The 138,841-nt window shown below is 44.2% G+C and overlaps 5 protein-coding genes across 16 annotated transcripts in view; 2 read left to right on the plus strand and 3 right to left on the minus strand.

Annotated features, from left to right (window-relative positions):
- Positions 1 to 504: 504 nt before the first annotated feature.
- NPHS2 (NPHS2 stomatin family member, podocin) lies at positions 505 to 10,754 on the minus strand. Its single transcript, XM_075616501.1, has 8 exons — positions 10,508 to 10,754; positions 8,706 to 8,809; positions 7,724 to 7,796; positions 7,270 to 7,352; positions 6,862 to 7,065; positions 3,247 to 3,302; positions 1,150 to 1,228; positions 505 to 1,066 (listed from the first exon to the last, which is right to left on the minus strand). Exons 1-8 carry the CDS (start codon positions 10,752 to 10,754, stop codon positions 785 to 787), a joined length of 1,128 nt encoding a protein of 375 aa, XP_075472616.1. The 3' UTR covers positions 505 to 784.
- Positions 10,755 to 15,018: 4,264 nt separating this feature from the next.
- On the plus strand, positions 15,019 to 41,328 carry TDRD5 (tudor domain containing 5). 7 transcript variants are annotated; one of them, XM_075616506.1, is made up of 17 exons: positions 15,019 to 15,268; positions 17,454 to 17,527; positions 18,310 to 18,627; positions 19,697 to 20,077; positions 21,574 to 22,091; positions 33,238 to 33,321; positions 33,708 to 33,764; positions 33,956 to 34,109; positions 34,694 to 34,812; positions 35,315 to 35,523; positions 37,052 to 37,264; positions 37,538 to 37,604; positions 37,707 to 37,907; positions 38,204 to 38,347; positions 38,864 to 39,034; positions 39,181 to 39,364; positions 39,448 to 41,328. In XM_075616506.1, the coding sequence occupies exons 3-17, from the start codon at positions 18,399 to 18,401 to the stop codon at positions 39,669 to 39,671; spliced, it is 2,955 nt and encodes a 984-aa protein (XP_075472621.1). In that variant the 5' UTR covers positions 15,019 to 15,268; positions 17,454 to 17,527; positions 18,310 to 18,398; the 3' UTR covers positions 39,672 to 41,328. The 7 variants fall into 7 exon arrangements, with proteins under 7 accessions (XP_075472621.1, XP_075472617.1, XP_075472623.1 ...); XM_075616502.1 differs by lacking the exon at positions 17,454 to 17,527 and having other exon boundaries at positions 15,019 to 15,539; XM_075616508.1 differs by lacking the exon at positions 17,454 to 17,527 and having other exon boundaries at positions 15,019 to 15,539; positions 39,460 to 41,328.
- An 11,332-nt stretch (positions 41,329 to 52,660) lies between these two features.
- LOC142503797 (protein FAM163A-like) lies at positions 52,661 to 66,209 on the plus strand. Of its 2 annotated transcripts, none has more exons than XM_075616511.1 (4): positions 52,661 to 52,845; positions 59,542 to 59,617; positions 59,997 to 60,111; positions 62,414 to 66,209. In XM_075616511.1, exons 3-4 carry the CDS (start codon positions 60,019 to 60,021, stop codon positions 62,720 to 62,722), a joined length of 402 nt encoding a protein of 133 aa, XP_075472626.1. In that variant the 5' UTR covers positions 52,661 to 52,845; positions 59,542 to 59,617; positions 59,997 to 60,018; the 3' UTR covers positions 62,723 to 66,209. The 2 variants fall into 2 exon arrangements, with proteins under 2 accessions (XP_075472626.1, XP_075472625.1); XM_075616510.1 differs by lacking the exon at positions 52,661 to 52,845 and adding an exon at positions 53,006 to 53,330.
- A 2,041-nt stretch (positions 66,210 to 68,250) lies between these two features.
- Positions 68,251 to 104,520, minus strand: LOC142503798 (ADAMTS-like protein 2). The gene is given in 19 exon segments (XM_075616512.1): positions 68,251 to 69,953; positions 80,211 to 80,355; positions 82,730 to 82,862; positions 82,864 to 82,904; positions 83,362 to 83,532; positions 84,566 to 84,721; positions 85,057 to 85,270; positions 85,377 to 85,503; positions 85,587 to 85,678; positions 85,879 to 86,137; positions 88,071 to 88,362; positions 89,646 to 89,821; positions 90,472 to 90,552; positions 91,264 to 91,381; positions 91,905 to 92,050; positions 93,689 to 93,791; positions 97,798 to 97,873; positions 99,287 to 99,411; positions 104,334 to 104,520. Coding segments are annotated over 19 exon segments (2,661 nt in total). The 5' UTR covers positions 104,421 to 104,520; the 3' UTR covers positions 68,251 to 69,834.
- A 27,168-nt stretch (positions 104,521 to 131,688) lies between these two features.
- The window catches only part of LOC142503799 (uncharacterized), a 15,520-nt gene continuing 8,367 nt past the window's right edge, over positions 131,689 to 138,841 (minus strand). For all 5 annotated transcript variants that reach the window (XM_075616518.1, XM_075616514.1, XM_075616515.1 and 2 more), the window contains 2 exons: positions 137,353 to 138,841; positions 131,689 to 133,704 (listed from right to left, as the gene is read on the minus strand). The exon at positions 137,353 to 138,841 is cut by the window's right edge and continues 413 nt beyond it. In XM_075616518.1, the coding sequence (XP_075472633.1) occupies positions 132,965 to 133,704; positions 137,353 to 138,841 (2,229 nt within the window). In that variant the 3' untranslated portion in view covers positions 131,689 to 132,964. The remainder of the gene's footprint in view (positions 133,705 to 137,352) is intronic.

Genomic DNA, 138,841 nt, shown 5'->3' on the forward strand with positions numbered 1-138,841 from the left:
ATAGCATCATTCGTTTTGAAATATAGAAGACACATTGATTTCCAATGATGCCTGCCCATTTTCTGTGATTTAGTAAAGAGTTTTTACTGAAAAATGTGGCGCTGTTAACTTCATGTTTCTTTGAACGAAAAATGATTTGCCAACAAATTATGTACTAATCAGTGTTAATTCATGATACCTCTTCCATGCCAGAAGAAATATTGCAGCCCTTTCATAAGAATGGGCCATTTTTACTAAGTCATGCTGGAAGTCAAGAGTTCGAACACAACCCATGAAAATACTAATACTTGCCCTTGCACAACTGGTAGCCAAGCAGTGCCCTTTTCCCATATGTGGTGTCACATTTGTATCTCCTTTACGTCCAGGATGTGCAATAATTGTGTGACAGTGGCGATTAGTATGAGGTTACTAATCAAATTATAATCTTGTGCCTAGAAAAAGGATCACTTTTTATTGGATCAATATGAAAATCCTTAATACATGATGATACACTTTATTTAAAAAAAACAAAACAAAAAAACCCAAAGATCCTTCAGGAGGGACAATATTTAAATCTTTACATAAAGTGACACACTGCGTGCCCATTTGGGTGTCATTACCCAGAATCCCTGGCTGCAGTTAATACATTGTATGCTAAGAGATAATGGGGGAAGGCAGGGCTTACAGACCTGTCAGAGACATGCCAATGTACCGACTAGTACTTGCTGTATAAATCTTTACAGTAATCCAATAGACACCTCTCCGCATTAAAATGTATTGTTATTATTAACAGCTAGTATTAGTTTTAAAGCATAGGGGAGTCCTTCTTTTTGCCTTGCTCTGTTTCGGTGTCTGGTTTAGGGGAGTCGGAAGTTGGGCTGCTCTTGATAATTTTGGGATGGGGAGGGGCATTTAAATTCATCAGATCAAACGGTAGCGGTAAGATGAAGGTGGCTGGTCTGTCAGCAGTCAGGCTCTGCAAAGCGTGGAGATATCGCAGTTGAATTGCTGTAGGGGAACCAGATAAAGTCTCAGCTGCCAATTTAAGGGATTCCGACACCGTTCTCTCACCTTCTGCAGCGATTACCTGGAGCAAAAGCAGATTGAGAGATTTAGCCAGGGATGGGGACATACTTTAGCTTGGATACAGAAGCTTCATATTGACCGTACCCTGACTTTAGCATGTCTTTGTGCTTCTGCTTCTACTGCCATGGACTGTTTTACTTCATCTGGAAGCTTCACATCTTTACTGCAGAGAAAGCAAAGGAATAGGTCACTCATTTATATTAGCATGTCATTTCCCAGAATCCCTGGCTGCAGTGGAAGCACTGTATACTAAGAGATAATGGTGAAAAGCAGGGTGGTAGACTTGCCTAAGACGTGTGAATGTGCTAACGAGTGATATTTTTATTTAATGTACACTATGGTGGAGGTTTTTTGTCACTTTTTCCTACCCACCATAACTTATATGATGTGTGGTTGAAACCTATTCCAGCTTCACATTTCAGCTAGTATAACCAACCTCACACTGATAAGACCCAAAAGGTTGAAACAGCTGTGAGTAGGTTTACTGGCTATGCACTTTATTAACCCAGCCTGTGCTGGAAAGCTATGTAATATGGCATACTTATAGGGGGTCCATGTTAAAATGAACATTAAGCAAAAAGTGACACTGTGCTCATTTGCATGTCATTACCCAAAATCCCTGGCTGCAGTGTAGCATTGAATGCTAAGACCGCGATTATAGTGGCGGTGGCACGCGCAACGCGGACTTCGCGTCTAAAACAAATTATTTTGTCATCTCTGGATACAGTCACGCCTCCACGCAGTCGCGCCCACTATGCACAGCGTCATTGGACACCAGGTATTTCATTTGGCGACGCACGTTCACGCACGCACGTGACCTATCATTGAATGCACAACCAAAATCTGTGCTCTAATTGGCTGCCAGCCCCCTCAATGATTTAGATATGGAGCAAGCCCTATATAAGGGAGTGCAGTGTAGCAGCTCTCTTTTTTTGTTGGAGATTTGAAGAGACAAGCAGCTGCTGGCGGGCTTCTCAAAGGTGCTTCTGGGTGAAAGAGCTATAACACCAACAGAGAAGCATGGAGAGGCCCAGCCAGCAGGCTGGAACCAACCAGAGCAGACAGGGTAACGCCTTTTGCTGAAGCAGGCACCCTGCAACTAGGAAAGGGCTAGATCTCAACCCCCAGACCCCAGTAAGTGTGTATATTCTCTGTATTTTGTATTTCTGTGTGTTCCGAGGTCTTATCCCCCCTGGACATACTTGAAAACGAGAGGTAACTCAATGTATTACTTTCTGGTAAAACATTTTATAAATAAATTATCCAAATAAACCTCATTATATTTCACGGCCTTGTTTTACCTTGTGACTGATCCCTTAAATATAAATGTGTTAAATGACCTGGTCTACCATGACAGCCCATTATTCAATAACGGCCTCATGAAGAAAGCTTAGACCCCCCCTCAATGACCCAACTAACCAACAAAATTAATGAGGTAGGAACCGCCACTCTTAACCAAACCATCCCAAAATTCCATAAGGTTTGTGACCCCAGGATTAACAAACCATAACAACAAGCCTCAGTTCGAGGGTATAACCTAGGAGAAACATCCCTGTATCAGATGAGAATGCCCCTTCCATCATGGTGAAGGGCTTCCAGATACCCACTGGGCAAGAACGGGTTACATGGATGAAAAACTCTAAACGCCCAAATCGAAGGTTGATATGCATAGATGTGTCCAATTACTGTATTGTATTTTCCCCCTCCTTTCCCTACCCGCCTCGTCCCCCTGGATAAATCAATAAAAAACAAAAAAAGGTACCTTTCAAAAGAAAAAAAATAATATTAATGAGAAACTCGGCTAGAAGTTCTGAGACACTCATTGGTAATTAGGGGAGTCATTTTAAGTAATTTTGTCATATTAAAATCGATGCCAGTCATCAAACCTGATGCTTCAATTCAGCAGCCATACTCCTTAGAGGTTACCTCCCTGGTCGGTTAAAAAAAAACTGCTTACGTATTACCAAGTAGCGGAACACTTGACTCTCTCTGGATACAGCGCACCATAGGTTGTACAGAGAGATTGGCAGATGCTAAGAACCACACACTTAAGCAGCGACATAAACATTGTTTTAAGCCCCCCAACATGGGGGCAGGTAATGGTGAAATGCGTGGACAAGTAGCTAAGTGTGTGGTTGTTTTTCACCCATTGAAGTTTTCCTCATTACTTTTCATACCTACATTTCTGTTCTTTCCACTTTGATCCCCCAGTGACAAGTGACTGCATCCAACGCCACCTGCAACAATAAACCCAGCAGAACATGTTATAGGTACTGTATGTGTGTACAGTGCTACACTGCCTGCAGACACATGCATATTATGTGATAAAGAGGGCTTTACACGTAGCGTTCCTCAAAGTGAATACAGACACTCTGGGGCACATTCATCAAGAGCATTGACTTGAATGGGAGTTAATGCTGGATCGGGTGTGCAGTAACCCGTACCGGCACTTAATGATTGTGCCTCTCTGACCCTCAGAAATACATTACTCAAAAAGCCCCCTTATTATATCATCTGGATCTAACTCATGATCTTCTATTCACTAGATTGTAAGCTCACGCCCGGGGCCCTTATTACCGCTTTGCATTTGTTTGTCATTATTTGGTACGTAACTCTGTTTATGTCATTGACATCACGCTGTACCCCCATTGTACCGCGCTGCGGAATATGGTGGCGCTTTCTTAATAAACATTTCCAAAAATAACCCTTTCACTGCTATAGGGACCTGCAACAAAGTGCGCTGGCCTGTCTGGCAGCACAAAGATTAAATATAGGAAGGATAATGGCCTGCGTTCGCCTAACGGCCCATTTACGTGAACGGCCATAGCCGCTCGAATAGAAATACACCATTTAGTGAACACGGGCCTAAAGGTGAACTTGATATTAAAATGTGAAGTGCAACTTTTCTGGAAACTTGTGGCTAAAAAGCACATTCTTACAAATGATGTGAACAGGCGAGTTTTTTCTTTGCACAGACACCTCATTGTGCATCATCCCAAACTCTGAGCCGGCGATTGGATCAGACTGAAATTCCTGACAGCTAACGTGTGGCTCCATTTCACCTTGTAAACAGGTATTTTTAATTCAACTTAATTTGATAAAACAGTCCACTTTAGTAGAAGTGTAGCTAAGAGATACACAGGGAGAGAAATCCTATATACGGGGCACATTGCAGATTAGTAAATGTTTGACTTGAGATAAATTAGTAGTAAGTAAAATAAAAATGTTATGTCAGAGTACAAAAATAAATGTGTACCATACCATGTGGTTTACATGTGGAATTAGTACAGTAAAGGGTTAATACAACAGTGACAATAAATGATAAAAACCTTATCCCCTGGGGGCAAGTGTAGCCGCTGGTCTAAATTAATCAGCGGGACATTGAATGTCAGTTGTAGTAACCAAGAAGCATACAGTATTAACCACCTTTGTTGGCTGTTTCGAAAAACATGAAGTATAATCATGTCTTATCAAACGAGTGTACATGCTTTGGCACACAGCCAAAATAAACACTATGTTGAAAACAATGACATTGGCTCAATAAGCTGTAAGCCCATCAATCACTTGCTTTATATACCAAAGTGCTGGCTGTGAAACCCAGCAGGGATACACACTGTCGTATAAACTACTGAACAGGCTCAGTGAGCAATGTCTCAATTTGAACAAAAGACAGTAGGATGTGTTGCTTTGGTACTTTTTGTTCATTAAGTGCTGGGAAATATATATATCACTGCGAATTAGAAATTGTTTGATTTTAGAGATTATTAGGTGGCAGCTATAGTTTGGGGGGTGGGGTCTTGAGGACTGGTGTTGGCCCCCCCTGGCTTAGAGGGTACGTTGTATTAATTAATAGATAAAATAGTTTATTAATAATATATAATTAATAAAATAGTTTATTAATGAATAAACTATTTTATCAAATTGTACTGTGTATTACTTCTGTGAAGCGCTACAGTATGTACATTAATAGTGCTATGTAAATAAAGATATACATACTTAAAGAGGAATACAGAGATGATCGCAGGTCTAAAAAATATATATATACAGAGGTAATTCTATCTATATTTATATATCCAAAAGATCACCCAAAGACTGAATACCCGCTAGTCAGAATGTGACTGTATAACTCTGAAAAAAACATTATTTGACCCAATGGGGTGGTCACCCAGGCAGTGATTCTATTATAAGTGAAAATAGCCCTGATACTAGGTCCCTGCAATCAGGGAGGGTAGCGGGAAGAATAGGATTTAGTTATTCAATTAATGTAAACCGTTTAAGCAAAACCTAATTTGCCTGGATACAGGTTAGATGTCACCTCCAAGAGTGTCAGGAGGTGAAGTGGAGGGTATTGAGATGCCAGGGGAGTGGAGCGGAAGGACAAAACAGGCTCTGCTATTGAGAAACTGGTGGGTCTCACAGCTGGCTAGGATGAACGACACGTATGTGATGCACTGGACACCCTACAACTGCTACTCACCCTAATCCTGAAACCCTAGAGCAAGGAAGGGTGCACGTGGAGCGCAAACGGGCTCCGATCTGCAATATAACAGGGGATTACCCCTAGCAGAAGGCTGCCAGGGATGAAAGATGCCGAGCTGTGACGTCGGAGCCCATTTGCGCTTCATATGCACCCATTGTTACTTTTATTAACAACCACCATTGCACCCACTGTTTACCTAGGGACTTTTTGCTTACTACTAATTTATCTCAAGTCAAACATTTACTAATCTGTGGTGTGCACCATATATAGGATTTCTCTCCCTGTGTATCTCTTTAGTACACTTCTACTGTTCTCAGTTACCTCACAGGTAGCCCCCACCTCAACCATTATAAATATTTAGGTTGAACGAGGTTCCTCTCTACCATTTCACAACATTCAACTTTAGTTTTACTTTTTTTACACCGACACATTGTAATATTTAAAGTGAGTGGCAAATACGTCTTATCTGATCCTAATGTGCCTCTTAGGATTTCTCATGATGCACAGTTATACCGGCACACTTTTTTTCTTCTCTTTTATACACACACTTCTTCTCTGTGCTGGGTCCTAGGGGTGTCCTGCCAACACTCCAATATATGTAGAACTAAAAATACTCACGGATAGCAAAAACACAATGGGATCATGGTGCAATATGCATAGGTACTTTTCTTTTTTCAAATCATAGTGCAGGTATCACACAGTGCGGTTCTTGCACTATGATTTGAATAAAGAAAAACATCTATGCTTGTTGCATCATGGTCCCTTTGTGCCGTTGCTATTCACACTTATGTTTGGTTCTCCATGATCAGAAAAGCTCAATTTAGCTTTGCCATCGTCACATCCAGGGTACGACATATCCACTTATCATAATAGTGGTAGATTATATTTACCCTGTTAATATGTAATGTTGTTTGAAAGGCAATGTGACTGGCATTACAGGTATATCTTAATCTCCTGGACCAGTGCAGCTACTCAAAGTCATCACTGTATGGCTGAATGCCAGAACGCTGCTACTACTGTAAATCAAAACCTTAAAATGTCAAGCTCAATCTATGGCAGATCTATATCTGGTCTATGGTTGATTCACCGGAAAAATTGAAACCCGTAGAGTATGTTGGACATTACCATTGACAGGGTGTCAAGTGTATTTCCAATGTGTTGTTTTAAGTCCTATGGCTGTATTATATGATGAGCTCCTGGATTCTGCGGATTGTAGTATTGTGGACTCCATGTTTGTCTGTCACCCAGCTGACATGCTATATTCCCCCTTACAGTCTAATAGATACTCCCCTGAGGATGCCCAGCCATACGCTGACCTTAACTTCCCCTCCAATGCTCTTCCTCTCCAGCAGGAGATCTGAGAATGTTCTGTGTGCCAGGAGACGCTTCATGGTGGTCTGGACAAGCAACTGGAGAGCACTCGAGATGCTGCTTACAGTGGTCACAAAAAGAGAAGCATTTTCCAGGCGGTAGTAACAGACTGCATCGATCTCCAAGGTGACCAGGTCTTTGGTTACTATCTAAAAAGAGAAAGGGGCGATCATTGATAGTCCAATTTTCAGCGTTTCTACTTTTTCAGTGGCCACATCATAAAAATAGTCTAATATTGCACCAGTATTGTGTAGATCTGTTAATTTAACAATATTGTCAACAATCCTTGTTATAGTAATGTGTGTGGTGTGGGTGCTATGATTCCTGTAAACATATCGACAGCGAGGATTTACCTGGTGGAAAGGGACCTCAAAGGTCTTGAGACGAAAGTCTACTTTGTGGCACTTGTCCAGGCAAGGCAGGTAGAAGAAGAGACCTGTGGATAGACAATGTTCTAATCATCTCTTCCCTATCACAGGCCGAGCGCTAATTTCCCTGACACCAAGAAAGTTGTACATACACTCAGGATATTAGTGCAACTACATGAAGTGCATAGGTGTCTATTTTGCCTCCAGTGGTTACTCTAAGAGGCTTTTAGCTGTAAAGGGCCAACTGCACCACAGTCATTGTAAAGCTCCTTCAGTTTTATACTGTATTACAGTCACCTAGCAGAAGTTAAATAAATAAATATCCCTCTCTCCCTCCTTTAACAAATCAATTCGGTAACCAAGAGATTAAGAGCTCATCATTGTATTTAAGAACATAAGTGGTCCCGATTTCCCAAGAGGAGTAAACTGAGGTTATTACCAGGTCCTCTAGCCCTTCCTGGCAGCAGACGTCCCAGGCGGAATATAACGGCCCGTTCATATTCGCGCACAATCTGTAATAGCAGATGACGGAAATCACAGCTATGTAGTGAGAGAACAGTAACAAAGTCCCCTATTCAACATGCAGAGAAGTCCCCGTCCCCGTGCGCTGGAACAGTTACACACATTCATTTGAATGCTGCTGAAATCTTACAGCGCAAGGAGAAGGCGACATTACAGCATATTGAATAAGGGCCAAGGAGAGACATGGACAAGTAACTGTGATTGTGGGACTTAGGTTGCAGCAGAGTAGGATGGAGTGTGTGAGCCTGGGATAGGTTAAGGTCATCCCCAGCACAGTGGTGGAGCTATGGCATTAGCAAACTAATTGCTAATTGCTTAGCAGGCTCCTTGTTTATCTTAATGAACCGAGACAATATTTTTTCCATTAAAATGCAACTGGTTTTTGGTTCAGAAGTCGCACATCTCCTTCATTTGGGACCTTTGACCTTGATATGACAGGGAAGGTGAACTTGAACTTTTCACAATCCAACAACAAAAAGAACTTTAAAAAAAAAAAAAAAAACAGCCCTTTTTACGTTATTGGGGCTCCCTGAATATTGTCTCATTTGTGCCCTGAAAAAGCTGGCAGTCCCCATGCTAGACCCTGGGAAGAAAGAAGACGGCACTCCGGTTGTCTTGGGGAAAAAAAAAAAAAGTTTTAGTAGTGCAAAAGTACAAGGATCAACGCTGTGGTCCAAGTCTGGACCTTTGTCACTAGGACCGAAATGTTGATCCTTGTACTCTTGCACTACTAAAACATTTTTTTTGCCAAGACCACTGCACTGCTGTCTTCTTTCTTCCCAGGATCTGCTATACCCCAACACACTGGGACTTTGAGCTTCCATGGCAGCTCTTCACCGTTTTAGCCCCCCCTCCCCTGCTAGGACAGAATTAGAATTGGTTAGGAGAGAAAGTCTCACCTTCACACAGAACCAAATAGAGAGAGGGAAGGTGAGGATGACCAGTAGCAGACAGCAGGCAATGAGCAGCACCTCACATATTTGGAGGCCAGAAGACTTTACACCTGGAGATAAAACAGCATCATGGCACAATAGCTTCGTATTACAAAATGGCATCATATAAGATGCAACGCAATGTACAAGAGACTGCTGCGTTACTCAAAAGACAGATCCAGTACATAAGACAAGAGTTTAACTGCATGAGACAGGGGTTCTCAACGCCAGTCCACAAGACCCCCCCCCCCCCCCCCCCCAACAGGTCAGGTTTTCAGGATATTCCTGCTTCAACACAAGTAGCTTAATTAGTGACTCAGTCTTTGACTGAGCCACCTGTGCTGAAGCAGGGATATCCTGAAAACCTGACCTGTTGGTGGCCCTTGAGGACTGGAGTTGGCCACTCCTGCCCTAGGGATATAACAAATTCAGCAAAATATAGTATGGTACACGAGACAGTTAAATTGCAAGACAGCTGCATTACACAATGAGTTGTCTGCAGTAACCCGTCACAATGCTATGGCTGCTAATCACACCTCCCACAAAGTCATTTGTCAAAGTAGCTTGATGCCTGTAGTTAATTGCAATGGTTATTATAGTTCACCTAAAGATGCAATCCTTAATAAAATGTGTTACCCTTCTAGGCTATCTACAGTGACTCTTACCTTTCACGTTTATGTAACAGCCAACCAAAGATTTCTGCATGTATTTTACAGATCGGTTTTAATGCCAAAAAATCACTGTTTCGTGTCTTCCTCAAAAAAAACTTTTGAAAAGGTTTGCACATTAAAATATGAAATAAAGTGGGCTTAACAAAGAGCCTCAAAGTGCAGGTAAATACAGTGTTACTCTAGGGTTATTAATTAAAATGCATTTGAACTCCGTACACCGTGTACCATCACACATTGACCACTTTATGTACTATAGTATTGTCTCCTCCTCTGTAGACACACACACTTCAGAAAAAACAGGACCCCTTTCATTCTTTTATCATATTTTGCAGAAAAATCCCAGTATTTTCATGAAAATTTGAGCAATTATAGGTCGGTCACAGTAGATTATCACATTTAAGTATTATTTGATAATCTAATAAATATTCTTTGGAATTGGTGACAGCGAAGAAGATGAGCACGGTGTAAAGTGCTTGAGACACAGCAAGAATGACGGTCCAAAACGCTTTACATAAAATGTTTCCTGATAAACAAACGATGGACGCTCGGAAGACTGAAAAAACGAATTTGTATCGATCAGGAGTGGGAGCAGCTGGATCAACGCGTTATCGATTATGCAATCAGACAGTGGCGTTCTTGTCTTCGGGCGTGCATTTCAGCAGAAATGGAGGACATTTCGGACACACACATTGAACCATACTTTATAGTAATCTTATTGTTTCAGATTAGATTACAACAGTTTAACACATTTACAAACCAGAAAGGAAAAATTCCTATTCCGTTTAATGAACATGAAATTTGGCATAGGTTTTACTTGAAGGACATATGTCTTTTTTCAACCTCATCTAATATGCAACTATGTAACCTACCGCTGTGTATCGGCTACGTGTTGACATTAGTGACATCAATCTAGTTAACATCAGTTGATTGTCTACATTGTGCTTCTTTTATAGTGTTAATCTACATAGCAGACCTACAATTGGGCATGGGGATTGAGCGAGAAAGATATAAGATCTGATGAAAAATGAAAGTGGTCCCTTTGGTCCTGAACACGGTGTATATAATAATAGTTTGGTGCCAATGTGCTCTGCGCCTCACCCTCATCTCTCTGCCCGCTCTCCAGCAGCGCCATTACTTCCGTCTCTTCATCTGAAGCCACCACATCATCCACATCCACCACCGCGGAGACCTTTGCATTGTTTCCGTCTGACCCCCTTACCTGGCCGCTCCTGGACCTGCCCGAGCCTGGGCTCCCCTTCTTGTCTCTCTTGGACCCTTGAGCTGAGGAGTCCCTCTGTTTCTGAGGGGGCACCCGAGGGGCGCTACGGGATCTCTTCTCAGGCATAACTGTGCTGAGCAGTGAGGGGGCTGGGCAGTCTATTTATCTGATGTCTACAGGTGGGAGATCTCCAGGGAGGAGGGAGAGCGCGGGCTGCACCAAATTACAAACAAATAGTACCAGGACAGCCGTAACCCCTTCCCTGCCATATGGGCCAAAAACACATTGTTAAAAAAAAAAAAAAGGATTGTAAGCCTGGATAGTAAATAAAAAAAGCGGTGGCACTCCCTACCTCAGGGTGCTTAACTCCAGTCCTCAAGCCCCCCCAACAGGTCAGGTTTTCAGGATATCCCAATTTCAGCACAGGTGGCTCAATCAGAGGCTCAGTCGAAGCAGGGACTGTTTAAGCCACCTGTGCTTTTGAAGAGCGCACTTCTCTCACTTGAAATAAAAATTTTGATTGAAAAACCCCAATGGTTTTGGATCCTTGAAAGTTTACACCTGTGACACATTGGCAGCCAGTAAACCCTCGCTCACCTTAACATAGCACAAGTTTATGGGTAGCTCCGGGTAAAGTTAGTCTTCAGATGTTACTTTATTATATTGAAGTTGCAAACAGACCAGCCATTGGGAATACACTTTTGATACCGGTAACTTAAAATAAGTAGTCAGTTAAATTAAAAGAGCAGTGCCCTCTATAGCAGTGGATTCCCAAATCCAGCCCCCCTGGACTGCTAACAGCCCAGGTTTTACGACTACCCCCAGCTGGAGCAGAGGTGGCTCAGTCAAAATTATTGGGCCACCTATGCTAATGAGAGGATAGCCTTAAAACCTTCACTATTAGGCCCGGGCCATAGAGGTGTGGGGAGAGCGGAGGCGCGCTAACGCTGAGGCTCGCCTGCTTCAGTCAGCGCGATTGCACGGACTTGCAGGCGAGCCAGCGTGCGCGAAGGGAGCCGGGGGGAGGTGGTTGGAGGCGGGGCAGTGACGTCGCTGGGCCAATCGCCCGCGACGCACTGACGTCAATGTCACGGCGCCGACGTCACGGCGCCGTGACGTTGACGCTGCTGTGCAGTGATTGGAGGTTTTCAGCCGACAGCGCGCTGAAAAACAGCTTGGCGCTCGGCTGAAACCTCCAACTCCTCAGCACGCCTGCGGATGCTCACGTGAGCCCCCTCTCAAGGCATCCTCATTGAGGATGCAGGGGCTCAGCGCGGAGCGTCCGCACGCCTCAGCACGGCTGGTCCATCTATGGACGCAGCCTTAGTGGTCTTTGAGGGCTGAGTTGGGAACCTCTTCTGGCCTACACTGGTTTTGTTTTACCTCTTTTATTTTTTACATAGATAGGAACCAGGGGGTTGCCAGAGCTGAAAGGCATTAATTTCAGCGCTGAGGACGCCCTGCTTCTCTAGATACTTACTGGGGAAGGTGCTGCCGGTACATAGTGTTGCCAGGTGGCGTCTCCAAAAATACCGGACACAGTGGTGAAAGGTGTGATGCGCTCAAGATACACAATACGCACCCCTCTCATTTCTCTCCAGTCCATGCTGTTTCCTCCACTCCTTGCCGCTCCTGCCACCTCCTCCTGATTGGCGGCATTACCCAGCAGCAGCCAATCAGGATGGAGGAAGCTGACCAGTCCCCTGGCAACAGCCCTGATCTCTCACTGCTCTGGGAAATCTCGCGGCCCCCCAAGCCGGTCAGGTCACTATGTCCAGAGAGGTAATACCGGTATACACATACATGTCCAGTATTACCTCTAATTTTTTACTGGACTGTGTCCTAATACAGGTCAGTCCGGTTCAATACTGGACACCCGGCAACCATACCGGTACAGTACCTCCCGATGGGAAACAAAATGGAGTTTTAAATCTCCCACATCACGCGGCCCAATCCGAGGCTCCAACGTCGTCTATCACAGCTGCCCATTGGCCGTGTCATGGAGGGGTTTTAAACCTCCATGAATTACCGTTAGCATCTTCTCCGGTAAGAATTTTGGGAAGCCTCACTCAATTTAATAAAGATGAAGAAATGCTCCTTTGTGTCTTAAAGGCCCTGAACACCTGACGATGTGGCTGTGCCCCCGAAATGTTGTGTGGTGATGGGTCCCTATAAATAAAAACACTGAGAGAAAGATCACAAAAGATCTATAATACCAGGGTATGTGTCCCTATTATAGATCTTTCATGATCTTATTTGACTATCCCCTTTCTCCTTTACCGTGCACCCTGACTGCCTCTCGTAAAGACTCTTTACCCCCTGTGTGTGCGGCCATCTTGTGGCTATATATATTGAGAAATGTGTGTGCCTGTATCTTTAGACATGGTCAGCTGAGTCATCAATAGCTAATCCTGCTGATGAAGCACGCAGCCCTGCAGTGGTTATTAGCAGGGCATGAAGGATAGATGTTTGTCTGTGTAGGGAGATCACACTGGAGGAGTGCTCTGTTTTCCAACAAATTCCTTTCAAATTGGAAAGCTGCCCCCCCCCCCCTCTAAACTCACCAGAGATGTCAAAGGTAATATCTATAACTCATTAAACTCTCAAATGCTGAATATGCCTGCACTTGTGGTCTAACTTTTGACTGGGGTGGGGCTAAGGGGGCAACAGCTTCTTTTTTGGAATAACATAACACCAGTGCTAACTGTATCTTGGGAATCAGGTGGGCCGTGGAGCTGATATGCATATGTTAGAATGAGTTTAATATCTTTTCAAAGTGCTGCCTAAAAGTCAAACTAAAGAAAGCCTGATGCCTGACGGGTATAAAATACGTTATGTTTGCTTTCGTGTTTTACAAGGGGAATATATGATATATATGTTTTATTATCTTAATTTGAGATATACTGTAGTGCATCCTGTTTCAACAAGAGACGTGGGATATTCACTAAGGTTCTACATGGTACATTGGACCACTGTCCTCAGTAACTTCCAACCAGGTCAATATAACCCGTATGAATCCCGGCGATGGATTTATCAAGCAGAGCAAACATTGTACTTGAGCAAACAGCGATTGGGCTAACACGCTCTTAGTGAATCTGGTCTAGTAGTTTGTTTTGCATGGTAACATCCTAGCGCTCATTTAAATAAGCTTTGCAATGCGATGCAAGTCCACCTAGCAGTGATTAGGTTAAGGCAGGGGTGCTCAACTCCAGTCCTCAAGCCCCACCAACAGGTTGGGTTTTAAGGATATCCCAGCTTCAGCACAGGTGGCTTAATCAAAGATTGAGACGCTGATTAAGCCACCTGTGCTGAAGCAGGGACTGATTGAGCCACCTGTGCTGAAGCAGGGATATCCTTAAAACCTGACCTGCTGGGGGAGCTTTGGGGACTTGAGTTGAGCACCTCTTGGTGTTCAATTCAAGCATGCTGGTTTTTTTTTCCAGAGACAAACAAACGTGTTTGTTTCCCCGCTGCAATAAAACAGCACCAAATTCCTTAAAAGGTCCATTAGCAATGTAAATTATTTCTCAACTACTGTATAACAGTGGTCTCTTATAAACCCTAATAGAGAACAGTATCCTGTGGCACTCAAAAACTGTCTGACAAAAGTCAAACATACATTTACAGTAATTTTAGCGACGCAGGCATAATGCAAAATGTTTTGGGGAAATTCCTTCTTCAGGTGTAAACACGTACAGGTCCCCGAAACGTAGTGCATTATGTCTGCATCATTAAAAAGACTTTAAACCATGGTGATGGGCGCTGGCCAGCCATGCACGCGCAATGGGCGCTTGCTGTTTCCGCATGCGCTGTCGGTGCTCGCTGTTCTCGCACGCATGAAAATATGAGTGCCACAGGCTACTGTTCTCTTATTAAAGTTTATGAAGCAATTTGCGCCGGGATTCATGCTTCCCTGCTTGAGCAGCAAACACCATTTTGAAAGAAGTGGAGTGTGCCTGCCATCTTTGGACTCTTTTAACCCCTTTTCAGCAGGGAACCCCAACCCAAGCAGTCTGTTCCCCATTGAAATATAAACTAAGTGAATTTCCATGTTTATTCCATTTTTTCCATCCTTTTTATCCTCAGTGTTGGGTACAAACGTCCTGGTTGTAAATGCATTTTTTACTTTATTGTTACTTCGCCCTGTTTGTTTGTAACGGCCGTTTCCAATATGTTTATAACGAAAAATGTGCAGACCATCGCCATTACTAGTCAGCACAGAGCAGCAGGGACAGGGGAGATCACGTGAGGAACGCGCACTCTCCATGGCGCCAGCAACACTGGGCAGGCTGGTGACGTCAGACGGGAGCGGCTCCGCGCGCTGGGCAAGGAGCTCGAGTCGCATAGATGCTAGGGCACGTGGGGACTGCGCGCGCACAGGTGAGGTAAGCGGGGATGGGGCGTTGGTGCGCAGGCGGCCGGAGTCCCAGGGTACACACGCTCCGGACGTGGAGCACCTTGCTGGCTCCATGTTAAAAAATGGAGTCCTTGTTGTCCCCCCTCCCACCCTGTGATTCCTGCCGGTTGATCATCCAGACGATGGGCAGTTATATTCGGTGCGGAGGGCCCACAGTGCGGGCAGATTAATAACACGCCCTCTCCGTGTCCCTGCTGTTGGGTTGTCTGGTGGCTGCTTCTCGGTATGTCAGCCCCTATCCTGCGGCTTTCCCTGGACCGGTGTCCCTCACCCAGTCAGTGTTTTGGAAGTTTGCGAAGCTTTATTTGGGCATAGCGCCATTGACTGGTTTAGCTACTAAATAATTCTGTAAATAAAGAGGTGAAAATATCTTGTAAGCCAACGTTCATTTATTTATTTTTGGCTGCACTTTTGATGCCTACAAAAAGTTCAGGAGAGTCCTTGGCACTTTTAGAATATTTTATTGATCAATTATCTTGGAGCAGCAATGAACGGTAAAAAAAAAAATATATATATACCGGTATATATAATATTACTTGTGAGCACATTCACCCTTCTTTTCACCATTATCACCTAGTATATAGTGCTTCCACTGCAGCAAGGGAAAAGCAGGGTTGCAAACCTGTCTAAGGCCGCGCTTATAGTGCTGGCGACGTGACGTCGCCTGAAAAGAAATGCATTGTCGCCGCCACGTTCGCTTATAGTAAGTGCGACAGCGACGTTGCGACGCGATTTTTGGTAGCTGTAATTATTAGATTTTTCAGGGGCTGTTGCCTCATGTGACAGCCCCTGAACCAATCAGGAGCCTGGTCGCCCGCGCCGCTGCCGCAAAGCGAAATACAACTTTCGCTTGCACCCATCGCCGGCACTATAGGCGCGGCCTTAGGCCTTGTCCAGGGTGGAAAAGGTGCGCTCCAGCGCTGCGCCCTAATCGGCTAGGTGCGTGCACGTCTGGGCGTGGCCACGACATCACAGAGCTGGTTCGCCCTCATTGGGTGAACCGCTCACGTGACGTGCTTGCGAGCAGCAAAATCAATTTTGCTTGCTCGGCAAGCGGCTGAGCACCGAGCAGGCGCGCCCGCCCACTCACGCAGGCCACGTGCATTGACGCGCCCGCTCAGCATCACCCTGGACGAGGCCTAAGGCCTCGTTCAGGGTGCCAGAGGCAGGAGTTGGAGGGCGGGCGTTCGCGAGGGCGGGCGGCAGTCTGCTGGGCGATGTGTGTTCATCCCCAGCAGACTTTTTCAGGAGTTGAGGAGGTGGGGGGGCCTACAGACCTGAGGTTAGGGATCCAAGTTGCAGTCTTGAAATCATTCTCAAGAATGATTTCATTGGTTGCCGAGGTCCCAGTGACACTGCTGCAGCTTCAAAAAACGAATTGGTTTGTTTATTGAAACTGTAGCCAGCGTCAACTCCGTACTTCGGAGACAGGGCAGCTGCTACCCTGACAACCAGTATTCAATTTGAATACATTGTGTCCCACGGCAGCTCGCACGTCAGCATGCCCTCCCTCCGAAGCCTGCACCCTGAACGAGGCCTAAGGCCTCGTTCAGGGTGCTGGCTTCGGAGGGAGGGCGTGCTGACGTGCTTGCTGCAGTGAGAAACAAAGTATTCAATTTGAATACTTGTTGTCAGGGTAGCAACCGCCCTGCCTCCGAAGCCAGGCGTTGACGCTGACGACAGTTTCAGTAAACGAAAATTTCGTTTTTTGGAACTGCAGCAGCGTCACAGGGACCCAGGCAGCCAATGAAATCATTCTTCAGAATGATTTCAAGACTGCAACACTGATCCCTGCTCTCTGTCTGTGACCGGGAGGATTAGCATGTGACGTCAAAGACACGCCCACTGAACGACAGAACGCTGGGGCTGTCGGCAGGGGATGATCGGACGTCTCCTACAAAAGTAACGCGCGCTCTCTCGCGGACGCGCGCCCTCCATATCCCAAAGCAGGCACCCTGAACAAGCCCTAAGACCTGTGAATGTGCTCACAAGTAAAATTTTTATATGGTGGAGGGTTTTTAGTCACCTTTTCACCCACCATAACATATATATCACTTGCTTATTATATGATTAGCTTATATGGGCTCCATGTAACAATGATTTTTCAGGCAAAAGGTGACACGGTGTACTCATTTGCATGTCATTTCCCAGAATCCCTTGCTGCATTGCAAACACTATGCTGGGTGATAATGGTGAAAGACACGGTTGCAGACCTGACTAAGACGTGAATGTGCTCACAAGTGATCTTTTTCTTTCTTTTCTTTCTATATGCAATACAGTGGAGGTTTCTTGTTGCCTTTTTCACCCACCATAACTGAATTTATATATATCTATATACAGTGTATATATATATATCTATAGATATATAGATGTCTCAATATCACACATCCCCCCCCCCCCCCCATCAGCTGGCAGATCTCACAGGAAAAAACGCAGAATGCTCATCTCCAGGGACAATCCGGTTCTTTGGCTATTCTATGAGGTAGTGACATTATACAGGATGCCACACATTATTGTAGCCTTCACTGATTGGCTTGGTGGAAGTGACCTGTCTCTTGACTATTTTGATTTTCCACTTATTTTGCACAATGAAAGTACCAAATTTGCACCACTGGTTTTAAATTAGAGGTCCACCCCATTTCAGGTTTTTTTAAAAAAGGGGGGGGTGGGGGTGGGGAAATAAATTCGACTCACATGTTAGAAATTGCTGGTTTCAAACCCCTGCTATATCAAATTTGGAGTCCTGCTACCAGTTAGCAATAGATGCATATACTAATTATCTGAAGTAAATTAATAATACATGTTTCTATTAGTATTGAGGGCCTGCGTTGAAGCATGAAATTACACATACCTAGAGTAGAAGCAAAACAGGGAATTGGTGTTAGGTGATGTGTTTGCATTGAACACTTGGTAAAACAAACTAAGCACTGACTAAAAGGGAAGATTCATTCAGGTCAGGACTTTATAACTTGCCTTGAGTGGACGTCTCCGGTTGGTAAGGTAGCAACTTAACTCTAGTGCTAGAATTCATCCCTTTCAATGTTTTTCCTTGGTTAGGTGTGAAGTGGAATGTTCTGGCTGCATTATGAGTGGAATTAGTCTCAGAAGGATAGTGTGTTTCTTTAACTCTATGTACTTCAGATGTCTTAAAGGTTTCCAAATAGGCATGACGTGCTGGGAAAATGTGAGCATTTTGATGGTTTTACAGGTACGATCCAGGATCACTCCTCTTATTGATTGCTTATTTGCTCTATTTTCACCTAGATTTCCTTGCCCGAGAGGTGCTAAAACATCACTGTCCATTTACGGTTGGGAGTTAACTCTGCTCTGAAGTTCCCTCCCACCAAATAGAAATGGATGAAGAACAGCGTTTGCAGAGCGTGCGGAAAGCTGTGCGATCCTTGCTCATCGCTTCTAAGAAAGGAATGCGTGTCTCTGAACTGGAGAAAGATTACAGGATGATGATCGGCTCACAGCTTCCGCTGCGGGTCCTGGGCTACAGATCCACGATGGAGCTGCTTATGGATATGCCAGATGTGGTGAACATCAGCTCGAATGGGGATGGCACAGTGCTTCTGTCAGGTGTGTGCCTACCTTTTGGGTTCCATAAGAGGCAAAATAGTGACTGATCTGGTAATCGCAGTTGTCTGTTCTGGACTATCCTTGAACCTCAACCCCTTCAGTGCCAGAGGAAATGACAACACATTGCATCTGGCACTGAAAACAGGTTAACAAATAGCAAAGAGATGCAGTGACCAAAAAAAAGTGTTTGTAACGAGCATACGCATTTTAAGTGAAACTTCTTTGTCTTTTGTCACAGAATTTTTGTATTTGTGATGGCGATGTTTTTAATTAAAAATCAAAACACGTCAGTGACAAAACACAAAAGTTTGACTTTGAACGCGCCTGCTCGGCACACACCCTGTTTTAGCTATTTGCACTTTATATTTATACTCACTGAATTGTGTCTGTGTGACCTTTATTATTCAGAAGGAAGGGGGCCCCAGTGTGCAGCATAGCTCGGTGTGAGGCAGGCATACGAAGGGGTCCAGGTGGCTGAGCAGGGAAGTTGTGCCTGACATCTGTTTTTCTGCTCATGTGGACGGTCTGGCGCACGCATGCAGCGTCTGGGTGGTCCTGCGTACGGCGCCGGCCGTGCCATTAGTGTGCATGCACTGCCTAGCTGTTTGGCGCATGTGCAGAGGACGTCGGCCCTTCTGCGCATGCCTATGGGATGGCGGCCGTTCGGCGCATGCGCAGAAGATGGCGGATGTTCGGCACGTGCATGCAAAGGTGACAGGTGATATTGCGCCTGCATGGTGCGGCCTGCAACCTCTTCTGCGCATGCACTGCCTACAACCTCCATGCGGCCTGGAACTGGGAGGTATGTGCATGCGTATGTGCATGCGTATGTGCATGCGTATGTGCAGGCATAGTGTAACGTCACTTCCGTCATGCTTTTTCGTTACAACACAAGGGATTTTTCCTATCAAAACCCTGTAGGTGCCAGCAAAGAAGTTTCACTTCAAAAATGATTTTGGATCAAGGGAGGGGAGACATTGGTCAGGTTTGCAACTGATGTGTTATGATCGGAAGGTATTTGGGAGAATCCATCCATCAACTGTATTTGATACTTCTTTTTTTTCTCCAGCCGTTGTCGACGAGGCTACAAAAGGAATGGCAGACCTAATTTCCCGGCAGAACACCCCCAGAGTGAGAAAGAAACCCACAACACGCCATGTGATACCAAGATGTCACACGGACTTGGTGCGACGTGTCAGAGTAAGCCCTGTGCTTCCAGCAACGCTGAAGAGCGACCTGCGAGACCTGCTGTCCTACTCGCCAGTGCTGCTCTCTGATCTGGAAAAGGCCTTCTTCTCTCGGTTTGGACGCAGCTTTCAGTACAGTCGTTATGGTTTCTTCTCCATTCTTGAGGTTCTCAGATCCATTTCTGATATCGTGCTAGTAGAAGATACTAGGGCTGGCTCTATGCTGAAGCTGCGGAATTCTCAATCTGGTGGAACATTGTTAGGTGAAAGACTCTCCTGTATAAAGTCTTTGTTACTCTGTCTGCCTGCCTGTTTCTCTGTCATCTACATAGCACAAGCCTGTGCTGGTTACTAAGGCCTCGGTCCCGCTGCGCTCGTTGGCGCGGGCGGCCACACACGAGTTCCCCACCAGCAGGGGAATCCTCCCGAGCAGGTCCCGGTCCCCCCTGGCGGCACAGTGCACTACACGCTGTGGCGCGTCAGCCGCTATGGGACACAAGAAAATGGTGATCCCTAGCGTTGACGCGTCACGTGGTGTGGCTGTGAGCCAATGGGGAGGGGAGGCTTCGGGAGGAGGAGAGGCTTCGGGGAGCGGGGAGGAGTGTGGAGTGAAAGCAGGTGAGTGCCTGTCTGTGTGTGTGTCTGAGTGCGTGCGTGCCTGTCTGTGTGTGTATGTGTGTGCCCGAGTGCGTGAGTGCCTGCCTCTGTCTGTGTGTGTGTGTCTGAGTGCGTGCGTGCGTGCCTGTCTGTGTGTGTGTATGTGTGTGCCTGAGTGTGTGAGTGCCTGCCTCTGTCTGTCTGTCTGTGTGTGTGTGTGTGTGTGTGTGTGTGTGTATGAGTGCGTGAGTGCCTGCCTCTGTCTGTCTGTGTGTGTGTGTGTGTTGCTTACCATCAGCAGCTCCAGCCCGAGTTCGTGGAGGGAGGGGGGGAGAGTAGCGGGTCCCTCCGCTCAAGCCACGCCCCCCCTCCCTGTCAAACCTCCCCCTCCCGCTCCCTACAGACCGCATATCGCGGTCTGTGTATGTCAGCTCCCCGCCTGTCTGCAGTGCGGGCGCGCTGACTCTGGGAGCGGGGCCTTAGCCTAAAGCTGCAGTTCAAGCTGCCATTTAAAAACAAATCCCATTCAATATGTGCATCAATACAATCTGCACACTGACCAGTGATTAACTAAATTGCCGATTGGTTCATTCTCCTGTGATCGATTGCTTTGCTCGGGGTTATTTAATTCACTGTTATTGCTGCAAAACAGTACCCACAATGCAAAGTTCTGTGTAGAAGATCATGTGACCTGGCAGGCACTAGATACAATTGGTTCACTGCTAGAGAGAGGGCACGGCTCAAGAACCAGAGCCTGTTTCAGAAGAGGAAGGGGATGTGACTTTGTAAATGGTTTCTATAGAAACAAAAATGCTTGTTACATTACAATACATTAAAAATGTCTTTAAAAATTGTTTTAAAAAAAAATGCTACAAGTATTTTCTCATAGTACAGAACTGATTTATTGAAAGAACACATGTAGGTTATTGATTGAACGGCAGTTTAACGTTCCCTGTAATTTGCTGATCTGTTTCTTGTTTCCTGGATCGGGGTACCTGCTGCCATTGCCAAACTCCTTCCCTTTTACCCTCTGCCTCATATCGCATCTGTGAGTTTCTAAGCGTACAAGAACCCTGCTCTTCCAATCTTTTACCACACCTCAGTTCTGTTATTTCTTCTATATAAATAATAATGATTATTTTTTTTCTTATACTTGTTTCAGGTACATTTGTAAAACAGAATATTGCCTTTCATCCAGCAAATATTCATAAGCCACCTTCCAACGTTCCAAAGCAATCTTTAACTCAACCACAAAACCCTGATAAGAAACAGTCTATCCAGAACATTTCCTTGTCAGCTGAGCACCAACATTCTGGGATAGCCGCACCTTTGCAGATGTCCCCCATGTCAACTGAACCCCCAAACCTTGTAGTTAACCCTTCTTTGCAGAACCCACCGACGCAAACAGAGATCCAAAACATTGAACGTAATATATCTCTGCCGAACCCTCCTCTGGTATCACCAGAAAATCAAAATACAGGAAGGAGTTTGCCTCTGAAGAGAGACACTTTGCCAGCCGAACCCCCAAATCCTGTTAAGTATAATTCTCTGGTGAAACATATGCATCCTGCAGAAGCTGTCACTGCTGGAACACTCAAGTCAGCTGCAGATACAGAAGACGAGAATGTTGCTTCATCAGTGGCTGACATGGATCGCAGCTTACAGCTGATTGAAAAAAAGGTACGTTTAGACCATAAACCACATTTATTGCTAGCCTCCCTATTGGAGATTGCAGTGCAAAGCGGCACTGCGCAGAAAAAATGAGGGTTCAGCGCTTTGTACTTGACGTGCTTTTTAGCACCGTAGAACTGATTTCAATTTCTAATACATACTGGTTAGAGCAGGGGCGGCCAACTCCAGTCCTCAAGGGCCACCAATGGGTCAGGTTTTAAGGATATCCCTGCTTCTGCACAGGTGGCTTTTTTAGCGCCAAGTTCCTAGCTCTATTCTCAATTGCACCATATAGCTCAGTTTTCCTTTGTTTCTTGAAGCAATTGCTGCACCATTGAAGTCTGCTTGATCACTTCTGTGAACACTATGATTTTCTCATTCAAGCTCAATACATGTTAGCTTTTCTAGATACGTTATTTCCTCCTCGCACTGCTCTTTGCAAGTACATTGTAAACATGACAAAACCAAAGTAAGTTACGATGTAACATTGTATACATTGATACCATCACCTAGTGGAAATTACCGGGTGGTTGTTTTTATTTTGATAAAGTGTGTATGTAAGTATGTATGTGTGTGTATGTGTATGTGTATATATATATATATATATATATATATACATATACATACATACATACATACATACACTAGCTGAGAGACCCGGCGTTGCCCAGGATGTAATGTTCCTGCTCCTCTCTCCTCCCCCCCCTTCTCTCTCTTCCCCTGTCTCCCCCTCTCTCTTCCCCTGTCTCCCCCTCTCTCTTCCCCTGTCTCCCCCTCTCTCTCCCCCTGTCTCCCCCTCTCTCTCTCTTCCCCCTCTCTCTCTCCCCCCCTCTCTCTCTCTTCCCCCCCTCTCTCTCTCTTCCCCCCTCTCTCTTCCCCCCCCCCTCTCTCTCTCTCTTCCCCTGTCTCCCCCCTCTCTGTTTGTCCCCCGTTCCCATCAATCCAGCTCCCCCCCCCCTTTACAGGTCCGGTCCCTCCCCCCCCCCCCCCCATTACAGGTCCGGTCCCTCCCTCCCCCCCCATTTACAGGTCCGGTCCCTCCCCCCCATTTACAGGTCCGGTCCCTCCCCCCCATTTACAGGTCCGGTCCCCCGCCCCCCTTTCCAGCTCCGTTCCCCCCTCTCCCTTTCCAGCTCCGTTCCCCCCTCCTTTACAGCTTCATGCAGTGTGTGTCAGTCAGTGTGTGTGTGACACACACACACACACACACACACACACACATCGACTGACGCGGGCACACACACACACACACACTGACTGACGCACACACACAGACAGTGTGTGCGTCAGTCAGTCAGTCTGTGTGTGCGTCAGTCAGTCAGTCTGTGTGTGCGTGTGCGTCAGTCAGTCAGTCAGTCAGTCTGTGTCTGTGTTTGTGTGTGTGTGTGTGTGTGTGTGCGGCAGTCAGTGTGTGTGTGTGTTTCAGACAGGCAGTTCGTGTTGCAGTTCGTGTGTTAGTCAGTTTGTTGTTGTGTGCCTCCTCCCTCTGCTTTTTCCTCTGCCCTGCCGCGAAGGAGGGGTGGGGGGTGGTTGTTGATAGCTGCTCGCGCTCCCGGCTTTCCGGCCTGGCCGCTGGTCCGGGGGGAGAGGGGGGTCGATACCTGCTGGCGCCACTTTGGCCGCGGGGGGGGGGGGGGGGGGGTTGGGTGGTGTTGATAACTGCTGGCGCCACCTGGCCGCGGGGGGGAGGGGGAATGATGAGATACCTGGCTGCTGGCGCTAACGGCGGTAGTATGTGAGGTGGCGGCGTGTGAGAGGCAGCGTCTTTGGTTACTCGGTGGGAGGCGGCGTGAGTTTTGCGGGCGGGAGGCGGCGTGTCGAGAGGTGAGGTGGAGGAGGGGGGGGCGTTTGAGGTGAGGCTGTGGTGCCGAGGAGCGGGCGCCGCTGGCCGTGGGTAGCGGTGCAGAGGCTGGGGTTTGCTGTGGGTGTGGGTGGGGGGAAATGTGGGGAGAGTTGAGGCAGCGGCGGCACCGAGGAGCGGGCAGCGATGGTAGCTGTGTCGGCGGCGGGTGAGTGTGACCAATGAGGTGTGCGGGGTGGGGCTGGTCCACGGACCAATCTGATTGGCCAGAGGGTGAGTGACAGACCAACTGACCAATCAGATTGGCCTTTGGGACAGTACATACGTTTTAATATATATATGTGTGTGTGTGTGTGTGTGTGTGTGTGTGTTGTGTGTGTGTGTATATACCTGAACCCCGTTATAACACGGTCCTCGGGGGGGCACCCTATCCGACGGTGTTATAAACGGGGTGGTGCTAATTTTTTTTTTTAAATGGGTGCCGCGCGCACGATCGGAAGTAGGAGGGAGGAGGCAGGAAGGAGGCGCCGGCAGGTTCCTGCAAGTCCTACCATTGTATGCTGCTGCTGCCTGGATCTCCTTGGGATCTTTACTCATCTCCTGTGGATTCCGGAAGACTGGGACAGTCACTCAATTACTACTGAGAACAAAGAGAAAGGGAGAAGAAATACCCACTTTGGGAAAAACAAGCCCAACCACTACCCCGAAGAAAACGAGATTCAGGGGAGTCAGAGGAGGAGCAAAAAAGCAAGGACAGAAGAAAATGAAGTTGATGGAGGCTGCACCTACCAACTATGGGACCAATGTGATGGAGCACTGAAGGTGAAAGACCCCTCTTCCGGTTCCGGTTCACGAAGCTGATCCACGTGACGACGCCACTGATTGCGGACGGACGCTGGTGATTGAGCTGCAACGCACATGAGAGCCTATCTCATACACGCTTATATTTGCTGTATCCTTGTGAGTGGCCATTTGTTAGATTTTATGTTCATTCAATACATTTTTATTGTGGTAATGCACTAGGTGTGCGCCTGTTTCTTTCTTGTTCTTTTTTTTCCATATATATATGTGTGTGTGTGTGTGTGTGTGTGTGTGTGTGTGTGTGTGTGTGTGTGTGTGTGTATACCTGAACCCCGTTATAACACGGTCCTCGGGGGGGCACCCGATCCGACGGTGTTATAAACGGGGTGGTGCTAATTTTTTTTTTAAATGGGTGCCGCGCGCACGATCGGAAGTAGGAGGGAGGAGGCAGGAAGGAGGCGCCGGCAGCACCAGCACGTTCCCGCCCCAGCACTTCCCCCAGCAGCCCCAAAACGATCCCCAGCACCACCAGAGGGTGTGCTGTGTGTGTGTGTGTGTTAGTTATACGTTTGTTGGTGTAGTCATTTTTGGTCAAATAAAAATGGCTGCTGGCAATGTCACTGCCAGGACTTGCTCACGTTCCACAATCTTCCACTTATAACTTTCAGTTGTTTCAATAGCAAAATGGACCAAAGTTATTTGTCAAAAAAAAAGGGGAATTCTGGTGATAAGGCTGTGGCGGTCAGGCTCCATAATACAAACTGATTAAGATAAGTTAATTAAGAAAAATACTCTGGGAGTGACTGCTGCATTAACTATCAGTTACATGTTTAACAATACTAGCATGAGTCATGGTTTCACACTCATGCTACAGGTATATGTGTTTGTTGGACACTTTGAAATTGAATTAATGAACTTGAATTAATGAACTTGATTAATGAACTAAAGCAACTGATATGGTACATTTTTTTTGCTGCTAACTATACTAGATAAGATTTCAAGTAAACATAACCACTTAAATTCAATTATTTATCTATGTCACATGTAATTTGATGTAGTTGTCCTACGTGTCCAATATAGGATTCTAACAGTTGTTTTTTTTTTAACAACAATGCAACCCGCACAGTAAAGAGAACACACACATTCAACCACTGTTAATTGTTTCTTTGTGACAGAGGGGGGAAACATAGCTTGTTTAAAGTCACAGAGTGCTAACAGCAAAGGGAGAAAGTGTGTGTCAAGTTTGGCAAAAAAAAGCGGATCGCGTTATAACGGGGTTGAGCTGTATATGTATACATATATATGTATATGTATAACCAGTTTCCAAAAGTGTAGAAACGGATAAGTGAATCTTCATGGAGCACACTGCAGCTTCTTTAGTGGTACAGCCAACTACAAGGATACCTACAGAAAAAAAGACAAAAGGAAGCGCAGGCTCCATAGCATAATACTGTATTGAAAGAGTTTAATATTAGAACTAAAGAGAACCACGGTCCATAGGACCTGCGCTCACAAGAGAGTAGAAGTTAAAAGCATGTTAGAGACCATCTCTATAAGGTCTCTAAGGTGACGTCACCGGTGAACGTTGCGGTCCAAAACCGTACAGCTGTTCACTTGGGGAACCAATTTGTGACATCCATGGGTTCCTGCCTCAGATTGGTGCGTCTTCCAAGTGAACAATGTGGCTGTATAGACGGCTCTTCCCACTCCAGCAGCAGACAATGTGTGGGAAGCAGCTCGGTTTCCGCGATCAACTGCGATCAGCTGCTGGCATGCAGAGGAAGAAAAAGACTTCCACACTTTCCTCCACAACGCGATGACGTATAATATATATATATTTATTTATATATATTTATTTATTTTATGCAGTGGTCACCAATGGGTTAAGTCCCACCATCCAGCTGAGATAAGAGAGAAAACACTTTTTACCTGCAGGAGGTCCTACAAATGGGCTCACCCTCCTTTCCAGACTTTACCTGACTGCTTTTTTCAGTCGAATCCACGGGAGTTGTCAGTCTCTCCTGCTGAGGAACCGATTTCGCACACTGTGATTGCTGGTCGGGGGGAAGCTTGGAGCAAGCAATGGCATTTGAAGTGTACCAAAAGAGATGCACAGAAGAAAGAGATCCTTAAATAGGGTGCACTCCACTAAATATTAAATATCTAAATGATGAATGAGAGAATAGAAAACTTTATATTTTAATGTATCAACGTTTAACAAATATATGCACAAAATACAATCCCCTCACTGGGGTGCAGAACAAAAAGCAAAATGTTAATAAATAGGAACTACTTCAGAGTAAATAATCTGATAGTAGCAGGAAGTATAGTTAGACATTACCTGAGTAAAACTCCCTGTAAATACTCTGAGTTTTCTGCTTACGAATATACTCCAGCCTGCAGTAGAAAACGGGTGTATACAGTACACCGTATATAATGTCGTGGAGGCATCAAATTTACTATATAGAGCAGTGGTTTTCAACCGGAGTTCCGAGAGTACCCCTCGGGTTCCGCAGCCGCCAATAGAATTCTTGGGTTCCCTAACCAAAAGGTTGAAAACCACTGGCATAGAGGCTATCCAGGTCGGGGGGATTGTAAGAATTAGTAATCCGTCTTTCATAATCCTGCAAAGGTAATAGCCGTGGATAAGAACTGCTGCTAGATAATAGTAGAGAAGGATCCCGTGTGAGAGCTCTCTGGTGTTATTCATTTAGGTTCAATGTGTACATGGACACAAACATAGAGGTGAAGAGAGTGGGATCCCGGGATGCAAAGATGAAAAGTAGAATTTAAACTGCAAAGGCCACAGAGGCAGCAGTGAACCCCTCGCAGGAGCATTTTCCTTCGTTGTAAACAGGACAAGTGCGTTTTCCCTCTATGAATGGGAATTGATGCACAGCTGACGGACCGCTGTGATTCACCAGCACGGGCAGTTATGCACCACGTCTGCCTAAGCTTCTGAAGCACGCACTTGGAGACGCCAGCCTTGCGTGATGTCATGCAACCATGTGGCTGAAACAGGAAGTAAAAGAGCCAGGCAGCATGAAGAGTTCAGTGCTGCCCTGACTGAACAAGTTACAGGAAAGATCATAGGAGAAGAGGAAGTTTGATTCACCGAAGCTGGACTTAATAGCTGCAATGGAGTCTGCCTCTAAGACTGTTATTCCAAAAAGCCTAAGGTAGGCCCAAGGGATGTAGTTATATTGAACATTTTTGTTTTGTGATTTAAAAGCGAAAGACCAGTAGTTATGAATCTTGTATTGCGTACCGCAGAAGCCTCTGCATCTCAATCTAGAGGTCACAAACGACACAGATCTTGTACTAGTCTGGATAGACCAATGATGTCGTCGTCGTTATCAGAGGAAGATCGGTACAGGATGTTTGAGAGCAAACCCGATTTTGTCTAAAGAGAATGCAGGAATGCAAATCCCAAAGTGGTTGAGCTGCTGATGAAAGTGGTAAGAGAGATTCTGAAAATTGACGATCAAGATCAGCTACCTGATCCCAAATATCGTATGTTTAGAGGAAGTCAAGGAAGTTTTCGGTCCTCGATGTGATCGAGCAGATCATAAAGAAAGAGTGGGCCCTGCCTGATGAGGTATCAATCCGTAAGAAATGTACGCAGTTGTACCCTTTCGAAGCAACCGAGATGGATGTGTAGGATAACCCTCTGAAGGTGGATGCTGCTATTAGCAGGTTCGAAAGTTTGTAAGAAAGACGACATTGCCAGTAGACGATGCAGCATCTTTTCGCGACCCAATGGATAAACGCATGGAGAGTGCAGTAAGAAAGTTGTTTGTGGTGGCAGGAGATTCCTGCAGGCTGGCAATAACATGCACCGCTATTTCCAGATCAATTAAGTTGTGGATCAGCAACATTTGAAGAAGCTCTGGAGAAGTGCGTCAAGTGAGACTCTATCGTTAACACACTTTCTGAGATAAAGCTAGCCAGAGGTTTCATTGCAGAGGCATCGCTGGACTCTGTAAGACCGGTGGCCAGATCTTTGGTCTTATCGGTATTGGCTAGAAGAGCCTTGTGGCTATGACCCTAGTTAGCGGATGCATCTTCGCTGAATAATCTGTCTGATCCCTTTTGAAAGGTTCGGTCAGAAACTGGATACTGTAATCAAGAGAGCCTCTGGAGGCAAAAGTATATTTTTGCCTCCAATAGAGAAGCGTAAGAAGATTTGCAGAACCTTGAGGGCAAAATCAGAGAGAGTGGCCTTCAGAGACATGAGATCCTACAGACCAGGGTGAATTAATTACAGATCACCAGCATAGAAAGGACAGAGTAGTCTTTTTCATATTACAAAGTGACATGGATCCTCGGAAAGATGTGCAGAAAGAGATAAGGGGAGCCTATCTGGCAATCATGGGAGGAAGACTCCCAATATTTTGGGAAGATGGGCTCAATCCATCATAGATTCCTGGATCTTCGGTATAATATAGAGGTTACTTCGAATTCAGGTAAAATCCAGAGAAATGCAGTTTTCGTACATCAGATTCCTAAAAGCATAGAAGGAGCTCGAGTCCTCAAAAGTATGAGAGCTGTTAAACAACTGGTATACCGGTGCCATGGAATCGGACAGAACAAGGAATTGATTCGGTTCTTGGTCCAAAAAAACCCGGTACCTTCAGAGCGGTGTTGGACCTAAAGAGTCAAAACGTTTCTCAGAATACAGAGGTTCAGGATGGAATCACTGAATTTACGGATTGCTACAATAGACCCAGAAAATTGGATAGTGTCGGTAGATCTAAAGGACGCCTATCTCCACATACCTGCAGCAAGGACACACAAAAATACCTAAGATTCGTGATGAGTGAAAATCACTATCGGTTTGCAGCCTTACCTTTCGGTCTTGGAGAAGTTACAAGAGTTCATGAAGGTCCTGATAACCTTGACAGCAGAAATCAGAAAGGAAGGAATCTGAATTATCTGGACGACATTCTTATAAAAGCCAAAGTCCAGGACCTTTTTACTGCAGCACCTCCACAAGAGTGATGGAACTGCTAAAAGAACACAGTTGGTTAAGTGAATTAATACTTTCTCAAATGTTAATGTTTCTGGGAGTACAGTTCAATGCAGCTTGAGGCCTTGTTTCCGTTCCAAAGATCAAAAGAAAGGGCCAGAGTAATCAAAAGCAAAGGATGGCTTCAAACACATCAATGCATGACTATCATAGGAAAGCTGTCATCAGGTTGTAAAATGGGCAAGATGGCACATGATGATCCAAATCCATTTCATTGAGTAATGGGACAGTTAGCAAAGGGATTCTCTTCAGCTAATATGGATCCCAGAGAAGTTAAACGTTTCCTTAGGCCGAGGCTCCACTGCACGCGCCCGCACGGCCGCCTTGCTTCCCGGCGGTGCGTGCAAGTCACTTCACAACGATCTGCAATCAACTTTTTTCGGCGCGGGGGGCTAGGCCAAAACTGGTTGGGGGGGAGGTTGTGGGTCTGCAGGAGAGGGGGAGGGTGGGATGATACAAGGGGGTAGATCGGGTGCTGTAAAGTTTCCCCCCCCCCACCGTGTGTGTGTGTGTGGAGGAGATACACTGGGGCTGTGCGAAACACACACACATACATGCGCACACTCCCCCCCCACCTTTTGGAGGTGGGGGAAGCTCTGACAGCTCCAGGAAGGTACAGCCCCCCGGTGCTGATAGGCTCCCCAGTGCACCACGTGACGCGTCACCGCTCGGGATAACAATCCTCTTGCATCCCCTGCCGGCTGACGCGTCCTAGTGCGTAGTGAGCCTTGCAGTGAGGGACTGGGGCCGACTTGGGAGCAAATCATGGGCAGGTGAGTGATGCGCGCCGTCGGATGCAGCGGGACCGCAGCCTTACAATGGTGGGAACAAGACTACAATCTGAAACAAGATTGTGCACTACAAGATCATGTGGGTCACGGTCAAGACTGTTAAAAGTCTTTTACTCTTATCTTTCCATGATAAAATAATTCCGCCTCCGGTTTAGCACACACAAATCACGTTTATTGTAGGATGTTATTACTTACATATAGCAGATATATGGTAGTTCACATCAAATTTGTCCTATGCTTTTCAAAGATGTTGTATGTTATCTTGTTCTATTCTCTGCTTAAACATCTGTCACGTGAGACCAGGCAGTTTACACCTTTTTACTAGGATCATACATTGAGCAAAACAAGGTAAGTGAAATAAATTGTAAATGTATTCACTGGAAAAGGCAAAAACACAATGTTACACAAACTACATAAGAAAAGGCACACTTACTTGGGACTGAGGTACACAACTAAACTCTCCAAGGTGCAGGGAAACCTACCTAAGTATTTTTCTCTGACTGAGATTTAGCCTGCAACGTCCTAGAACTGATATCAGCCTGCAGTTCGACGCCACCCCTCCCCTCTCTCCTGCAGTTCGGCGCCACCCCTCCCCTCTCTCCTGCAGTTCGACGCCACCCCTCCCCTCTCTCCAGAGGTCTGGAGTAACTTGCTTAGAAAAAACTTGCTAAGACTCTTAGAGAACTCCAAAATCTGATTGGCGCAGGGGTTTATAATTCTGAGTTTCATTCACAGAATATTACAGCCTATCATAAGCGTGAGAACATTCTCAGCAGCCAATCAGAGCAGGGCTCATCTGGCTGATGTTAGAGGCAAGGAGTGTGATGAGCCGGCTCAGGACGTCCCGTGGGCGGGACATGTTCTAGCCTATAGGAAAAGCGCCTAGGATCTCCATCTTTTCCCTAGCCAGCCCATTGCCTCCCGCTGGCCAGGCCCCACTAGCAGACCAGAGGATCCCCCCACCCACCAGGGGGTCTCTGTTCTCCTGACCCAGTACTCCGTCATGTCCCATCCATTTAGCACCCGACATCTCAAACATCCTCTGTGACTTTCATCTCCTGATGTCCTGCCAGACTCGCCGTCACCAAGTTTGGTAGTCTCTGGGACATCGGTTCTGAAAGCCCACTAACTTTACAGTGCATAACACTACACTTCATTACATGTTAATAAAATAAACCTTTAATACATCCCTAAGCCCTGGGGAATAGGAAAAAGTACACTTTTCTATTCTATCAGCCTATATTCCCCCATACACTATTGCATAGATTTAGAATGGAATCTAAGAATCCCCTTATAAGGTTGTAAGTACGGTTGGCACACCTCAGAACCGCTGTACAGGTTCTGGGTGACCTGGGCATTAAATGAGTATCCCCCTTTACCTAGGAACCACTTTACTGTTTCAGGGACACCATCTCCCTATGCCCCTTTTACTTTTCTGGTCTGTGCAGAAGCAGGGAACCAACCCATGAACCCCTACATAGGTTCTGGGTGACCTGGGCATTTACTGGGTATCCCCATTAACCTAGGGACCCCTTGACTGTTTCAGGGACACCTCACATCCCTATGCCCCTTTGACCTTTCTGGTCTGTGCTGAAGCAGGGAACCCCTAGTGGTGAAAAAGCTTTTGCGACTCAAGGGGAGCTATTGCCGGAACCTTGTGCCTACATGTATCCAGGAATCACTCATGATTCCCGGGTACATTTTTGGGGTATCCAGCAACTCTGGACCCTGGCTACCTAGGCACATCCTGACAACACTTTCTCCGCAAAACCCCCCTTGAGCCTCATACCACAGCAATCTCTGCTTGTTGGCACTCCTGGAAAGGTAAAAACACATAAAATACTTTATTACCGCATAATTATACATGATGCAAAAACAGTTACTGGGCTCCAGCTGACACTCTATAAACCCAACACATGGATAAGGGGTAACCAAACGGGCTTAAACCTTTTATTTGATAGCCTGGCTACCCTACTGTCACAACGTCCTGTTGGATTCTTCCCCTAGTCTTAACCTTCTCTCTCGGTATTAAACTGATTTGCAATTCTGCCCAGTTTTTATGCAGAGAAAATTACATACACAGGCGTTCTAATATCTCTGAATATGGCATCATCGTATCTTTTTCTAACTGGATCTATAACTAGCATCTTTCATATAAGGAACTTTGTCTTTCTGGCACAATAGTCTTAACAATATGGAAGTCAACTATGTCTAATATTGAAAATCTATGAGCGAATTCAGTCTTTAATAGCCCATGACAAGTGTTTGTAATAAATCCAAGTCACTTATTGATGTTTGATCATCTCTAGATATCTATCAAACAGCGGGTGCCACTTTACATAAGGTTATCTTTCTATACATGTGCATATCACTCATACCAGAGGATGGAAAAGATGGGCAATGGTTCCAAACGCCTGTGCCATTGCGTGGAAAGGTGCAGCACATTCAGATGTAATTTTTTGTAATGTACTTATACAATTGGTCTTAAAACAGACAACAGTACAAAGCGCCTACATGGCTATTTCAGCAATTGGATGCAAAATTGTTTTCAACTATTTAAACTGCATGTTTGTTGCAGGTGCAGTTAGATAGCGCTACCCTTATATGCATAAAATTGTGTGGGCAGCAGCATTTTGCAGCCAGTGTGTGAAATCTACATTTGTACAACAAAGGTTCAAGTGGGGTTGATAGCAACAGAATACAGAATGAGCAGAAAATGTTTTCTCTTTGCAGCTGGAAAAGGAGATGAGATTGTGTCTAGCACAGAAAGGAGCTGGGGGAAGTATCAGTCCTGATCTTAGACGAGAAATTATACATGTAAGTTACAAAGCTCCGTGAGGAAATAAATGACTCTTCATCCGAGCCTGTTTCACTGACTGCAACCATCCTGGTCCGTCCAACACAATTGCCCTCCATAGCTATTTTAGATTGTTGTTGATAGCCCATCGAGATTCACACACCAAAACTTGTGGTTTTGTTTGCAGCACAAGCTCTGGTTTTCAGAATTTTTATGAAAAAGGGAAGGATTCCTGGGCAGCTGGGTCAATTATACCATGTCTTTTTTATTATTTATTTATTTAAATATACACCTATTCCCTTTGTCCTCTAACTCTCCCTGGCAAACAGATCATGGCGCCTCAGCCCATTTTTCTTATTGCCCAAACCATGCGGTTCCAATATTAACGCTTATTCCCATCACACAGATTGTGAATCGGCATTCAGAGGGACCGTTGGTTTCTCAACTACCTGTTCTATTTAAGGTGGGCTTCTTTTCTCTTTAAGTGGCTTTGCTTGTAGCAGTGGTGAGTGTATATGTGTTCTTTGTGTAGAGGAGCAATTATTGTATGCATGTGCAGGAACTGCCAACAGTGTATATTGGAGTGTATATGGAGAACTTTTTAGTGGTGCATGCAAAGAGTATTGCACCAAAACGTTGCTGTCTATGTTTTAGGGCTATACGGGAAAGGACCTGCCATTCAAGGAACTAGGCTTCATGTCTGTAATGGAACTTGTTGGTTCCCTGGGTGACATTCTTTATCTGGAAAGCACAGCGGATGGACAGGACTGGCGACTGTTTGACGCTGAAACAAAATACAAGACGGAGGGTGAGGGATCCGCAACGGTGTTAACTGTCTACACTTTCTGCCCTTGTCTCTGTGTGTGTAAGAACATCACGAAAGCTGCATGATCAGGGCTGGAAAAATCCACTCCCAAAAATTCAGGGCAGATGAGTGAAAGATGCAGTCTCCTTTTCATTGGGCCGTGTGCTGAAAGGCGCTGAACTGCAGGCTGTGTGACTGCGGTGTGCCTGTCATCACTGCAAAATAATCAACATTTTTTTGCCCCACAATGCTTTGTGTCTGCCTCTGTAGTCTGGCTCCTCTTAAACGCAAGACATTGTGGGACAATAGTGTCAGGCTGTATCTTTCACTTCAGGTTGGTTTATTTTGACACTTGCTGCCCTATTGACAGGTAAGGTCAATGGTATGAATGATTGGGGGTGGTTGGGTATGAGAAGGGGGGACGAGTGACTTTTTCCCTTGCCTGGTCAATGTTAGTGATATTTTTCCAGCCCAACATATTAATCAAGACTTACCTTGTCTCTCCCTCCCACAAGAGGGACTTCAGAAAATAGACTATGAAGGGCCCTATCTTCACTGATTTGTATCCATATTGCGCTCTTTATTAGATGATGGGTTGCTGACTGTCGCTAATCGTCACTTCCTCAGTGGGAATTCGCCTCCGCAGAGCTCCAAGCATGTGAAGCCAGCCGGGATCCAAGTGTCTCAGGCATATATCAATCTTTGGGTATGGACCTGATTATGGTAACAAACAGCTTGGTATGGATCACCACGTATAGCTCAAGGGATCAGCAAGTGTAGTTCGAAGGACCTGTAGAGGGAAATCCTATCGGCTATCCCCTAGGTCAGGAGTGGCCACCAACAGGTCAAGTTCTAAACAAGCTTCAGCACAGGTGGCTCACTCAGTTGATCAGTCAGTGACGGACATTGATTGAGCCACCTGTGCTGAAGCACGGAAAACCATGAAAACCTAACCTGTTGTTGGCCCTTGAGAACAGGGTTTGGCCACCCCTGTCTCAGTTGATCTCCCAGTGGCTGGAGAAGAGTTCCGCTTCATTAAAATGAAGGGAGAAATAATCTTCTCTAGCACAGTAAAGCCGCTTCACACTTTATAGAGTAAATGTGACATTTTTGTTGCGCACCCTCCCACTCTTTTTGTAAATATTGAATATCCTTTTGCTAGGAGGGGCCCTCCATTTGTTAACTCGCTGACTTCTTTTTTACTAAAGTGGGGGCCTCTGAAGCTGTCTTCTTCCACGGAGAGAGAGATTCCTCCCGATGCAGTAAAGGAGCAGAGGCTACGCTGCTTACCTCATATGGAACAAGGCTCCCTGCTAGGGGTCATCATAGAGAATATCAGCACCCCCAGTCAGTTTTATGTCCGCCTCTGTAGCAAAGACACCTCTGAGAAGCTGGAGGACATGATGATCGAGATGAGGTAGGATGTCCTGTTAACAACACGGAACAATACGTGATAGGTTTCATTTTGGGATACAGAAAGAAGAGACAAGGGAACATAGTAATGGGAGTGGTTGCATACAGAATATCAATGCAGCCTGAAGAGGGGAAGGTTCTCGCAGAATCGGACATTTGGTCGTGGCCATATCGCCGCGACCAAGTCTCCGCCGCCGAGGGACACTTCGCTGCAGCGACTTCGCCGCCGGTCACTCGGCCGCTGGCCGTTTTGCCAATAAGGTAAATTGACTTAAGGGGTTTTAGCGGTTAGGTTTTTAGGGTAGGGGATTAGAGTAAGAGGTTTTAGGGTAGGGGGTTAAGGATAGTAGTTTTGGGGTAAGGTTTTTAGGGTAGGGAATTAGGTAAGGGGTTAACGTTTTTAGAGTAGGGGCGTAACGTTCGTATTGGGGTTGAGGTTAGGGGTTTTAGGGTAAGGGAAATGGCTGGCGGTGAGATGTCCCTGCAGTGAGGTGAGTGGCGGCTAAATGCCAGCGGTGACTTGGTCGCGGCAAAAAGAATGTCTTAAACGGAGGTTCTCACGCCCCACAGGGCACACTACTGATGGCGTCTATCTCGCTGCCTCACAAATTATCCCAGGAACCCCTGTGTGGCAGTTAGTATTTTGTTATTGTTACCACAGCAGGTCAGGTTTTAAGGATATCCCTGCTTCAGCACAGGTGACTCAATCTGATTGAGGCACCTGTGCTAAAGCAGGGACTGATTGAGCCACATGTGCTGAAGCTGAGATCCTGAAAACCTGACCTGTTGTGGAGGGGGGGCGGCTTGAGGACTGGTGTTGAGCCCCCCTGATCTAGGGTATAGAAAGAGAGCTAATGAATGACACATTTATTCTTCAATTACAGTGATTATCAGGGCTGGAAAAAATCACCTATCTCCTCATCCGAGACGAGTGGGAACTCGGAAGAGTAGTGGAAACGGTAGCTTCCTTTTTTTGCTGTACCATGCTCTTAAACTGCAGAGTTTTTGCAAGCAGCATGGCTGTCATTCACCGCCAAAGCTAGCGCCCCATATGCCTTGTGTAATGCCAAGGCATTGTGAGGAGCTAGATTTGAAGCTCTTGCAGCGAGTGATGGCCACACGCACCCTGAAGTTTAAGTGAGCAATCCAATAAATAGGAAGCTACATTTTTCACTTAAGGCTGGTTGACAGAGGTAAGGGCAAGGGTCTTGATTATTTGGGGGGGAGGCAAGGGGTCTGTAAATATGATGGTAATGAGGTATAAAGGGGTGGACGCGAGGCATTTTACCTTGACTGGTGAATGTTACTGGTATTTTTCCAGCCCTGGTGACTAGTATTGGCACATGGGTGTCAATTGGGTAACATATAATCCGTTGTTGGCAGCAAGGGGGTGATTCTTGGGTAATCAGAAAGGAATTATACATTGGCAGAGGATGGCTGTTACACAACATAGCATGTACTGTAGGGGTGCTCTATAGCTCCGTTTGAGTTGCTTGGCTCTCTGTAAATTTCCACCTGGTCTTGTTTTCCAGGCGCTGCTATTCCAATGCGTGTGTGTCTGAGCGTTATTGGGTTCCGGATCACTGTGTGTCCGTGGGTGGGGTCTTTGCTCTCCGGGTGTCTGGAGATGTGTGGTGGTATAGAGTTATTGTGCACGCTGTACTCAGTTCAGAGGAGCTTGATGTGTTTTACCCTGACTTTGGCAATGTGGCAACTGTCAAAAGGAGCTGGCTACGATTTCTCAAGTAAGAGTCTACAGCGGTTTTATCTTTTTAGACCTCTTTGTATGTGACAAAATGTTTTCCTGCCTGTTCTTGATTCCCCTCATGTCAATTGTGTCTTTTTGTCGTCCCCATCTCTTAACGCGCTGTCTGGCTGGTGCCTCCTCTTACCCACCATATCTTGCGTCCCGGTCTCTTTTCTTCTCCTATATGGTTTTCCTGTCTGGCCTTTTGTTTGTTCCTGCACGGTCTCGTCTGGCTCTGTTCCCATCTCTCTTGATATTTTTCCCACTTCAGGAACTGCTATATGAATCTTCCTGCCCAGGCAGTGCCTTCTTCGCTAGCTTGTGTGAGACCAGCGAAGGTAAGTAAGCAGAGCACAAATGAAGCTTAAACCTGTTACTACTGTTGATGAGGGCTAAACATGTTTTGATGTTTGGTATCGAGTATTCCTTTTTTCTTGTAGGATCAATGGTCAACTCCAGCTATAAAGCGTTTCCAGCAGCTGTGTGGCTGTGGTCCTTTGGTGGGGCTGGTGCTGCAATATGTGCAGGATGTACTGTGTCTTTTCCTTTGTGATACCTCATCCGATGCTGACATTTATCTGCACCAGCTACTGGTGACCGCGGGACATGCGGTCGGAACCAAGGAGTCAGAGCCTCACCGGGTGAGAAAATAGAGAGGGAAAGGAGAAAGAAGTGTAGGGATCCCACGGAGTGGGCAAACAGAGGAGAGTTACAATTTAGAGTAGTATGGACATGAACACAAAGTTTAGAGGCAGATGTGGAGATGGAATGCGTTGCAGGCCCCTCTGGCAGTTAATGGGTTACTCAATAGAAATGGAAGCCAGCAGACTTAGAAAAGAGTAGGTGAGTGCTGGTAGCCTGATGGGAGAGCAAATATGGTGTGGCAAGAAATTATTTTGCCTGTCAGCGTCATTCTGATCCTCTTGTCTGTCAATAGGTCTTGCATCAATTAAATCCCTTTGTGCTGTACCTGAAACGAGCTCAGGAGCTGTCACAGGACAAGTCAAGAAAGACTCAAAGTTCGGCTCAAAATGAAAACAGCCCTGCTGAACTTCCATATAACAGAGAACCTGTCCTGCAGGTAACATTGTTAAATGCTACAAAATGAAGGCTTACAGTGGGCGTCTCTCAAAGAGGGGGCTCTGACGGCTGCATTTTTATCACTACAGAATATACCACCTGTGGCAAAATATGTGTACAGTGCTAAAGTTAGCCACTAGAAGTAAATCTGAGAATTCCAGTTTGTGACGGTATTTAAAATTAGCTGTCACATAGTAATAGAGAACAGAATGAGGGGGGAGAGAGGGGGGAAAAGAGATGAGTTAATAGGGTGTGATATATGTACAAAAGGGAAATACTGTGAGGGAAGGTATTTCATATTTTACATTTTGGTACATATGTCATTGTGATAAGGAATTATATTATTATATTGTTTATATTATTGTATTATACAAAATAGCAGGTTCTAGTGTATATTGCACAAATCGGAGGGATGATCAACTTCTTTGAATCTCAGTAATCCAACTGTCCCATCCTTTGCTCAGGGCAGGGAAACACTGCTATTCCCATCCCGTAAATTATTTTCCTTCACCCAAAGGTTAAAGAGGAAGCTGCGCTTGGTATGCCATACCTGGAAGCGTTGCCTACGGGCACAGACTTGTGGGATGAGAACTGGCCTTTTACAGGCAATGTAGCGTCTCTCAGTGACACCTGTGAACCCTCCAATGTGAACAACGAGAAGCAGCAGCATGAGAAACTTAGCCAAGAGGTGTGTATACAATATCTGATTGGGGAGAATCAAAGACCTTGCAGATGGCATAAGTGTGGTGCTTTATTCACAAGACTGTGTTGGCGTGAGACAGGTGCTAGGGTCTGGAACAGCTGATGCAGCTTGCCTATTTGTTCTGTTTTCAGCCCTCCAAAGTTTGTGAGGAGTCTGATGATGCTGGTCTGCGAATGTGTCCCCTGGAGGAATTTTACATCTCTCTCATCAAGTCCAAGACTTCACCGGAGAGGAGTGACATGCAGCAATCTCTCCCAGCAAGGGACCAGCCCACCCTACAGAAATTACACTTGCCTGCCACAGAGCAGTGCCAAGGTAATATTTGTATTTATAACATCTGTATAAGTTGAAACATGTGGTTCTGTTAACTACATCTTTTTTTCCATGCTCACTACTAGTCTTTCCTGCAGGTGCGGAGAAACCATGTGTGGACAAGTCTGATTTTTGCTTGGACGGGGAACCAACATATTACCAGCAGTCGCACAACATGGTCAACCCATTTTTGGGATTCCAGAAGCTTCAGATCCCTCGAAGTGCAACAACGGTGACCCTAGGACCATCTGCTCGATTGACCACTGCTGGCAGCCTTGTACATTGGGTGCCTGACCTAGGCAAAGTATAGAGAGCTCACTTTAACCACAACTTGCTTATCTCAGGGAATCTATCTGCCATGGTTGTGAGATTAAGGTTGGCAATTGTGTTTTCGGATGACGATACATTGTGGCATGTGATACCTTTTTAATGGACCACCACATCAATTGTGTATGTTTGCAGAAATGTGGAGGTCTCTTCATAGGGTGTGATCTCTAAACTGGAAATTAGAGACTACAATACTGTATATAGCAGGAGGTTCATCACAGCAGGGGTCTTCCTTTGTGAATGTGTTTAGATAATTAGCATACTGTAGCTGAGGTTTTGTCCTCTGCATGCATCCATGAATGAGGTGTTGAGAGGATAAGTATCCTTAGGCAGTCGTATTAGCTTTCGGTATCTGTGAACAGATTGAGGTGAAACGTGTTGTGTTTGAGGTTTCCATTGTGCTTCATAAATCCACAGTCCTGATCCAAGCCGTTACGCCAGGACTGCAAAAAAGGATGTATTTCCGTTCCCATGTCCTTCTGTCCTGAGTGTTGTTGAAGTTACCCTTTAGAACCAATACAGATGAATCAGAAGTGGAATGTCCGGTTAGTGAGATGTGCTGACCAAGTATATTGTCCGGGTCAGATATGGTGAATCTGTGATATCATTTATATATCTGTGATCAGAGATGAACTATTTCTAACCATAACTCCAGTTGGTCAGCACCTTTCACTACCTGGACAGACATTCCATTTCTGATTTACCTGTATTCTTAAAGACAACTTCGAGAACACTCGGGACCGCACAATTTAGGACACAAGTGTCTCAGCCCTAATACACACCTGTATCTCTTCACACCAATAACCGAGGACACAACCCCTGCCTAAGTATACTTATCCTTTCAACACCTTGTTGATGGCTCTACAGTATATAGAGGACAATACCTTGGCTACAGTATGCTAATCATCTGTACACCTCATTCACAGAGAGAGACCCCTGCTGTGATGAGCCTTGTGCTATGTATTGAAGTCTCCCGTCTCCAGTTTCGAGATCATAGTGAAATAGGTTGCACCATTTTTTTAAATAAACCAACATCTTGGGTTTCTACAGATGTACTGTACAGCTTTAAAGATCTCAGAAGTCTTTTTTTTTTTTTTTTTAAGTATCCGGCTAAGAAGAGTTTTGTGGTCTTTTCAGGGTACATTATTGTATAGTGGTCCTTTAGAAAGTATTGCATTTTGCAGAAAACCTACACAGGTATAGTCAGAGGAAGATAGTTATATGGTGAGGAACATGAGGTGCATGGTCACCGCGTAATTTCAGTTGTGACATCACGTTTTGCTTTTGTTTATATTTGAGTTTAGTGCACAGAATTTGGGGGAGATGGTTGTAGAATACATTGTTACCATGTTATAGTTATTGAATTTTTTATTACTGGTGGTGAGAAAGCAGAGGAAAAAACTTAACCTGGAGGAGGATTGAACAATCCTGTTTATCGTTTTTTTGTATTGGTTTTTGGTTTATTCGTATTGTCACCACAAGATGGTGGTATATCACTTGTCCATATGAACAGGTTAATTTCCTATGTAAACTTTTGTGTGTATTTTTTTATTTATTTATTTTTTGATGGATATAGCACTATAAAAACTGGAGTGTTTTCAGTCCACCAATTTAAACAATAAAGGAAATAATTGAAACAATGAATGGATCAGTTCTTAAGCTAATTTTATTAAATATAAGACAGAAAACATGTATTTTAATCTTGACTGGTTTAACAAAAAATAATCTGTTGCATTCAGAGTACTGTATGTGAAAAGGATTATATGAATGGTTATTATGCACACACATGTTTATCTTTTCAAAGTAATTTATGGAGTACACTCATTAAAATGAGTTCTTTTGCTGTTTGAAGGATTTACTCCGCTAAGCATTATACACATCATCAGGGAAGAGGTCCTGTTTCACCCATGATGGTGTGTCAATATTTTCACATGCAACCTTTCTATAATTTATCAATGAAGTATTGAAGTCTCAATTCCTTGTTGTGTCACCTGATGATATGACCAAGATCTGCCCGGCTGCATTCTCTAGCATTCTAGTACTGTCGTTTTTCCTTTGCCACTTAGTAATCCCAATCCTGTTCCATATGTATTCTGAGTCTCATTTGTATGGTGCACATACCAATGTCGTTTTTATGACGAGGCTAAAGGATATGAAGATGAGGCCGGGCAGAATAACCTTATTTGCTTGTGACCTGGTAGCCGTGATTCATCGTTTTCTTTTTTAATCTTTGCTGCTCAGTGATCCAAGAAGACGGATGCACAGGACGACCTTCCTGCATGTGACCTCTCTTTGACCCTAAACTCGGCTGGAATCTATTAGAGTGAAGGAAAGCAGGATTGGCCCTGGGGTAGAGCAGCAGCTGCCTTCCGGAAAACACACCCGCTTCCTGCCTAACCTTTCTTATCAATGAAATGGTCTTTGCTAGGTTTATTCCATTGGGCAAGAGAACAGCCACTAGGCTAAATTTTAACACTAGAAATAAGAGCAGTTTGCACAAAGCGACAGATCATGTTCACATGTTCACATGTACACTAGTTGGCTGTACAGCTCTGGGCAAATAAAAAAATGTTCTGCACTATTCTAATGCACTCTTTGGGACCATGCTGCACCAATACTGTCCAAACTCAGGGTAGCCAACTCCAGTCAGCTACCAACAGGTCAGGTTTTCATGATATCCCTGCTTCATCACAGGACCGCCACTTGTGCTGAAGCAGAGATAACCTGTAAACCTAACCTGTTGGTAGCTCTTGAGGACTGGAGTTGGCTACCTCTGGTCTAAAGAGTTGGGCACCTTACATCCATATACCTGACCTCTCATTATTATTTTTTTACTGCAAAGGTATTCAGAGGTAATTTGCTCTTCTCTGAAGCATGATGCTGTTTATTATAGCTGATTAGGGGGCACAGGATGTAGAATGTGCGGAGACTCAGAATTTCTGTACTTACACTTGGGCATAATCCCCAAATCCAAGCACTTTTTAAAAAAATTTTTTTTTAACTTTCACCAGATATGTCATGTTATGTTCACACTTTGCGTATCTATATTGGCTTCCTATCCAATTCTGTGTTAAAATGATTTTCTATGGTGTACCGTTCTCCCTTTTGGACAAGCTATTTAATCTTTCCAATGTTTTTATTTCATATTTTTTTCAAATTGAGAGAATATATTTATTCTGGAACATTTCCTCCTTTCCTGCCCCCCCCCACACCCACACCCATACTCCATCCAGGATTTCAAAAATGTTCCAACCAATGCCCCCTACCCGTTTTAATGTAGATGTTTTATTTCAACCTTCCACTCTTACATTCTGTTCTGTTTTACAACTCGCATCTGTTTATCATCTCTTATCTAGCTACTCCATCATGGTTTTTTTTCCTTCTGTGGTACAGAGAATGACAAGTATCAGATGGCCCGCGTTACTTGCCGGAGACCAATGCCTCCAGCAAGAAAAAAGCCAAGGTTGCTTTGTATGATCAAGACTTACAGTAAATGGGCATTCCCCCTCCCAAGCCCCCTGAAGCATAGTGTGACTTGCTCAAGGTCACAAGAAACTGACACTGGGTATGAAACTGGCAGTGGTATTAGCACTGATTACTCCATCTCCCAAGCAGGGATTGGGAGTGCTGCAGCATGATGATAATTATCCAAATACAAAGTGTTAAAGATCTTTGCTTATCGGATTCAGTTTAGAAGACGTTTAATACCGAAGCGTACAGTATAAATGAATAATGATTTAAAGAGCCGTTACAGTCACCAAGTTAAGATAATCCTGTAATGTTAAGTATTTTTGTAAGTAAATATTCAATTTGCAATACAATTCGTTGCAGGAAATAAAGGGCCAGGTTTAAATTAATATATAAAAACAAGTTAAGATTTCCAAAACATATTATATACTGCAGATTCTTTTAATATTCTTAGATGTCTTATTCGGAGTTACCAAGAGTTAACTTATTTGAGCTCGGTATCCCACTAAATCTAAGTGTTGGGTATTGTTTCAGACACTCATTTTAACTTGAGAGGCTGGAGAGCTGGGCTGACTGCATCATTGCATATGGCACTTTAAATCCTAAATTATATTACACTCCATATTAAAGCGAAGCAGCAGGAACAGTAAGATCTTCATACGCACAAAGTGCTTGCTGTTCCATGACTCACCCCTCCCCCTACACAGATCTAAGTCACTGCCCTGAAGTGCTACCCTGCATAACCCTTAGCTATTTAGATATTGTCTCATCTTTCCTCAAAACAGTGCTGCAGAGCTGAATTGTAATCCCATGCTGCATGTTCATTGTTGCCATGCACATCAATCTACGGTGAACATGTAATCCTGACTGGCAGATGCAGGCTAAATCAGTTCTGGTTTGGCAGCAAATATTCTTCTGAGATCTCAGTCCACTTCCACTTGTGAGAAATCTATTGGAATAAAGGATACAAAAGCAGCAATAGCAAATCCTACCATTGGCAATCGGGATTGTAGGGTCCCCTTACTCAATTCCCAGGTGAGCACAAAAGCCCAATTGGTGCATAATTTCTTCTTGGTGGCCAAGTATTGTAATGTTAAAAAAATAAATAGGGCAGGGTCAGGGGCACCCTGCATTTGGCTGGCACTATGCTGATATTGTAGGTAATGCTGCTTTGCCAACTCAACCACACCACCATTTATAGGTTTGCCCCCTGTTTATACCCTCTATTGCAGGAAAGCATTATGTTGCAGGTTGTTTCTGCACCAAAAGGGTTAAGCCAGCTTCCTTGTCCTCCTTGGGTGTGGTGTTTCTGTGAGGGAGAGATGAGAAGAGTATTAGATGCTCAGTGGCTTTGATGCAGTGGTTTGTTATCGCTCTGTTTAAATCCATTTGTGTTGCTGTGGATCTGCACCAGGAGACGGCTGTAATTGTGAGCAGTGTGCTCTCTAGAACCAATTATGGCCTTTTTCGAAAGCAAAGAAAACAGCTCTGGTGAATCATGGGAGACATTCCTAGAAGCAAATGTGGTTAAATAATGACACTAAATGTGTATGCACATAACCACTCTGTGTGACTTATCTGGCTATATACTGTAGAGCCAATGTCGATTTGCTTTCAGATTGGAATCTGACAAAACGGCACAAATGCTCAGTCATCAAACGCTCAAAAAAAAAAAGTGAAAATTATATTTCTCTGTTTTCCCCTTGCATAAAAGGAAGGTTGTTCTCATAATTTGGTAAAGTGCAGACAGGCGGCGCGCTGACTGGCAATTGACCGCTACCTGCGGTCTGTAGGGAGCAGGAGCGACGGCCGGGGGGGGCGTTGTTTGAGCGGAGGGACCTGCTACTCTCCCCCTCCCTCCACATGCCCTCTGCTGCTCCTGTAAATTCCCCCCGCGGATGGCTGCAGCGGAGCTCAGATTCAGGGAGTGGGAGATACAAATTTTCTGCCTCTAGCTGGGCGCACCTCCCTCCTCCCGAGCCGGCCAAAAGTTAACCACAAAAAACCCAAGACACACACACACAGCTTCCCTCCCTGCTCCCCTCCACTCACACACACACACAGGCAAATACACACACGGGGGGAGGTGTGAATCGGAGCAGAGGGGGAAAATCGGAACGGTGGGGGGAGCGGGGGATCGGAGCAGAGGGGGGAAATCGGAATAGTGGGGGGAGCAAGGGATTGGAGCAGAGGGGGGAAATCGGAACAGTGGGGGGAGCGAGGGATCGGAGCAGAGGGGGAAATCGGAACGGTGGGGGGAGCGGGGGATCGGAGCAGAGGGGGGAAATCGGAACAGTGGGGGGAGCGAGGGATCGGAGCAGAGGGGGGAAATCGGAACGGTGGGGGGAGCGGGGGATCGGAGCAGAGGGGGGAAATCGGAACGGTGGGGGGAGCGGGGGATCGGAGCAGAGGGGGGAAATCGGAACGGTGGGGGGAGCGGGGATCGGAGCAGAGGGGGAACACGGATTGACTCCCTTGCATGTCACGTGACGTGACACTCTCCGAAACTACAAGCTCCTTGTAGCTCCGGCTGGCTGCTGCGTCACAGCACGCAGTCAGCCACGCCGGAAGGAGCCAGTGGGGAGCTCCAGAACGGAGGCAAGCAGGTGGTGGCCCGCGGCCGCGCGTGCTGCCGGCTGCAGCGGGACCAAGGCCTAATGCCTTAGACTAACTTGCTCTAAGATAAGTACTCCAGTATTTCTCCTTGCCTCTTGTGCATAATACAGGCAGTCCTCGGTTATCCAACAGAATCCGTTCTGGAAGTAGCGTTGGATGGTGAAACCGTTGTAAAGTGAGTCCCATGTTAATCAGCGGCGGTGAGCGTTTGATAACGCATTCAGGCGTCGATAAATGGCCCATAGGGTTGCGTTGGATATGCCAATAGTTGTAAAGTGAAACGTTGGGTAGCAAGAACTACTGTACCTGTATTCTTATCTAGCACAAGACTTGCATTTACGAGCAGTATTCACTACCCAGTGTGATGGCAGGTAGCAACAATGCAATTTAAACACGCACTCCGCCTTTAGTTATGCAGACATGTAACATTTAATTTACTCATTTTCAAATATCTTGCTATTGATTGAAATCCTCCACTGCAAAACATAATGCGCAACTTCGAGATGTAACAATGTGTTGCTATAAGCTGATATTGTTCCCTTAAACAACAAAAACCCTGTTAAAAGACAATATTTAAGAAAATGACGCATGTTATATTTTGTTTCAATATCGCTCCATTACATTTTGTGCCAAATCATGCTGGCGCAATATGTTGCTACATCGGTAAATTCTAATTATTGTATCAAAATGCACTTAAATAGAAACAATGATTTAGGCAGCTCACGGCTCCTTCCCCAAGGAAAACAACCTTTACAAACCAGCGCTGTCTGAGCCTGGTAATCTGGATCCAATTGGTTGTCCTATTTCCATATGAATATGCACATCTGCACACAGCTGCTAATGCCAACATTGAATTTCACAGATTGTCCAGGAAAAAAAAAGTATGTATATGAAGTGGGTGAGGGTCAACCAATACACATAACTGCTTTCATTTTGTGTGCCACAAGAGAATTGGTTGGTTTTCTTGTGGTTTATCCTAAGAAAAGACTCCCAGGAATATGTTCTAACGGCTGCTACATTCTCATCTGTTCTTCAAGATTACAGTCACAATGTTATGCAATAACTACCTAATTTCTAAGATTTCTTTTTTCAAGTTTATTTCTGTCGATTTTTGCTCACAGACCTGCATTATTTATGTGGATCGATACTCTCTAATACACCAGCTCAATCTAAATCTTAGGGCTTCATACAATATGAGGAGTGGGGTACAGCACAGTTAATGATTTTGTAAGTCCCATTAAAGTGAATGGAAGTTACTGAATGTTAATTTAGCTTCCGTTGTTCTCAGCATAATAGACGTGTGTATCTGACACTGAGGGGTATCTTGCGTAGTTTAAAGCAATGCTGCATGTTTTATACCTTTTCTAAATAAACATACATTGTTTGTATCAAAGAAGCAATCCGATCAATATCCTACATGTGTTTTTTTTTAATAAATCGGTTCTATTGTATTAGATATTTACTACTTTTTTTTATATATATATAAATGCAAAGCTTAAATTCCATTTTTAATGAATTTTAATATACTGATAATCCTTTGATTTCTATAAAAGGTTTTAAACACTTTCCCGGCAGTGCAAGATCTTTGTAACACTTTCCTGATTGTGATCATTTGTTGCCAATATTCCCAGTTGTGTTGTTTGAGCTGCAAACTGTAACAATAGATAATGCTGCGTTAGAAATATAAGGCCGCGATTATAGTTGTGGCGTGCGCGTGACATACACTAGGCTGGAGGTGATCGGGAGGCGTGGCTGTTCGCCCTCATTGGCTGAACTGCTCACGTGACGCGGCCGTCGCGCAAAAAAACCCAATTCAATTGTATTTTCAGAAATAGCGCGCGGTTGCGTTCTCTGTGGCCTGCCTCAGAGGTACGGCCTTTTGTTTGCGACGTGCGCGGCCACTATAATTGCGGCCTAAGAATACCTTGTAGTTGCTGAGTTACACTGACTGAAGGATTGATTTGAAACTGAAATGCAGCCATTTAGTGAACCCCAAGAAGCAGGATTTTGCTGATCGATCAGCAGTTTAGGTAATTAGTTTTTCATAAAGTGAATCAAATGCTGCATAGATTAAACAAAAAATATATATTTTAAGCTGCGTGGTTTGCCTCTTTAACCCCTTCACTTCCACAGAGGCAGCAATGTATGACAGTGCATTACATGCCCGTCATGCAACAAAGGCGTTAATCAGGATTATAACTGCACAGGACAATTTAATAGTCTAAACCTGTTTTGTACACGAGATCCAAAAAATATTACTGGAATCCTCAATAATTACAGCTGCTTGCCCCTGCGGACCTTCAGCCCCCACCAAACATTAACACAGAAGGAACTACTTACTACAAAGAAGAACTCTCCTCGTGGCTTTGTTTGAGAATTAGAGGCCATTGACTGGGCAATTTGCTAAATTCTAATTATGGGCTCTCTGCAGCTTTTGGCTACTTTAAAAAACTAGGAGTTAGGAAGATTAAAGAGATTCTAAGGGGATTATTGTATATGTCCGCTGAAGTGGCCGGTTGTGGCATTCTGTATGTAGAATAAGCCCCTAAGAGAAAATGCACTATATCAGGGGTGACCAACTCCAGTCCTCATGGACCACTAACAGGCCAGGTTTTAAGGATATCCCAGCTTCAGCACAGATGGCTCAGTCAGAGACATCCTTAAAACCTGACCTGTTAGTGGCCCTTGAGGACTGGAGTTGGCCACCCCTGCCCTGTATTGACGTGGTACATTATGAATGGTAAGTATTGCCTTAATTGATTTTGGAAAGAACAGGAGACACGGCCACATGTATGCAGCTGTACATGATGGAACAATGCAGGAACTATCCATTGCTTTCCCAATTTAATTTCAGTTACCTAAACAAAGAATGAAAGCAAATTATACAAGGTTACACACAGCTGGTGCTAGACTTCATCCATGGTCTGTCTAATTACAGCACAGGGCTTTAATTTAATCACCAGTTTATTTTTCCCTATTGTACAACACACTAGTCTAGTCCCTGCTTTAATAACTCTTTATTTCCCAATAGGTTTCTTATGTTTCTGTTGCCTTTACCACTTTCTATTGTACAATGTCCCGCGAGAATGATTTGCATGAATAATTTGTGTACTCTCTGCACAAGTATACACTTGTTAAGCAAGTTGCTATTCATTGTGATTACGATGCTCACAAAACTAACTTCAAATCCAAGAATAGAAACGTATAATTTAAGGTAGCACCAACAATGTATGCAGCCCTTTACAACATACAAATTACAATATAGGAATTTATCGTGAAACATACATGATAGGAAAATGAACTGCTGCCACAGAGCTTACAATCTAGGTTGTATTTTGGGAGACGTTTGTGTAAAATGTGTAAATGCAGTAAATGACAATGCATAGCCACCATGGTTAGTAAATGCCTATATGGGTGTGGGAAGAAGAGCAGTAGTTATGAGTCCAGACTATTGGCATTCTTTATTAACATGGGGCTAGTCCAGATTTTGATTGAAGATTGGTCTTTCATAAGGTGTATAGTGGAAAATTATATACCGTATATAAATATACGGAATGGGACAAATGGTTGCGACAGTTTCACCGTGACCAAATCACCATGGGCGTTCAGCCGCAGACAGACCCTCCGCCGCAGCCAATCTGCCGCTGGTATCTCTGCCACCGCCATTTCTAAGGTAAGTTTTAATACTGTTTAGGGTTAGAGGTTAATTTAAGGGGTTTTAGTGCTTAGGGTATGGGATTTAATTAAAGGGTTTTAGCGGTTAGTGTGGGGGGTTAATTTAAGAGGTTTCAGTGCTTAGTAGTGATGTACCGTGTACCCGGGGAAAAAATAAAAATTACTCGGCCGGGTAGGTTTGGAGGACAGCAGGCGGCGGCAGCGGAGGGAGGGAAGGACGGCATCCTGCAGAAAAGGACAACAGCGGGCGGCAGATGGAGAGAAGGATCCTCCTGTGGTGCTCCTGCTCCCCTCACATGGTCCTGTTCTCCCACTACCACCGGCTGTGTCCTCTCCCTCCACCACCGGCTGCTGTCCTCTCCCTCTGCTACTGGCTGCTGTCCTTCTCTGCAGGCTGCCATCTCCCTCTCTGCATGCTGCCATCGTCCTTCTCCCTCCACCACCGCCGGCTGCTGTCCTCTACAGGCTGCCACCCTCCTCTCCCTCCACCGCCGGCGGCTGCTGTCCGTCTCTGCAGACTGCCATCCTCTCACTCCACCGCCGCCGGCTGCTGTTCTCTACAGACTGCCATCCTCCTCTCCGTCCACCACCAACGGCTGCTGTCCCTCTCTTCAGGTTGCCGTCCTTTTCTCACTCCCACCGGCTGCTGACCACTGCCTGATGCCATCCTTCTCTCCCTCCGCTGCCGGCTGCAGGTCCTTCTCTTCTGCTGCCCTGCTCCTGCTGTTATCCGTCCTCTTCTTCCGCCACCCAGGAGGAAGGGGGGTGATTGAGGAGAACCACTGAGGGAGCAGAGCAGGACGTAAATACCCAGCACCGGGTTCCAGCGCCCTGGGCTGGGTCTGCCTAGATTAAATATAGCTGGGTATGTATGTTACCAGGTAACTTCAGGGTACCCAGTACATCACTGGTGCTAATTTAAGGGTTTCAGCAGTTATGGTAGGGGGTTAATATGAGGGTATTAGGGTTGGGGGTACATTTTAAGGGTTATAGTGGATGATATGTGGTTATAGAATGAAAGGACCTACTAACTTGGGAAGTGGGGAGGGCCCAAAAAGGGCTTGCTGGGGTTTTGTGTGTTTTGTTAACCTATTCTCAGCTGTCTCAGGTATTGGAGGTTAGTGGCTCCTCCTTCCCAGGTTTTAAGCCCGCCCCTCCCCACTTCCCAAGTTAGTAGGTCCTTTCATTCTACTGGATATAGACCCACTGTGGTCTTTCTCCCTTCTAATAGAGGTAAATGAGAATTTTAATCCTAATAGAGGTATATTAGTATTTTATCTGGTAGTGTTAGGACTTGCGAACAGGGTCTGCCTTGTCGTGGCTCGCAAGCTTACAATGCTTTGGCCAAAGGGTTAAACTAAATGACCATTTTTCAAGAGAATATATAAGTAATTTACTTTGTATTTTTGTCATGTTGGATGTAGCATTGGGCTTCTCTGTCATCTGTTGTATACATATGCCACGCTCAATAGCTCTCCTTTTTGACACTTATATACATATATATTTTGTGGGGGCTCAGGGGTTACCAAAAAGAGCTTGCTGGGGTTTTTTGTGTTTTGTTAACGTATACATAATATGTGTGTGTGTAATATATATATATATATATATACTGTAAATATTCCTGTATATTCATTTGAATGTCTTAGACAGGGTTGCAGACCTGTCTAAGACATGCAAATGAATATACAGGAATATTTACAGTTGCTTTATGCTTTACTGTGGAGGGTTTTAGTCACTTTTTTTACCCACCATAACCTTAATAAATGTGGTGATTATATATATATATATATATATATATATATATATATATATATATATATATATATATATATATATATATATATATATATAAAACAAAAGACATCCAATTGACAAAACATATATGGTAATAAATATAAAGTTTAAATACTTCAATAATAATAATAATAATTACTTGGTTATTTAGTTAAACGCTTTGGCCAAAGCGTCGTAAGCCTGCATACCAACGTCAAGATATAACCAAAAATGCAGGTCCTACACTACACTGTGAACCCTTCCTTTTACCTCTGTATGAGGGGAAAGAACTATAGTTGGTCCTGTTCTTGCAGCAAAGTGAAAAGACCGCCCAAGTTAAAAAGGTGAGGAGGAGTGCGCTCTGGGGGGAGGTGCCACCTAACTCCATACAACTGTTACCAGTCAGAAATTGATTAACACACATTCCCAGCTAGCTCAAACTCCTACACCCGCCACATCATGAATATATATTTATGTCAAAAAAGAGTGCTACTGCACCTGGCAAATGTATACAACAAAAGACAGGGATGCCCAATGCTACATCCAATTGGCAAAACATATATAGTAATAAGTATATATATATCTAGACTATATATATATCAAATGGAGTAAGAAACATGCAGTAGGTGGTTAGTGAGATACTATTAAAGTGGTTAGATAAATCACAGTGTGAAAGAGAAAATAAAGATGAATATGGTGTGGTTAATGGAAGTTTCCCTGGCAGAGGAAAGTAATAGAAATTGAAAGTACAATGAGAAGGAAAAGATAGAGAAAGAAAGTGATAAGATAAAAATGCTTTGGGATTTTCTGGGTATGGGTGGAGCATGGGCGATGGTGAGGTTTATTTTCCAAGTCAAAGAGAAAGGGCTTGGCTTTTGACACCATTGCTGGACTGACACTAATACATATACACAACCCTGAATGAATTAAGTAAGGGAATCTGGGCATTGTGCTTTTGCTGGAGGTAGGTAGGATGTGTGGCTTTCTGGAATGGTAATTGTGATTATGTTAAATCGCCATCCATAAGCGGAGTAAGGCGTGCTACAAAACAGTGCTGACACACCATGGTTCTTTACAACAAATACAGCTGATGTGAATTGTAAGATAATTTTTTGCAGGATAAATAATAAGACAATACAATAATAAAGGTAATAATTAACGATTTTCTCCAAGTTTCAGATATGACTGGTGGTTGTAGGTTTGCATATACTGTAATGCTCTTTACCAGCTTTGCCATTGAAAACTATGGACATTCTATAATGTTAATTACACTCATGGCCAATAGCACATTTCATAAGAATAAATATAAGGCATGACTCACAAAATGTATGCAAGGGGAACACATAAGCCTAGTCACACCTTTCTGTTGCTGACTTCGGTGTGTGAATCTCACCTACCTCATGCACTAAGTACGTGTAATGCACAGTTTTAGGAATTCATGTGACAAAAACAAAATATTCAGTCATCGTCAGTTTTTATGGAGGCTGAAAGGCGAAAGATAACCCCCAGGATGTACAGTAGCAGAGAGAGCTCTTGTGAGCACAAGTCTGGTTCAATTTAATATCAACAGGGGCATTTCAGCACCACGGACAGAGGCACAGCTGCTAGAAGAGGCAAGAATCCGGGTGAGTAGGGTTTGTAACCCTATTGATTGCGTTGGTGGCTCATGTGTTTTGTCACAATACAACAGCCAATTATTACTTGCTATTAAGAATCACAGCCTTAGTTAGTATTATGTGTATAGTGGTAGGATGGTGTCTGGTATCTGTACACGTGTAGGCATAATGCGGGCATCTGTCCATCTATGTATTTATTGATGATTAGCTTGTTTGTTTGTGTCTGTGATAGGGTGATTGAGCGTTTGCTCAGAGGAAAGGGCAGATCTGTGTTTCCTAGATTATTTCAGTTCATTGGACAACCTCCAATGCTGGGGGAGGGGTGGGAGCAGCAGTACCACTTACCCATGGTTTCATGGTTTCTGTCTTCTGTGGATGTGGAAGCAGCTTCATACAGCCGAGGAAGAGGCTCCACTCATAATGCTGCAGCAATTTTCCCTTGAGAACAGCTAGATATCCTTTCAATATCAGCACCAGGACAGGGAGACCCTGGGGTGAGTGCATGTCTAGCAGGACATATTCTGCTGGACTTCGAGATATTGGCTAAAAAATATTATTTTTGCTTATTATATCAATCCTCTCCATCTTCTTGTGGCTGATGTTTCTATGTGTGAGTTCATGTCTCTTCAGTAGTCTTGCCCATGCTGTGACTGCCTCCTCTCTCTTCCTGTGTTTCTTTCCATGACTTTTTATTTAATATGTTCCTATTCTTTTAGTTTTGCAATGTAAATGACATGGCCTATGTGGATAAATACTCGCATCTGGTTCATGTGATCTAGCTGTGTGCTGTGATACCCAACACTTTGCACTATAATTCCCCTTTTATTTGTATGCAATATTATGCAATGTAAACCTCTCCCTCCCAGCACTGATGTGATGCAGTTGGCTGTATGTGTAATTAAGAAAGGATATTGGCTCTAACATACCCCTCCATTAAGACATGTCAGCTTAGACATTAAAATATGGAATAGCCAGCCGAGCTTAAAGGGTTAAACTAATGAGACAGAGAACCCATCTTACGGAGGTGTACTTGAATTTTCTACCTGATCAGGTTGGACATAGGACTGAATTTGCTTTGTATATGTGTATGCTCCGCACATCAGCTAGGAGAGTCTGTGTAACATGGATGTGGTGGTTGCAGATCTAGCTATGTGTTGACATAGATTGGGGCGATTTAATTGAACAAGAAAACAGGTAAAGTGACCGAGAGAATCAAATGCATCACTGTTTTTTTCTCTCTTTTGTTTTTGCTCTGCTGTCTCCCTGCCTCACCCTGACCTGAACTCTGAATTATATTCCCCCAGCATTCAAACAGCACTATAGGGTAGATATATTCTTCTTCATTCACTGTCTTCCCATATACCACAACGTATAGGCTCTATACCCTGCCCTCATATTTAATATATGTCTCTCTGTGTGTGTCTCTCTCTATGTGTGTCTCTCTCTCTCTCTCTCTCTCTCTCTCTCTGTGTCTCTCTCTCTGCCCCCCTCTCTCTCTCTGTCTCTCTCTGTGTGTGTGTCTCTCTCTCTCTCTCTCTCTGTGTGTGTCTCTCTCTGCGTCTCTCTCTCTGTGTGTCTCATGTGTTCATATAGTTAGTGGGCAATATCAATAATCAGCAGAATATTTATGTATACATGCAGTAACCCCATCATTGTAATTGTCTTCATACTGAAGGAGGATGTATTGTAAACGGTTGTACAAATAATGGTGTGTGTGTGTGTGTGTGTGTGTGTGTGTGTGTGTGTAAAATGTGTGCTGATATAGCACCTTGTACAGTGCGTGTATATAGTGCTGCAGTTAGCCTTCCTGATTCTGCACACGTGTTAACACAGTGAGTAACTGCAAGGTTGGTGCCACTGAATTGATATATTCTATGCCATTGCACTTATTTGTATGGAAGAACACTAGAGTATGCATTTATTAATATGACTCTTGTGCCACATGCGGTATATTTTACATATATTGAATATGTTGTTAAGAAAATAATATACGCTTTACCATTAGTTTCAATTGAGCTGCATTACATTCGAAGGCAAATATCAAGCTGCAATGCATTGCATTAATGTGAGCATTAACATCTGCTACATCTGTATATTTATAAATGAGTGTGTATACATAGTCTACCTTTGCAGTAAGTGTGTCATCACAGTTTATATTTATACCAACTGCATCATGAAATGCTGGAACTACATTCTTAAATTCCAACATTTAAAGTACAAATGCCACATGTATCATAAAATCCCTATTAAATGTGCAAAACTAAAGCAAGAAAGAGCTTTCAGGCTCTTTGTGTCAATAGCAGTAGGACACAGACCACTTCCATCAGCTAATACGTTTCCCAACCAACCAATCATACATTACATCTGAAGCAGTATAAGGATATGATTAATAACAGCACAATAAACAATGTATAGATAAACATGGAAAAATCAATCTAATTGCAATTTTTAGAGTCTGTCTTGAATAAATTCTATAGTTTTCACTCATCCCTTGGGATCTCATGGCTGCCACAATGATTCCACTTCCACTCATGGTTACCTGAATTCACGAGTGACTTGGGAAAGTAAGTCATAAATCATTATTCAGTGGTCACCAATGGGGGGAACATATATATATATATATAAACAAACAAGAAATTATAAAGTAGCGCCAAAAAAGTGAAGAATTGGACAATTCAAATAATATATTAAAGCAATATTTAAATATTGATAATTCCTATAAAAATTATTATATAAATATGCTGTGATTATGTGCTTTATAAGTGACCTATAAAACTCAACAATACATCAAAAAACATACAATAAATGCGGAAAAAAAGTGTATGAAAAAACAGTCCTTTGAGTAAATGTCCTGAATGGTAAAACAGTAATTTCTGGTACGAGGGGAACTCTGGCAGCTCTCATATAGGATGAACCACATCCAAGGATTACCTATAGGAAAAAGAGAAGAGAGAGCGCACGCCCATAGCATTAGTGGCAAAAAATATACTCATTATTGGCAGGCTACAGGGTTATAGGATAATAGCAGACAAGAATCCATAAGTAATCCATGACACATCAGACAACATAGTAGCCCAGCATGGAACAGCAGACACAAGCACAAGGGTTCAAATCCCATAATCAAATCCAAGGTGAGATCCTAAAGGAAGCATCCTAAATTCATGTCCTCACTGAGGCCCTTTGGAGCCATCGTATTCAGTCTTTGTCATTCTTGCCTCAAGTTGAAGCAATAACATGTATCTGTTCCCGCCCCTGGGTGGGACATGCGCCTGTACAATTGGCTTGCACCGGAATGAGCCAGAGGCATTTAATAATGTAAACAAGGAATTTAGACTCACAGTTTAGGAAGTCCACTATTTTAATGAGATTGCCATTATGCGTATGTGTAAAAGAGTTGCCTAACATCAAGTATTGACAATTAACACAACCTTTGCACTTATGTACACCATGGCCCTTTGTAAGCCCATTAAAAGGGCTGCTGCTGCCAGGGAAAGGAGAGGAAGAAAGAGAGATATGTTGTCAGTGAACAGCGTGGTTTGACTCATTTTTTCTTATTACATATGTACTCTGGTGTACCCAGGACTTTGCCCATTTGAGCTTTCAAATTTCAGTTGTTGTGTTTATTGAGTGCTGACCTGGTGGCTGGGGTGTAAGGTTTAAGGGAAGTACCTTGTGGTCTTTATAGACCTGAGCGAACAGGCCTGAGGAAGGGGTCTCCCCCCGAAATGTTGCCCCCCTGATTACCCTCCCCCATTTGTGTTGTCCCCATTCGCCTTACCTAGTGTCTATCCCACTCCCTATCCCTGTGTATTGTCACCCCTACCACTGTGTTTGTTTATTCATTTGCGCAGAATTACTCCAAGTTCTGCTACATTATCTTTTGCATATATTAAATTATTTACGTTTTTGGCGTACACATAGTTTTTTGGACTTTCTATGAGTCAGAGAGTGCTAGAACTCTAGTTATTTTTTGACTATTGGTTGTGGGGGAATTTGGGTCCTCCTGGTTCCTTGAGCACCCTGCACATCTATATTTATACGGATTTAGTGAGTGCTGTCTATCCTATTTGTGTAGGCTCATTAGTGTATTAGGGTTCCATGTAAAAATGGATTTCGGGCAAAAGGTGACATGGTGTGCTCATTTGCATGTCATTTCCCAGAATCCCTTGTTGCAGTGGAAGCACTGTACGCTAGGTGATAATGGTAAAAGGCAGGGTTGCAGACCTGTCTAAGGCCTTGCCCCCGCTGCCTACTACAGCGTCCGCTGTGGCGGACGCTGTACAGACGAGAGCCCTCCCCTCAATGGCGCCGGGCCCGCTGCGAGGGGGGGCCGCAGCGCTCAGGCGAGAGCTGCTCCTGCTTTCAATAGAATTCAGAGCAGGACTCGCGTCGAGCGATTAGGCACGCCCCCCGGCGGTTCAGCCAATGAGGGCGAACCTGCCGGGTGATGTCATGGCCGCGCCCCCGTCACTCCCCCACCACGCCCCCCCCCCCGGTCTCTCCTCCTGCAGTGAGCTGCAGACCGGGGAATCGGCTGAACGTGCCGCCAATATCGCGGGCGCGCGTTACAGCGGCGTGACCGGGGCCTTAGCCTAAGAAATGTGAATGTGCTCACAAGTGATCTTTTGATTTGATTTGAGATATATATATATATATATATATATATATATTTATATATATAGTTTAAAAGAACTACAGTGTCTTCTTTGGATAAAGCACAGGTGGCCGAATTAAAAGCAACCAACAATGATAAGATAGTGTAGTCTATATAGAGGCCTCCATCATATATTAAATCCAAGTAATTGTATTTGGATTTATTTCTCAAATTGTTTTTAGTTTAAAAATGCACAGCCAATGGGAACATTGAGATTGGAGAGTCATTCTCTTTCTCTTACTGCCATTGGGGGGAAGGGGAGCCTTCAGCTAATTAAGGCAATATTTGGATTTTTGACATATACATGGACAGATACAATATGTATACATTAGTTGTATACCTACACTACTCTACATCTGATCTACAAAGTGTGTGTGTGTGTGTGTGTGTGTGTGTGTGTGTGTGTGTGTGTGTGTGTGTGTGTGTGTGTGTGTGTGTGTGTGTGTGTGTGTGTGTGTGTGTGTGTGTGTGTGTGTAATTTCTGTTTAGCTACAGTAGCTCTGTATTTTACATTGTAAAGTAATTTAAAGTCATGAAAATCACACTTCAGTGACACAGGTGAGTTGAATGAAAAGACTACCTAAAAACCATGCAGTTGATGGGATGTGCCTGCCCTGTGTACAGTATCTGCAGATATTCCAGAGTCTCCGCTCAGTAGTTGATACAAATCTCTGGGGTAGAAAAGATGTTCATGATTGATGTTGTAAGAATGTTAGCCATTTGTATCTTTCACTTTACATCTTGTGCTTCACTGCTTCCCTGCATCCCTCTAGTCAGCTTAAACCAGAGTAAAGCTCGTCAGGGGAAGAGAGAGAGAAAACTTAGCAACTCACTGTCCATCTTTCCCAAGCTGTAAATCAAATGGCCAATCTGCAGCCAACATCCAGCCTTTAAGAGTGGAATGTGGAGGTGATACATAGATTAGGATCTATATGCTGTCTTTAACTGGCAAACACTGCCTCCAGTTACATTATTTATGGTTCCAAAATGTGTGCTTGTCTGTTATTGGGAGTGAAAATGCATGTTTGTAAATGTTTATATCGCTGTTCCAATTTAACAGCAGAATTGTGTAACTGGTTAAAAATATGGAGGCGGAATTGCCCCTACAAACCATTACCTCCCAATCCCATCATTTATAAAGGAGAACCCCAATTGTTTTAATATGATTTTAGTGTGTTCTATTGCAAATAAATATTTCCATTTTGCTATATTGAGGGGCACAGTTATAGTTTGCTTCAAAGTCCCAAACTAATCGTAGCAGTAGTAGTAGTAGTAGGACTAGTAGTAAGACTATGGGCTGTAGTACTTGAGAGACCCTCTATGTTTCACCATCAAACACTGTTGCAGAAAAATCCCTCCTTCTCAGATCCAGACTTCCTTTTCTTATACTGTATCTCACTGAGAAATAGAGGGACTGAAGCAACAGTTCAACGGATGAAGCTGAGAGGCAGTCCTAGATTACTCAGAATAACTTTCTGATTGCCCAGTGACACTGAAGAAAGGCACTGCATAGTAGTTATGATATTACCATGCCCATCCCTTGCTTACATCTCTACAAATGGCAGGTGCTGTATTTGTAATCTCACAGACTGCACTTCCAACACCTTCATGGTGCTGGCCCAAAATCTGTTATCTACTTTACTTTCCAGTCCTGGAGATAACAGGTTCTGTGTTGTCATTCATGTCTGAAGTTATTCAGCCCTAGAGGTGACTGCTTGTTAACTCCCTAGTCTCCCCAGACTCAGTGCCCCTGCGTCCATTGCTGTCCTGACTCTGTATGTGTGTGCCCAGCTACTGTGCTGTTCTGCACTGTGTCAGACGTATGACTTCACCCATCCGCAATGCACTCATATCACGCCCATGCACATATCTTGAGGTAACAGTCTTTATTAATCTTGTGTTTTTAAGTCTTAATTGAACCAAGATTTGTATAGAGCAATCTGGCAGGTGGGAGGGCATGGCCTTTTATAAGAGAACTCATCAACAAAGCTGGCAATACAAAGATGTCCAGTTCTAAGTTGACCAGTTTTAACTCTTACTTTGTTCGGCAGATCCATCTGGATGTCTTGTTGTATTCAGAGGTGGCTCCGTTGGCTCGAGTCACATTGACAACTCAGGTCATACAGCGTAAGACTTCACAGCCATCTGCTATTCTTCAATTGATGACAACCCATTATACATCCCACTCGCTATTTATCCCTGTTCACCAGAAACAATAATATCATTGTGTGTGTGTGTGTGTGTGTGTGTGTGTGTGTGTGTGTGTGTATATATATATATATATATATATATATATATCGAAAGTGCTTTAGAATGCTTTGGAGACCCTTCATGCAGCCCCTTTTAATGTGGAATCCGTGGCTCTCATGGCTATCGCTTTTGTTTGCATGACCAGCTTCCAAACTAAAGAACAGTGCTGCTATTATCCACGACATTAGAATCCCCGATCATTTCAGTATGTGGATAGATGTGGTATGAATTCTGTAACCTGTTTTTCGGTGCTTAGGGTTTGATGGGGGATTGGTCGGATGACAGCTGGAACTGTAGTCATCACCGGAGGAATCCTAGCGACTGTTATACTTCTGTGCATTATTGGAGTGCTGTGCTACTGCAGACTACAGGTAAGGCTCAGATATGCAGCATACCACAGCCTTACTGGGGAACACATACTAGAGTTGCAGGCTCACAGGCCTATTACACTTATGTGACAAGCACATGCACACACTCATTGACGTGGTGATATGTGAAGATGTACACCCGCTAGTTACTGGATACACATAACAGAAGGAGCACATACCTGTACACATTATTAAGGGAGATAGGGATTCTAAAGAAGGACCCTGTGACACATTACTGGCCTCTGTGTCTTAGTGAGGGGGGTGCTGGTGCTCAGAGTCATTTTTAGCTGCTGCTGCTGAACTCTAATTTCAGCACCAGTCTGTTCAGACTGCAGAAATTCATTAAGAGACACTGATATACACACAGACCCACTGGTACACACATCATCACACTGATGCACACACCTACACACTGATACACCTATCATCACACTGATACACACACCTATACACTGGTACACATATCATCACACTAATACACATCATCACACTGATACAGACAAACTGATATACTGTACTGTACATATAATCACACTGATACACATAACTGTATCATCACACTGATACACACACTAACACATATCAACACGCTGATACACATATCATCATACTGATACACATACAGACAAACTGATACACATATCATCACACTGATACACATATCATCCTACTGATACTGTATCAGTATGATGATATGTGTATCAGTTTGTCTGTATGTGTATCAGTATGATGATATGTGTATCAGTTTGTCTGTATGTATCAGTATGATGATAGATGTATCAGTGTGATGATATGTGTTAGTGTGTGTATCAGTGTGATGATACAGTTATGTGTATCAGTGTGTCGGTATAAGTATCAGTGAGTTGGTATGTGTATCAGTGGGATGATATGTGTATCAGTTTGTCTGTGTGTGTATCAGTGTGATGATGTGTATCAGTGTGATGATATGTGTACCAGTGTATATTTGTGTGTATCAGTGTGATGATATGTATATGTTTGAGTCAGTATAAGTATCAGTGTGATGATATGTGTGTCAGTGTGTAAGTGTGAGTATCAGTGTGATGATATGTGTATCAGTGTGTAAGTGTGAGTATCAGTGTGATGATATGTGTACCAGTGTATAGGTGTGTGTATCAGTGTGTCGATATAAGTACCAGTGAGTTGGTATGCATATCAGTGTTTCTGTATGTGTATCAGTGGGATGATATGTGTATCAGTTTGTCTGTGTGTGTATCAGTGTGATGATGTGTATCAGTGTGATGATATGTGTACCAGTGTATAGGTGTGTGTATCAGTGTGTAGGTGTGTGTATCAGTGTGATGATGTGTATCAGTGTGATGATGTGTAGCAGTTTGTCTGTATGTGTATCAGTGATACACATACAGACAAACTGCTACACATCATCACACTGATACACATACAGACAAACTGATATACATATCATCACACTGATATACAGTACACACTTACACACATCATCACACTGATACACATAACTGTATCATCACACTGATACACATACAGAAACACTGATATGCATACCAACTCACTGATACTTATACCGGCACACTGATACACATATCGACACACTAGTGCAGATACCAAACACTGATATACACACACTGACACACATACCGACACAATAATACACATACCGACACAATAATACAGATACCGACTCACTGATATGCACACCAACTCACTGATATGCATACCTATGCACTGATACGCATACCGATGACTGATACGCATACTGACTCACTGATACGCACACCGACACACTGATGCGCACACCGACGCACTGATACGCACACCGATGCACTGATACGCACACCGACACACTGATGCGCACACCGACGCACTGATACGCACACCGACGCACTGATACGCACACCGACACACTGATGCGCACACCGACGCACTGATACGCACACCGACACACTGATACGCACACCGACGCACTGATACGCACACCGATGCACTGATACGCACACCGACACACTGATGCGCACACCGACGCACTGATGCGCACACCGACGCACTGATACGCACACCGACGCACTGATACGCACACCGACACACTGATGCGCACACCGACGCACTGATACGCACACCGATGCACTGATACGCACACCGACACACTGATGCGCACACCGACGCACTGATACGCACACCGACGCACTGATGCGCACACCGACGCACTGATATACACACCGACTCACTGATATTTGGTTTATATGGATGCTGCGCTCCACACATGCTTGGTGGACCATTATTAAACCTAATTTCCTTTTTCCTGTTGTAGTATTACTGCTGTAAGAAAGATGAGCTTAACGAGGAGGCAGAGGAAGATCCTGATCACCGGCCTCACTCACACTTCCCATGCCATGACTGCTCTCCCCTGCATCATTATGGGGCGCCCCATCCCTCTGTGGCACCAGCCTACTCCCCATATGGCTCCCCTTATTGCATACGAACTGCGGACACCATGTGCAATGGAAGAGAGAGAAACTCCTACACCCCCACCCACTACACAGAGCCAGGACCTCTCCCTGTTATGGGGGGCACACCGAGCTTTGCCAGAGGGCTGCACCCTCTCAGCACCCAGGTATGAGAGGCGTAGAGACCCTGTAATGCTGGAATACTTTGGTCTTCAAAGCTCCAGCACTGCCAAGGAAAGAGGAATGTAGCGCCCACTACTAAGTTCAATATGAGAAACCGAGTTCATGGGTTCAAAAAAACGGGACTAGAGGCGGATCCACATCACCAGTAGACACCCAATGAGGAGTCACCTAAATGACATCATCCCTATGTCAGTATTAAAATTTTCACTGCACCTGGAACGTCATGAAGGGGGCGATGTATCAAGCCCAATTTGGACACTTTGGAGTTGATGCTGAGAGTCATTTGAAACAAATCTGTCTCAGAGTCAAAGTCTAAAGCTGTCACCTATATTAGAAGGGGACCCATTTTTGCTTTTCCCTTTGTCATGTTTCTCCATTTTCTGGGCAACGGTGGGCCACTTCAGCTAGTAAGGGGTTAATACATTAAAACGTTGCGAAATGTTTATCTAATGTATTTAAAAAATAAATAAACACATTTATACCATGTTGGTTTAGGTTAACGTGCCCGTGCGTATAGTGGCCATTCAATGCATAGCCAAGGTAGCCCTAATGCCAGCCTGGGGTGGTGGTACAATTCTGTGATATTTTGGCGCTGTAACCCGATATCAGAAAGTACCAGAGGTTAGTGAATAGCATGCGAATAAGTGATATGGCATAAATGACTCGTTTATATATGCCACATTCACAATATCGCTGACACACTGGCATCGCTGCTTTACTGCTGGCGATATGGCCTTAGTGAATAGGTCAATCAATACAATTGGCGTTAAACAGTGAAAATGCCGACCTTTACTGAATCTAGGCCTTAGTACGGGCACGTAAACCTCTCATCTCAATTAAAAGGTGCAGGCTAAGCAGGGACTGTAATAACATTGTTTAGCTAGGTAATACCTTCCGAAGCGTTTCCAGACTCTCCAATATGCCTGGCAGCTTTGCATATTTTAGCCTGAAAGCCAAACTGTAAAAAGCATCAAACAACTGACCTTGGTTTTAGCATGTTCTAATCTTACATCTCAGAGAGGAAGAATACTGCAGGAGATGTGAAGCAGCGATTATAAAGTCCCAATGGTGGCCATTTAGTAAAATAAAAGAATAAAATGTATTGAATAACTATTTTTTAAATAAAGTTTGCATCATGCTGAAGGACATCAGACCCTGAAAATATGTGATCCAGGTGAAAAGTGTTCCTTTTCACCAACTGACCAGTGTGTGGCTGTGGATTATCATGGAATAAGATTTTACTGTATTTATAAAACACTATCCAATAGCTGCCACAGGGATCTGGCATTAGACACATCTCCTATCTTGGCTCTTTGGTGGTAAGAGTCCAATGGATGTCAGGTCATTAAAAAACTGCAGATTGGCCAGTCTGACTTCTTTCTAATTCTGGGATTATGGCTCTGTGTCCAGGACATACTTGAAAACGAGAGGTAACTCTCAATGTATTATTCCTGGTAAAACAGTTCATAAATAAATGTATAACCCCAAACCGAGGCGTTGGGGAAGATGCCTTAGAGTGAGAGAGCTGTGATTGTACGTTAACTGCCATTCAACTCAATGGTTATTAACGTGCAATTGTGATGTGATTGTGACCCTTGCACTGTAATGCATCTCTGCCCTTGAGCCTTTTGGTGGCGTTGTTTGGGGTTTACCTAATCATTGTCATGTACATGCAGTGCTCTGCAAAGCGGATCAGAACAAAATCAAGTTATGCTGGAAAACGCTGCCTTGCCGAAATAGCCTAAACATCGGTCTAAATGTCACCTCGCTCGTCCTTCAGTTCTAACAGCTTTGGGACGTATTCTGTATCCGCCAGTGCAGCTGATGGGGCCGCTTTGGGATGAAGTTGAAGTCTATATTCTCCGACGTGGGTGTTGGGGCCGTTTCTGATGAACATCCCAATAGATTAAAATGAGAATTACAGCTGAAAACACCTTGATCGGCCGCTTCAGTGGATATATTGTATAATAAGCCCCTGACGGGTAAATTCTATATACTTTGTAATTTCATTTATGGACAAAAATCCCCACTGAAAACGACCTAAACAGTGACTTGGAGTATACAGAATGACCCCTCAATGTGGGTTATGTTGCAGACCACATAATATGAAGTTTCTCATGAGAATCGGGTATTATTATTTTTTTCCGCACAATTAAGAAGAATGCAAAGCTGGCGCTGCTTTCTAAACAGCGGATGTGAACAAACGTAAGGCAACTACACAGGGTTTTTTTTTACTTTTAACCCCTTCACTACTAGGAGGGCGTTGCTGACCCCTCAGACAACAAAGGGGTCAATATGACATTATCATCCATGGCTTTAAGGCGGCTAGATTATGCATTTGGAATAACAAACAGCTGCTGCTCGAAAGCAGGGTGATCAACTCCAGTCCTCAAGACGTCCCAATAGGTCAGGTTTTTAAGATATCCCAGCTTCAGCACAGATTGCTCAATCAATCCCTGCTTCAGCACATCTGGCTCAATCAGTGGCTCAGTCTTTGACTGAGCCATTGATTGAGCCACCTCTGCTGAAGCTGGGATATCCTTGAAACCTGACCCGTTGGGGGTCTTGAGCATCCCTGCTGTAGAGTCTAGAGGACGTAGAAAAATGTAGAGGGGAAAAAACTCAGTTATTTCTTCGTGTAGTGACGAGAAAGGACAGTCCATGACATGTAATGACAGCTGCTGACACAACGTGCCTGTAGGTTCATAGTAATACTACATTAGTTCCACAAGAGAAAGTCTGACTCATCCGGATACCCCTGGGCTGCTTTCTTCCTATCCCACAAATCGTCATACAAAACAGGGAAAAAGGCATGGGGCATCAATGCCCAACTATACAGGAAGCCCTTTTATACAGAGTAACTAGCACCCAAACACAATGTACGTCTCAGTGAAAATAAACAAACACAGCGTGGTAACCCACATGTGGATGTGTGCTGATTGCTGAACCTTCATGCTGTATCATGCAACAGAAGTGAATCAGCACAACATGATATCCCATGTGTTCATGTGCTTCATTGTTCTGTATTAAAAAAAGTGCTTTATGTTTGGGTTTCAGTGCAAAAGGATTGCGTGTGATTCGTCAGAGGGAAAACTCCAACAGCTTTAAATATGGTTCATTTTCTTGGAGAAATATGGTGCTGGTTTTTGTGCCGTTTAATTCCCCGTTTATGCAGCCAGGAGATTTTGGTGAATCTCTCCTCTTTGCCCCGTGTCTGGCGCAGACTCAGTGATTGTATAATCAGTTTTATTAATGGGAGACTGGAAATACATGTTCACTGAATATATGAGAATTGTTTCCAGACATATTGTGAATTACTGGAGTGCTTATTTGTGCTGATAAAACTTTCCCCTTAAAATACTAGGAAGAGCGTGTATGAAATCATGTTTTATGTCTGATGCAGACCTCTTACACTTTTACAAATGCCCTTTAATCCTCATTCAAATAGTATTCAGTACTTTACTTTTTTGGGAGAAATATTGCTGTTGAATAAATAAATGGATATGGTGATCACTGAATATTACATGAAATGGTTTATATTTTCGGCCTGATCAATGCAACATGGGAGTTGTTGCCGCTAGATATAAACTCTCTATGGAAGCCGTTCATGTAATACAGGGGTGGCCAACTCTAGTCCCCAAGGGCCACCAACAGGTAAGTTTTTAACAATATCCCTGCTTCAGCACAGGAGGCTTAATGTGTTTAAGCAGGGATATCCTAAAAACCTGACAGCCTGATGGCCCGTGAGAACTGAAGTTGAATATAATATATAGCAAAGCAGCATTAGGTGAGCTGAAACCTACCCCTATAACAGAATGTATCAGGAACACTATAAAGTTCAATACCATGCTTTTGATGTTTTGCTGTTTAGAACAAACTATTTAACATCGTTATGAAAACCAGTTTTTACTGACAGATTCTAATCTATGCTGCTGCTGCTTTTCATGGTAATACAAACTTGCATACAGATCAACACAGGCTACAGTTATAAATCACAGTTGTGACATCAACCAATCACTCTTCCCCATTCCCCTTGGCATAGACACCTTATTTCACATTAACAGGATTCATGGCTTTCATATATGGAGTTCACTGATTGGCTTGGACTGTCATGTCAAACAACTCTTCAGAATGTTCCATCAATCCCCAACCCATAGGGAAATTCAACCAACATTTTGCTTACCCGTAGACATCTTTTCAGTGATGCTGATTAAGGCTGGGGCCATGGTACTGCAGACCGTGCTGAGGCGTCCGCACGCTGAGCGAACAGACTGCCTTAAGGCAGGGTTCGCGTCCATGCGGCATGCGGACACGCGTCCGCACGGAAGCAGGAGGGGGCGCGCGCTCCGTGAGAAATCAGTTAAACTGATTTCTCAGCACGACAGACAGGTCACGTGAACGGTTCGCCCAATGAGGGCGAACCAGCTCTGTGACATCACTGGCACGCCCCTAGACACGACCATGGACGGTGCGCGTACGGTGGCCAAAAAACGCGGGTGACGTCACGGCCGCGCACGCCTCTGCACAGGCGAAGGCACTATGGACCTGGCCTTGGAATAATGGAAGACGGTTAGCGCCATCTACCTTTCATTTGAATAGAGCAAGCCCAACATTACGGAGCCACTGAGCCAAATATACGTGGTAACCACTAACCACTTATCACTGCAAAAACAGGAGTTGTCACAAGGACCAAGGTATCTGGAAGTCTACGTATGAAACTCTCAGACTGGCCGGTTTCCAATGCGCCTCTTAACATGAATACATCAAGATGATTTCCTCCAATGAACATGTGACCGCTTCTGACAGGGAACAAAACAGAAAGTGGGTATATGGAGAAAGAAGAGGATGATGTTGTCAGGCACACGAAAATGAAATGCTACCGTTTTAGTCTCTTCACATGCTTTTCCCCCCCATTTTTCTTGTAGCAACAAAAGAGTCAGAAATGTGTCAAATGTTTAAATATTGGGGAGTACAACTGATATATATATATATAATCGGATAGTAGAGGGCATCCATATCAGTTCTTGCATTACAATAGTAGATAACTTATCTGTGTGGCTGCATGTAAGTCGCGCCATTGGCCACCTCGGATGACCAGTGACATATAGGATCAAATGAAGGTTGTCCACAGCAGGAGTGAGGAGTTTGAAAAAGAGCCTCCTTGGCTCAAAACATTGATCATTTCTTATATTATTTGTATCTTCATGGATTAAATAACTAACTACTCTTTTTAAACACAATTCGAGTTCTGTGGACATCCTTCATTGATCGTGTGTGGTGTGTTTGGTGTGTGGTGTGTGTGCCTTTTTCCCTGTAGAATAACAATGAAATAAGGAATAGTGGGTTGGGATAAATCACGTCATCTGTGTGTGCTCCCACAGGACATATTGGAGTCATAATAAAATGTATTTTTCATGTTAAAATTATTTATTTTTTATACTGGTTCCTGATGAAGGAACGAGTCTTCTCTTGAAAGCTCATGTGACATTATACATATTACAATAAGCTGACGCTTGTTTTAATAATTAGAATGTTGTTTCATTGGGTGGCATTATTGGTGTTTGTTAAACAATTGGGCTGAAGGAGTAACTATGCACGTAGAGGTAAGAAAACTGCCTTTGGAATCTTGTCTGAACTCCGTGTGACCTTGGACAAGTGACCTAATGACCTTGTGCTTCAGGCATCAACATGAGAGTGGAAGCTCTGTGAAGCAGAGTCTTATTATTCCGGCAAAAAAGTCATGAATGGTGCAGCGATGTAAGAGACAAAAATATATTATTAGGCGAGTCAGGGGCAGATAACATTCCCCAATGTAGTTCTTGTTTTATTTAGAATAATAAAAATACATCTTTTTCAGCCAATGTCACTGTAGCTGGAGCCAGATATGGCGGCCGTTGTCTCGCAGTTACAACCTTTAGGCTCCATTGTGGGCCTTTGTGATACAACAGGACGCTGCAGGACTGGGAGGCTTTCTCGGTCATTGTGGAGAGTAAGGAGCCTCCTCTCCCCAAAACACTGTCCTCGGGATCAAAAACTAGGCAGAGAAAGGGGCCATACAGAGCCCCACAGTCATTTTTGAAAGAGGTAGGGCTCCCACGATACCTGCTTAGCCTAAAAACTACTATCCATGTGTGGTGCAAAGTTGTCTACGTCTATCTTTTGCTGCCAGACTAGACTTCAAAGCCGTAACCTTGCAATGCGTTGTGGCAGGGAAGGGGTTAACACAGCAGTCCATTAAACCTACTATTTAATTGAAGGGGACAGGCTACGAAGAATCATATTTTTCACTCACTGTGAAAAGTTGGCCTTTATGTGAGGTAAAGGAAGGCTACTTAAATGAGGGTGTTTTCTATTTCCCCGATCCCACGCTACTGTGGAACTGGGGCAGTGTCCGGTGTATTCACATGACAGGCGTTCCCATAATGCAATAGGCATCATGCAGCCCGTCAGCGTAAGCGGTATTTGGATAAGCAGCGACTCCACTGAAGATCAAGTGACGAATAAAAACAGGTCCATACATTAATCCTCGGTGTCATTCAAAAAATAATAATCTAGGGCGGACTGCTCTGCAATTTACAGAGCTGCGTATACAGTCCGAGCAACAGGGTTTTATTAACAGTTTAAATGCCATGTCACTAGAACTGCAAAAGGAACCCATGCAGTTAGGTTATTAAATGTGGGGGAAAAAATGGAATAGCACCTTATTAACAACTTTGGGATAAGTTATGTCTGCTTTAGCACCTAATGCCCAAATCACTCGTAAAAACAATGCAGCATCTTAAAATAACCCGTGTGTTGACAGAGGGGAAAAATGAACAGATTGCAGAGTAGTGTGTTGCTGGACTCTTTGGCACTGTAGGGGTTAATCAACAGAGGCATACTGGGCAAATATGCCCATGAACAGACCAGCAGGTTGAGCACCATAAGGTTAAATTAGAATGAAAAGGTCAAAAATAACCGATGCCGATCCCTCCCTTCGACTACCATTTAAAATACCCCAATACTGGGACTGCAGGGTTATTAGTGGAAGAAACATTGGGCGTGTCCCAAAATGTACAGAATTCACAATAGTAAGGCTGGGATCTCTCTGAGCGGGTGACGGTCAGGGTGCTTTCCCCCCGCAAGCTCGGCAGCAGGCTCTGCGGTAATACCAGTGCGAGCACAGCTTCACTTTAAGCACCAGGGAACAGTTAGCTGTAGCTTTGTCTTCACAGTTTTCATCTGGGGAAACAGAAGAGCACAGAGATCAGAAGAAATGTAGCCCCTTCAAATCCAGACCTGGGTGTCAGTAATTATACCAGGAATAACATGCTTTAGGCTCCAAGGGCAAGAAGAAAGTAGGGCAGTCTAGTCCTTGCACCGGCCTTGATTACTAAACAGTTTTGTGTGTTGCCATGGGAGTATCTATATACTGATCCTTTAAGGGAATGGAAGTGAATTCTTCATTATCTTGAATAGAGGGTTGTATAAGAAGAACTCACAAGTCTGGGTGGAGGTAGCAGTAGTGACCTCTGACCTGTCCATCTGAGGTATGTCCATTAGGTTATCAAACTTGATAGGCTGTGTACCGATTTGTCTTGCATACCAAGCTATTTTATTCTGCGATTACCAACTAATATGAGAGCTGTGACAAATACAGTGTATGTGTGTTCCCCAGCACTCAAAGGGACGCCAGAGTTGGTTATTAATCAGTAGTAATCTTAAAAAGCAAAAAAGATGGTGTGTGCCGAGTACGCGCGTTAAAGTGAAACTTCTGGGTGTTTTGGTACCGTGACAGGTTTGGATATAAAAGTACTGGTACTGTGACAGGTTTGCTTATAAAAGTACTGGTACTGTGACAGGTTTGGATATAGAAGTACTGGTACTGTGACAGGTTTGGATATACAAGTACTGGTACTGTGGCAGGTTTGCTTATAAAAGTACTGGTACTGTGACAGGTTTGCTTACAAAAGTACTGGTACTGTGACAGGTTTGGATATAAAAGTACTGGTACTGTGACAGGTTTGCTTACAAAAGTACTGGTACTGTGGCAGGTTTGCTTATAAAAGTACTGGTACTGTGGCACGTTTGCTTACAAAAGTACTGGTACTGTGGCAGGTTTGCTTATAAAAGTACTGGTACTGTGGCAGGTTTGCTTACAAAAGTACTGGTACTGTGGCAGGTTTGCTTATAAAAGTACTGGTACTGTGGCAGGTTTGCTTATAAAAGTACTGGTACTGTGGCAGGTTTGCTTATAAAAGTACTGGTACTGTGGCAGGTTTGCTTATAAAAGTACTGGTACTGTGGCAGGTTTGCTTATAAAAGTACTGGGACTGTGGCAGGTTTGCTTATAAAAGTACTGGTACTGTGACAGGTTTGCTTACAAAAGTACTGGTACTGTGACAGGTTTGGATATAAAAGTACTGGTACTGTGGCAGGTTTGCTTATAAAAGTACTGGTACTGTGACAGGTTTGCTTACAAAAGTACTGGTACTGTGACAGGTTTGGATATAAAAGTACTGGTACTGTGACAGGTTTGCTTATAAAAGTACTGGTACTGTGGCAGGTTTGCTTATAAAAGTACTGGTACTGTGACAGGTTTGCTTACAAAAGTACTGGTACTGTGGCAGGTTTGCTTATAAAAGTACTGGTACTGTGGCAGGTTTGCTTACAAAAGTACTGGTACTGTGGCAGGTTTGCTTATAAAAGTACTGGTACTGTGGCAGGTTTGCTTACAAAAGTACTGGTACTGTGGCAGATTTGCTTATAAAAGTACTGGTACTGTGGCAGGTTTGCTTATAAAAGTACTGGTACTGTGGCAGGTTTGCTTATAAAAGTACTGGTACTGTGGCAGGTTTGCTTATAAAAGTACTGGTACTGTGGCAGGTTTGCTTATAAAAGTACTGGGACTGTGGCAGGTTTGCTTATAAAAGTACTGGTACTGTGACAGGTTTGCTTACAAAAGTACTGGTACTGTGACAGGTTTGGATATAAAAGTACTGGTACTGTGGCAGGTTTGCTTATAAAAGTACTGGTACTGTGACAGGTTTGCTTACAAAAGTACTGGTACTGTGACAGGTTTGGATATAAAAGTACTGGTACTGTGACAGGTTTGCTTATAAAAGTACTGGTACTGTGGCAGGTTTGCTTATAAAAGTACTGGTACTGTGACAGGTTTGCTTACAAAAGTACTGGTACTGTGGCAGGTTTGCTTATAAAAGTACTGGTACTGTGGCAGGTTTGCTTACAAAAGTACTGGTACTGTGGCAGGTTTGCTTATAAAAGTACTGGTACTGTGGCAGGTTTGCTTACAAAAGTACTGGTACTGTGGCAGGTTTGCTTATAAAAGTACTGGTACTGTGGCAGGTTTGCTTATAAAAGTACTGGTACTGTGGCAGGTTTGCTTATAAAAGTACTGGTACTGTGGCAGGTTTGCTTATAAAAGTACTGGTACTGTGGCAGGTTTGCTTATAAAAGTACTGGGACTGTGGCAGGTTTGCTTATAAAAGTACTGGTACTATGGCAGGTTTGGATATAAAAGTACTGGTACTTTTACGGCAGGTTTGGATATACAAGTACTGGTAGTGTGGCAGGTTTGCTTATAAAAGTACTGGTACTGTGGCAGGTTTGGATATAAAAGTACTGGTACTGTGGCAGGTTTGGATATAAAAGTACTGGTACTGTGGCAGGTTTGGATATAAAAGTACTGGTACTGTGGCAGGTTTGGATATAAAAGTACTGGTACTGTGGCGGGTTTAGTTAAAAAAGTACTGGTACTGTGGAAGGTTTTTATATAAAAGTACTAGTACTGTGGCAGGTTTGGATATAAAAGTACTGGTACTGTGGCAGGTTTGGATATAAAAGTACTGGTACTGTGGCAGGGTTTCTTATAAAAGTACTGGTACTGTGGCAGGTTTGCTTATAAAAGTACTGGTACTGTGGCAGGTTTGCTTATAAAAGTACTGGTACTGTGGCAGGTTTGCTTATAAAAGTACTGGTACTGTGGCAGGTTTGCTTATAAAAGTACTGGTACTGTGGCAGGTTTGCTTATAAAAGTACTGGTACTGTGGCAGGTTTGCTTATAAAAGTACTGGTACTGTGGCAGGTTTGCTAATAAAAGTACTGGTACTGTGGCAGGTTTGCTTATAAAAGTACTGGTACTGTGGCAGGTTTGCTTATAAAAGTACTGGTACTGTGGCAGGTTTGCTTATAAAAGTACTGGTACTGTGGCAGGTTTGCTTATAAAAGTACTGGTACTGTGGCAGGTTTGCTTATAAAAGTACTGGTACTGTGGCAGGTTTGCTTATAAAAGTACTGGTACTGTGGCAGGTTTGCTTATAAAAGTACTGGTACTGTGGCAGGTTTGGATATAGAAGTACTGGTACTGTGGCAGGTTTGGATATAAAAGTACTGGTACTGTGGCAGGTTTGGATATACAAGTACTGGTACTGTGGCAGGTTTGCTTATAAAAGTACTGGTACTGTGGCATGTTTGGATATAGAAGTACTGGTACTGTGGCAGGTTTGCTTATAAAAGTACTGGTACTGTGGCATGTTTGGATATAAAAGTACTGGTACTGTGGCAGGTTTGCTTATAAAAGTACTGGTACTGTGGCAGGTTTGGATATAAAAGTACTGGTACTGTGACAGGTTTGGATATAAAAGTACTGGTACTGTGACAGGTTTGCTTATAAAAGTACTGGTACTGTGGCAGGTTTGCTTATAAAAGTACTGGTACTGTGACAGGTTTGCTTACAAAAGTACTGGTACTGTGGCAGGTTTGCTTATAAAAGTACTGGTACTGTGGCAGGTTTGCTTACAAAAGTACTGGTACTGTGGCAGGTTTGCTTATAAAAGTACCGGTACTGTGGCAGGTTTGCTTACAAAAGTACTGGTACTGTGGCAGATTTGCTTATAAAAGTACTGGTACTGTGGCAGGTTTGCTTATAAAAGTACTGGTACTGTGGCAGGTTTGCTTATAAAAGTACTGGTACTGTGGCAGGTTTGCTTATAAAAGTACTGGTACTGTGGCAGGTTTGCTTATAAAAGTACTGGGACTGTGGCAGGTTTGCTTATAAAAGTACTGGTACTGTGACAGGTTTGCTTACAAAAGTACTGGTACTGTGACAGGTTTGGATATAAAAGTACTGGTACTGTGGCAGGTTTGCTTATAAAAGTACTGGTACTGTGACAGGTTTGCTTACAAAAGTACTGGTACTGTGACAGGTTTGGATATAAAAGTACTGGTACTGTGACAGGTTTGCTTATAAAAGTACTGGTACTGTGGCAGGTTTGCTTATAAAAGTACTGGTACTGTGACAGGTTTGCTTACAAAAGTACTGGTACTGTGGCAGGTTTGCTTATAAAAGTACTGGTACTGTGGCAGGTTTGCTTACAAAAGTACTGGTACTGTGGCAGGTTTGCTTATAAAAGTACTGGTACTGTGGCAGGTTTGCTTACAAAAGTACTGGTACTGTGGCAGGTTTGCTTATAAAAGTACTGGTACTGTGGCAGGTTTGCTTATAAAAGTACTGGTACTGTGGCAGGTTTGCTTATAAAAGTACTGGTACTGTGGCAGGTTTGCTTATAAAAGTACTGGTACTGTGGCAGGTTTGCTTATAAAAGTACTGGGACTGTGGCAGGTTTGCTTATAAAAGTACTGGTACTATGGCAGGTTTGGATATAAAAGTACTGGTACTTTTACGGCAGGTTTGGATATACAAGTACTGGTAGTGTGGCAGGTTTGCTTATAAAAGTACTGGTACTGTGGCAGGTTTGGATATAAAAGTACTGGTACTGTGGCAGGTTTGGATATAAAAGTACTGGTACTGTGGCAGGTTTGGATATAAAAGTACTGGTACTGTGGCAGGTTTGGATATAAAAGTACTGGTACTGTGGCGGGTTTAGTTAAAAAAGTACTGGTACTGTGGAAGGTTTTTATATAAAAGTACTAGTACTGTGGCAGGTTTGGATATAAAAGTACTGGTACTGTGGCAGGTTTGGATATAAAAGTACTGGTACTGTGGCAGGGTTTCTTATAAAAGTACTGGTACTGTGGCAGGTTTGCTTATAAAAGTACTGGTACTGTGGCAGGTTTGCTTATAAAAGTACTGGTACTGTGGCAGGTTTGCTTATAAAAGTACTGGTACTGTGGCAGGTTTGCTTATAAAAGTACTGGTACTGTGGCAGGTTTGCTTATAAAAGTACTGGTACTGTGGCAGGTTTGCTTATAAAAGTACTGGTACTGTGGCAGGTTTGCTAATAAAAGTACTGGTACTGTGGCAGGTTTGCTTATAAAAGTACTGGTACTGTGGCAGGTTTGCTTATAAAAGTACTGGTACTGTGGCAGGTTTGCTTATAAAAGTACTGGTACTGTGGCAGGTTTGCTTATAAAAGTACTGGTACTGTGGCAGGTTTGCTTATAAAAGTACTGGTACTGTGGCAGGTTTGCTTATAAAAGTACTGGTACTGTGGCAGGTTTGCTTATAAAAGTACTGGTACTGTGGCAGGTTTGGATATAGAAGTACTGGTACTGTGGCAGGTTTGGATATAAAAGTACTGGTACTGTGGCAGGTTTGGATATACAAGTACTGGTACTGTGGCAGGTTTGCTTATAAAAGTACTGGTACTGTGGCATGTTTGGATATAGAAGTACTGGTACTGTGGCAGGTTTGCTTATAAAAGTACTGGTACTGTGGCATGTTTGGATATAAAAGTACTGGTACTGTGGCAGGTTTGCTTATAAAAGTACTGGTACTGTGGCAGGTTTGGATATAGAAGTACTGGTACTGTGGCAGGTTTGCTTATAAAAGTACTGGTACTGTGGCATGTTTGGATATAGAAGTACTGGTACTGTGGCAGGTTTGCTTATAAAAGTACTGGTACTGTGGCATGTTTGGATATAAAAGTACTGGTACTGTGCCATGTTTGGATATAAAAGTACTGGTACTGTGGCAGGTTTGGATAGAAATGCTGTGGCCGGTTTGGATATAAAAGTACTGGTACTGTGGCAGGTTTGCTTATAAAAGTACTGGTACTGTGGCAGGTTTGCTTATAAAAGTACTGGTACTGTGGCAGGTTTGCTTATAAAAGTACTGTGACTGTGGCAGGGTTTCTTATAAAAGTACTGGTACTGTGGCAGGTTTGCTTATAAAAGTACTGGTACTGTGGCAGGTTTGGATATAGAAGTACTGTTACTGTGGCAGGTTTGCTTATAAAAGTACTGGTACTGTGGCAGGTTTGGATATACAAGTACTGGTACTGTGGCAGGTTTGCTTATAAAAGTACTGGTACTGTGGCAGGTTTGGATATAAAAGTACTGGTACTGTGGCATGTTTGGATATAAAAGTACTGGTACTGTGGCAGGTTTGGATAGAAATGCTGTGGCCGGTTTGGATATAAAAGTAATGGTACTGTGGCAGGTTTGGGTATAAAAGTACTGGTACTGTGGCAGGTTTGGATATAAAAGTACTGGTACTGTGGCAGGTTTGCTTATAAAAGTACTGGTACTGTGGCGGGTTTAGTTAAAAAAGTACTAGTACTGTGGCAGGTTTGGATATAAAAGTACTGGTACTGTGGCAGATTTGCTTATAAAAGTACTGGTACTGTGGCAGGTTTGCTTATAAAAGTACTGGGACTGTGTCAGGTTTGGATATAAAAGTACTGGGACTGTGGCAGGTTTGCTCATAAAAGTACTGGTACTGTGGCAGGTTTGCTTATAAAAGTACTGGTACTGTGGCAGGTTTGCTTATAAAAGTACTAGTACTGTGTCAGGTTTGCTTATAAAAGTACTGGTACTGTGTCAGGTTTGGATATAAAAGTACTGGTACTGTGTCAGGTTTGGATATAAAAGTACTGGTACTGTGTCAGGTTTGGATATAAAAGTACTGGTACTGTGGCAGGTTTGCTTATAAAAGTACTGGTACTGTGGCAGGTTTGCTTATAAAAGTACTGTTTTATTGCCTGATCACATTTCCGTCTGCATGAACGACTTTTAGTGCTGTGAGAAGTTTGAGCCAGGGGGGCGTGCGTGCGTGATGGTGCGTGCGTGATCGTGCACCCGCCTGATCGTGACACATTTTTGTCTCCATGAAGGAGTTTTAGTCCTATGAGAATTTAGGCAGGTGCCAGCAAAGATGTTTCACTTCAAAAGATAAGAACTTATCAACTCATTCACAATAATGACAATGCAGGTGTGAAAAACAAGACTTCTAAGAAAAGGTGATGAATTATTACGTTTGTATATGGAAAAAGGGAGTATCACATATTAATGCGAATGCGTAGTCAGGGAAATATTGTAGCAAACACACAGAAACCCAGCAAGCTCAAAGAAACACCAAAACATACCACGTAAAATATATATATATATCAAACGGAAATATTACTGTATGCTCATTTGCATGTCTTAGACAGGTCTCCAACCCTGCCTTACACCATTATCACCCAGCACACAGTGCTTCTACTGCGGCAAGGGATTCTGGGAAATGACATGCAAATGAGCACACAGTGCCACCTTTTGCTTCAAAATCATATAACATGGTCCCCTATAAGCTTATCCTTGCTGCATTTCACAGCTTTTGAGCACAGCCTGGGTTAAGATGCATAGCCAGCAAACCCACCCACAGATTCTGTGCTCATTTGCATGTCATTTCCCAGAATCCCTTGCTGCAGTGGAAGTGCTGGGTGCTGGGTGATAATGGGGAAAGGCGGGGTTGCAGACCTGTCTAAGACATTCAGATGAGCATACAGTAATATTTCCATTTGCTATATGCTTTATTGTGGAGGGTTTTTGTCACTTTTCTTACCCACAATAACTTAACTAAGTGTGTGTGTGTAATATATATATATATATATATATAAGCAATACGATACCGTTTGGAAACAAAATCAGCAGGCAGCACTCCAGAATTGAACAAACAAGTGTATTGAAAAAATAAACACAAAACCAACGTTTCGGTCCACAAATGGGACCTTTGTCAAGGTGGTGCATTCGTGGACCGAAACGTTGGTTTTGTGTTTATTTTTTCAATACACTTGTTTGTTCCATTCTGGAGTGCTGCCTGCTGATTTAGTTTCCAAACGGTATCGTATTGCTTATTCTTCATTATAGGATCTGCACCCACACCAGTGACTATTATTACGGAGTGCTTTTTGTTCTTTTTCTATGTTATATATATATATATATATATATATATATATATATATATATATATATATATATATGTATATGTATATATGTATATATGTATATATGTGTGTGTGTGTGTGTGTGTGTGTGTGTGTGTGTGTGTGTGTGTGTGTGTGTGTGTGTGTGTGTGTGTGTGTGTGTGTGTGTGTGTGTGTGTGTGTGTGTGTGTGTCAAAAGGAGTGCTTGTTAGGACCTGCAAAATTTGGTCATGCCTTGATGTGGCTCGCAGGCTTATAATGCTTTGGCCAAAGGGTTTAACTAAATGACCCTTTTTCAAGAGATTTATATATAGGTATTTCACTATGTATTTTTGTCATATTGGAAGTAGCTTTGGGCTTTTCTGTCTTTTGTTGGAAACATTGTAGCAAGGCATTTTTAAGAGGCACAATGAAAACAGATCATATGTAATATATGTAACCCTCCTGCCCAGCTTCTAGGGAGATTACATTGATGTGGTATATATGGCTTCTTCTGGGGGCCGTGGCGAAACGCACGTTGGGACGGGTCTTAGAACATCTTCTGTGACCCGAATGACGCGTGACGCATACAGGCGTGCACGCCTACAATCTATCATCTCTGCTTGTTCCAATCCATGGCAATTCACTTTTTTTGTACCGGGAGATTGAATTTCAGCGAATGTTTCTTATACCGTTGGACACTTTTTTGCGTGAAGATATTTTTCGGTGATACTGTTACCTTTCTAGACCGGCCGGTCCAGATTTTTGCAGGGAAGAAGTGCCTTTTCCCTGCTGAGTCTTTATTCATTAGATCAAGATCCTCTTTTCAGTGTATTTACCATGGATTGGAACTGCTATAGTATGAGATCTTATTGTGTAGATTACTCTCTCTCTTATTTTGTGTTGATTAGGGGGTGTTCCATTTTTTTGGTGTTTTAGTCTGTCTAAATAAACTTTTTGTATTTTTTGGTATACCCTGAGTGCTTATTTTGGAGGTTATATATACACATACACAGGATACATAAACCCCAACCATTTCTGGATACAAATATTCATTATTTTCAAAGAGTTTCCGTAATAAATTTACAAACAATTGGTAATTGATTACTTTTAATTAGCTTTACATCTGCTGTGAGTTATTCTTAACGCAGATATATTTCTGTTTTGTGATGTGTGAACTTTCCCATTTTAAGACGTGTGTGTGTGTGTGTGTGTGAATGTGATAATGTGCCAAAATGAAGAGACGTTTTGCAAAAGTTGCCCGTTGTGTGACTTTTATGTGAATCGCAAAATGTTCACACTCTACTTCTAGTTCTACTCACTGCCTTGGTCCTACAGCTAAGGGGGGAACCGTGATGTCATACCTCATCCGCTGATGTCATAACCCACATGCATCATGACCATTTTGTATAAAGTATATATTTACATATATATTGTTTTTTTTTTAGTGCTGACAGTCCACGCAGTGCTGTACATAGAATTTTTCAGGCACAATTAATCCCGGGCCCATGTAGGCTATCATCTAATTTTGGGACCTGAGGCACAGGGACATTGAGTGATTTGCCCAAGGTCACATTGAGAGCAGACACTGGGATTTAAACTGGGTTTATCCGCTTAGATATACACATACGGTATGTACATATAGACAGACACATACAGATGTAGCAGCCGTTATTGCTGCCGCTGGCGGGACATACATGATGTGCCAGCGACCGCATTGTAAATACAGTAGTCACCCGTGAAGTCGGCACTAACTCACCAACAAGTGCAACAACGACTGCCACACCTGTATCTCTGTGCCACATCTGTATCTCTGTGCCACACCTGTATCTCTGTGCCACACCTGTATCTCTGTGCCACACCTGTATCTCTGTGCCACACCTGTATCTCTGTGCCACACCTGTATCTCTGTGCCACACCTGTATCTCTGTGCCACACCTGTATCTCTGTGCCACACCTGTATCTCTGTGCCACATCTGTATCTCTGTGCCACATCTGCATCTCTGTGCCACACCTGCATCTCTGTGCCACACCTGTATCTCTGTGCCACCTGTATCTCTGTGCCACATCTGTATCTCTGTGCCACACCTGTATCTCTGTGCCACACCTGTATCTCTGTGCCACATCTGTATCTCTGTGCCACATCTGTATCTCTGTGCCACACCTGTATCTCTGTGCCACATCTGTATCTCTGTGCCACACCTGTATCTCTGTGCCACATCTGTATCTCTGTGCCACATCTGTATCTCTGTGCCACATCTGTATCTCTGTGCCACCTGTATCTCTGTGCCACCTGTATCTATGTGCCATCTGTTAAATCCCATTTGGTTTACCCCTAGCTGTAGCAGCCTCTTACCCGGAGCCTCAGTGGGGCACGGCTGCAGCTGGCAGGCCTGTTTGCTTTCTGGTTTTGTAGTCGGATCACAACCCTGTCCCAGCTCTTCCCCCTGATAACAATTCACTTCCCGAACCTGCTGCCCAGATCCGCAGGTCTTACTGCACTGTGTGAGGAAGAGAGACAGCGCGTGAGAATGGGACATTCCAGCCTGGTCTGCCAGCTGGAGACTGGCACATGCAAAACGCACACACCTCTTCTTTTTTTACCAAGATACACACACGTCTACACACAAACCATACACTTTTATGCACCAACAAACATTATACACGTTATGCACACATATCTTTCACCGTCTGTCACAGGAAAAGGGATATAGAATACATATGTCTAAGCCAGAGGGTAGGCAATTCCAGTCCTCAAGAGCTACCCACAGGTCAGGTTTTCAGGCTATCCCTGCTTCAGCACAGGTGGCTCAATTAGTGGCTCAGCTAGCCGGGGCTTCTCTGGCGTCAGCACGTGCCATGAACAGCTTCCTGTGCGCACTGGCATGAGTGAGAGGCCTGGTGCGCACTGACGTTAGAGGCTTGGCGTTTGGGGGAGCCGGGGCCTGGCGGCAACGAGAGGACCAGCAGACGGGCTCTGACGCCCACATAGCTTTGGAGAGCCGGGGACCAGGGGCCTGAGACCATCCCCAAGGTAGGTAAGTCTGTAGGTCCTTTTGTGTATGTATTTGGGGTTTTTTTTTTTTTAATGTATTTGGGGGGGGGGGGGATTTTTTTTAAAGATTTGGGGGTGGTGGGGGTTGTATGTATTTGGGGGGAGTAATGATTGTGAGGAGCGGGGATTGAATGAGAGTGGGGTAATTGATGGAGAGGGGAGGGTAGGGGAGGAGAGGGGATGCAAGAGAGGGAGTGAAGGGGGAGTGAGTCAGGAAGAGAGGGGGTAAGAGTGAGATGGGGGAAAAAGAAATACATGGGAAGTATGGGGAAATTGAGAAGGGGGCCGCGAAGTGTGCCATGGGGGGCTCGCAAGACAGCTGACACGGGGGTGTGTGGCATAAATCTAGTCGTGGTCCCCGGGAAATCTGTCGGTGGCCCTGATTGCCAGATTAGGTAAGAATGTAGAATTATACGTTGCCACGTGATTTACATGCACAATTTAAAGCAGCAATACTAGATACTACATGACCCTCCTTTCTTTCCTCCTTAGTTGTATATGTAAAGCACGTGACAGTGTATCATTCTACATTCTTACCTAAGCTGGCAACAGTTTGACTGAGTCTCTGAGCCCCCTGTGCTGAAGAAGGGATATCCTGAAAACCTGACCTGTTAGGCCGCTGTCCCAGTGTGCACTGTAGCACGCGCGCCCGGCGGGGGGGGGGGGGGGCGTGCTCAGCGCTTCACCGCGATCTGCGAGAAGATGCTGGAGATTGCGATGGGGGGGGGGGGGAACGTGGCTGGGGGTGTCCAGGGGCGTGGCCTTGACCTCACGCGGCTGGTTCGCCCTCATTGGCTGAACAGCCGTCGCAAATTGTAAATTCAATTTGAATTTCTTTGTGAAAAATTGCAGTACAGCGCGGCTGCACATTCCGCGCGAAGGTGCATACTGGGCGCAGCCCCATTGAGGGGCAGGGTTTTTTCGCGCAGTGCACGTCGAGGTGTGCGCTGTAGAAGGCACTGGGACTGCAGCCTTAGTAGCTCTTGAGGACTGGTGTTGGCTACTCTTGGTCTAAGCCAGTTGTGGATTTCAAGCACAACTGGGTCTGACTTCTTTATTGGGGACAGCGTCTTGAACCATACATAATTAGCAGTGGGTCATGATGTAACACACTCCCGTGTATGCTATACTTTGTGTTCCATGCTAATTAAAAGCTGTTTCATTTACCAGAGCTGTTTTCAAGTGCTTCTCTGCACCACATCTTCAAACAAACATATCTTACAACGCCATGCAAATCCACAAACCATTATTGTTACAAAATAGCACACACATCCTATATCTTCTTACACACTGCAAACTGTTTCATGCACATCCACAAATTATGAACTTTCCAAAATACACGCATATCACGTACCATAACACGCATGCGCGCACATCATACCGTTCCATGTATACAACCCACATACATTCACATGATCTTCCCTTTATAAATCTGACTTTCCCGAATTCCTGCAAGCACAGCTTGCTAGATAATATCTTCATCCTCATTAGATACTTATCCTAAAATAGGGTTATTATCTTCTCAGTGGAATTTCGGATAAATGATTACCACAGGGTTAGTAACTAGAATAATGGGGTAATACTTATTGTTGGCGTGGCAGAAATGCATAGTGTTTATCAGTTTTCTTCACATTTTACTGGGTTAAATTAGAAGTGAGAATTGAAGAAGTTACCACTGCTGATCACCTCTTCTTCAACTGCCACAAACTCTTATCAGAAGCCGGATGTGGGAGCTGAACTCAGAGCATTTTAATACACATTTATAACAGTACTTTACATATTTATCTCTGGCCCGATCCATTCACTATCTGGCTGGGTACCTGAGACCAGGCTGTGGTGAACCAAGCAGAGCAAGGCCTCTGGAAGCAGGTTTCTCTCTGCTCTGGTTTTCGGGAGAGCTCACACATTGATTCAGGGTAATCCCGGTACAGACCGTTCTCCAGCCCAGCACAATACAAGCCGCGTATTCTCCCCGCGCCCACAGCTGGTGTTACACTGCCGGCAGAAACCACATGCCAATGGCTACCATGACCTGTGGTGTGCTACTGTCACAATTTGTTTAGGGTCTATCCAGTGCATTGTGTGACTATTGCATGGATTTACTGTCACACATCACACTAAATGGGAGGAGGCGTGGCATAGGGATGAAAGTGTCTTCAATACACAACCATAAGCATTGGATTCCATGCTACTTAGATTCAATTACTGAGGAAATATACTAGAAAGTGCTATGAAATTGGAAGGAGCTATAGTGCAACTGTGTGACGGTCACATAGTCTCATTAAACACACTGTGCCAGTCACACACTATGACGGTGTCGCTGTGCAAGTTTATGTACAGTATATGGTGATACCATGGGCAGCATGAGACTAGAAGAGAGTGTCATGGGTGTTACGAATACCACTCTGTATACCTCTCCAGTTCTTTCATACCCATTCCCCATCAGCCCTACCTGTGCCCATTCCTGTGGCACCCAGTGAGGGGCACAGTGTAGTTCCCCACAGGGCTGTTTGGCTAGAGGTTTGCTGTCGGAGTCGCACTGGGCATCTGGAATCACTTTCCCTTCTTTGTTCCGACAAATAACATACCGACTCATGTGCCCCTCACTACATGGACCAGAGCACTGTAAGGCATAACACATGCTTAAGACAACACAGGCAGTTTGATAGTAGCAGTTACTTAAAGCACTGTTCAACTGCATTGCCCAAAACAGTCAGACAGCAGCATTAAACTGAGTAACTCACAGCAACTTTACACTGTATTACTCACAGCCATTCAGAGCGTGCTGATAAATATAAATACTACTCCTAATTTCCTGATCTTCAATGAGAGAACAGCCTTACTTGGTATTACTCAAGCCAAGCAAACTAAAGAACAACTTCACATGTTGTTACTCCCAGCAAATCAAAGAGAAGCATTGTCTTTGTTACTTCAAGTCAACACTGTGTTATTTGCATCCAGTGAGATCTATCACATAGTGTTCCCCCAAAGCAATGCATTATTTTGTGCTACTGCCAGCCAATCAAAGCAAAGTGTACTCAATGCTACCGCCAACCAACCAGAGAGAAGCATACTAAATATTAGTACTTGTCAATCAAAGTATTATGGCCAGCTATTGAAAATAGAAGAATTGCTTGGTGTTACCAGGGCCGAATAAGGCAAAGGTGTTTGTTTCTTACAGTGTACCAGTCACTGTGAAACATAACAAGGAGCTGCTCATCCCAAGCCAATCACAAAGCATCACAGCACAATGCTATCTATACCCCATCCAAACAGAAAGCACAATGAAGCAGTTTGGCACAAGGCACATACACGTGTACGGATTTGAGAGGTGACGCGTTTCCTGTTGAAGATAGGCTATAGAATGAAGCATGCGGGGCCTCCGCAACATGCAGCGAGCAACGTTCTTGCACAATAATCATTTCAAATGATATGAAAAGTCATCTAAATATATTTGAATAGAGAATTAGAAGACATAATATATTTGTAATACAAATGACAGCACGTCAAGTGAATCAAAGAGCAACATTACTTGGGAACTTGGGCATAAATGCATTACACGCTTTACTTACGTCCACACGTTACATTTTTATCATCCTACTCACACACATGTAACTTACATTCAAATATCTCTCTTGCAGATGAGGCCTACTCACCGGTCCCCACTCTGATGATGTCCAGTGATGGTCACATGGAGGACCCAAGCACAAATTCTGAACCTGGGGTTTCACAGCCTCGTCGCACTGATGGGAATCTAAAGAGCATCTCACCTCCCTCCTCATCACCCCCTCAGACCCACAGGCAGCTGTGCACTGCACCAAATACACAGGGGGGAAAGACAAGAGCTCAGAGACAGGTGGAGGAAGACGAGAGACAGGTGGAGGAAGGCGTGAGAGAGAGAGAGAGAAAAATACACGTAGATGAAAGAGACAAGGACAACCTAAGAGTGATGTGAAGAAAGACATAGGAGAGATGACAAGAATGGGCAGAGAGACAGTGGGTGGGGGAAGAGACAGAGACAAGAAGGAGACATAGAGAATAAAAGTACAAGTAAAAATAAAAGTGCAGAATTAAACTTTGTGAAAGGGAAAGATGCAAAGACAATGAAAGGCACGGGAGAAAGAAGTACAGGTGGTCTGGAACATACCTCTGACCATTCAGACAACTCCCACTGGGGACCGCAAGGTTTGTTCTTACAAACTTTCTTCTGTGGGGGTCTTGGCAGCTGGGTGCCCTCACACTGCTCATCATACACAGAGCTATCCAGCCCGGGAGCCAGCATCTTCCAGCATCGAACTGAGCGCACCTGCACCCCTTGTCCACAACTTCGGGAGCACTCACTCCAACCACTAGACTCCCACCTTCAAGAGAAGGAAAGAATGTGAGACCAACACACATCTTTCCTTTGCATCTCCGGCAGTTTTTCACCCACTCACTAACTGTCTGTCTCCCCTTCTTGTTTCTCACCTGGGCAGGCACTCTCTTCCTGCACAGAACTCCTGGGTGGGCTCTGGTCTTGTCATGGGATCACAATATGATTCATCCACCTCCCTCCCATCGTATCGGATACACAACGCATAAGTGGAGCTGATTCCTACAGTGATATAAACACATCATTTATGTGTGTGGGTGACTGATGTGATCCCATCATTTCTCCCTGCTTGTCTCACACATTACCTGAGCTACAGGTGGAGCTGCAGGGTGAATAGGCAGAAACTTTCCAGCGATACATGTCAGAACGGCTGATGTCCTGTCCCGCCACTGAGTCACTGCAGAGCGGAATAAACCCGGAGGTTAGGGGAATAAAGCCTGTACTAAGTGGTTGCCCAAAGGGAAGACATTTTAACCAGAGATCAGGATGAAATGGAATATACACATTGATTAGAAGAATTGAGTTTTACATGGAGATTAGAGAAGAGAGGGCTATAACCAAAGATCAGAAGCACAACGGGTGTTTCAGGGCATGTACCTGTTGGAGCTGGGTGCTTGTAGTGGCTGAGTCCCAGCAATGGAGCTAAGATGTTCATACACAGCTGGCAACATTAGACTATCTCTAAGCTGCTCCTCTTCCTGGGTGGACTCTGCTAGGTTATGACCCCCAGGGTTGCCAGCCTGGGCATCCTCACCAAAGAGAGTATGGCACAGGGCAGAGTCACTCTGGTGATCACAGAGTCTCCACAATTCACTCTGGAGCAAGCTCAACGGGGCGGTGGTGCTGGGCAGGAGGCCTGAAACACAGAGAGGGAGTGCTGAGAAGTACACAGTATTCCCAACCTGCCTCCAGGTCATCCCCAGAATTTAGGTTTATAACAATACGAAATAATAACAAAACTCATTTTATTGCACTGCAGCAGTTGATGTGACTTTAAAGATACAAATACAAACGGCGTACACGTGAGTTAAGCAGCCCACATTTTCTGCGTGGCCTACGATAGATGATAAACGATTCCTTCAAAGTGCAGGTCTCCTCAAAGACAGAGATACAAAGCAGAGCTCTACTCAAGTTCATAATGAAATTGTCCTTTAATGTGACAGCCAAGAACAGTGGAAAGACAACGTTTCATGATCTGATGAAAGGTCCATATGGGACCTGAAACGTTGTCTTTCCACTGTTCTTGGCTGCCACATTAAAGGAGAATTTCATTATGAACTTGAGTAGAGCTCTACGTTGTATTTCTGTCTTTGAGGAGACCTGCACTTTGAAGAAATTGTTTGTCTGTATTGTGTTGGCTGCACCAGCAGGACTCTCCTCGCCCGAGGCTGTTTCCTCGCACTGTGGGAATTCTACAGTAGATGATGGAATTATGCGACTTGGGATGGGAGTAGACAGTTGGCCTGGGGTTGTGTTCAGGTTAGACCTGAAAAGAGGGGCAACCCTACCGATTAGAGGTCGTTGAAATGGAGGAGGGGAGGGTGGAGGATACTGCAGAGGTAAAGGGGAGTGAGAAGTGGTGCTGGACATTTATTTAAAGTGATTGAGCTGCAGCCTTATAATTACATTGTGCCCTGTTAAATTGTTACTCTTACTGTCTGTTATAGAGCATATTGTTGTTGTTATTATTATAATATGAATATTATTCTTTGATCTGCATCACTAATATCCAGGTCCAGCAAGTGAATAGAGGGACGAGAGTGGTTCTGCAAGTTTGAATTTCCAACCATCACATTGATACAATTATCATTTCTACCCGGCCATATTGGGTTTTGTTCTGCTGGTACCCCTGGAATCCTCCCTACCTCCTTGTTGTGTACAAGCGCCAACCAGGTACGCAGAAATATGCAAATACAATACAGGGAATATAATAATATAAATGGGATAAGTACATCAAGGCATAAATGTAACATTAGGAGGAGTCCCTGCCCCGAGGAGCTGTGAGAAGAGGTACACACATAAGTATATACTAAGTATCTTAGGCGCCATTCTTGCCAAACAGACAGTGTACCGTTTATCAATAAGGAACATGGAAAATATGTATTTTTGTTTGATTAAAGTCAACACTTATAGAGAAGGTGGCACTTTCCCTCTATCTGGTTCTCATAGAACATTGGTGGGGAAAAGATGTCCCACAGGGGCTTCACCTGTCGCCCCCAACCTCTGCCCAGGTAGCCTGCTCTCTCTCTCCCGGGTGCTGTTCCCTCTGATCAGAGCATCTCCCCTCTCACTCCGGTCAGCTGTTTTCTGACAGCGTGCTCATTCATAGTGTCCCGCTCTTCTCCTGTCCTCAACCCTATTTCCAAAGGTAAGAAGAGGAGCGGTACAGTATTAATGAGCCCACCAGCATTAAGCAGCTGAGTGTAGGGGAGGTGCTCCTGCCCAAGAGCTGCAACATTCCTGCTCCCTGTGCACTGGGAAGAGAGAGAGGTACAGCCACCAATGTCACCTACTTACTATCCATGTTAACCACTCCCCCCATGTTATCACCTTCCCCCCCATGGTGTTGTCTCTCTCGTGTTCCTTTCCCCATGTCCCTCTCTCTCTTTCCCCCCTCACATATCACACAATTCCCACACCCATGTGTTATACTGCCTAAGTGAATGTTAAGGCTAATGTATAGCCCTTTATAGGACATGTGGCCCTTTAAAGTATATCATGTTGCCCACCACTGTCCTAGAAGGGGAAAATTACCCTCTGTCCTGCTACACCTAGAAGGCAACACTTACCATCTGTCTGGTCTTCCTCTGCCATCCCCTGCTCTTTGCTGGATCTCTCAGGGTGTATGTGTGAGCTTTCTCCTTCCTGAAGGTTTCCCCAGCTCCAGGTTCCAGGTGGATCTTGGTTGGACGTTTCTTGGTGTCCCCCCACAGAACCTCTCTGGGCCTCACTTTGACCATTGCTAGGAGCTTGCAGACCAGATTCTCTTGGCCCAGAGAGAAGGGGCAGAGGTGGTTCTGGGACACGAGGTGCGGTGTATTCATATGTTATGTGGGGAATCTTCCCATTGAAGTTATAATACTGAATGTAGAAAATACAGACTGATTCACATAAATATATTTGACACAAGAGTGCGTTACACAGTTACAATTAAACTGCTACAAACCTAAAATATAAAACAACATACAACGAAAAAGGAGACCATAAACAGCCCCTCAGAAGGAAGGGGGATGATTTCACATAATTACACATGAGACACAACAACACTACATTTCTCACAGATATAAAATGATACTACTTGAGGCTCACACATCACAACATTGATAGAATGTTGGGTTGTTGCGCATTCAGGTTGGGTGAGGGAAATTATGGAAGAAGGCAGTTGTTTATGTATAGTTTGTGTAACATACACAAGTAGGAGTTGTGACGGTGGTGATTAAAGATACGAGGGGCACTTAGCAGTTTGCATGGGAAAAACACCACAAGACTACGGACTTCAGTCATTGTAAGGTTATTAAACAATTGGGTCAGGTTGTGATGGATTTAGTATTGGCAAAGCAGATCAGTAGTAGGTCACAGTGTAAGTCCCAGCATGACACTAATAGACTAATTTGAGGGTCATGGTACTATTAAATTGTGGGGAGGGATTTGAAAGGGGGGGATGGGTTGAGTTGGGGAGGCAGAAAAGACATAGGTTGTTGAAAGCAGCATAACATAAAATAATTTTGGGGGGGCTGGGTTGCATTGGGTAGGAGGTCAGAGCATTATAATGTTGTCAGAGAATGAAGGGAGCAGGTAGAGTGTTGCAGAGGAAGCAAATCGCTTGCTTTTGTATCCAGTAACTACCAAGAATGTGGAAGGATATTGCTAGGGAGTGAATGCGGGACACTGGCTGCTGGGGCCACAGTAATCAGATTGGAGGAAAACTTGGTCTTGATGTGATATTAATTGGGGATGAGTGTGTTAGATTAAAGGTTGTAGTTAAACACACACACACACACACACACACACACACACAAGACACACACACTCAGGGACTGGTTGCATGTTGAAGTTGAGTTGTGATGGCTGATAGTGACAGATGGGAGGATGTAGCGCATGGCTGCTGTCTTACACATACACTATGACTCTCAAGGACTGGCAACTGAGTCTGGGCATGTTAAAATCAGGTTGTGGTCATGTCACTGGGTGAAGAGGGGACATGTTAGAAGCTACAGTGGGGGCTGAGGTTTTACACACTATGAGACTAAGGGACTGGTTGGTGATCACAAACAGTTTAATGTCAGGGTTTGATGGTGTCAGTGGGTGATGAGGGGTCAGGTTGTCACATGCAGAAGAGGACTGGGGTCTTTCACACCACACACCATGACACTTAGTGACTGATTGGTTGGTCCCGGCGCAGTTAAATACTCCAGCCCCAAGCTCTGCACGTTTGGCGGCCTGCGATACTTCACCAGCGTCCCCGCAACACGGAAATTCTGAGGGTTATCCATCATCATGTTCCCATTAATATAAAAATTCCCCACCGCGTCTGCCAGAGCTAAAGAGGAGACAAGGGAAAAAGAAAAGTGAGATTGAGGTGGAAAGGAGATAAAGAAAAGGGAGTAGAGGAACAAGTGGGAGAAAGGGGTTACACAAAGAAATTAGGGTCCGAAAAAAGAAAGGAGAACATTTTAAAAGAAAGGTGAGGAGAGTAAGACCACGGAGAGAATGAACTCAGAAATAAACTAACATGAGGAGGGGCAGAAAGAAAAAGAGGGAAAGAGAGGGAAAGTGAGGGGAGTGAAAAAAGAATGAAGGTTAGAAAAGAGATGGCGAGGGGAGAGTATAAAGAGGAAAATATAAGAATTAAGAGGGGAGTGGAAAATGGAGAGGGGAAAAAAGGGGGGGTGCAGATAGATTAACAGAGGCCACTTTATAATCTGCTGTGAAACTGCCTCCAAGAACTGGAGACTAGATGTTGAATGAATGAGACTAACATTTTCTCCCGAGCAGGGAAGCGACTTGACAGTTTATTGCACAAGGGCTAAGGGGCTGTATTCTATATCCACCAAAACGGCTGTTTGAGACATTTTCGGCTGAAAATCCCCACTGACATCAAGGGGGATTTTCTGCCTGAAACGGCCCGAACTGCCGCTTCAGTGGATACAGAATTACCCCCGAAGAGTGAGAAGTGAAAGTCTTTCTCACCCAGGATATTTTCAGTATTCCTTTTTTCCGTGATTAGGATATCAAAAGCTCCAACTGGAATCGTTGTGATTAGAGCATAACCTGGAGAGATACATTTATTACAAACACAGTGCTTCGCATGCATATATACAGAGAGAGTGTGTGTCCGCGTGTACAAGTGCCTGCATACTGTGCATACAGCACTATTTACCGGGCCGGTACTTCATGGATAAAAATATTATGCTGTGTGCACTGCCAGTGGTTCGTGTACAAAACCTCCATACAGGGTGAACTGTCTGTACTGACATATACATAGAAATCCAGTATGACCAAGTTCCAATCAGTACTTCAAATGCAATCTATATGTACTTTATTACCCATAATAATGAATTACTTTGATTTAAACAGCTATTCAAAACATTGCAGGATACCCCTGGACTATAGCTGTCATACAGAGTAACACTCCCTCTGCAGTTCCTTGTGCAGGGCTCGGGAGGCAATGCGGTTAGGTCAATACACTGCCTATTTATATACTGTGAGTGGTAAGAGAGACAATTCCAGCCAAGAAAATAACCCCCCCTGTTGCTCTCCATGCAGTGATGGGGTCACCATAAATAGAAGGACTGAATATATCTAAAGTGTTTCTAAGTTTAGGATTCAGTATTTCATGTATTAGATATTTGAAATGACTTTTCTACTGGATATGGGGTCATGTCCTGTGCTTACTGTATGTACAGCAAGTCCTTCTGCTTTAAGGAACAGTGTAGCCTTTGCTTTGAACCCCGTGCCGCGTTCAGTTGATAGGTTGCTTACCCAAGACGCACTTTCGGAAGCTCCCTGATACCCGGTAACAGGTACTTCCATCCCCCCCACAAACACCGCAGCGATCCAAAGACCTGGCAGAGTGCAGCTTCCCATCACATCCCACCGGCTGCAGGCAGACACAAGGGGAAAGCATGCAGCTTTGTATGTAACCTGAAGCCATGCTCTGTACTGGATATGTCATTTGTATGAGCTCACTGCCATTGCAGCCCATGTACAGACAGTGTACAAATGTAATAAAATATTATTTTCTTTTTTATCTTCCATACCTTTAACATTTACTTTATTTATTAAAAAAGTTCCAACATTTTGCAAGATCATTTCGCAAAGGTTCCAACCAGCGGCTCATATAGGACTTCAGAAAGCATGTAACTAGTCTGTTCTTTGTTGTTGCTAGATATTGAAAAAGTCCATGGTACTGGTGCCTAAAATCTACTCAAAACAATGTTCAATTTGGTAAATTCAGTGGGCACTGAGATCCAAGATCCATAATTCCGACTTGGTCCCACCTTGGTATCATGACTAGGTGTATTATATCCTCTGTAACGGCACCCACACACTATATCACTATATGGGGTGAAGACTGGCTAGTTTACAGATGATATGGACTAAGTAGGTGTCCTGAGTGGTACCTCACACTTGCCGCTGATACAGACTCCCTGATAGGTTCGGTCTCTACAGCTTGTCCCATCATGGGCTGGTACCAACAGCTGTCTCTCCCGGGTGCTACTGGTGCACTGCAGGTCACACGGCTTGCTGGAGATGCTGGTATAATCATCTGAGAGAGACAAATCAATAGCCATACAGGGGGTGCTGCACCAAGACATACAGCCAGATTACATGCACTAACAAATACATCTTATGTGGGCCCCAAAACTGTATAGACTAAATAATTTCAAAGCTAATTGACCTCACACCAGCAGGTCTAATGAGTGCTTTTAGGAAATACAGTGAAGCTTCTGCTGGCTTCACATCAATGTATCAGCTGAATGCTATGCTAGCTTTCTAATTCTTTAATAGAGCACTGTGGCTAATTAACCATTAGCCCTCCAGTGCTGGCCTATGTGTCACTAAGGTCACTTAGACCCTCCCTATGTAGAGATTGACATTACCAACAATACCCCAATGACCTCTAACACATCCTACAGCTCAATGTCCCCACAGCCTTCTCTTTTTTATATAGATCTGTAGAATATTGTCAGAATGGTCCCCAGCTTTCTGGAGCATCCCTCCAATAACCTTTTTTTTCCCATTATAAATAATCTACAGAGAACCATCCAATAAAGTCATCCTTTCAACGCAAACTTGCAGAACATCTGACAAAAACGTCCCTCATACACTAGACAGAACAGAGTGTTGCTCATGAAAATCTCCACTATAAAGAGACATGACAAAATCCCCAGAAACATAGCCTGTGGGAGCAGATAAGAACCCCTTGATTCACCTAGTCTGCCCATTCTGCAATCTGTTGTGAAACCTCAGACCCTCTGGTTTCTTTTGTATTTGGGGTTGTTTTATGTCTATCCCATGCATTTTTTTTAATTCCCTAGCTTCTGCTACCTCTATTGGGCTATGCCATAAATCCACTATCTCAGCTTTAAAGAAGTACTTCCTCCCATTTCCCCTGAGCCTGCCACCCCCACGGCTTCAAAGCCTGACCTCCTGTCCTAGCACTACTCTCTATCTGCAATATGCTCCCCTTCTGTAACGTGTTGAAACCCCCTTTGCACGGTTTAATCATATCCCCCCTCTCCTTTCTCCCCTCTAAGCTGTACACGTTGAGGCCCTTGAGTCTTTCCTGATGTGTTTTATGATGTAAACCAGGGGTGGCCAACTCCAGTCTTCAAGGGCCACCAACAGGTCAGGTGTTCAGGTTATCCCTGCTTCAGCACAGGTGGCTCAGACTGTGCTGAAGCAGGGATATCCTGCAGACCTGACCTGTTGGTAGCCCTTGAGGACTGGAGTTGTCCACCCCTGATGTAGACCAGCGGTGCGCAAACTGGGTACACACGAGATTATCTGCGGGGGACGCGGGGTTTACAGAGGCCCCTCGCGCTTCTCGAAGGCACTTAAATTAAGTGCAGGGGAAGCGGCAAAGGCCTCTGTAAACCTCACTTACCTTGGTTCAGATGGCGTCTGGAAACGCATCACCATGGCAACGCGGCATCAAATGACGCCGCGGGGTCATGTGACGTCGCTTTGCTATGGCAACGTGACATCATGACGCCCCAGAACCAAGGTGGCGGGGGGGGGGCGCAGAGAGGGGGACAGCCAGCAGTGGGGCGCAGGAGAAAAAGATTGCGCTCCCCTGCTGTAGACCATGCACCATTTTAGTAGCCCTTCTCTGCACAATCTCTAATGTATTTATGTCACTCTGGAGAAATGGTTGTGTTGGTAAAATTCCGCAGTTACTGACCTGGGTAGAGCGGCACCCAGCGGTGATACAGCTTCCCAAAAGCCTTCGCGTTAAACGCAGAACACTGATACTGTTTGAAGCTCGCGGAGCCAGCTGGGCAAAGCTAAATCCAGAGATAGCAGAGTTTTAGTGAAACACATGTTCAGGTCTTGTTATTAGAAAAAATTGGCATTATATGTGGGTGTGGGTTATGTGTGAGCTATTATCAGTTATGCATGCCCTATTACAGGGTTATATGCAGGTCAGGCGGGAGGGTATGTGCAGGTTAGTGCATGGTGATGTGTGAGTGTTACAAGTAGCATTCCCCCCATTTCTAAGATTTGTTAGGTTTGCATGGTCCTTCAGAGCTGAACTGCGTTATTCTTAGTTTAAGGGACCCCACGATTACCGAGATATTGACCTTTTTATGTGGCGGTAAAATAAAGTAAAATCAAAGATGGCTGCCCGAGTCATCCAATAGGAAGCAGCTATGTCATGCTCCGATGACATGGCAGCTGTCTATTGGTCTGTGGGAGTGATGTGCGGATGGCAGGCATATTGATTTCCCAAAAGGGGCAACAAACACTGGCACAGCTTCGGGGTTCAGCTTCGGGGCTCAGCTTCGGGGTTCAGCTGCGGGGGGAACTCCGCAGTTATGTAAACAAAGAACCTTTGAGCAGGGGGGATTTCAGCAATGAAGTCAGGGGTGGGCTATATGGGGTTTTATCATACATATACGTATGTGCAGGTTACTATGTAATATTTAATGCCAATAGATTATATATTATCAATTGTTACTTTGGATTTTATGTTTAATATAAGCATTTATGTTAAAGTGTTGTATAAATAATTAACAAAACAAAGTGTTGCTCATAAGCTAAGAATGGAAACGGATAACCCGAAACTGGCCATATATCAGTCTATAAACCATCACTATAACCTTTTTAGGTTATTCATTAAACTACGATAGTGCCAATCGAGTCATTATCACACAGAAACTCCCATTGGAGTCAATGAAAGTTTCAGTGCAATAGTGCCCTATTGTCATAGAAAAATGACCAATGTCGTGTAAAGTGACATTCTGATTGGCTAAATGTAGGCTTACAAGACTTGCTTAAATCCCTAAGCTAAATAGCAAAAAGCTCCTTGCTCAGCAGGTACATGGGAGTGAAATATATAAACGGTGCATAAACAGGATAAGTATGAGAGATAGTCACCAGAAGGGAAAGTCTCTGTATGTTGCACTCGGTTTTAATGTAGGATTAGTGATGAGAATATAAAAATTCACTTTTAATACACAAGTTTAAAATAAAGTAAAATGATAAAATATGAACTTTTAAGCAGCATGAAGAACAGACCTAAATGATGCCGCTTTCCCCTCTACATAAGTGATATTTTCATTTGCTGTACACTCCGCTGGAGGGTTTTTGTCACTTTTTTAGTCACCATAACTATTTTGTGTCTGGTTATATTGTCCTCTCAATTAGGAGTCAATAAAGGGATTCCTCTTCCCAGCATTCGTCATTTTTGTGTGACCCAGTTTTTCAAGTACTATTATTAGGCTATTTTAGGACTCAAGAAACCTTGAGAATGATCTATTGTTTTAAATTTATGTCCAGGACAAGACTCATATGCCCCTATTTAATTAATATTGGGAGAAGTGGGGTATCAAGCAGTTACAGTGTACAAGTAAATGAAGTTGATGACTGGTAACCTGCAGTCAATCTCCTTCTCCCTATAGACTAAATGGTTAGATAAAGGAGCAATACAAGCGCTTTTCTTTGTGTTTTACACATGATTGAAGCAGGGGTCTCCGGAACTGAACCCCATTAATTTCAGCTCCGGTGACCCCCTGCCGGAGATACTTACCAACGTATAGGGTGGCAGTAGCCGCTCTGGCTCAGCTAGCTGGGTTTTAAAGTTTAAAGCTCCCGCATCACGCCGGCCAATAGGAAGCCTGAACTTGAAGATGTCACGGCTTCCTATTGGCTCGCAGGCTACAGGAGCTTTGAAACACCATGATAATGGGAACTCTGGTAGTCGAGCGGAGCAGCTACTGGCACCCCCTACGAAGGTAAGAATCTCATGAAGCAGGGGAACCCTGGAGCTAAAATTCATGGGGTTCAGCTCCGGGAAAAACCCCTGCTTCAATCCTGTGTAAACCAGCTCGGGTTGCCATTTTAAAGATAAAGTGATTTGTCCAAAAATCACAAGTGTTTTATGTGCAGACAGGAAAAGTGTGTTCAGGTCAAACCACCTTTCCACTTGGCCCTTTCTTCTCCCCCTCAGTTGAAACCCTGGGGGTCGTCAAAAGAAAGCAGAGTCATCAACCCCTACACGGATCAGTCTTGATGTTTTCTTTAATGCTTCAAATATTTGTCCAGAGTTACTTTGAAGCGGCAATCAATGTCGGATTTTTGACATGTATTTTTTCTCTTATGAATGCAGGATTGAAGCAGGGAGTCTCCGGAGTTGAACCCCAGTGATTTCAGCTCCGTGGACCTCCTGCTTCTGGAGATACTAACCTCCATAGTAGGTGCTACTAGCCACTCCAGGGTTGACATTATGGCGGATATTCAAAGCTCCTACAGGCCAATAGGAAGCCGTGATGTCACCCGGTGCGGTTTCCCTTTGGCCCATGTGATGTGGGAGCTTTAAACTGCAGAGAGATACCCCCTTTGGAGGCAAGTATCTCTGGAAGCAGGTGGTCTTAGCCTGGAAGCAGGTGGTATTAGCCACGGAGCTACCCAAATGCTTAATTAAAGAGGTATGTTTTAAGGAAGGTCCTAAAGGTGGATAGAGAGAGGGTGCTTGTCGGATATTGAGGGGAAGGACATTCCAGAGGTGTGGGGCTGTGAGTGAGAGAGGTTTAAGGCGGGAGAGAGCTTTAGATACAAAAGGGGGTAGAGAGAAGACATTCTTGAGCAGAACGCAAGAGTTGGGATGGTGCGTAGGGAGAAATTAGGGCTGAAAAGTTAGGAGGAGCAGAAGAGTGTAAAGCTTTAAAAGTGAGGAGGAGGTGTGTTGTGTTTTTTGAATGTATTTCCTATTTCTTGTATAGCACTAACAATGTATGCTGTACACTTAGATTGTAAGCTCTTTGGGTCAGGGACTCCTTTTTCTATTACTATTATGTCTGAAGTGCTTATTCCCATTATGTGTTACGTTAATATGTCACGTATATTACTGCTGCAAAGCGCTATGTACATGAATAGCGCTATACTGTATACATAAAGATATACATTCACAGATTATTATTTTTGTAGCCCCAATGAGCCCCTGTTTTTACAATCCATTATCTGGGGTCGAAGCTACAGTGACATAAAGGTCCGCCCACTTCAAAGACAGTTCTTACCACTAAGCTGGTCCTTCAGGCTATATACATGGTTGTATATGAGTTAGACACAGTTGAGTGTAGCTATAAAGTTATATATGACTTAGACGGGTAATGGGTAATTACATGGTTTATGTGAGGGTAATTACAGGCCTATGTGTGAGTAATTACAGGGTTATGTATCAGTTTTACAGAGTTATTTATGAGTAACAGATGCATAGGATAAGTTCATATATGGGTTATTCAGTGTTACGCAGGGCTATATGGCTTATGCAGAGCGGTGTATTTTGGTTACGCATGGTTTCTATAAACTGGACAAGGTGGGTTATACAGGTCTATTGGGTTCATGTAATATTGTTGCATATGATATTGTTATTTAATAATTCTTCCCTATTGTATTGCACTGGGGATATTTGGCACCTTATAAATAACTGCCTAGACAGGAATGAAGTACATATGGTTATGTGATAGTTATACAGAGTTATATGTGGGTTAGAAAGGAATATATACAGATAGGTATAGCACACATAATAATATACGGATATACACAGTTGGGTTAAATTGAATTCAACGTGGCTATATGTTGCTTATACAGGGTAATAAATAGGTTGTGTGTTAAATTGTGCAGAGATATCTGTTATTTGTATTGTGTTATATAGTTAATCAGGGTTATAGTAATGTATTGGTTGTTACAGGGTGAAGTGAAGGTTATTGCAGAGTTATATGCGGGGATATATGTGAGGGCTGTATGGGGTACATATGTGAAATACACAAATAACTGGGGATCCCTCCTTACCTGTTTCTGACACAGTTGGTATTGTTTGGACTGTCCCCCACAGACAGTGCTGTCTGCTCCCTGAACTGCCAGGAGCCTGCAGTATTGGGGCGGTAAAGCATTGATTCAGATTAATACCAAGCAGGATTACATATGGCGAGAAACTCCACTACACTGTGCTAAAAGATGCATAGTACTGTAGGATGCATTATTAAGAGACAGACATTGCGATATGCACAAAGAGAGAAGACTCTTTTGAACTACTTCTGGGTATACGAAATATACGTTCAGAGCAACAATATATGTTTTATAAAGAAACATACACAAAAGTCCTCTATATTATGAATGATACACACACACACACACACACACACACACACACACACACACACACACACACACACACACACACACACACACACACACACACACACACACACACAATTAAGGTTATGGTGAGTAAAAAAGTGACTAAAAACCCTCCACCGTATAGCGCATATAGCATAAAAAATATTACTTGTGAGCACATTCACATGTCATAGACATCTTCTCAAGATCCCAGTCGGGACCAAAACGTTGAGTCAATACATTTCACTTTTTTGCATATAGGAGTGTCTGTCCCTTTTTTCCCTTTTCTGTTTCTTTTTGGACAGTATACACCCTTCCTTTACCCTTATTTTTTATTTTGGTTTGTTCATGCTCTGTTTCTGATTATATATGTATATAAATAGATGATACCGTTGTGTGGCTAACGAAATGCTTTTATTTGTGCGAGCTTTCGAGATACACTGATCTCTTCTTCCGGCGATGTTACAATGAATGAAGCAAGCAAGGAGTATACTTAAAAACAGTGTCTATTGGAATGTTATCTGTGCTTGTCCCTCCCCCGTGTGTGGATGTGATTTATGGCTAGAGGTGTTAAATGGTTCCCGAAAGTTAGTGATGTAAGTGTGTGTGTGTGTGTGTGTATCTGTGTGAATATAAATGAATGGAGAGCCCACAGTGTATACAGTGCTTTACAAAAGGTGTGTGTGGAGTGGGAGTTAATATAAATGGTGTGGGTAGGTGTGGAAATGTGAGAGATTGTAGCATAACTAAAAGTGTGTGTAGATACTATGTGGTCCCTATAGGTGTATAGGGATGGAAAAACAAGGAGTATTAGTATGTGTGAGAGACAGCTGTGTGTGCATACATATAGCACAGTATGTACAGACATGGCCTTTTGCGCTCATGGGAAGAGAGTTCACTTGTGTCAGTAATGACTCAAAATTTTGATCTCTGTTCAGGCCACTGCTAAGTGTCCCGAACAGTTGCATAAATTTGTATTCATGCAACCGTCTCTCTTTCGGTGTTTTAAGATTACCTTTGAGTATGGCAACCCTCGGATCGTTCATTTTATGGCCAGAGTCAGAGAAATGTAGCACTGCTCACACTACACTTGTATCTACACCTGCCTATCACTCACAAGTGTAGTGTGGGCAGTGCTACAAGGTATCCTGATGTGGCTTACCTCTGGCGTAGGCAGTGTCTCTCTCGGGACATCACTCCTCCTCCACAGGTCCGGGAGCATGTGGACCAGGAGCTCCACTCACCCCACCATTCAGTCACATCTTCATCCCACACCTCACTGCTGTCCTGACAAGACCAGAGAGCGTCAGCAAACAACACAATGCAACACAACATGAAACCAAAGACCCAGTATCTGGGCAGTACAAGGTTACAAAGCAGGCCTTAGTGAGCATGTCCATTGTGTGGACAGCTAGTTACCATGTAACTATGTAACTGTGTATACTACCTGCCCTGTAAAATATTAGTAACAATATTGCAATAATAGCTATGATGTGTATGCCTATCCCATGTTCCCTGCTACACAATGTAAAGCAGTATCCAAGGCAATGATTTGGCGGCGCCTGTGGCACCAAATCTATATCATGGGGTAAAAATTGAGCTGTTTTAAATGTCACGGAATAAAATACATCTTATTTGCTCATCTACGAAGCAGAATCCCCACTTCAGTCAAATATCCCTGTTACTTCTAACTTCCACGAGCAATCAGCCTAATGGGAATAAACTTGTTTCTTCATTGTGGAAGAAAATATCAGTTGTAGGAAACTATAGAAGTTATTCACCAACTGGGCAAAGTGGGCAAAAATATTTAAAAAAAAATCCCTTTCAATCAGACTTGTTTTCTATATTGATAGCCTACAGGCATCACTTCTGATAACCATCTATGTATATGTTTTATTTGTTATTTGTCCAGTGTTTTAGTTACGCGTCTATCTAACCCCATTTATTTTAATTATTTACTATAATAAAGTATTTGAATTAATCAACTGTCCTGGTTAATGAATTAGGGGGCAACTTGTTTGTTCTTTATCGGTTTGCAATTGGCCTGTCCCTGAACTAGTCCTGTTAATTCTGACAACATTATATTATTGGATCAAATGCACGTGCACCTATATGGGTACTTAGGTACTGTTCCTTCTTCGGTGACATTACCTAAACTCTTTGTTCTGCTGTCTATTTACTACGACCCTAGTGCACCCCTGTCTCCGCCTATAGGTTTGGAAGAGCGGGTGGGTTCTATATCTGGTAAATTGTTTTCTAAGATAAGTCTGGGCGGTTTTTTTAACACCCCCTTTTGTAGCAGTGTAGCAGTGTAGCAGTATAACAGTGTAGCAGTGTAGCAGTGTAGCAGTGTAGCAGTGTTGCAGATGGGATTAACCAGCCACTTGAATATCAAGCCAATTGACAGCTTGTTTCTATTATTATTATTATCATTGTGTATTTGTCAAGCGCCAACATATTCCGCAGCGCGCAAGGTGTTTTTGGCGCCCTGGCAGCAAAAGGGTTAATATTCTCTACCAGGGCCTTCAACTCATTTAAAATAGCATACAAGACATAGAAGAATAATAGAGAGAGGTCTTACAGCATCATGGTAAACATTGGGTATAGGAGTCCATAAGAGCCTTTAATCTAAGGGGTAAATTCATAAAGCTCCATTCAGGCCTGGAGGCAGCTTTCCATGAGCCCAGGATTACAGTCTTGACCTGGGCCTGGGTTGTTCAAGGGAGGGGGGGACCAGTTACTTTGGGGCAAAATGGCCAACCAGTTGAGCAGAAAGTGTGGGGGAGACCTGTATAGTGTGAGGGGGTGGTGGGAGATTGTTGAGCAGGAGTGCCATTTCTGCAGAGCGTGCTAGGGTGAGTCTGGCAGACGAAGAGACCCGGATGGCCAACCGGGAGTAGAAACACATTTTTGGGTCAGCCAGTTAGACCCATCGACAGCAAGGCCCAGGTCAATTGTCCCGGCTCTTCCCCTATCTGTGGCGCCGGCTCCATTATATGTGCTTGCAATGTGACAATAAGCTAAAACAGGAACGGATGTTAAGTTCCCTGAGTAACCGTGCTCTCCTCAAAGATAACTATATGCAAAAACGATGTCTAAACTACATCTCGTTAGCATAGGTCAGGGGTGGCCAACTCCAGTCCTCACGGGCCACCAACAGGCCCGGTATTAGGGATATCCCGGCTTCCGCTCAGGTGGCTCAGTCATTCTGACTGCTATGTTATTTAAAATATAACTAAATGTTGCGTTACAGCCAAACGGACACTGCACAATCCCTATTTCCATGTCTGGACAGGAGCAACACCAAGGTATGGCTTAAACAACGTAACATCAAGTCACTTATTAACAAAGGACTTTTGTGGATATGCGATGTCATAATAACACTTCATTTGCATATTCGTCATATATAACGCTATGCATTTTAGGGGAGAAAACATGGGTTATAGTGATGTTATTGTGCTTTGAAGGTACACCGCTAGTCTTAACGTGACATCAAGTTTGGTTAATGCCACGTCAAGTGACTTAATGGACCTTTTGTGATTCATAGACAAAGTCACCATTTTTCTCCATCATTTTGGAGTCAATTAGGCCCCGTCCTTGCTGTATGCTCGCGGGCGCATGACAGAGCGCTTGCTTGTAGCAGAGGCGGTTCCTGGATTGTTGCCCTCATTGGGCGAACCGCTCACATGACCCGGCGGTCGCGTGTCAAATGCTAAATTATTTGTCTCGGCAAGCAGCTCTCCGACCAGCGCTCACGTGCATGCTGGCGCATACCATAGACATTCCCATTGTTTCAATGGGACTCATCGTGCAGCTCTCTCTTGAGCAAGCAAGTGAGCAGGCACCATGAATGAGGCCTTAAAGTGACAAGTCTGAGCTGGTATAAGGCTGCTGTACCTTTCAAAAGATGGGGACTTTACATACAAGTCAAACAAATTGCAAAACACTGTTTTTTCTTTGACTGAGCATTAGAAATTGTCTGCTTTAATGATTAAAAAAAATCTAATTATAATAGCAAAACAAACAAAAAAATGTTTTTTATTCCCCCGTCTCCTGGAATCCTTTCATTATAGAAGTAGGAGGAGCAGGGAAATCCAAAAGACATGCTAGGAATTTAAAGCCCAATTAGGGAAGTGGGTGAGAGGGAAAAACAGAAGAAGGCCCGGAAAGAAAGAAACTAAAATATTAAAGATTCATCTTGGGGGAGAGGTAGGAAGAGATCCTCCCTGAAGGGAACCCATCCACTCCACCCCCTCATTTCACTACCCCCAGGCCTGCTGGTGTTAGAAGCTGTAAACTTCTCCTCCAGCTGAAGCGTTTGATCTCGGACTTAAAAGGGACGCCAACAGAGTTGGATGATCAACCTCTTCGCTGCTGGAGGGGTAACAACAGAAGGAAAGGATTAGGAAGAGGGTGTGAAGTGATAGATGGCGGGGATGAGGGAAATGGAGAGGGCTTGTTGTAGTAGAAGGTTGACATGAAAACATAAGGTGGGGAACTCTTGTTGGAAATCTGTTTTTTGTTTTTTTGAAATTATTTCTCGGAATCTGGGTATTTTCCCCCAAACTCTGCACGTGGCTTTTGTTAACCCCTTCTTTGACTGAGGCTGGAATGAGTTGTATACAAATACGTCCCAGGCCTTTCTGGCAGCGAATAGGGTTAACGTGAGCGTGCATCACTTTAGACAAGAGCGGTAGCTTGCTGCAGTGGGCCACCGTGAAGCCACGTGATTTCAGCGCTACGGGTAACGTGAGGTCTTCCGATTCACAAATCACTGAATGTGCAAATTCTTACATGATGCTGCACATTACTTGTGAATTCTGCTGGGGTTTTGGTTTCGGGAGATCTGAGCAAATCTTGTGCTATGCAATAGTGCAGAATGCCAACACCTTGTGCCCTTGGGCAAGTAACTATTTGCCTTTGCTGAACTTAAGCGGAATACTTTTCAAGGAGTCACAGTATGTACAGCCAGGCTCATTAGTACTGTCATCTAAGGATACATTATTATTAAAAGCAGGACAAAAGAATAGAAATTACTAACAAAAGAGGGTCATAGAGATGCAGATCTTGCATTCCAACACAGAACAAAACACACATAGATTATACATAGGTACAGTATGTACATATGCACATAATTAAACACATCTAAAGAAAGATTTATGTGGTTTTAAGAGCTGACGTTCAACAGCATCTGGGCAAATCTCCATTTGTACTGACTGATTAAAGAACTTTAAGTTACCTAATATCAATTAGAAATGATATCAATGTCTTATTGGTCCTCATGCAAGTACGTTCTTACAGTACAGAGACAAACACACTTTACTATATCTATACTGCAATCCCAACAAACACACACACAAACTATACACAAAAGTGACAGTATACACATGTACACATACATTACTAGACAAGCACATACACACACACAACTACAAACTATAAGCATACACACACGCACACACTATGTATGGGACACAGTGATATTCATCATAGAGTATGCATGCATACATCGTACACTTAACATGCACATGCTAAGCATGCATGTAGTTATGTAGTATGCAGTAGTACAATCAAATGTAATTATATACATACACACACACACACACACACACACACACAATCTTTGCACATCATAAGGGGCTAAATATATAGCAGTATGCATAGAAATAACTGCAATAAAGTATACACTATGCAATATAGTAACTATGCAAAGACAGCTATATATATAGAACAAGAGAATGTACTATACAAACAGACACTCATAATTATAGACACACAAAACTATGCACAGACACATGGCTACATACTGTAAATAGAATTGTACTATGCATGCACAACTATATATTCTCAATAAAACACACACACACACACACACACACACACACACACACACACACACACACACGTCCAATACAATCCTGAGTCTATCACTCCCTATTTAAAGCCTAATGTGCATTCATTCCTATATACCCTGTATAACATGCATTATATATGCATCTATATCTACTCAATAACATGTATCACCTTAATGATTACTCAATGCAATCAGTTATCAATGCATATAACTGCATGTGCTCATTTAAATAGAATGTACACTCATATCTCCCATTCTATTGGCTTCCCTTTTAACTCGTTGGCTGCCAGAAGGGGTTAAGTCTCGCAGACGCTGCAGCAGCCGGTGCTCGGTAGGTGGGTGGGATCGGTGTTACCTTAATGCGGGAGGTAGATCCGGGGTGCAGGCAGAGCAGCAGGAGCAGGGGGAGAAGCCCCAGGGGGCGGCGGAGAGAGGCAGACATCCCTGTGCTGCAGCTGCGGCAGGAAGAGCCTCTGCACCGGCTGGGGCAGCCCTCTCCCTCCCCGCATGGCCAAGTAATTACAGGCTCTGAGCTGTGTGAGGCTGGGGGAGATCCGAGCCGGGACAGGGGGAGGGGGAGAGGTGGGGGGGAGAGGGGGACACAGGATGGAGAGGGGGGGAGAGGGGGAAGAAGAGATGGGTCAGGGGAGGTAGAGAGGTAGGGAGATAGGAGGATGAAGGGGTGGGGGCTTAGTAGTGGTGGGGCAGAGAGAAGGATTTGAAAGCGGGAGAAGGGCTGGGAGATTGAGGAGGGGGTGATTCATGGGGGGTGTTAAGGGGGTAAGGAGCAGGAGAGGGAGTGATGGGAGGGGGGTGTTGATGAGGAAATGGGCAAGAGGGGGTTGATGGGAGGGGCCGTTGATGCGGTAGGGGGCAGGATAAGGGTGTCGATTGGGTAAGGAGCAAGATAAAGGGTGATGGGAGGGAGTGTTGGGGTAACAGGCAAGAGTGGGGAGATGGGGGGGGGGAGTTGATGAGGTAAGAGACCGGGGAGGGTGTTATGGGAAGGGGGGTTTGTTGGGGTAAAGGGCAGAAGAGGGGTGATGGGAGGGGTGTTAGCATAAGAGGCAAGAGAGGAGGTAGTGGGAGGGAGGTGTTGATGGGGTAAGGGGTACGAGAGGTGGTTATGGGAGGGGAGTGTTGATGGGGTATGGGGCATGAGATGGGAGTGGGGTGTTTATGTGGTAAGGGACAGGAGAGTGCATGATGGGAGTGGCGTGTTAGTGGGTTAAGGGACAGGAGAGGGGTTGTTGGTCAGGGACCTTGTGGACCAAAACGTTGGTTTATTTTTGCGATATGTAATTTAATATACTTTAGTTTTTGCAATTCTCGTCTGATCTGGACTTCTTCATTTAACGTAACTGTGCACGGCTGTCTGCACTTACACGATGCACCGATCTGTAACCCTCTTTTGATTGTTATGTTGGGTTTTTGAGAGTTTGCACTGCTGCTTGATGTAAGAGTCAGGAGAGAAGGTGATGGGATATGGGTGTTGAGGTTAAAGGGTAGGAGAGGGGATCATGGGATGGGGTAATAGTGCAGAAGTCAAAGACAGCGGGAAAGGGCTAGGAGAAGGAAGGGGTAAGAGGCAGAGGAGGAGGTGAATGGAAGGGGATTGGGCAGAGATGAATGATTAAGATGGAGAAATGAAGGGGTTAGAGCAGTCATTTGCAACCAGGGTTCTGTGGCCGCCAGTGGGGAGAGCTGGGACAACTCTCCCCGCTGTCCCAGGCCCGGCGGCGCGGCAACACCCCACGCAGCAGTGACCCCGCAGCTCCCCAACTCAGCAGCAGCCGCTCGGTCACTGCGATCCTTCCTCTCCCTGCTCTCCTGTATGTGCCGGAAGTTGTGTACAACTTCCGACTGGAGGAGCTAGCTGCGGACCGGTGCAGCACAGCAGGCCCAAAGAGTGTGTGTGTGTGTGTGTGTGTGTGTGTGTGTGTGTGTGTGAGGCAAAAGAGAGGGGCGGAGAGAGGGGAGTGCAAGGGGGGTAAGGTGGAGAGAGCATAAGGGGAAGAGAGTGAGGGAGAGAGCATTAGAGGGGAGGGAGAGAGAGTAAGGGGGAAAGAGGGAGGGAGTGTATAGGGGAACAGAGAGGGTGGCGTGTGAAAGGGGGGGAAATCTGGGCGAAAAGGAGAAAAGAGGGATAGGTGGAGGGGGGGGGGAGAGAGTTGGGGTTCCCCAGAATGTCACAATCTAATTATTGTATGTGTAGCCCCCTGTAAACAGCACAGGCTATACCTATCTTCCTTCTACTGTGATAAGCCCTGTTAAGATCAGGCGCCAGTAATCATCATGGGTTTTCCCCCTTCATAGCCCTATCCTGAGTGGTAGACGCAGGCCTGGACTCTGCTAGCTCTATATTAAGCAGCCAACTCCGGTGAGTGGGGGTCTTCTTGTCTTGTTCTTCTCTTTTGATGGTTCTTCGGAAGAGAGAGTAGCTTAGGAAGAGTTCGAGTGAACAGTGATATCGAGAGTCTAGAGTTGCCGGTTATTATGCCGTGAGCCACGAATCCTGCGGAACGGTCCGAGGAGTATCAGGAGGCTGCGGGCTCCCCGGCGCAGAGTGCCGGAAGAGAGCGAGAGGAACTGAAACGATCAGCGTCTATAGGTAGAGCTGATAGAATTATAGACTGGTGGACCAATGCCCTCACCCCACTGCCAGGGGTGATGGGGGGAGAATTCAAGACCCACCTCGAGGCTAACCTCGGGGGTGGGCCACGGGGTATTGACGCCCTAGCTCAGACCATCCTGTCGGAAGAGTGACTTGGAGGGAAGGAGAGGAGGAAACATTTGGGCGGAGGTGAGCTGTGTATACCCCGTCCTGGCGATTGTGTTGCGGCTGCTGGAAGCCTTATCGTTGGGATATTGTTGCTCTGTCAAATAAAGAGACTATTATTCACCTGTAAAGACTGTGTGGGATTTGGAGAGTATAACCCTGGGACCCGAGGGGTTCTTCTATACCGGTCCTGTCCCATTACCCTGAGAGTATAGAAGATGGAGGCGATGCACCACTAAGAGATCATGGAGGCTATCACCCCAGAAGCCCGGTCCTGGCTCCCCCACAACACCGCGGGAATCTCAGGCCCTCCTGTTCCTAACAGGTATGCACCACACCGCATGTAATCAGCCCCCATGTACCCTAGACACCACCGTAGAGTCTGGGGGGGGGGGGGAAGCAGGGTTACATTTGGAGGTGCTGCTGAGATGGGATATCTATCAGAACTGGACCGGCTTATAGCGAGGCGGAACAGGCAGACTAAGATGCACTCTCCCGGCAGGTGTTTTAAGCAGGTAGCATGAGACAACTGGGGGGGTCATAGCGGTAACCAATCCGGGGACCATGGCCCAGGGCCCGCGTTACGAAGGGGTGGATAGTTAGAGCTGATCAAGTCCCTTGAGGCGAGTAGCGTGAGGCAACTGTGGGGGTCAGCCTGTTAACCAGCCCAGGGACCATGGCCCAGGGCCCCGTTATGAGTGGCCAAAAGCAGGAGACGCCCGTACCTAGACAAGAGATATCATAGCTATCACCCGCACCACAGAGCACTTGCACGTAGACATCGAGAGTACAGTGCAGAGGAGGAGAGGAGTTCCGTTGAGCCTGGGGTACCAGCCACCTCAATTTAGTGGGTCACAGACAGTATGAAGATGCAGAGTTCACATTTGGAGGGAAAACACGGTCTAGGTACGAGATACCCGTTAGACATGAAGAGTAGGGCACAAGCACATTTGGAGGGAGTATCCAAGATGGCGGCCATCCCTACATGTGCTCCGCGTAGCAGGAGAGGCGAGCTAAAATGGCGGTTCCCGCCAAGCCTGGAGCAAGCACGTGAGACAGTTGTAGCGGGAAATGTGCAAGAGTCTGGCGCCAAACCCAGATTCCTTGCAGGAGGAACGGAGCGGCGCGAAAGCCGAAAGGCCACGTCATGCTGACAAGGAAAAAACCCCACCTCTGGATTCCACCAGAGGGAGGGGGCCCACCAAGAGCCAATCAGGAAGGTCCTTCCCCGCGAAGGGCGGGACCGGAGACCTGAGCGAGGAGCGTCACTTTTACCTGGCATTCGAGGAGCAAGGAGCTGGAAAACTGAGTTGTCTTCACTCTGAACGAACCATGTCAGAGATAAGTACCTCCATTCACCAAGTACCTGGAGGCCTACTGGTCGTGGCAGTGGCGGAGCACGAATACGTTCGGTGCTTGTGTGTGCACTGCGGACTACCCGGCGCGGTACCGAGTACCAAGGCCCGATGTACTAAATGTGGTACGTTTTACTTGTGGCCAACCGAGCCGCGGGATTTGTTCGGCACGCTGCGGGGTGCCTCTCCAGGAACTTTGATGGAGGTGGCGGACGACAAAGAAAAGACTGCCCTGGGTCCCCATTATACCATATCGGGAAGAACCAAGACTCAGCTAGTTATTGAACTAAGCAAGCTGGTCACCCAGACAAACGCGACCGCAGTGGAGGTACACAAGCGAGGACATTTTGTACCTATATCCACGGGTTGTATCGTTGAAGAACCAGGTGACTCCCCAGCGGAGGAACCGATCGTGATTTCTTCGGAGGAAGAGGAGATGGGTGTAACATCGGTGGCGATGCGCCTACCGGCGAACCACCCCAAAGGCATCAAAAGAGAACAGACAAGTCCGGGGACCATCCGACGGCGAACGCTGGTGCGGCCGGAAGCCCGTACGAGTCCCACCGCCGTGGTGACTCCCAGTGCGACGGAGACCGAGACGATCCTAGCGGAGCCCGATGTCATCAAAAAGCAGCGGAGTGGTAAGGAGACCCCACCACCCGCTTACTCCCGCCAGGCACAGACCGCACTCACGGTGAACGAGAAAGAGAGGCTTGAGGCCTATTTGTTCGATTGTGTACCGGATGTTCCACTGCCGCCCCCGGGGGTCCTCGACGCACGACTGGTGCGTGACCCCGGGGCGGATGGGGACTCTGCCGGCGATTTGGATAACCTCAGTTCCGGTTCCACTGGGAGGAAGACCAGTCTTGGGGGGATATTCTCCCCTCAATACATAGCCTCTGTCATGGCCAGGGCTAATCTACAGAATCGAGGCCCCTCCTGAGAAGCCCAAAGCATGAGGGGGAGTGCCGCTAAGAAAAAGTTCATTGGGCGGGGTGTTACCGTTTGCTGGCAATGTTCTGGACGTTTCTCCTACCCCGGCCCTTAGCCCCCCTGCCCCGGCCACTGCCCCTGCCCCGTCACGAGTGGTGCCACCGGGACCTACCAGGGATAAATTATGTAAAAATCCCAAATACTCCAAGGATTTGCGGGATTGGGAGTTGAGTGAAGAAGGGTCTGAGGGGGAGATACCGTATTCAAGTGTTATACCTGTACCTAACCCTGTGCCGTTTTCTCCTGCAGCTAAAGGGAGGGACCGAGAGTCTCACACTCCAGTGGAGACTGGGTCTACTAGTACAGTGGTGTCCAAAATGAAACCGACTAGGTATTATAATGCCAAGGGAAGGAGAGATTGCTCGCGATCTACTGATGCGGGTACGTCCGGTGTATCATCACAAGTAGAGTCTGATGTAGAACGCACTAGTCAGGCCGCCAAGTACGAGCACCGTGATAAATGGTGGGCGCCTTAGTTCACCGGATACCATGAGGGGATGGACCATACGCGGTTCTTGTTAATTAAGAACGATGTATTAGACCATTGGTGGGCGGCTGGTTCTTTCACTCCGCAGGAGATGGGGGATGAGTTAGATCACCGGTTGAGGGAGATAGAACAGAAACGTATTGTACCTCAAGGCCCCAGTATATTGTATGACGAAGTAGCCCCCGCGGAGCCATTATTTTGGGTACTGCCAAGCAGGGCAGGGCACCGCACACTTACCAAGCTAAGTCGAGCTGACCGGGCCATAGTCGCTAGATACCGGCAGTCGCACGGTTATGAATATCCCTACGTGCCGGAGCCCATCATGAGAGAGGTTGAAGATAACCGAGACAGTTGGCTTAGGGAGGCAGTTCAAGAGTACCTGCAGACCAAGTACGGTCGGGCGGGGTATCACAATGAGGATAAGATTAGTGAGCTAGTGCGCATATGGAGCATCGGTAGGTGTATTTACATGCACGGTGTTACCTATAGGCCTGAGCATGGGCCGGTTCTGTCGTTCGCTGTGACTGTCACTGACCATAATGGACGACAGGTAAGGAAGCCTGATCCAAGGCACTATCTGTAGGGTTCTCCATGTTGGGAATACCCGGGTGTGCTTACAATTACTACCTCATTATGCATGTATTATGATTGTTATGTGTGCTGTTTCCCAGGTGGTTCGCTGCAGGATCGTACTGCTAAAGATAGGTCCAAGTGGGGACCATTGGATTCCACCATAGGGAGAGTGTAGCCCCCTGTAAACAGTACAGGCTATACCTATCTTCCTTCTACTGTGATAAGCCCTGTTAAGATCAGGCGCCAGTAATCATCATGGGTTTTCCCCCTTCATAGCCCTAACCTCAGTGGTAGACGCAGGCCTGGACTCTGCTGCAGGCGTGAGCAAGAGGGGAGGTTCTGCTGACACTATGACGGGAGGGGCTAGCTCTATATTTAGCAGCCAACTCCGGTGAGTGGCGGGGCTTTTTGTCTTGTTCTTCTCTTTTGATGGTTCTTCGAAAGAGAGAGTAGTTTAGGAAGAGTTCGAGTGAACAGTGATATCGAGAGTCTAGAATTGCTGGTTATTATGCCGTGAGCCACGAATCTCGCACAACACCGCGGGAAGCTCAGGCCCTCCTGTTCCTAACAGGTACGCACCCCACCGCATGTAATCAGCCCCCATGTACCCTAGACACCACCGTAGAGTCTGGGGGGGGGGGGGGGGGGGGAAGCAGGGTTACATATGTATAGTTATGTATATTAAGAATGTCCTGTCACCATTTATTATTTTAAGTTAAGTAATGTGCCTTATATAGTTAGAGATTAGATTGTTCCCATGCAGGAAGAGGAGTGAGCATGTGCTCAGCACGGTTTTCCCAGAGTAGTAACTCTGGAGCATAATCAGACTGGCCCCACCGGAAGGTCCTAAGTAAACTCCTGATCCAACAAGTACAGACTAAAAATGCTGTACATCGAAGCAGGATAGTGATCCCAGAGAATAGTACTGTATGCGCCTATACACGGGTCATGTATTTGTATTTGTAACCATGTATTATTTGTCATCTTAACTCTGTGCCCAGGACATACTTGAAAACGAGAGGTAACTCTCAATGTATTACCTCCTGGTAAAACATTTTATAAATAAATAAATAAATGGTCCACCTGAGATTGGACAGTATGGAAGCTATGTAGGAGATTGCCAATCTAACAATACTAAGGCAAATATGCATAATTACCTCCCCAGCGTAGGTGTGAGAGCTGCCAGGGGAAGAAGCACATAGTAACCGTATTATCTGCCTGTAACGGATCGGGGGACTCACGCTTCCCAGCGTGTCCCCGTCACCTCAGTTTCCTCGACTTCTAACCACCCCTCTCTCCTGCGTTCTCACTCTCTCCCTTCTCGCGCGGCCGTTCCTCCGCGACGCGGTTTGCCTGCTCTGACGTGCGTTCGGGTCACGTGCGCGGCTCCCGCACTGTGCGCGCACGTTCCCGGTCACTTGCTACCTCCCGCGGTACCCGCATCCCTCGGCGTGCGCCCATCTCCCCAGCCCTTGCTTTACCTGGATCCTCCGCCTCTCCTTCCCTTCCACCTCCTCTGACGAGCGTCTCCCCGGCGCTGCATCCCTCGCGCCCTGTGACACGCACGGTGCGCGCGCATAACACGCTTACAGAAGGCGCGCGCACCTGCTCCAGTTATTCACCGCCCCTGAACTCTAGCTCCGCCCCCCGTGGCTTACAAGCCATCTCCCTTGACTATTTCCCTGTCTCCTCCCCTGTTCTCTCAGACCTATCCCTGCAAACTCTCTCTCAAGCCTCTGCTCCTCCTCTCTTCCCCATTGGTCCCCCTTCCTTTATAACCCCACTCTGTCCTCTTAGTCATTGCTCTGCATAGCTTTCCTGTAGTTCCTGTGTGTGCAGTGTCTATGCCTAGCTCCCTTGTCTGTTTCAGCGCTGGTTCCTGTCCCTGCCCCTGTTTGGATTCCCTTGGTTTGAACTGGTGTACAGTACTGCTTTGGATTTGACTACTCTACCTTCTCCTGCCCTTGAACCCTGGCTTATGGACATCACTGCACTGCTCTCTCCAACCCTTGAACTCTGGCACACGGACATTACACTCCGATCTCTGGCACCCCGGACTCAGCAAGTATACGTTAACCCTTACTTACCAGGCCCGGCAACACATTACCACACTCCGGGCACGCCCTCACTGCTGTGGGTGCGTGTTATACCCTTACCCACCTCAGTACTGGGGACTGGCCAGGTCTGCGGGCATACAGGCGTTACACTGCCCCAGTTAATATCTGAAGTGGAATCTCACACTCTCGCAGACTTCCTTCACTACACATTTATGCTATCCTGTTTCAACTCTGCCCTCTCTCAGGCTAAACAAACATACTTTTCTTTACTAATCAACACACACAAGTCTAACCTACGCCAACTTTTCTCTGTCTTTTACTCCCTACTCAGACCACCCTCTACTGCCTATTTTTCTTCTTCCCTCTCACCTCAGGACTTTGCTGACTATTTCAAGGAAAATGTGGAATCCATACGTCGGGACATCCCCCCTGTATCCTATTCCCATCCTACACCTCTTCCTAACTCTGCTCCTGCCTTCCTCGACTCTCTTCCCGCTGTCACAGAGGTGGATGGTTCGTTGCTGATCTCCTCTTCTCCCTCTACCACCTGCCTTCTTGACCTCATTCCCTCCCATCTCCTAAAACCTCTTGCTCCGAATATAATCCCTATGCTCCCACAAATTTTGAACTCCTCCCTCTACTCTGGTACCTTTCCCTTCTCCTTCAAACATGCAACAGTTATAACATTACTCAAAAACAGCAAGCTTGACCCTAACTATCTTTCTAACTATCGACCTGTCTCCCACCTGCCTTTTGCCTCTAAACTCCTTGAACGTCTTGGATTCTCTCGCTTACTACAATTTTTCACCACCTATTCTCTCCTAGACCCTCTACATCTGGCTTCCACACTGCTCACTCCACTGAAACAGCCCTCACTAAAATAACTAATGACCTCCATGCTGCCAAAGACACATGTCAATACACTCTGCTCATATTACTCCACCTCTCTGCAGCATTTGATACTGTGGACCACCCTCTTCTCTTTCATATTCTCCATACTTTTGGTATCCATAAAAAAGCTCTATCCTGGATTTCCTCTTACCTCTCCCATCGTACTTTCAGTGTCTCTTTTGCTAACACCTCCTCCTCCTCTATCGATCTCTCAGTGGGGATACCCCAGGGCTCTGGCCCAGGACCTCTTCTCTTTCCCCACCTCTCTAGGTGACCTAATCACATCTCTTGGGTTCAAACATCATCTCTGTGCTGATTACACACAAATTTACTTTTCAACCCCTGACCTTACACCTACTGAACAGATATGCAATAAAGGAGGGGTCAAAGCAGACAACTCCCCAAGTATCCTACTTCCTGCACACGGTATATCAACACAATAAGGTGTTTATATACCATGTGCAGGAAGTAGGATACTTGGGGAGTTGTCTGATTTGACCCTTCCTTTATTGCATATCTAGTATTTGTTATCTCTATATGCACCGGTTTCACACAACAAATTTTGTATTACATTTAAGGTGAGCGGTTTTCCATTTGATGTGTTTACCTACTGTACAGACCAAAGTTTCTGAATGTCTCTCCACTATAGCATCCTGGATGGCCCTCTGCCGACTTAAACTTAACATGTCAAAAACGGGGCTCCTCATATTTCCTCCCAAACCTGGCCCTACTACCTCCTTCCACATTACTGTTGACAGCACTATCATACACCCAGTAGCACAAGCACGCTGCCTAGGGGTCACACTCGACTCCTCTCTCACATTCTCCCCTCACATTCAAAAGGTAGCTAAAACCTGTAGTTTTTTTCCTCCGTAATATTACAAAGATACGCCCTTTCTTCTGTTGCTCGACTGATAAAACTCTGACTTAGGCCCTAATTCTCTCCTGTCTCGACTACTGTAAACTCCTGCTGTCCGGCCTTCCTGCCCCTCACCTGTCTCCCCTACAATCTATCCTAAATGCTGATGCCAGAATCACTTTACTCTTTCCTAAATCTGTCTCAGCATCTCCCCTGCTGAAATCCCTTTCCTGGCTTCCTATCAAATCCCGTATCACACACTCAATTCTCCTCCTCACTTTTAAAGCTTTACACTCTTCTGCTCCTCCTTACATCTGAGCCCTAATTTCTCCCTATACATCATCCCAATTCTTGCGCTCTGCTCAAGGATGTCTTCTCTCTACCCCTTTTGTGTCTATTGCCCTCTCCCACCTTAAACCTTTCTCACTGACTGCCCCACACCTCTGGAATGAGGGGAACACCTTCCCCTCAATATCCGACTAGCACCCTCTCTATCCACCTTTAAGACCCATCTTAAAACACACCTCCTTATCGAAGCATATAAATAGCTCTGTGGCTCATACTTTACATCTCATACATCAACCTTGGCCCCTTGCAGACGCACTTACCAGAACACCTTTCTATGGTCTCTGTACATTCTTCCTACTTACCAATTAGATTGTAAGCTCTTCGGAGCAGGGACTCCTTTTCCTAAATGCCACTTTTATGTCTGAAGCCCTTCTTCCCATTATGTGTTATTTATATTATTTGTTATTTATATGATTGTCACGTGTATTACTGCTGTGAAGCTCTATGCACATTAATTGTGCTATATAAATAAAGATATCTATACTTACATACATATATACTAAGCAGTGTTCTGCCATAAGGCACCTTCGGTGCTGGAATACATTACAGCCAATTCCAATAAATGAACCGTAAGGTGTCTTCCCACGACAGAAGGTGTCTCATGGCAGAAGATTGCTTATTAGATATGGTTCTCCATCCTAGAAGAGGGTAAAATGTGTTGTACATGTATGAGAACTGGATTTCAGATTTACTTTTTAGACAAAGGCCCAGAGGGTAGCTGAAACGTTGGGCCAATATATATATAGCAAATAAAAAGATCATTTGTGAGCACATTCACATGTCTTAGGCAGGTCTGCAACCCTGCCTTTCACCATTATCACCCAGTCTTGAAAATGCAAAGCCAGCAGTACAACCAACTTCACACTGATGATACCCATTAAGGTTGAAATATGTCTGTAAATGGTTTCTCTGGCTTTGCATCTGATTCCCATGCTGTGCTTTTAAAGCTGCGTGAACAGCAAGCATTAGCTTATATGGGCTCCATGTAACAATGGATTTTCAGTCAAAAGGTGACACGAGTGCTCGTTTGCATGTCATTTCCCAGAATCCCTTGCTGCAGTGGAAGTGTTGTATGCCGGGTGATAATGGTGAAAGGCAGGGTTGCAGACCTGCCTAAGACATGTGAATGTGCTCACAAGTGATCTTTTTATTTGCTATATGGAATACAGTGGAGGTTTCTTGTTACCTTTTTCACCCACTACAGAGAATGAATTTCCCCTAGAGTAGCTAGTTCAGCTGCAGATAATCATGATGAACTGCTGAATAAACGAGGAAGTGTTTTAAAGCATACAGAGAGCTGCCATGGTTAAAGAGACTGCTGTTCCCAGAGAAGGGGGACTGAGAAGAGTTCTCCCCAGTTGTGGAAGCTGGCACAGTCCCCTAGACCCGCTGGTCAGTGGTCACGGAGTCTGCTGGGACTGCCTGGGTCTTAATCCCAGGAAGAGGAAGGAAGGATGTGAGACCTCGCTGAACCGGGGACATCCAGTCCATAACCTTGGAATTACAAAGGAGAGTTTATTTCAACTCTCGCAGGGTTCAGGGGGAACTACCTGGAGCCCCAACTGAAACAGATAAGAGAAACACTGTATTGCTATTGCATATGCCAGGGCATGTTTTGGGGTGGTAACCAGTTTATCTGTCCCTCCAGTTAGTAAGGGCTGAAGCTGCAAGTATAGTTAGTCTCCTAAGAGGAGTAGGCATTTATTTTATGATTTATTTGAACTTAAAGGGACAGTGGGCCTGTTAGTGTATTATTTAACCCTGTAAATAAACCCTGTATAGAGAAATACTAAGTTTCCTGCCTTTATCTTGGACTAAAAGAGACTACAACGTGGTGTGGGCATCACAATTAGTGGAGTTTAATGCGGGCAGTCCAAAAGGCATTGAGCAGTGGAAACTGTAGGTTTTAAAATAAATGCAGGGATTTAAAATGTGCACAATTTTATTTATTTATAAAAATGTTTTACCAGGAGGTAATACATTGAGAGTTACCTCTCGTTTTCAAGTATGTCCTGGGCACAGAGTTATAAAAATGTATGGTTACATTAAAAGAACAGGGTTAAACAGTGAATTCACAGACATTTCATGGACAGAGAGTTGGAAAATTAGGTTCAGGGGATAAAGGGCTTGTGAGTTTCAGATTGAAAAATGAGCAGCTTTAACATCACCAAACAGCAGCCGAACAGCAGCCGAACAGCAGCAAACGGCTCACACCCTTTGGCTGCCCTTTGGCTGCACCAAACGCTGTCCGCCTTTGAGGCAACGCAGATGTACACTGGGGTGGTTGAGATTGAATCTGTTGCAGCTGTGAACCAAAAGTTCTTTGTGTCCTCTTGGATCATTAACATTCCAGTGGGTGGGGTTGATGTTCCACAAAGTTCAAGCACATGTTAACCCTTAGCACGCTGGTCCTGTGCAGAGGGGAGCAGTTCTTGGGGAGTCCCATCAGGCTGTCCGCCTTTGGGGCAACGCAGATGTACACTGGGGTGGTTGAGATTGAATCTGTTGCAGCTGTGAACAAAAAGTTATTATGTTCAATTGTAGGTCTGTTAGGCATATTAACACTATATAAGAAGCACAATGTAGACAATCAACTGATTTGATGTCACTGTATTATATCAACAAGTAGCAGATACGCAGCGGGAGGTTCATGTTCAGTAAACCAGAAATAGGCTTCCTTTCAGATCATAAATGTGTTAAACTGCTGTAATCTAATCTGAAACAATAATATGACTATAAAGTTTAAGTTCAAAGCGTGTGTTCAAAATGTCCTCCTTCTGCTGAAATGCCCGTACAGTACGAAGATGAGAACGCCACTGTCTGATTGCATAATAGATAACGCGGTGATCCAGCTGCTCCCACTCCTGAACGATACAAATTCATTTTTTCAGTCCTCCTAGTGACGATCCTTTATCAGGAAACATTTTATGTAAGTGCTGTGGACCATCATTCTTGCTCTGTCTCAAGCACTTTATAACGTGCTTATCTTCTTCACTAGACACCATTTTGTAACTACAGTATGCACTATGAGGTTGGCACGCCGTCACCGATTCCACAGAATATTTATTAGAATATGAAATAACTCTTTAATGTGATAATCTACAGACCTATTTCTACAAGATATTCCAAAAAATAAAAGGGGTCCAGCTTTTTCTGAACTGTGTGTATATGTGTGTATCTTTATTTATACAGCTCCCACAGTGTACTCAGCGCAATACAAAGACCGTACAGGCCAGGCTGCAGACAGCTTTCACTGGGCCCAGGACTATAGTTTCCACTTGGCTACCCATCCCCAGTTTCGGCGGCCTTGCGAGACCCCTCCTTCTCATCCTCTCCCTCTCTGACTCCCCTCTCCCACACCCCCACCTCTCTCTCCCAAACCCACACCCGTCTCTCACCTCTCTCTCCCTGATGCCCCCACCTCCCTCAAACCCTCACTTCTCTCTCCCCCATACACATAACCCCTCCCCCCCATACACATAAAAAACCTCCCCCACACACATAGTATCCCCCCTCTCCCGCCACACACACACACACACACACACACACACACACACACACACACACACACACACACACACACACACACACACACACAATTCCCCCCCACATAACACACACACGCACACCTCCTTACCTGGAGGCCTCCGGTGCCGTGACGATTAGCCCACCTACCTGCCGGGGCTGGGCCTACACGGGACGCCAGCCGCAGCAGGAGAGAGGCCCGCTGCTTGGGGAAGCTGGTGCCTGGCAGCCGGACGCGGATGATGACCATTGGTTGGACCCAACTGCCAGTGCTGGCCGGGCCCCCTGCAGCTGCCAGACCCGTGACAATTTTCCCGGCTCTCCCGCCCCCTGCTGGCAGCCCTGAGTACAGGGAATTATAGCACAATAAGCGCAGCAATGTCAGACAATATGAAAGGAAATCCCTGCCCTGGAGAGCTTACAATCTAAGTGGTATGCTGAGAGATTTACAGAGACAGCAGATGAGGGAATATATATATATGTATTTACATCCACGTGTATTACAGGGCTATGCATATTCTAGGATATCTGATCTGGGATAATGTGTTTTTTGGGTTACGATTCCCAGTGTTTCCTCCTCCCACAGGTTTTTTAGCCATCTCTAAGCTCCCCGGTCTCCTGTTCCTCTCTCCTTCATCCCAGCGCTGCATTAATAGCGAGGGGGCTGATGATGTGACTTCCCTCTGTCCAGCTTCCTCTTGGAGATGAGCCTTAAAAAAACAAAAAAAAAAACACACACAACCTTTATTAACCCCGTCAGTGCCAGAGGGCCCTGCAACGCAGAGTAATGCGTTACAGGTCCCTCTGAAGCTGACAGGGTTAAACATACTAGTAGGAAGCAGCACACCCCCACCTCACTAACTCCATACAGAGGGCAGAGGGCTTCCCTTCAAAAAAGACAAAGCCCCCCCCCCGCCCCCCCTTACTGCAGTTCAAGTAAAGAAGAGTTTCTCATGAGAGGCAGGTCCCCTGGTAGCATTTCTCGCATTCACTGTGCCTTTGACTGAGGAATTATGTAAAGTGGAATCAGGTGTTTTACATAAAGCTGGGAGGGGAGAAGGTCTGCTGAGCACATGTCTACAGCCCATCATCCACCCGCACCACTCGTCTCTCCATCCCCTGCAAGATACCTCTTCCTTCATCTGTTAACACTGCAGCAGGCATTGGTCCCTGGCTCAATATGCTGTGATGACGTTCCCCCCCCCCCCCCCGTTTGGCAATACACACTGATCTGCAAAGACACTGATGCACACACCGTGGCACTGATACCCATAGGGTCCTACTCGATATGCCATGAAGCCACCGTCCCCGCGCTGGCGAATATTTTAGCCACATTCATTTGAATGGAGTTGAAACGTCTCAAGACGGCTTCTCTGCACGTTGAGTAGCTGCCTCTCTCTGTTCTCCTCCCGCAGAGCATTCCTTACTGCTGCTTACATATGTGCAGAGGTCACCCTGGGTCACCCTGGTTCACCCGATTAATGAATAGCCTCCTGCATACTTTTCTGCACGAGGACTTGCTTACCTCATGTGAGGTAAATGTGTGAGCATACATTTTTAATGTATGTAATTGTATATGCAGTGCTTGAAATGCTCTAAAAAGCGGTGATTTTCTGGCTGGTTTCAATAGCATTGAACCTAATGCGTGGTCCCCCGACCTCTCGGGGCCCTCCGGTTCTTGCGCTACTGGCACTGGGGCAATAATATTTGCCCACTGGATACAAAATGGCTGCAGCATTAGGCTGCGTCTATAGTATTTCAGACGGAGCGGAGGGCAGGCGCGCGCTCGCTGCGCGTTCACATCTATGGTCCTCTTTGAGGATGTCTGTAGATGGCGCCAGCGCGCACGTCAGACAGAGCTGGCAAAGGCGCGAAATTGAAGGAGACAGAGCCAAGTGATTTTTTGCGCGATGGCATGATCACATGACCTGCCTTCACCAATCAAAGTGAAGTTACATTTTCAAAGTGACGCCATTTTTCTTTTTTGTATGCCGGTGGTAAACACACACAACACAAACAACACACACAACACACACAACACACACAACACACACAAAATTAAAGTTCATTTCCATACCGGGGGAAAGTGAACTTGTCTGCACAGTGCTTCAGATGCTGCATCTGAAAAAATGCCGGTGGATCGGGATGTGAGGTAGGGAAGTGACGTCCGCGCCATGGCCGTCATTGCCACGCCTCCAAATATTCATTGCCACGCCTCCAAATATTCATTGCCACGCCTCCAAATATTCATTGCCACGCCCCCAAATCGCGCCCGCTGCATACCCTGCAAAGCGTGTGCAGCGTGTGTGCGCCTCCCCTCTGTCTGAAATACTTTAGACGCAGCCTTAGACGGCCAATAGAAAGCTGTGACATCATCCGGAGATGACATCACGATTTTCTATAGAGGAACCACGTGGCCATATTTGTTATTTTTAATGTCAAACACAGAAACAAAAAAACGACAAATATCTTGGGTACCCAGTGTTTGGAGGTTGGAGAACTGCGGATCTGCTCTGGGGGGGGGGGGGGCCGGCGGTTCTGGAAATTGGGGTGTTGCTTCTCTAAACCTGTAAAACGCTGGTGCAAAGCTCTTTGACCTCCCCCCATTTGAGAGAGATTTATACAATATTAGTTCTATGCTATTTTCACAATAAATTCAAATGTCGTAAAAACAATAAGGGAGAACTATGGGTTTGCTACAGGTTTTTAAACAAAAAAAGTACTTGTTCTCTCTAGTGCCATTTCATGTGACCACAGTTTATAGGTAGCACTATGTATGGAACTGTGTTTTCATGCTGTACAAACAACAAAGAGTAATAATGTCTCTCTCTATAGTATCTGGAAAGTAAGGGGATTTTTTGTGAATGAAGTGACAGTTTGGGGGCTGCTTGTGTTCTTGGCTGAGTGATTCCTCTTTTGTGGGCTACATGTTTGCTTACATTTTTTGTTTGAAAGCTTCACACACATCACTGTAGCAGATTCCTCTCTCGCTGACACCTGAATGTGGGACAGATATGTTAATGCCTCAGTAGGGACGCATTGACTTCCAGCCATTTGAATAAAAGTTGGTACTTGACCAACTCTGTGCTAACATATTCACACCATTTTGAGTAGTGCGGTCAGTCTCATGCTGAGGACCTGAGCTATGTTTTCCTGAGATGTTTCTCCATCTAACTCGTTCACAGATGTTTATCCTCCTACAGATAATTTCTCACACATATGTTCCTCCCTTACCACTGTTTCTCTCCTCGCAGATGTGTTTTCCTTCAGATGGTCTCATTTTGTGTCTCCTCCTCTCGGGTGTCTCTTCCCGAAGATGTCTCTCTTCCTGTGCCTCCTTCTGCAGATGTGTATCACCCTTGTACCAGATGTCTCGCTATCTCTCTCTCTCTCTCTGCTCTGCTCAGCTCCTGTAGCACAGCTGATAAAACCATCATGTTGTGAGCTGGGATCTCTCTGTTGATGGCTTCTCCACGTGTGGTCCAGGAAATAGTCTGTAAAACAATATAAAGGGAGGTGATGCGATATTTCCAATCTACACCCCCCCCTTTCTATCACACCAAAAGGTTCTGTTCTGGGATGCACTCCTTAAATTATATGAATCCCTGCAATCCTGTGTCACAAAATGTAGGCCCTTATATAATATTCTGTAAAGCTTCTTCTCTGTATCCGGGAAGCGCTACTCACTTCAATAGAGCCTAGTGCAAGGTCTGCAACCTTTCAAGGAAGAAGAGCTATTGTATTAAAAGAAATGCCTGTCCAAAATATTCCAACACATGCATGAATATTACACCCCCACAAACACACGCCTATACTGTACACACTAATAGGTATATACTGTATAAGCATTAACATACGACAAACTTACTTTAATCAGAATTAGGGAAAGGAAAATATGTAATAAAAACAAAGGGACTGAAAAAGACCTACAACCAAAAGAAATAAAGCACCCACAGAATGAACCTGTGTATTACAGGCGGTGCTCCCTGGAGTAGACACAACTTTCTCATTTTGGTTATAAGTCTCACAGAACAGGACTTACAGAAACTCCAACAAGGGGCCACTCTGAAGAAGTGGGTACAAAAAGATATATATTTATTGAACAAGCAATTGAAAGGGACAAAACAGACTATAATAAAAGCACTAAAAACATGTACAGTAAGTCCTCGTTTTACGACGCTTCGCTTTACGACGAATGGCTTATCCGACGCTGTCCAATGCATCCCTATGGCCTGTTTTACGACGCCAAAATGGCTTATCCGATGCTCTTACGACGCTTTGCAAAGTTGCAACATTATGTCAATCAGAAAGCTGCAGTCAAGGAAATCATCCAGATCAGTCTGCGTGAGGGTTTTGTGGTGTATTTAGGCCTTTAAACATGTCTAACAGTTTTATTATACAGTTCTGAATTCAATAAATAGAATCTTTACATCATAATGTATGTGTGTGCAGCATAATCTTATTGTTTGAGTAAAATATTTTGTGTATTTTAGCATTAAAAATGACTTCAGGAACGGAACGTTTGATTTCCTATAGGAAAATGTGATTCGCTTTACGACGTTTCGCTATCCGACGCCATTTTGAGTAACGCATTGCATCGGATAACCGAGGACCGCCTGTAGTGGGCCGTCTCCAATGAACATTGTCAATGCTAATGTGTACAATAAACAGTATAGTAATACTAAAGGCTCCTATGTGTATCTTGAATAATAAGGCACATGCCTATAACGAGCCCTAGTATAGCTAAACACACTACCATAATAATCAAACCTCACAGTCATCCCAGTAATAAGGGGGGGGGGGGGACAAAGAAATATGCCTCTCCCATAAAAGGGATATAACCATGTAGCTAGCGGAGAGATAATAAACCACAATTGGAATAAGCATACTAATAATATATGGATATGTGCAAACTGCAACAATGTATACAGAGCAAACCTTGATGGAACTGCAGCAACATTGAATCCGGACATACAATAAGTACAAAATGTAATTGTATTGTATGTCTTTATTTATATAGCGCCATTACTGTACATAGCGCTTCACAGTAGTAATACACGTGGTAATCAATAATTAACAGATAATACAAATAACAGGTCTTGGGAATAAGTGCTTCAGACTTAAAAGTAACATTAAGGAAGAGGAGTCCCTGCCCCGAGGAGCTTACAGTCTAATTCCTGAGTTGAAAGAGTATAATAATTCTACCCCCAGAATAATCTTAAACGGATTATAAAATACACGTGGAGCATATCCCAGGTAAAGGGGCAATTAAAGAGATGGTAAATTGCCTACTAGGATAATAGTATAATTCTAATGAATCAAATACCAAGGTACTAGAAGTGCCAAACTACACTTATTTGACAACTATAGATTTAAAAAAAAAAAAAAAAAAACATTTTTCGAAATTCTTAAGAGAATAATTTACAGCGTAGAATCTGGAGACGGTATTTTTTTAATCTTGTTTTCACCACTTCAATAACACAATGAGATTCATGCTTTCCTGCTCCTGATTTAACACGCATGTGTAACTAGCTGCTCCCCGCAGGTCTATCACATGATTACCTCTTCTGGGATCAGATGGATTCCATGCTCATGTGGGTTCTTAGAAGTAAGGGAAGTTAGTCTCGGCTCTTGTGGCTTTCGGGCATCCCATATGTGAGACGCTCTCTTACCGCATAACACAGCGGTTTTCTATAGGTGTTCTGTGGAGGTTTCCATGAAGCTGAAAACGGCTCCTGGCGGATAATTCACCTCTCACAAATCACGACGCCTTCATTTTTTTCTATGTGCTGTATGATGTAATTAAAAAAAGGTAGATATAGTTATTATAATATATATTATATATATTTCAATAACTATATATGTATATATACAGTGTTCAACAAACCTATACATTTGCTCGCCCCGGGCGAGTGGATTTAACCCCCGGGCGAGTAAATATTGGCCCAAGCAGCACATGTTTGGTACTAGGTGGCGAGTAGATTTTTTTGTGTGGCGAGTAGATTTTTTGGTGATTTGTCAACCACTGTATATATATATATATATATAACAGCTGCTATCACCAAAGCGACAGCAAAGAAACAGCACTCAAAGTTCAATCAAAGCAAAAAGTGTATTAAACAAAACACATCAGCACATAGAGAACCAACGAAGCCTAAACGGAGAAACGCGTCGGGCGTACTGGTTCTTTCTATCAGTGTTTGCAGATCGGAGAGGACGTGTAAGGCCATTTATACACTCTGTGCCTGTAACCGGCATACGTGACGTCAACGGAGGAGGAGCGCGCAAGTCTCGCGATGCCCAGACGCAAGTCTCGCAGCTGCGAGACGCGGAAGTGAAAGTAAGGGTATTTTTTGTGAATAAAGTGACAATTCTTAGATTGTATAGCTCTTCGGGGCAGGGATTTCCTTACCCATTGTCTGATTTTTGCTGCACTTCTTGTATTATTATAATTCCCTGTACTGTATTCTTTGTGACGCGCTGAGTACACTTTTGGCGCTATATAAATAAAGACATACAATACAATTTGGCGGCTGCTTGTGTGCTTGGCTGAGTGATTCCTCTTTTGTGGGCTACATGTTTGCTTATATTTTTTGTTTGAAAGCTTCACACACATCACTGTAGCAGATTCCTCTCTCGCTGACACCTAAATGTGGGACAGATCTGTTAATGCCTCAGTAGGGACGCATTGACTTCCAGCCATTTGAATAAAAGTTGGTACTCTGTGCTAACGTATTCACAACATTTTGAGTAGTGCGGTCAGTCGGGTGCAGGGTAGCAAACACCAAAAGGAGTACAAACATCAGCTGCAGCCACAGCGATTCCGCAGAACGCGTGAGGTATATTGAGATACCAACTGCAGGACTGCAGGACACTGTGACTTCAGGTGTAATCCGGTTCATAGGACGAGTGTGAGATACTCCTAACATTCTCAACTGCTTTAAAAGGGCTCATACAATGTGAGTTTTTTTACCTATCATGATATACTAATGTTTTTTTTAAATAACATAGAGTTACACTATATTTGTGTCTCTTACCTTCCCTATATATACATGGTTTACCTGTGAGACGGAGGACAGGCATTTGGAACCTTGTAGCAGCTACATGCTAAGTTGATTGTAACAATCCAAGAAGTCTGGTGAGGAGCGGGAGATCGTTATCCGTTGCAGATCCCAGGGTGGATAAAAGGCTCTTTAATATTATTATTCTGTGAGTGCATATCTTAGGCTGAGTCCAGGATCAGAGCTTAGGCGCTGACCCGTGCTGGGGCGCGCTGGCGCTTGTCAGTGAGCCCCTGCAGCCGCAATGAGAGCGGCTTTAGCAGGGGCTTGCGCACGCGGCCGCAGGTCTTACCAAATTTCTAGTTTGAGCGCTCACGGGAGTGCAGGGCCGGTCACGTGAGCGGTTCGCCCAATGAGGGCGTCACTGGCCCGCCCCCCCCCCCCGACACGCCCCCGGACGGCGTGCGAACTAAGGCCAGGGAAAGCACTCGCTATCCCTCAGCCTCAGCGCGCCTCTGCACGGCTGGAGTCACCATGGACTCAGTCTTACCATTTAAAGGTGTTAATTGTCATTACATACTACCCTATGTTTTCTTCTCTTTTCTTTCATTGCGCCTATGTCATTCTTGTGGTATATATATATATATATATATATATATATATATATATACAGTATATATATATATATATATATAAAATCAAAATAATAAAAAAATAAATAGATGATACCGTTCTGTGGCTATCGAAATGCTTTTATTTGTGCGAGCTTTCGAGATACACTGATCTCTTCTTCCGGCGGTGTTACAATGAATGAAGCAAAAGGTAAACTTAAAAACAGTGTCTCTTGGAATGTTATCTGTGCTGTTCCTTCCCCTGGTGTGGATGTGTTTTATGGCTAGAGGTGTTAAATGGTTACTGAAAGCAAGTGAAGAAAGAGTGTGTATGTGTATCAGTGTGAATAAAAATGAATGGAGAGCCCACAGTATATACAGTGCTTTACACAAGGTGTGTGTGGAGTGGGACTGGATATAAATGGTGTGGGTGGGTGTGGAAATGTGAGAGTTAGTAGCACAACTAAAAGTGTGTGTGGATACTTAGTGGTCCCTATTGGTGTATAGGGATGGAAAAACAAGGAGTATTAGTATGTGTGAGAGACAGCTGTGTGTGCATACATTTAGCACAGTATGTACAGACAAGGCCTTTAGCGCTTATGGGACGAGAGTTCACTACTGTCAGTAATGACTCATAAAATTACGATCTCTGTTTAGGCCACTGCTAGTGTCCCGAACAGTTGCATAAATTTGTATTCATGCAACCGTCTCTCTTTCGGGGTTTTAAGATTACCTTTGAGTATGGCAACCCTCAGATCGTTCATCTTATGGCCAGAGTCAGAGAAATGTTCGCCAACAGGACTGTCTCTTGTACTGCGTGTGATGCTGTGGCGATGCAGGTTCATTCTCTTGTTTAGCCCCTGCCCTGTCTCACCTATGTAGTATGCACATGCACATGATGAGGTACACGACATTGCTGGAGGAACAGGTGAACCTTCCTCTGATTTTGTATTCCCGATTCCTGTGTGGTATTTGTATTGTGTCCGCTATGTAGAGCATTGCGCAGGTTTTGCATCTTGGGTCCTGGCATAGTTTTGTCCCGCATTCAGTTGTACTGCTGAATACTTTACTCCTCACCATAATATTCTTGAGATTATGGGGTTGTCTGTATGATAATAAGGGTGCTTCAGGGAAGACCTGTTCCAGTCTTGTATCTTCCTGGAGGATGGGTTGTAGTTTCCTGGCGATCTTGCGTAGGGCTCCTAGGTGTGGGTTATATGTGACCATCAAAGGTACCCTGTCGCTTGTCTCCTTCTGTTTGTATTCAAGGAGATCACTTCTTGGTATTCTGGTGGCTTTCGTTAGCCACAGAACGGTATCATCTATTTATTTTTTTATTATTTTGATTATTGAAGCTCGGCTAACACGGTACTGATACCTCTACATATATATATATATATATATATATATATATATATATATATATATATATATATATATATATATATATATATATATAATTAATGGTAGATGCTATTCAAAGATGCTAATTTACTCACATTCAAATATGCCCTACTACAGCAATAGTCCTTTAAGATATATAGGATGGATGAGCTGGTGTTATAAAGTCACAATACATTTTTAAAGGAATTTGCAGTTCATTAGAAGGTTGCAAACAATAGTGCCTTTAATTCTATTCGGTTATTATACATCGGGTTCTCAGGGTAACGATATTGAAAAAGAATACAGTATGCATGTTTAAAAAAATCAAGATAGGTAAAAGTCCCTTATGAACCATGGATAGATGAATACTGAATCATTGTGATACGCTGTGTTAAAGGGTTCCGTGTTTATAGCATTATCCTGGTTGGTCGTACCATAGTAATTACACTGACTGCCAGCAGGGCCTTACTAAGGCCTTGCATCTACTGGTTGTGTATCGCCCTCTAGTGGAGATGAGTGTGTTCTGGATTCAGATTGCTAAATGGTGCTAATGGCATGTTAACCTTACAAGGGCATTCCACCCCGTTAAGCAAAATAGCACAAGCTTACACTTTCCGTACTATATTACAATACGTATGCATGCATGGGGGGACGGGGGGGTCTGTGTATATATCTGTATTTAGACTATGGCCTCTATTCAATATGCCGTGAAGCCATCTTCCCCATGCTCGGGAAGATTTCAGCTCCTTCACACCATATTGTGTTTTAGTGTGTTAATGAGTGTTCATCTATGTGTCTGTATATATCAGTTTGTGATGTGGGATGAAAAAAAATGTCAGCTGTCTCACATTTTAATCTTGGGTAACTATTAATTGTCTGTTAAATCTGCCCATAACATATATTGTCCTCAACTGTCCATGAAATGTCTATAAACAGTGGCGCAGCTAACCATGCGCGGGCCTCCGGGCAAATTTTTTCTATTACTTTGGCCTTGCATGTGCGATCGGCACTTGCCGGCTGCTCATGCGCATGCGCGACTGGCAAGCTCCGATGGGACATGCGCATTAACGACCGGCAAATGTCGATCGTGCATGCGCAGTTGGCAAGTGCCGATTGTGCATGAGCAAGAGCAACCGACAAGCGATCTTCGCTCATGCGCAGTTGGCGAGTGCCGGGACAAATCTGGATTGGTCACCATAGAGAGCGGGACCCCAGGCTTTGCCCAGGCTACAGCCCTGTCTGTAAACATAATATGTAACGATGTATTTGTCATAACTGTGCCCAAGACATACTTGAAAATGAGAGGTAACTCTCTATGTAACATAGTAGATGAGGTTGAAACAAGACATGCATCCATCAAGTTCAACCTATGCTAAATTTAGACAACAGACACTTTTTCCTATATCTATACGTACAGTATATTGATCCAGAGGAAAGCAAACAAAATAAACCCCAGTGACATATCATCCATTGATATCTCATAAGGGGAAAAAGAAATTCCTTCCCGACTCCAAGAATTGGCAATCAGATTACTCCCTGGATCAACATCCTTCCCATGTATACGTATTTGGTATATCCTGTATACCTTTCTTTTCTAAAAAGATGTCCAACCTTTTTTTGAACAAATCTATTGTATCTGCCATCACAGTCTCCATGGGTAAGGAATTCCACATTTTAACTGCCCTTACTGTAAAGAACCCTTTCCTTTGTTGCTGGTGAAATCTCATTTCCTCCAACCTTAAGGGATGAACCCTGTGTCCTTTGTACTGCCCTTCGGATGAATAGTTCTTTTGAAAGCTCCTTGTACTGTACCCGAATATATTTGTTTATCGTTATCATATGCCCTCTTAGACGTCTCTTTTCTAATGTAAATAAATCTAATTTAGCTAGCCTCTCCTCATAAGTTAGATTGTCCATCCCCTTTATTAATTTGGTAGCTCTTCTCTGCACTCTCTCTAGTTCCATAATGTATTTTCTAAGGAGCGGTGCCCAACATTTTACTCCATATTCAAGGTGTGGTCTTACTAATGCTTTGTAATGGGGCATAATTATGTTTACTTCCCTTCCATCCATTGCCCGTTTAATGCAAGATAAGATCTTGTTTGCCTTTGCAGCTACTGCATGATTTTGGGCACTATTGCTAAGCCTGCTGTTTACCAGCACTCCTAAATTCTTCTCCATCAAGGATTCCCCTAATTTATCCCCATTTAATTTGTATGTCGCTTGTTTATTCTTGCTTCCCAAATGCATAACCTTACATTTATCTGTATTAAACCTCATCTGCCATTTACCTTCCCAAGTTTCCAGTCTCTCCAAGTCCTTTGGAGAGAAATTACATCTTGCTCTGATTTCACTACCTTACACAATTTAGTGTCATCAGCAAAGATGGAGACTTTGCTCTCAATCCCAACCTCAAGGTGATTAATAAACAAGTTAAAAAGCAGGGGTCCCAGTACCGATCCCTCAGGTACTCCACTCACAACTTTAGCCCAACCTGAAAAAGTTCCATTTATGACAACCCTCTGTTGTTTATCCTTCAACCAGTTTTCAATCCAGGTGCATATATTTTTACTGAGTCCAATTTGCTTTATTTTGTACACCAACCTCGTGTGAAACCGTATCAAAAGCATTTGCAAAATCTAAGTAGACCAACTGCATTACCCTCGTCTAATTTCCTACTTTTCTCCTCAAAGAAACAAATAAGGTTAGTTTGGCATAATCTATCCTTCATGAATCCATGCTGACTATTACTAATAATGTTGTTTTCCATTAGGTATTCCTGAATATTATCCCGTATTAAACCTTCAAGTAGTTTCTCCACTATTGAAGTCAGGCTTGCAGGTCTGTAATTCCCCGTTGTGATCTAGCTCCCTTTTTAAATGTAGGCACTACGTCTGCTTTACGCCAATCTTGTGGTACTGAGCCTGTGGAAATGGAGTCCTTGAATATTAAATGTAATGGTTTGGCTATTACTGAACTTAACTCCTTGAGAACTCTTGGATGTATGCCATCGGGGCCTGGTGCCTTATTTACTTTCATTTTATCAAGCCGCCTATGAACTTCTTCCTCAGTTATTAATATAGAGGTTGTGGCTTCCTCCTGCAGCACTACAATTGAAATTGATTCTTCCCTGGTAAACACAGAGGCAAAGAATTTGTTTAATACCTCTGCTTTTTCCTCATCTCCAATAATCTGCCTGCCCATCTCACACTGAAAGGGTCCTATATTTTCTTTTCTTATTTTTTTGTTATTAAGGTACTTAAAGAACTTTTTAGGCTTGATCTTACTTTCTACTACAATCCTTTTTTCATTCTCCATTTTTGCTAATTTAATTGCTCTTTTGCAATTTTTGTTACATTCCTTATAATTCTGATACAATGCCTCCGTCCCTTCTGACTTCAAGAATCTAAACGCCTGCCTCTTCTTTTCCATTTCCTCCCATACCTGATTATTTAACCACACTGGTTTTGACTTATTTCTTTTATACTTATTACCAAAGGGTATACACTGATAAGTGTGCTTTTCTAACAATGTTTTAAAGACTGCCCGTTTATCTTCTACATTTTTCCCTGCAAAAACATAATTCCAATTTATTCCTTGTAGATTGCTCCCCAGTTTATTAAAATCTGCCTTTCTAAAGTTTAAGGTCTTTGTTGAACCCAAGTAATCTGTTTTTTGATCATTTATTTCAAAGCATACCATGTTATGATCATTGTTACCCAAATGTTCCAGGACTTGAATATTTGCTATCACTTGTACATTGTTTCATATTACCATCCAGTACTGCCCCTCTCCTGGTTTGTTCCTCAATAATTTGGGTCATATCATTGTCTTTAAGCACCCCCAAAAAACGGTTTCCTTTTGTTGTAACGCTAATCTCATTGCCCCAGTCTATGTCTGGATAAGTAAAATCCCCCATTATGCAAACATGACCCAGTTTTGATGCCTTCTCCATTTGCAAAAGTATTTTAGCTTCCTCAATCTCACAGATATTTGGTGCTTTATAGCATATTCCCACAAACATTTTCTTTATACTTTTACCTCCACTGCTAATTTCTATCCACAAGGTCTCTATATTTTCATCATACCCTTCATAAACATCATCCCTTATAATAGGTTTTAGATCCGGTATAACATAAAAGCATACTCCACCTCCTCTTCCATTTGCTCGATCCTTCTGAAAAAGGGAATAACCCTCTAAATTAACTGCCCAGTCATGAGTTTCATCCCACCATGTTTCAGTAATGCCTATGATATCATACTGCTCCCTTCCAGCTATTAATTCAAGCTCCCCCATTTTATCTATCAAGCTTCTTGCATTAGCAAGCATGCATTGAAGTTTTTTTCAGCCTGTACTATTATCTTATCTGCTCCTTCCTTTCTGCGCCCACTTGGTTTAGTCTTTAGAAGTTTTGAAGCATTATCTGTATTTACCATGAGTGTCTCACTTCTTCTCAAACTCTCACTTGCCCCATTCTACCCCCATAACCCCTTGTTATTTCCTCATCTATTCTATTTAGTTAGTTATTTGTTTCATTCTCCTCCCCCCTCCATCCTAGTTTAAAATCTCCTCCAACCTTTTTAACATTCTTTCCCCTCTCATAACTTCCTGGTAAAACATTTTATAAATAAATGAGCATCAGCTATAAATGGTAAAGAGCATTAAAACCTTAGTCCATTAGCACCATTGAGTAAATCTGGGCTTTGCTGCAGCTTGTAACTCTGATCTGGCTGTTTTAATAGTCTCATCTTTCACTTTTACAGAAAATAAAGAAATAGAATCATGCTTTTAATCTAACTCCTCATTATGACAGCCAATGCTCATTTATTTCAGACCTTCAAACAAAATATTTAATAAAAGAACAAGTTCAGTTTTATTGTAAGGCACAGTCATGCAAGTAAATGTTTTTCCTAAATGACATTTTTATTTAGTAAATGTATTGCAATGTAATGCAGGGCAAGATGTGAGCCCTGCAGAAATCATAATATTACACGTAAGGTCTGCAAACCGGTCTATTCTGCCATTTAAATGCATGATTATCAATTATTCTCTAGATCAGTGAAGATTTGCTTCATTAGATGGGTGCAAATAAATGTCCCAGCTCTCAGTGATATCTAAAACAGTCCACGGTCCGGTTCTTTTCTTAATTTATTCAGAGACCATAGAAAACCTATTTGCAGCATTATTTCATTCAGTTACATCAGGTCTTCAGGCATATAGAATTTGGTTATAGAGGGGAGAATCTTCAGCTCAGCTGATGTTAAGTGATTCTGCTGCAGCTTGGTGATACATTATTCACAATTCTATACATCCAAATATAATCTTTTATACATTTTCCTTAACCCAGCAATCACCTGTTTTTCTCACTGTCAGCCCAATGTTCTTAGTCAACCATCAATGTTTAAACCAATCTAACTTCACATCCTTAACTCTTTGCTCTGAATTAAGAACTCCATTGTTCTGTCACTAAGTAACTATAGGATTAACCGTGTTCCTAATTTAAAACCAATCTCTATTGTATTGTTTTACTAAGTAACTATTTCTAACAAACCCAATATAATTTCTAACTTAATACTAGATTCCATAGTTACATGCTGAATGTGTATACTGTATAGACAATATTGCATCTTTATTTCTCACACTCGAAATCGTCCTAACTCCAGTCCTCAACTATAGCTGTAAGTTATGTTTGGTTGGAAAATGGGGATAATTGTGAACCTGAGAACTGTGTGGTGCAAATGGACATCCATTGCTCAGTGACTCCCAGAAAGTAAAGCGCATGGGCAGTGCATTCTCAGTTCCATTTTGCAAGTGAGTTGCTTGGCACTTGGATCCCCATTCTGTATGTCATCGCTGTAGAAGGACAGACATTTAAAGATGGTTTCCAGAGTATCTTCAGCAAAGATCAGTGAGACGTAAGGCACGGAAATATAAAGGGACACAGAAAGTTTGAGGCAGAACTATGTATAAATCAGTTCCATATAAAAGATCATGGGAAGTGAAAACTGGAATTGGCACCACGAGGGGCCAGCATCATAGGAAGAGGATGCCTGGGTACAATATTGGTTAGTGCAATATTACCGATTATTTTCTATCCTGTTGGCTCTGTCTTGTTGCGTCTGGTCAGGGACAGCTGCTGGCCTCTATGGTTTGTATAGGTAGCACGGGGAGCACCAAGTGGGAGATACGACTCCACACCCCGCTCAGCTTGTCTGCGTTCATCTCACTGTGGGAGCTGAGGCTGCTTGGCCTAGCAAACTTTTCCCAGAAGAAGTCTCTGACTTTCTCTTCTAGTTCTCTGAGTGGCAGCCCCGGCTCCAGCGTTGGCTCTTCCAGCAGCACTGTGAGCACCAGCGCCACATTCTTGAAGGCGGCGTTCTCATGATCGCAGTATTTGTAGAGGATGAGCAGTGAGCCGGCTGGCAGCTCTTCCAGTCGATGCAGCACTGCTGCCCGGGATGTGGACTGGAAGCCCGAGCTCAGAGTCTCATCTATCTGCAGCTTAACTATATTACTGTCTTGAGTAGCTTTACTAAGCCCATCAATCAACAACCAAGTGGCATTCAGGGAAGAGGAATAAGCCCTAGCAAGACGGTTACTTAAGCAGCGCAGGGTGAGCTCTCCATCGCGGGCTGCGGTAAGGATGAGGGTGATGGGCTCATTTGGATGGGAGTTGTTAAGGTGTTTCTGCAGCATTTTCTGACTTCTTATCCACAGCACTTCATTTTGCCCAGGAAAATCAGTTCTGAGATTTTCAAACTCATGCTGAAAAATCTGCAGCACTGAGCTATTGGAGAAGTCAGAGGATGTAGTGGCCCCGAGCAAAACATACAGGTATGAGACAACGGCCACCAGCAGACCAACTGAAAGACAAGGGAAACAGTCAGACACTCATCAGTTCAGGGGGAAATCGCATGCAACAAAACCAAGTCTAGATGATAAAACATGTTCTTCCTCTGCAACTGGCTCACACATTTGATGCATGGAATCGGAGCCTTCTGACCATTGAGAAATGTATTTATTATATATATATATATATATATATATATATATATATATATATATATATAAAAATATATATATAAAATAAAAAAAACAGGCGCACTCATAGTGTAGTAAGTATCAAGAATATTTATGGACTGGTAAAAGTATAAATTGCGTACTCACAAAACATCACAGAAATATAAACATGTATGAGACTATGCTCAATCGCCAACCAGGAAGACTGTAGGGTCCAAGCAGTGTACGAGATGATCTTCCGGGGGCTTCCCCATATGAAGTGGGGATCGGTGCCTGTGTAGATGGTTACCATATATCGGGTGCTCTGCGTATTTCCCCCGCCTTCAAAGGAGTCCCAGCAGTATAGTACGTGCAGGAACGGAGGCTCCACCGCGCACGACACGAGCTAAACCTGAGTAGGTACGCTCCGTGTACCGAGTGCTCCGTGTACTTCCCTGCTCACGTGTCTCTGATCTCCAGACTATCGCGAGAAATGAAGTGTCCCTGGGAGGTTCCTGAATGGACCGTCACTCCACCCAGTGGTGATTCAATAAATGGTTGGCAATAATCAATAGACAATGCTAATGCTATAAACTGTGTGTGAATGGTGCAAAAATAAAGCATAAAATAATCAGGGGTACTAACACATGTACTCCAGAACACACCCTACGCGGCCCCTGACAAAGTCTTAAGGACGAAACGCGTAGGGTGTGTTCTGGAGTACATCTGTTAGTACCCCTGATTATTTTATGCTTTATTTTTGCACCAGCCGTAGTGCAGCCAAAGGATGTGAGCTGTTTGCTGCCGTTCATTGATGTTTGTTGGTGTTACAATTGCTGTATTTCAAACTCTGCACCCCTTTCACCCATTGCATGCAATTTTCCAACTCTATCTGTCCATGAAATGTCTGTATAACATGGTTCATTTAATGTAACCATGTATTGTTATAACTCTGCGCCCAGGACATACTTGAAAACGAGAGGTAACTTTCAATGTATTACTTCCTGGTAAAACATTTTATAAATAAATAGCTCCGGATGTACTCCTTTAAGTTTTGTTTTATAGTGAGGCATTGCTGTGATGCTGTAGTGCAGTAGTGATATAGTGCTGTAGTCATGTAGTGCGGTAGTGCTTGATTTAGTGCTGTAATGTTTCAGCGCTGTATTGATTTAGTGCTTTAGTGTCTGGGTGCTGTTGAGATGTAGTATTTGAGTGATGTAGTGTTGATATAATGCTGTAGAGTTTGATGTAGTGCTGCAGTGCTATAGTAACATAGTGTTTTAGTGTCTGAGTGCTGTAGAGATAATGGAGTGCTGTATTGGTGAAGTGCTGTAGAACTCATGTAATGCTGTATTGCTGCAGTGCTGTAGAGGTGATGTAGCGCTGTATTGCTGCAGTGCTGTAGAGGTGATGTAGCGCTGTATTGGTGCAGTGCTGTAGAGATGATGTAGCGCTGTATTGCTGCAGTGCTGTAGAGATGATGTAGCGCTGTATTGCTGCAGTGCTGTAGAGGTGATGTAGCGCTGTATTGCTGCAGTGCTGTAGAGATGATGTAGCGCTGTATTGCTGCAGTGCTGTAGAGGTGATGTAGGGCTGTATTGCTGCAGTGCTGTAGAGATGATGTAGCGCTGTATTGTTGTAGTGCTGTAGTGGTGATGTAGTGCTGTAGTGGTGATGTAGTGCTGTAGTGGTGATGTAGTGCTGTAGAGGTGGTGTAGTGCTGTATTGGTCAGCTCGATCTGCCTCTAAAAAGCCAGCAAGTTCCCATGATATCAGGTACGTCATAAGAGCATTGTAAAAGTTAATAAACTTCAGATAGTTTCCCCACTATTGATGTCAGGCTTACAGGTCTGTAATTCCTTGGTTGTGATCTAGCTTCCTTTTTAAATATACAGTAGGCACCACGTCTGCTTTACACCAATCTTCTGGTACTTAAATATCACAGTCTGGCTATGACTGGGTGCATACCATCAGGACCAGGTGCTTCATTTACCTCCATTATATTACACCACACTTATTTCTGTGTTAATCAAATATTAGTTCAAGTTAAGGCCGTGACCTTGGAATATACAGAGGCAAAGTATTTCATTCATCTGCCTTCTCCTTCTCACAAAACAACTGCCTGCCCATCTCACACTGAAAGGTTCCTATATTCTCTTTTCTAATCTGTTTGTTATTAATCAACTTGAAGAACTTTTAAGGATTAATCTTACTTTCCATTGCAATACTTTTTCATTTTCAATTGTTGCTAATCTGATTGCCCTTTTTGCAACTTTTGTTACATTCCGTATCATTCTTATTATGCCTCTATTCCTTGTGGCTTTCACCATCGTAATGGCTGCCTCTTCCTTCCCATTTCTTCCTCTATCTACTCAGGAGGGCAGGCTGATAATATTGTGGGGCTCGGTGCAGGGAACTGGTGCAGGGCCTCTTACCTTCTCCCTGACGATTTCTTCCTGCAGTGTCCCTCATCATAGCGCCGCGACGTAAAAAGGCAGCGCTTGGACACAGAACGTCCCGTTGGCATAACAACGTGATGCTTCATGCTGTCACATTACGCCCCCATGGTCATGGCAACGCGACGCTATTTGACGTTGTTTGCCATAATGAGGGAAACTGCAAAAAGACATCGCCAAGACGAAGGTAAGTTACAGAGGCCCCGTGCTCTCTCCTGGCAAAAAGTTTAATTGTTGTGGGAAAGAGCTCGGGGTCTTTGGTCTCTGTACCCGCAGGGCTCGGTGCAGTGGCACCGACTGCACCTCCATCAAGCTGGCGCTACTTAGCCACATGAGTTTTTTTTTTAACATGTATTACCCAAGGGCATACACTGATAAGTCTACTCATCTAACAGTGTTTTAAAGATTGCCCATTTATCGTCTGTATTTTGTCTTGTAAAAACTTCCTCACAATTTATGCCTCATAGATTCTTCCTTAGTTGACTAAAATCTGCTTTTCTAAAATTAAGAATCTTTTGTTGGTCGCGTACAGTATAATACTGTTTTTTGATCAATTATTTCAAATGAAACCCTGTTTTGATCAGTTTCCCAAATTTTCCTTCACTTGAATATTTGTTATTACTTTTACATGGTTTGATATTACTAGATACTATAGGGCATGGTGGCCAACTCCAGTCCTCAAGTGACACCAACTGGCCAGGTTTTAAGGCTGTCGCTAATACCTGACCTGTTGGTGTCCCTTGAGGACTGGAGTTGGTCACCCTTAGGGTATGATTCTGGATTCTTATCATAGCTACATGTTTTCTCCAGGTCATGGCTCATCATAACTTTAAGACCTGATCATCATTAAGATTGATGTAAAAGTCTGAAGTGTTCATGGAACTAGAATATTAGTCCATTTGTTTCCAGATGGACTTGCAACACATTGCTTTGCAATGCAGAAGGGTTAAAAAGGACCACCCCAATTTCATAACTTGGACTGATTGTAGATCTTCAAGCAGCAACCCACAGCTATGTATTATAATAGTAACGAGTATGTAACGAATTGCTGCTTACCTGTCACATACACCCAATTGTCTCTTATAAAGTGCCACCCTCCATGTGGCTTTGATTTGTCTCTCAGATCTATCTCATTGTCCTGTGTCTCTCTCACAATGTAGCCATCTGTCTCTGTGTGTTCACATGTCTCTGCTTGTTGTCTCCATTTTGCACACTGCTTATCTGCCTTTGATGTCACATTGGTCAGCACCTCTGTCACAAATTGTTTGTCTAAATGTATGGAGAATCTCTTTTTATCAGCATTGTCTTCTGTATTTATGGATGGTTTCTCTTCCTCAGATCTTACTTGTGTCTCTATGGGTGGTTTTTCTTGAGTAGGTTGTCTGGTTGGTATCTCTGCCATAGTTTGCTTGTCTGCTCCTGTGTGACAATTGTCTTCTACCAATCTTCCTTCTGTCTCTATGGATGGTTTCTCTTCCTCAGATCTTACTTGCGTCTCTACGGATGGTTTCTCTTCCTCAGATCTTACTTGCGTCTCTACGGATGGTTTCTCTTCCTCAGATCTTACTTGTGTCTCTATGGATGGTTTCTCTTCCTCAGATCTTACTTGTGTCTCTATGGAAGGTTTCTCTTCCTCAGATCTTACTTGTGTCTCTATGGAAGGTTTCTCTTCCTCAGATCTTACTTGCGTCTCTACGGATGGTTTCTCTTCCTCAGATCTTACTTGTGTCTCTATGGATGGTTTCTCTTCCTCAGATCTTACTTGTGTCTCTATGGAAGGTTTCTCTTCCTCAGATCTTACTTGTGTCTCTATGGAAGGTTTCTCTTCCTCAGATCTTACTTGCGTCTCTATGGATGGTTTCTCTTCCTCAGATCTTACTTGCGTCTCTATGGATGGTTTCTCTTCCTCAGATCTTACTTGCGTCTCTATGGATGGTTTCTCTTCCTCAGATCTTACTTGCGTCTCTATGGATGGTTTCTCTTCCTCAGATCTTACTTGCGTCTCTATGGATGGTTTCTCTTCCTCAGATCTTACTTGTGTCTCTATGGAAGGTTTCTCTTCCTCAGATCTTACTTGCGTCTCTATGGATGGTTTCTCTTCCTCAGATCTTACTTGCGTCTCTATGGATGGTTTCTCTTCCTCAGATCTTACTTGTGTCTCTATGGAAGGTTTCTCTTCCTCAGATCTTACTTGCGTCTCTATGGATGGTTTCTCTTCCTCAGATCTTACTTGCGTCTCTATGGATGGTTTCTCTTCCTCAGATCTTACTTGCGTCTCTATGGATGGTTTCTCTTCCTCAGATCTTACTTGTGTCTTTATGGATGGTTTTTCTTCCTTAGGTTGACTGGTTGGTATCTCTGCCATAGTTTGCTCGTCTGCTCCTGTGTGACAAATGTCTTCTACCAATCTTCCTTCTGTCTCCTTGGATTGTTTCTCTTCCTCAGATTGACTGGTTGGTCTCTGCCCCATAATTTTAAGCTCTCTCTCTGGTGAATATGTTTCTGTATGAATTCTAGTTTTGTCTAATGAGTGATCACTCTTTAA

Source organism: Ascaphus truei, chromosome 10, assembly GCF_040206685.1.
Source record: "Ascaphus truei isolate aAscTru1 chromosome 10, aAscTru1.hap1, whole genome shotgun sequence".
Taxonomy (NCBI): domain Eukaryota; kingdom Metazoa; phylum Chordata; class Amphibia; order Anura; family Ascaphidae; genus Ascaphus; species Ascaphus truei.

Coding starts and splice junctions, on each gene's coding strand:
- TDRD5 (XM_075616502.1), top strand. CDS start 18,399: ATGGATGAAGAACAGCGTTTGCAGAGCGTGCGGAAAGCTGTGCGATCC. Junction 33,322..33,707: donor TTAGACGAGAAATTATACAT/GTAAGTTACAAA, acceptor CCCATCACACAG/ATTGTGAATCGGCATTCAGA. Junction 37,908..38,203: donor AGGAGTCAGAGCCTCACCGG/GTGAGAAAATAG, acceptor GTCTGTCAATAG/GTCTTGCATCAATTAAATCC.
- LOC142503797 (XM_075616511.1), top strand. CDS start 60,019: ATGACAGCTGGAACTGTAGTCATCACCGGAGGAATCCTAGCGACTGTT. Junction 60,112..62,413: donor TGTGCTACTGCAGACTACAG/GTAAGGCTCAGA, acceptor TTCCTGTTGTAG/TATTACTGCTGTAAGAAAGA.
- NPHS2 (XM_075616501.1), bottom strand. CDS start 10,754: ATGCCTGAGAAGAGATCCCGTAGCGCCCCTCGGGTGCCCCCTCAGAAA. Junction 7,353..7,723: donor AGGAAGGGCTAGAGGACCTG/GTAATAACCTCA, acceptor GTCTATCCACAG/GTCTCTTCTTCTACCTGCCT. Junction 3,303..6,861: donor GCATTGGAGGGGAAGTTAAG/GTCAGCGTATGG, acceptor TTATTGTTGCAG/GTGGCGTTGGATGCAGTCAC.